At 36.6% G+C, this 144,179-nt stretch overlaps 8 protein-coding genes and 1 pseudogene across 17 annotated transcripts; 4 read left to right on the forward strand and 5 right to left on the reverse strand.

Moving 5' to 3' along the window:
- Window positions 1-13,035: 13,035 nt before the first annotated feature.
- On the forward strand, window positions 13,036-16,549 carry LOC132640608 (thymidylate kinase-like). Of its 2 annotated transcripts, none has more exons than XM_060357272.1 (6): window positions 13,036-13,135; window positions 13,988-14,373; window positions 15,272-15,383; window positions 15,457-15,516; window positions 15,810-15,914; window positions 16,276-16,549. In XM_060357272.1, the coding sequence occupies exons 2-6, from the start codon at window positions 14,120-14,122 to the stop codon at window positions 16,396-16,398; spliced, it is 654 nt and encodes a 217-aa protein (XP_060213255.1). In that variant the 5' UTR covers window positions 13,036-13,135; window positions 13,988-14,119; the 3' UTR covers window positions 16,399-16,549. The 2 variants fall into 2 exon arrangements, with proteins under 2 accessions (XP_060213255.1, XP_060213254.1); XM_060357271.1 differs by lacking the exon at window positions 13,036-13,135 and adding an exon at window positions 13,329-13,744.
- Window positions 16,550-17,472: 923 nt separating this feature from the next.
- On the reverse strand, window positions 17,473-20,705 carry LOC132642346 (BTB/POZ domain-containing protein At5g48130-like). Its single transcript, XM_060359580.1, has 4 exons — window positions 20,071-20,705; window positions 19,928-19,997; window positions 18,678-19,844; window positions 17,473-18,359 (listed from the first exon to the last, which is right to left on the reverse strand). The coding sequence occupies exons 1-4, from the start codon at window positions 20,166-20,168 to the stop codon at window positions 17,637-17,639; spliced, it is 2,058 nt and encodes a 685-aa protein (XP_060215563.1). The 5' UTR covers window positions 20,169-20,705; the 3' UTR covers window positions 17,473-17,636.
- A 5,116-nt stretch (window positions 20,706-25,821) lies between these two features.
- LOC132639263 (probable serine/threonine-protein kinase WNK11) lies at window positions 25,822-29,315 on the reverse strand. Its single transcript, XM_060355724.1, has 2 exons — window positions 28,965-29,315; window positions 25,822-26,298 (listed from the first exon to the last, which is right to left on the reverse strand). The coding sequence occupies exons 1-2, from the start codon at window positions 29,313-29,315 to the stop codon at window positions 25,939-25,941; spliced, it is 711 nt and encodes a 236-aa protein (XP_060211707.1). The 3' UTR covers window positions 25,822-25,938.
- A 14,009-nt stretch (window positions 29,316-43,324) lies between these two features.
- On the forward strand, window positions 43,325-47,901 carry LOC132640609 (L-ascorbate oxidase homolog). The gene is made up of 9 exons (XM_060357273.1): window positions 43,325-43,545; window positions 43,676-43,860; window positions 43,975-44,084; window positions 44,768-45,038; window positions 45,593-45,689; window positions 45,831-46,176; window positions 46,576-46,941; window positions 47,029-47,107; window positions 47,422-47,901. The coding sequence occupies exons 2-9, from the start codon at window positions 43,723-43,725 to the stop codon at window positions 47,623-47,625; spliced, it is 1,611 nt and encodes a 536-aa protein (XP_060213256.1). The 5' UTR covers window positions 43,325-43,545; window positions 43,676-43,722; the 3' UTR covers window positions 47,626-47,901.
- A 2,771-nt stretch (window positions 47,902-50,672) lies between these two features.
- On the forward strand, window positions 50,673-59,709 carry LOC132640612 (SEC12-like protein 2). Of its 3 annotated transcripts, XM_060357277.1 has the most exons (11): window positions 50,677-51,113; window positions 51,204-51,245; window positions 52,133-52,227; window positions 52,621-52,768; window positions 55,645-55,736; window positions 55,831-55,927; window positions 56,277-56,352; window positions 56,454-56,574; window positions 58,681-58,797; window positions 58,884-58,954; window positions 59,411-59,709. In XM_060357277.1, exons 1-11 carry the CDS (start codon window positions 50,901-50,903, stop codon window positions 59,515-59,517), a joined length of 1,179 nt encoding a protein of 392 aa, XP_060213260.1. In that variant the 5' UTR covers window positions 50,677-50,900; the 3' UTR covers window positions 59,518-59,709. The 3 variants fall into 3 exon arrangements, 2 of the variants coding, with proteins under 2 accessions (XP_060213260.1, XP_060213261.1); XR_009582299.1 differs by lacking the exons at window positions 58,884-58,954; window positions 59,411-59,709 and adding an exon at window positions 58,195-58,355 and having other exon boundaries at window positions 50,673-51,113; XM_060357278.1 differs by lacking the exon at window positions 51,204-51,245 and having other exon boundaries at window positions 50,679-51,113.
- Window positions 59,710-60,231: 522 nt separating this feature from the next.
- LOC132640611 (probable WRKY transcription factor 34) lies at window positions 60,232-68,613 on the forward strand. Of its 3 annotated transcripts, none has more exons than XM_060357275.1 (5): window positions 60,232-60,378; window positions 62,783-63,739; window positions 63,822-63,987; window positions 64,077-64,238; window positions 68,044-68,613. In XM_060357275.1, exons 2-5 carry the CDS (start codon window positions 62,908-62,910, stop codon window positions 68,294-68,296), a joined length of 1,413 nt encoding a protein of 470 aa, XP_060213258.1. In that variant the 5' UTR covers window positions 60,232-60,378; window positions 62,783-62,907; the 3' UTR covers window positions 68,297-68,613. The 3 variants fall into 3 exon arrangements, with proteins under 3 accessions (XP_060213258.1, XP_060213259.1, XP_060213257.1); XM_060357276.1 differs by lacking the exon at window positions 60,232-60,378 and adding an exon at window positions 61,230-61,582 and having other exon boundaries at window positions 63,885-63,987; XM_060357274.1 differs by lacking the exon at window positions 60,232-60,378 and adding an exon at window positions 61,237-61,582.
- A 473-nt stretch (window positions 68,614-69,086) lies between these two features.
- On the reverse strand, window positions 69,087-72,512 carry LOC132640610 (scarecrow-like transcription factor PAT1; annotated as a pseudogene).
- Window positions 72,513-92,952: 20,440 nt separating this feature from the next.
- On the reverse strand, window positions 92,953-98,406 carry LOC132642347 (pollen receptor-like kinase 2). Its single transcript, XM_060359581.1, has 3 exons — window positions 97,505-98,406; window positions 94,983-95,618; window positions 92,953-94,229 (listed from the first exon to the last, which is right to left on the reverse strand). Exons 1-3 carry the CDS (start codon window positions 98,307-98,309, stop codon window positions 93,553-93,555), a joined length of 2,118 nt encoding a protein of 705 aa, XP_060215564.1. The 5' UTR covers window positions 98,310-98,406; the 3' UTR covers window positions 92,953-93,552.
- A 28,457-nt stretch (window positions 98,407-126,863) lies between these two features.
- Window positions 126,864-137,042, reverse strand: LOC132640613 (cycloartenol synthase 2-like). Of its 5 annotated transcripts, XM_060357282.1 has the most exons (20): window positions 136,866-137,042; window positions 136,374-136,520; window positions 136,063-136,301; window positions 135,754-135,945; window positions 135,123-135,212; window positions 134,816-135,004; window positions 133,556-133,640; window positions 133,285-133,451; window positions 132,606-132,794; window positions 132,029-132,142; window positions 131,584-131,706; window positions 131,107-131,229; window positions 130,429-130,527; window positions 130,177-130,233; window positions 130,025-130,071; window positions 129,760-129,903; window positions 128,916-129,096; window positions 128,297-128,377; window positions 127,474-127,557; window positions 126,865-127,332 (listed from the first exon to the last, which is right to left on the reverse strand). In XM_060357282.1, exons 3-20 carry the CDS (start codon window positions 136,258-136,260, stop codon window positions 127,204-127,206), a joined length of 2,292 nt encoding a protein of 763 aa, XP_060213265.1. In that variant the 5' UTR covers window positions 136,261-136,301; window positions 136,374-136,520; window positions 136,866-137,042; the 3' UTR covers window positions 126,865-127,203. The 5 variants fall into 5 exon arrangements, with proteins under 5 accessions (XP_060213266.1, XP_060213265.1, XP_060213262.1 ...); XM_060357279.1 differs by having other exon boundaries at window positions 126,866-127,332; window positions 136,063-136,520; XM_060357281.1 differs by having other exon boundaries at window positions 126,866-127,332; window positions 136,063-136,520; window positions 136,757-137,042.
- Window positions 137,043-144,179: the final 7,137 nt, after the last annotated feature.

The raw sequence follows: 144,179 nt of genomic DNA on the forward strand, positions 1-144,179 counted from the left end.
ACATAGTGAACTCGAGTAACAATTCTTGTACTGTAATTATTAGCTAGGAACCAGATTAACAAAGAAAAAAAAAACAGTGGGTACTACTTTATAATTCTGAAGTCCCACTGTAAGTCTTTATATGTAAAGAAACCATTAAAGGCAGAGAAGCAAACAAAAATAAACTTCTCACAGGTTTTTTTTTCTTCAGATTATTGGTTATCCTAGTAGCCACACCACAAAAAAATTGTAACAGATAGTCAATAAAAACTTCCAAGTAAACTTTGTCTAATTGTACAAGTAGAACTCTACTTTCTGATGGAGTATTAGTAGAACCGTTACTAATTAAATTGATGTCATTAACTAATCCCCAATTGCCACTCAGATAAAAAAAACTTTAACATACTTTCAAGTTTACATTACTGTTATCTGATGAATTATCAGAACTCTTTTCTGAATCATTCAAAAAAAAAAAACACGAACAAACACAGAATTAAAAAATTCATACGGCAGTAATTTTTTCAGAAAAAAATAAGATCAGGAAAACGAACAACGCAAGCTCTTATGCCAATGAAGAATAAAATCAAACACACAGTTTGCAGGATCATTGAATTCGTTTCACTAGTCAAATAGTGTAATCACATGTTTATGAAACACGAACTACACCGAAATAGCCACAGTCTATATCGCGTACCTTAGTTACAGAAAATCGTTCCTGACGCTCGTAAAAGATTCTTCAATCAAGAACACTTTGTTGCATGAACTTTTAGAATGAAAGAAGGAGGAGAAGTATTTTCTGTTTTTGGGAGAAGGAAAACTAACGTTAAGGAGTTCTATGGAAGAATCCCTTTTTATTAAACAGAACCGATTCCTAACCGTGGTATCCCTTCACTTTTATTATATTTTAAATAATAAATATATAACAAATATATATTACTTATTTTATTTACATGGATCCGAGTTGGCCCACATGGGTGGCCCGGTCCAATTTCCTTCAAATTTGATTCAAGCATTGTATTTTTTGCACAAAAAAGTTAATATTAACATACAAATACATTGATCAGGTATCCATTTTATGATTAACAATGCAGTACTCTAGATACAAAAATATCTCGAACTAAATTAATTATTTTTGCAACTTTCCTACAATTTTCATGATTTGAGTGTCTTCTCAGTACTTAATACAAATTGAAGAAAATTTGCTTTTAAATTGTAACAACAAACTTTAATTTGCGTATTGCGCGAGATTAAACAACGATTTTAAAGTGGTGAAGTTGAGGCATAAGAAAAAGATGAAGGGAAAAGGAGAGATATTATGAAAAAAGTATGAGTATTTTTCAAATTGAAATTTTGAATTTTTATGCGCTTAAGAGTGGTGAAAAATATCATTTTTTCATGTCAAACTTTTGCATTTAATTTGCACTTATTAAGTGAGGTAACAGTATATAATAGGTATAAATTATTATCAATTTTCGTGTTTAATAGGCACATATCAAGTAAGGTTGAAACATCAAATAGGTGCAAATCTCAGTTTAGGTGGCTAAATGATAATAGTGTCCAACTTTAGAAATTCCGTTGCACATGCCTATTTTCCTTTTAGAAAAAATAATAAAATTCGGCATTGCATGACAACTTAGCATAATAAATGGAATTAAAAACCAACTTGTATCTATTGAAATCTGGTAGCCCACATTCATGTTTTGATTTAATAATTTGGTATATTAAAACTAGGTTATTCGAAAATCTCTCTCTCATTATACTTGTTTGGTACACACTATGTTAGTTTGCATTTTTTTTCTTGGTTTTTCAGAGTTTTAGTTGCTAAGATCATATAACTATCAATTGGGTGACATTGGGTTTTCTTGAAAACACTATGAGGATCGATCTTGAATGCTCCCACCATTTTAAAATAAGTGGTGTTGGGCACGCCTCTTAAGCAAATTACTCATTCTTACAAAAGTAAGATGTATTTTTACTAACTTACCTTTAATAAATACCTTGAAGAAGATGTATCTCTTTAGTAGTTTCTTGGTTACGTAAAACTCTTTATTTAAATAAAGGTAAATTGGAAGAACCCTAGGCTCTCTCCTCTTACATCTCTCCTTTGAGACCATGGGGATTTAGGGCAGCCATGGCTGCCACCGTCTCTCCCCAGCCTTTGGCTGCGGGAGAACCTCCCCAAAACCCTACAAACACCAATACAAACCATACTTATGCCAATAGATTGAATCAAACAAAATCAACCATTAACTTTTCTCAAACTAGTTTGATACCTATTGAATTTGTTCATGGAATTCCTACATTAAAATTTACATTGGATGAAAGACAAGTTTTCGCTAGGAAGGAGGGACTTCATCAAGCCATTTTGGTTAAACTATCCATCAGATCACCGGATTTTCCAACTTTAAGATCAACTTTGCCTAAGTTCCTCGGCATTAAGGGGCATTGTCTCGTCAAGTTGCTTGCTCAAAGACAACTTCTTATTCGTATGGATCAATATGATGATTTTGTGGTTGTATTATCAAGAGGCGTGAATTATTTCAAGCACAATGGCAAAGACCGTTAAATTAGGATTTCCCCATGGATATTGGATTCAACCCTAAGGAGGAGACTTCACGTGCAGCATTATGGATTTCGTTTCCAAACCTATCGACTAATTTGTTTGCTACGAGGTCTTTGCTTTCCATTGCTTCATCAGTCGGGAAACCTAGTACTGTTGATAAGGTCACGCAAGTGAGATCAACACCTAGCACGGCTAGGGTTAGGGTGATCCTCGACTTATTGGACAAACATCCGTATCGTATTCGACTTCAAAGTGTGGACAGAGTTACAGGCAAAATTATTGACAAGTTTCAGGAGGTCGTGTATGATAATTTTCCTCAATATTGCACCTATTGTAATCACCAAGGTCATGATGACAAAAAGTGCCGATTGTTAATTGGAAAAAACGTAGTGGTTCAAAAAGAAAATATTGTGGCAATCGAGATTGAGGGATCTTCGGTTGAGAAATTGCAAGGAGATGCACGTGATTATCTAAAAACTAAGAAGCAACAACAAAAGGAAGCTAACATGGAGATATTCCAGTCGATCGAGCATTGGCTAGGGTGTCCGAAAACCTCACTGAAAGCTCATGGGTTAGAAAGGAAGCTGCTCTAGAATTGCGTCCTAATCCGAAAAGGAATGAGGGTAGTCCATCGTTAAATTAGAGGCAGTCCATTCTCTTAATAGCAATGAAAATCAGGAGGTTTTGGTTCGAAAGGTGCAAGAGGTGGAGCAACCGGCCAAAATCAACGAGTTACCTAGTTTTGGTGACACGGGAATTCAACAGTTTTCGAGTAGGCTATGGATTTGAACAATGCTAGAGATGATGCTGTAAGTGAAGGCTGGATAGTGGTCTCACGCAAACAATCTGTTAGTCCTCAAATTGTCAAAGAACTTAATGTAACAAAAGAACAAGGCATTGCAACAAAGTACATTGTGTGTCCTAACACTTTTGAGGCTCTTCAGGTAGAGAGGAGCACCAATCTATTTCAAGATGTTCTAAACATCATATTGCACATCCGGAATGGGCAAATATACTAATGAAGCAACAAGTTGCAAGTTTGGTTTGTCCCGTCCCCGTCTTGAAGCCATTGATGGTCACATTGAACACTTCGGTGTTTGAGATCCCTAGTCAGTCTATGGAGATATTTGGTGAGCAACATGATAACTCTGGCAGCAAGTAATGCCCGCAGGGAATGACGAAGATATGGATAAGATTGTGGCATCCGCTCCAGAACGTTTAAGCAATAACGTTGAAACGAAGAGTGACCAAAAAGGTGGTACGAGCGTGAAGAGTTGGGCGGACATAGTCGAGGAGGATGGGCAGGTTTCATCCCCTTTAATGTGCAGCAAGTTGAGTCTAGTAGACCCGGCATTTGTGCCAAACCATGCAACGGTTCTTCCATCTTTAGCCACGAGTTAGCTTATGGCTCAAATGAGTGCACCTTTGAATGTACGTGTTCCGAATATTCAATTGACCCCTACTAATGTTCTTCATGCTTTAGTGTCACACGATATGGAAAGTTTGAATGCTATGGATAATCCTATTAAAAGGAAGCCTATTGGAATTGTGCCCAAGAGGTATGAGCCAGGAGCTTTAGTGGAAGATCCTTTGGAAGTTTTTTAAGGTGATTTGGGCTTTGACATATTTGATAAAGAACATGAGAATGAAATATTAGATGAATGTTTTGCTAAGGTGGCTAGGTATGGAGATCTTTCACCTAGGCAACAAAGGAGCAGTTTCAAGACAAAGAAGGCTCATGGAAGAAAACATAGTTGGGATGGTAAAGTGACTGAGAAGGTTGTTCTAAGGCAACTACCAATGAGAGTGGAAAAATAGAAGGAGACAAAGTTAAATTACATCAACAAGGTCTAATAGATCTAAGAAGATTTGATAAAGTATCAAGAGATTTTGAAGCTATTGGAAGAAGAAGACAAGGTGAAGAATCAGATTTTTATCAGGCTACTTCTCCTTGAAGAATTCACAATTCCAAAAAAAACAAGGGTCTGACTCTATATTCTTGCTTATTTTAATATTTCACTATTTAAGTATTATCAGTTGTAATATCGTCATAGAGCGTGTTATAAACTCTGTGATGATCATAGAATATTTAGTGCTTTATTCTTCTTATTTTTTACATGCATGTTAGTTGGTAGAAGTTTTTTATGCCTCAATAGGATTAGTAAGGTAAGGCTTAGCTTCCTTGCTTGTACTTTTCCTTTACGTTTCGCTTTTATTATATAAATAAAAAAACTAGCCCTAGGCACCTCGCCGAGTGGATTTGCTTTAAAAAAAATAAATTGGAAGAACATTGTTAATATCTTCTTGAATATGTAAAACACCACTTATTTTGAAACAAAATGACAAGGTAAAAACACCACTTATTTTAAAAAGGAGGGAGTACCAATTTTGGATGTATTTGAAGATGATTTGAGGCTGATTTGAGATGATCGTTAAATTGTAAACTCAAGGTTGAAGAACACTAAATTTGTGTATCCCCCTGTATATCCATGTATATCACCGTATGTATTAGTTGATATCACCATATGGAGCTTGAATATCAATTTGGAGGTGTTTGGAGATGACTTAAGGAAGATTTTAAATGATTTATAGATTGAAAACTTGAGGTTGAAGAAGACTTTATCTTTGTATCCCCATTGCATAAAACGTATATATCATAAGGTATGTCAGTGTATATCAACGTGATATTTTTGTTATCTCATGCATATCATATATATCTATATTTATCATGAAATCATTTGGTGTGATATACATCAATATACAATATGATATACACATATTGCAATGCTATGGAATCTTCTGAACTTGTGATGTTGAAAATCTTCTAGAATCATTTTGTTCAGTTGCAAGTTTTATGAAATTTTCTGGAGGAAACTTTTATAGTTGTTGATTTCAAAATTTGTAACTTGATACTCGGCATGCACTTTTTTTGTAAGGTCTTCAATGGCTGAATCCAATTCGCCTTCTTTAATTTTTTTTTTTGAAAAAGTGAGCTCTACATTTTTGTATGTATTTGAACAACAAGATAATTACTATTTGGGGGATACATCTTTTTAAGTGAAATAAGGAGGATAATCTTCTTGTCCCATTACTCCCACATCCCAATTTATGTTGATTGCTCTCTTCTCTCTCTTCTCTTCTCTCTCCTCCATCACCAACGGTAACATCTCTCCCCCCACCCCACCTGCCACCACATCCGGCGATCAGACCGCGTCCGGCGACCAGGTAACTCCGGCGATCAGGTAACGCCAGTCACTTTTCCGGCCAGATCTACTTTTTTTCTCTCTTTCCTTTTCTTCTTCTTCTCTTCTTCTTCTTCTTCTTCTTCTTCTTCTTCTTCTTCTTCTTCTTCTTCTTCTTCTTCTTCTTCTCTTCTCCTTTTCCCCTTTTTTATCCGCTCCTGGCGCTGCCAGAAAACAGCTGCGTCATCGCCGGAGACTTTTTCCGGCACCATTTTCCGGCCAGCCCTCTCTTTCTCTCCTTTTTTCTTTTTTCTTTTTCTCTTCTTGTTCCCCCTCTTCTCTGCTCCTGTTTCAGGTCTCTGTGAAAATAATTCCAGCAGTGAACAGTAACTCCGGCAGTGAACAGTGAACAGTACTCGGACGTTGAACAGTGTTTTCCTACGGCGATCAGGTTCATTTCAACTGGAGTTGGTACCTCCGGTTGCCATATTCATTATTTGTCCATACACTTGTAGTTTTATTTTTTGCTAACTTTAGGCTTTTGAATAGTTTATTAGTTCATACTCATTTTCGTGGCTTTGCTTAGTGATGGTAGACTAGGGTCATGTTCTCGTTCAGGGACGGGGGCGAGGGTTAGGAGGGGTAAGTGGGTTAAAGGAGCGTCTAGGTTGAGAGTAGGATCTTGGAACATTGGAACGTTAACGGGGAAGTCCATAGAGCTAGTTAAGATTCTTCAGAAGAGGAAGATTAATATAGCTTGTATCCAAGAGACCAAATGGGTAGGTCCTAAAGCTAAGGAGGTAGACGGGTATAAGCTGTGGTTCTCTGGTAGGTCGAAGTATAGAAATGGGGTGGGCATTTTAGTAGATAGTGAATTAAGGGATCAGGTGGTAGAGGTTAGGAGAGTCACTGATAGGATGATGTCGATTAAGGTGGTCGTTGAAGGACTCACTTTGAACATTATTAGTGTATATGCGCCGCAATCGGGCTTAGGCGACGAGGAGAAGAGGCGCTTTTGGGAGGATTTGGACGAATTAGTGGGAGGCATACCACCTACTGAGAAGCTATTCGTGGGAGGTGATTTCAATGGACACATCGGACCTATTTTGGGAGGTTATGATGATGTGCATGGAGGCTTTGGCTTTGGGGACAGGAATGGAGGAGGAGTCTCATTTTTGGATTTTGCAAGAGCTTTTGGGTTGGTGATAGCCAATTCGAGTTTCCCAAAGAAGGAGGAACACTTGGTAACCTTCCGTAGTTCGGTGGCTAAGACTCAAATAGACTTTTTACTCCTTAGGAGGGATGATAAAGGTCTGTGCAAGGATTGTAAGTTCATTCCGAGCGAATATCTTACAACCCGACATAAGCTTTTGGTGATGGATTTAGCGATCAAGATGACGAAGAAGAAAAGGGTCGTGGAGGACCGACCTAGGATCAGATGGGGGAGTTTGACCACTATTAGTGCCCTGGAGATGGGAGAGAAATTGAAGGATATGGGGGCCTGGGATAGTAGTGGGGATGCGACCAGTATGTGGGATAAGACGGCTAGTTGCATTAGGGTGGTAGCAAGGGAAGTGTTGGGGGTCTCGACAGGTAGTCGTGGTCAGCATCGAGGGGACTGGTGGTGGAATGGGGAAGTTCAAGGGAAGATGGAAGCAAAAAAGGTGGCGTATGCGAAGTTGATAGAAAGCAAGGATGAGGTGGAGAAGTGGACGAATACAGAACTTTATAAGATGGCAAGGAAGGAGGCGAAGTTGGCGGTTTCGACGGCAAAAACGACAGCTTTTGAACACATGTATGCTGAACTAGAAGAGAAAGGAGGGGACCAGAAATTGTTCAGGCTAGCCAAGGCGAGGGAGAGAAAGGCACGTGATGTGGATCAAGTGAAATGCATCAAGGACGAGCATGGCAAAGTATTGCTAGAGGAGACTATCATTAGACGGAGATGGCAGTCATACTTCTCCAAACTCTTGAATGAAGAAGGGGACAGAGACATTGTGTTGGGTGATTTAGAACATACAGGAAGGCGTCGCGACTTTGGCTATTGCAGGAGTATTAAGGTTGACGAGGTTAAGGGTGTTGTTCGTAGGATGCGCAGGGGAATAGCGACCGGACCTGATGAGATTCCGGGGGAATTCTGGAAGAGCGCGGGCCCGGCAGGTTTGGAGTGGCTGACTAGGTTTTTTAATGTCATCTTTAAGACGGCATTGATGCCCGAAGAATGGAGGGCGAGTGTAATGATCCCTCTATACAAGAATAAGGGAGATATCCAGAGTTGCAACAACTATAGAGGTATCAAGCTGCTAAGCCATACTATGAAAGTGTGGGAAAGGGTGGTGGAGATGAGGGTGAGGAGAGGTGTGTCTATTTCAGAAAACCAGTTTGGATTCATGTCGGGACGTTCAACTATAGAAGTCATCCATCTTATGAAAAGGTTGGTGGAGCAGTATAGGGAGAGGAAGAGGGATTTACACATGGTATTCATCGACCTAGAAAAGGCTTATGACAAAGTTCCAAGACAGATCCTATGGAAATGCTTGGAGGCTAAAAGTGTACCTGTGGCGTACATTAGGGTGATCAAGGACATGTATGAGGGAGCCAAAACCAGGGTGAGGACAGTAGGAGGAAACTCAGAGCACTTTTCAGTTGTGATGGGGTTGCATCAAGGATCAGCTCTTAGTCCGTTTTTATTTGCCTTGGTGATGGATGGATTGACACGACAAATTCAAGGTGAGGTGCCATGGTGTATGCTTTTCGCGGACGACATAGTCCTGATTGACGAGACTCGTAGTGGAGTTAACGCTAAGCTGGAGTGTTGGAGACATACTCTGGAGTCTAAAGGGTTTACGCTGAGTAGGACCAAGACAGAGTACTTGGAGTGTAAGTTCAGTGAAGCACCTCAGGAGGCTGACTTGGAAGTAAGGCTTGGTACTCAGGCCATCCAGAAGAAAAGTAGTTTCAAGTACCTTGGGTCTATTGTACAAGGCAGCGGGGAGATTGGCGATGATGTCACACATCGTATTGGGGCAGGGTGGATGAAATGGAGGCTTGCTTCCGGAGTGCTATGTGACAAGAAGGTGCCACCAAATCTTAAGGGCAAGTTCTACAAAGTGGTGGTTAGACCGACTATGCTGTATAGGGCGGAGTGTTGGCCAGTTAAGATCTCTCACGTTCAAAAGATGAAAGTTGCCGAGATGAGAATGTTGAGATGGATGTGTGGCCACACCAGGAGTGACAGGATTAGGAATGAGGATATTCGGGATAAGGTAGGGGTGGCCTCGGTGGAAGACAAGATGCGAGAAGCGAGATTGAGATGGTTTAGGCATGTGAAGAGGAGAGACACAGATGCCCCAGTGCGGAGGTGTGAGAGGTTGGCCATGGATGGTTTCAGACGAGGTAGGGGTAGGCCGAAGAAGTATTGGGGAGAGGTAATTAGACACGACATGGCGCAATTACAGCTTACCGAGGACATGACCTTAGATAGGAGGGTTTGGAGGACCCAAATTAGGGTAGAAGGCTAGTAGATAGTCTCATTATCCGTTCTTATTAGTAGTCGCATTATTGCAATATAATTTCTTGTACTCCGATTTCTGCTATTATCTGTTATTTCCTGTGCTTTGGTTATCCTGTGTCATCTGCTCCGATTTCTGCTATTATCTGTTATTTCCTGTGCTCTGATTATCCTGTGTTATCTGTGTCGCTTGCATTATTTCATTTCCATATCGCTTTAAATCTCTTATCCGAATCTCTTAACCTTATCTGACTTCTTTTTATGCTTTTATTGAGCCGAGTGTCTTTCGGAAACAGCCGTCCTACCTTGGTAGGAGTCAGGTCTGCGTACACTCTACCCTCCCCAGACCCCACGATGTGGGATTTCACTGGGTTGTTGTTGTTGTTGTTGTTGTAATCTTCTTGTCCTAATATCCTGTCTGTTTTGATGAGATTTGGCTATACATCAGTCTTTTAAACCTCAATTGTTAAGCTAAATTTTGACAAAAAATATGTCAATAATTATTGAGTGCTGTGCATAGGTGTGAATATCCCAAAAAAGAATGACATAAGGACTCTGGAAAAGAAAATATGAAGGCCCAACTTTTTCGACTAATTGAATATACCAATAGTAAAGAGGAAGTTACGTAAGTAAGCAATCTTAAAATTGACATTGCTAAGTTTTAGCATAAGATTGATTGTATAAATTATAGCCAAATAATATTTACCATATTAACATAATTCCTATTAAAGACCTAAAAAAAGATCTGCACAATATTGGCATAACCCCTATTAAATGAGAAAAAAAAGGTATCTATCATAAATATATCCCTCTTTTTTCTCAACTAATTCCTAAAAAAATGCTAATAACAGTTGACTAAAAAAAGATTCTTTTTTTTCCTAATCTCTTTCGTTCTTATTTCTTTCTATACTAGCGATTTTTTGTACCTTTCCTTTTTCTAGCGTCTTTATTTCTTTTTTATATACTGGCAATTTCTTAAAATTCGAATTTGAATATATATATATATATATATATATATATATATATCCAAATTTGATTAACATATTACAAATTTGATTAGTATTTTGTAATTTCTATCCCATAGATATATACTATAAACCATATATTAACCGTATATATATATTAAATATGTTGTACATATTTAAATAGTTTGTATATGATTTTGTTTAGTTATAGTTGACATAAATATAATATAAATAGTATATATGATATATTAGTGGAATATTTACATTATATAAACACAATCATTATCTAATATAGCTGATATATATTAATGTATATTTTACATAAAAGCTATTCAACAATAAAATAGAATTTGATGAAAATAATTTATCACAAATTTCCTCGAGCAACCTCATTAAAGAGGGAAGACAAATTTTACTCACGAGAGAGAGAGAGAAATTATGGAAGAGAGAGGAAAGAGGAAATGTAGCAGTAAAAAATACATTGGTGGAGCATGGATGGAAATTGACCCATGATATATGTGAATCACTATTAACAGATTTTTATGTATGTGTTAGAAATGATATAAAATTTGCTATTTATGTTAAGATGCAAAAGTTATGTTATTTATGTTAGCAACTTTTAATTATTGCTCTTAAATGTTATTTCCTCTAGTAAATAGTAGTAATAAAGAAGAAGATGGAAATATTTACATGGTATAACCAATTTAAGGTTATATGTAAAACTTATCCAAATTTATTTTTCTGCAAACGTAGCCAAAATTTATCTTTTGCATTTTGGGTGTGTTCGATACGAAGGAAAATGTTTTCCTGGAAAATGTGTTCTTGAAAAATAAGTGAATTTCTACTTATTTTCTCATGTTCGTTTGGATAGCGGAAAATACGTGAATTTCTTACTTATTTTCTCATGTTCGTTTGGTTGGTAGAAAATATTTTCAGGAAAATACCCACCCAAACCCCACCCCCACCCCCCAATTTTTTTTTTGAAGTATTTTTTTCTGGATTTTCTAAACCACCACATCCTCCCTCCCCCCACCCCGGTGTGGACCCATACCACACCCACCCCCACCCCTTAATTTTTTTTGGAGGGGATGGTGGGGTGTCGGAAAGGGGGGTGGGGGTGGGGCAAAAAACCAAAAAAAATCAATTTTTTTTTAAAAAAACAAAATTAATTTTGGGGTGGGGGTGAGGCAGGGGTGGGTGGGGCAGGGGGTGGGTTGGTGCAAAAACAAAAAACAAATTCAAAACTTTTTTTTTCAAAACAAAATTAATTTTTCTTGGGAGGGGGTGGGGTGGGGATGGGGCAGGGGAGGGGTGGTGCAAAAAACCAAAAAAAAAATATTCAAATATACCGAACACACTCTTTATCTCTTTCTTTTTCAAATATAGCGCTTTTGTAAGAACCTTCACTAACGCTAATTCCAAGCTTATTGCCATTTGAAGGCACCAACAAAGCCACTTTCGAATTCTTTAGGGAATGTTTGGAAAGCCACCCAGGTGATTGAAATTGGGTGTAATTACACAGTTTGGTCTGTTTGTTTGATCATGTAATTATACAATTAGGTGGGAATTGAGTGTAATTGATAGGGTGTAATTACACTCTCCAATTCTCAAGGGAGGGTTGAGAATTGGGTGTAATTACACTCTGTAATTACATTACAGGGTTACTTTTTAGTTTGTTTCTTTTTTTGTTTATTTTATTTTCTTTTTATTTTTTATTTCTATTATTTTAATTTCTTTTTTGATTTTTAATTTATTTTTTATTTCTATTATTTTTATTTCTTTTTTATTTTTACTTTTAAATGATTTTTATTTTTTAAAATTTCTTTTTCTTTTTATATTAATTATTTTTCATTTCCTTTCTTCTCATTCCAACCTTTATTTCTTGTGGTTCCATATAATTGCTCGTATTTTTTTTTATTTGTTCATTTAGCATAACCGTATTATTATTCTAATATTGAAACTACACCTCTTAATATTTGATAGAATGAGTCATTAACAAACTTGACATATAACCAGTGACGTTATTGAAGTAGAATTTCGTTGTGAATGAGGTTATAGACTTATATTTTCCCTTTTTTTTGAATTATTTACTTAAGTTACGTTGGAACTTACTTATGTAATGTTGGAATTTGACATAAGAGTATTATGTTAAACTTTTTCTTTTGGATTTTGAATTTAGGTTATATTTTTAATTTTAAATTATTTGCTTTCACATTGCATGTTGTTTATTTTTCACTTACATTTGATGGATTTTTTGTGTCAAACATTTGAATAATGTTATGGCATTATATTTATAAATATTATTTTTTTGTCAAACATCTAATCCATGACGTTCTCACAAAAAAAGTCTTCTTTTAAGTTTTATAATTAATTAAAATTAAATATTATTAATTTGAAATATATATATCAATTATTTTTTACAATATTAGCTACAAATATATGATTATTAATTAATATATTTTCAAGAAATAATTTGTTATTAAATAAATAATTTAATATCATTTATAATGGAAAATATTTTTTAAATATTAATTTTAAATTTTTTATAATTAAATTATATTTTTAAATTAAACTAACTGTGTAATTATATTTGTGCAACCAAACGGCACACTTGTAATTATACTGTAATTACGTTATGATAAACAAATAGGTCGTGTAATTACTACCCTAATAATTACACCAATTCCAATTACCACGTGGCTTTCCAAACAGGCCCTTACTCAACACATCATCATAAATTGTACTGACTTTTAATTGTGGCTATATCTTAAATAGAAACTTCATTACTGGCTGTTTATGCAAATGACCCCCAAAACCCCAAAACAAAATTGAGACATTTTCAAAATAGGCTCAGAAAACAGGTCCCATTTGTGACACTGGACATTAAATTATTCAGTGATATGACACATTCTAGCAATTTCAGAACATTGTATTTGTAAGTTTCCTTTAACACTTAGCCCCGTTTTGAATACAACTTGAAGTTATATTCCGGAATATCAAAAACTTAAAAAATTTATTTTTCAAAATTTTTATTTTTTTACAATTACATTTCACCAAAAACTACAATTTTAAAAACTATGGTCAAACACAACTCCAACTTCAAAATTCCCAAAAAAGTAAATTTTTTTGGTATCTATGGACAAACGAGCCTTAATCTTTGCTTTACTGAAATTTGTTTTTTGAGTTTGGAGAAATAGTGAATCTCTTTATAAAAAATGAAAATGTTTAATTCCTTTCTCGTCAGCATATAGATATCATCATGAGGATTTCTTTAATAAGTTAATTATCGGATTGTGTCTATCTCAAATCTTTACCAATTACCCCAAGGGTTGTATAGATTGCTTATGCAGTTCTTCTTAGTGGCAAAAGCCAAGAATTATACAAATGTGACTGCGTGTCTAGGTGTACATTCTTTGTATGCCCATATTATATGCTTGATAAAATGCCAATAAGAATATCAGAAGCGGATTCAGGATTTGAGATTTATGGTTCCAACAATAACGTCAAGAATAATAGCTGGTACACAGTTAAATAAATCCACAGAGTAAGTAGTATAACTGTATAACAGCTGCTGGATTCACATGAATCCGTATTAGTGTTTCTAGATCTGCCCCTAATTTAGAGCATAATCCATAGGACGCGAGTCTTTATTGTGTTGTGCATGATATGAGTACAAATTGGAGTTTAGTTTGGTGACACTTAAGCTAAATGATGATTAACTTGCAATGTTTGCGCTATGTGTCACGTATATCTACTTTATTAAAATTTTCCGTGTTAAATTTTGTAGGCGGAGGAAACTTTGTTTTCCAGCAGAAGCTTTGTACCAAAGATAGAAAATTTGGAACTTGGGCAGCTTGGTTTTAGTTGAAGTCTAGCTTGGATTTGAAGTTACCTTTTAAGCCTTTTGGGACTAATTCATATGGAGAACAAAGAGAGCATCAGTTCCAGAGGTGCCTTAATTGTTTTAGAAGGGCTGGACCGCTGTGGGAAGACATTGCAATCAGGCAGACTGTACAAGTATTTGGATGATCAAGGGCATTCAGTTGAGTCATGGAGATTTCCTGACAGAAATACGGGTGTTGGGCAAATGATTTCTTCTTATCTATCTAAAGAATCACAGTTGGACGACCGTGCAATACATCTTCTCTTCAGTGCAAATCGTTGGGAGAAGAGGTTTGTCTATTCTCATAGCCTGACTTGTATTGCTTATGTGTAATGTATAAATTATGATGCTTAATGTGTCTGATACACAAACATAAGCTGTCGTGTCAGAATTCAATATTTGGTCATGTTCCCTGTCAAAAATATGACATTGGTTAGCTTATTAATTAGATCAATCAAATGGCTAGCCAGCAGGCATATATCCTCCAAAATTTATATGCTGGCTAGCGCTGAACTGATTGTTTGAATGCTGGGACTTTTTTATTTTTATTTTTTGACAATTGAGAAATCCCCAAGGGTCAGTAGCGCACCGTTCCAAAAACAGTGGATAATGGGCCTGCCCCTCTACTTTTCTGCACTTAAATACTAGACTTTTGTTTGTGGAAGGGCTCAAACCCATTACATGCGTGCCTAACCCACACATCACACGTTGTGCTTTTTCCACTAAACCAAATCCCTGGAGGCATGCTCAGATCCTGAGACTTCTTTTATGCTACTGGAAGTACATGTGTCACTTAATCTGGTTGTATATTAGTTGGTTTCTTTATCTAAATAACAGAAAGCACGAAAAGCATTTTGTGATCTTCTATTAATAATAGTGTTTTAGGAAATATAAAAAAGAAGAATTAGTTAGGTTGTGGCGTTGTGCAAATATTTGGAGATGTTTTTTTTCCCTCAGTTAATTCAACATTTGTACTTCAGGTAACATGGTTGGAAGTTCTAATCAAAATGGATAAGCAAATGATATATGCCTTCTTTTCTAATCTTCTATTCCCTTTGTAGTTTGTTTGCAAGCAAAGGCGTTTATGAAAATAGACAAGTATATGGCAATATTTGAAACTCGCTTTTGAATCCTTAAATACCATTGTCATTTGACTGAAAATTATTTATTTCTGTCGAGAAACTGCAGATCATTAATGGAGGAAAAGCTGAAGAGTGGAACTACTCTCATTGTTGACCGCTATTCTTATTCTGGGGTGGCATTTTCATCTGCTAAGGGACTTGATATTGGATGGTGTAAGGTAAAATCATGTCTTCATCGATGTTGCAATTTCAAAATCTCTTAGCAAGTTTAACACAGATCTTTTATTGTAGGCTCCAGAAATAGGGTTGTTAGCTCCAGATCTGGTTGTATACCTTGACATATCACCTGAGGTAGTTTTGATTTATTTTATTCTTTTTCACCTGACTAAAGTTAAGAGAGATACCGCCAATGCAATTTTCTCATTTAAAGTTTATCTTTGGGATAGATGTGCATCTCTTGAGCAATCTCTACTCAGTTATTTAGGTTAGCTGTACTATTTCACTTAATCGTTCTATATTTTGCAGGTTTCTTATCGCTTGACATGTTAACTGTTCTTTTCCAGCAATATGTTTGAAATGAAAGATAGGCTCTCCATTGTTGTTAATATGACTGTATATTGATGATTTGATTTTATAATAACTAGAAAGCTGCTGAAAGAGGAGGTTATGGAGATGAAAGATATGAGCAGCTTGAGTTTCAGAAAAAGGTGGCTGGATCTTATTTGGCTCTTCATGATTCCTTGTGGAAGGTGACTTGTTTTCCATTTGTCTACGGAAATAGAAATGGTTGTTTAAGAAAATACAGCAAGTAGTCCGTAACCTAAAAGGTTGTAGAATACCATCATATGGTTTTTGACTTGGCAGTACATTTATGAGTCAGTTTGGATGTTTTCTGATAATCAATATAGCATGTCTATAGTAACTAAGCAGAAACATAATCTGACGATGACTAAACCCACTGATCAGATAAATCAGATTCCGATTTAACCTTCTTTAAACACATGAATTCACTTGTTTTCATGAACCAAATACAACAGTTTGATCAGATTGTGAGCCCAAGCCTTAGTGATAGCTTTGCTCTGTTGATGTAATTTCTCTGATTTATTGCAGGTTATTGATGCAACCCTTTCTATTGAAGATATAGATAAAAAGCTCAGAGAAGTTGTTCTTGACTGTATGATGACATGCCACAAAGGGAAACCATTATCTCAGTTATGGCCATCTTCGGTCTAGTGTGCAGAATATCTGCATGAATGATATCTGTAACATCTTTGTTACTTTGTATTATTGAGTTACATTCTGTTGTATATTTTATCTTCTACAAGAATTCCTTGGAAAGTGCTTCATATTTATTGAAAAAGAAGCTTAATTTTCTTTTCTCTTCCATTTGCTCCATTGCTTTTCCTCAGTTTTCTCTTCTATTTGCTCTGTTGCTTTCCCTCGGTTCTTTCTTCCATTTAGGATGATCTGATATATGAAGCAGATTCTTGGTCATCATCAATTTGAGTGTGTAAGTAATTTCACAGCTGTCTTTTGGTTCAAAGTTTACTTGTATTTTTGCACGGTGTAAGTAGAACGTGGTGATGATCAAGTTAAATGAAGATACAAGATATGCCGTAGATACAGAGGTGATTTTGTTAGAGAGGGGTGTGCTTGGATGGCAAAAAATGGATGATAATGATGAAACACTCCATCTATTTTATGCTCCAGTATGTACATATAGGACGTCGCTTGCGCTTTAGGACTTTTATACCTTCTATGACTTAGCTTATGCTATTTTGAACCAATCAATTAATCAAACAAAAAACATACTCGAGTCTTAAATTTGCTTCACTTTTCTGATTGATATGTAAAATAATAGACTTAAATAATTTTATAGACGCTTTCCTTTTTTAATAAAAGACCTTATTAGGCTCCTCAGAGTATCTAAACGTTTTTTTCTTTTTAAATGAAAAACACTTATTCATAGCAAAAGCCTCACAAAATTTCTGGACTTCCAGTATTATCGACGAGTATTTCTGATGCTTCGCGTTCTTGATCAATGAGGTGATTGAATTGCTGATTCCAATTGGGTTCTGAAGCATTTTGAGGGTCAAGACCATTCTTTTTATTGGTTAGTTGATTTTTTTGCTTGAATGTTATTAAGGCCAAAGTCAGCCACTGGTCCCTGAGATGTGAGTCCAATACAGAATTGAACAAGAGGTTCCTTTTATGAAACAAAATATGCAATGCTGTGGTATATCTAAGCAAATGCAGGGCATTTTGGAAAAACAGTTTGGCTATTGCATAAGTTTAACAAAGGAAACAGCCAATTACAACTGCTTATGATTCATTATAATAATATCAACTCCACAGACATGTTCTTTTTTGATTCCCTTGCTATTTACATGAACTTTAATACATCAAAATTTGGTAAATAATATACTGTCTCATATTTTGCAGTCCATCAATAATGCAATTACATGAGTAGTTTAAAAATTCAATGTCTTTGGCCTGAGACCATTTCCACCTTGCTTTTTTCTTGATTTTCCTCTGCCAAACAAAGTTATCCTCCGAAAGACCTTCAGCAACCTAGTAGCATATCGTCGTTGGGAAGAAAGATTCACAGAACCAATGCAGCTTGTTACTTGTCCAATGGTGTTCCTCTTCTTGCTTGGTGTTCTTCCCTCTAGACCATATGGTTTCAAGCTGTGAAAATTTTCAGAAACTGGTTCAACTTTCTTGGAGATGTTTTCTGTTTTTTTAGAAGTGTGCTGCAGTTGAAGCGATTTTTTCAAGGACATCAATTCTCCTTCAAGGTTTTGGATTCTGAAGCTTGTGGATTCATATTCCTTCCTTGAGAATTCGGACCTTTGCACTGCTGAATCTTTTAACCAGAAGCTTAGCGGTTTGCTGCACCCTTCGCTTCCCTCCATATATGGACTCTCAACCAAATTCTGGCTTTTGGAGTTTGGATATGTTGTACTTGAGAGGCTTCCAGAGTACTCTCCACAATGAGCATACCGGAAGGAGTCTGAACATTCTTTAAAAGCTTGCTGTGTGTTTAGTTGCTGAACAAACAGCGCCTGGACAATAAGTCTCAATGGCATCAATTCATTTTGAACTGCATCAATGCACACTTCTTGCGAAAGTTTCTGACAATTGAGGTATTTGCACAACATTCCTTTCTCTTCTTGTGACATATCTGGATGTGCCTGGATCGATAAAGCAGATTTTTTTCTTTATTTGAGGATAAAAATTCGAACAGTAAATTGACAGCCCTTGGTTTTTCTACCTAGAGGTGTGATTTGAGTTTAAAATTGAAAATTGAACATGACTATCCGGTCAGACAATTAACCTTAGCTAGAGCTGATCTATGGACATGTAATGTAGTAAATTCTAAAAATGCATTTAGCACATACACTAATATATTTGGCAATCTGGTTGGCTTTCATTGAAATATAAAGAAATGCGCCTTTCAATTTAAATTCTGTCGAAGTTCTACTTTAGAGCTAGAGATGTAGAAAACTTACCATGAGAAAAGTGCTTAAAGCTCTATAGAGATGATCGTGAGTTTGCCTACTGGACAATGGAACAGTTTCAATGAGCTCCAGGAATCTTTTAGAACTCCATTGTGGATCAGTAGCTATCTTGGTTAGATAGACATCCCAAAGTTCAGCAACAATGTAATTTCTCGGTGAAGGTGTATGAGTTAACTCCATACTGAAGGATACATATTTTGAAAATATGCTCTTCATTATTGATAGCTCAATACATGAAGAAACAGAGTCGTTGCTGCTTTTCGGGAGGAGAAAATCTTCCACTCGAGCCAAGTATAGTAGGGATGCAATCTGATCTTGCAGCTTTCCCCTACTTTCACTTCTTAAACCAAGTTGAAGTGATCTTGAAAGCAAAGAGAAGTAAAACCCAACTGGGATTACTTTACTAGCTTTCTCTCCCATAGGCAGCAAGTCAAGAATTCCTTGAAGAATCTTGGAAACCTTTTCATTAGTATCATCATCATCACCAACAGCAGCATCAGCATCATTGTCTGCATTCTGCCAATACTGGTGTGTTTTTCTAGAAAGCACCCATTTGTTTGCATAGAAAAGCACTATGGGGCTGACATATTTTTCTTTCATCCCTTGTCTTCTCAGAGAGGATATTATCCTCTTGAAGAACGGAAATGGCAGAGCAATAAGATCTTTAATCCACAAATCTTGGTTGAGAATTTCCTTCACTGTCTCATTGCTCCAAGGCTGACTAGCTAAGGCCTCCAATGTAACAACTGGATGGTCCCTTCGCCTTTCGGGGTCGAGAATTTCCATGCAGGCCATGAAGGCAAGTGACTCGATGCAACGGCTAACAATCAGCAGCTCCTCGGCCAAAGGAAGCAACATTTGGCACTTTTGGAGGACTATCAGAGTATCATCCCAGCTTTGGAGCACTACCTGGTTCAAGTAAATGTCGAAACGCTCACAAAGATTGCCACAGCAGTACTCTTCCGTCATTTCGAGGAACTCTGCTGCACATCTTAGTGCTGCGACATTGAAAGGGTCAACCAACGTGGAGGATCCGTAAATGAAAAGTGCCATCATTTCAAAAGTCTCTGCTCCTCCAGGGAAATTTCCTGGTAATTCAACCTCATTTGATTCATTCAGTTCTCTTCTGAAGTATCCACTCTTCGAGAACAACGGGTGCTACAACATTAAAAAAAAAAAAACAAGAAAGTGAGCTAATTTATATTATCATGTATTGAAAAGTTGTGCTTAGTTGATCTCACCTTATGCAAGTTAAAGGTTCTATCAGCTATCCGAACTCGAACGATGACAGGCAAGCCAGTTTCATGAGTCCTGAAAGAACATTTCTTGATAAGTTAAAACATAATGAAAAAATAGAAAGGGAATGTGGAAACTATTAAGTTACCATGAAATGATCTTGATCTTAAGCAGGGCACCAACATTAGGAGATGAAAGTGGACTAGAAAGAACAGAAAAGTCTTTTGGACTTGAAGAAGTACCCATTCAGTTATGAGCAGCACAGCAGCCGATAATAAGACTTGGGGGTGGAAGTGAGTGAGAGTTTTAATGGCAGATGGATCAGTTAATGCATGATATCTAGTCAAAGAAGAAACATTTGTTTCTGAATAAAAGCATAAATGTTGGAAAATCCAGCTCAAAGATCGAAGAAATAGTACCAGTAGAAGGGTAGAGTGCATCTAAAATCCAGAAATCCTGTGAAGTAAGAAACCAGTATGGAAATACATAAAAAAAAGTCAGCACCCAAGGATGCGGCGTTTTGATCAATGAAGTGGGTAGAGAACCATAAGATCTAAAGTCCAAATCCCAGCCGAGGCAACAAATACCACTCCCTCTATCCCGTTCAAGAGAAAAAGAAAGACTTTTGAAATTTATAGTCTCAAACGAGCTTTAGAAATTTCAGTTGTTATAAATCATTTCATTAAGAGTGAAATGTGAAGTTTAAAATCAAATTGATACAAAATATAGTCATTCTTTTTAAGACTAACTAAAAAGGAAATAGTGTCACATTAATTGGAATCGATGGAGTAGAGCTTCAACCCAAATTTTGGTGGACAAAGTTACTCCGTAGTTATGCTGGTGCGAGATAGCATGTATACAGTGGAATAGTCGAGACGCGCATAAACTGACTCGAACACTATCCTCATTAAAAAAACAAAAAAGGGTACATAAAAAGGTGCATACAAGTTATGGATTGATCACTAATACTTGTGCACAAGTATGATCAGTATAGTAGTTTTTATTTTTAGTCAAAGTCAAAAGTGGGACTCAAGAAACTCCTAATTTTAAGGCTTCAAAGACGTTCGAGGTTGAAGTTTGAATATATGGCCATTTTCTTGGCTTTTGGACTGTATACACACGTGCACTAGAAGACTTCCTCATTGGAAGTATTGAAGGATGCTGCATTCTCCCATACCTGAAAATCGAGTTTGTGAAACATTCAAGAATTTTATACGTAGAAAAATGATACTATATGATAATCAACATTCCCAATGAACTTTCTAAATACTAATATTAGCTTTTGAAACTCAATGCATGTATACGTGCACCTCTCATAGAGGTATTTTTATAGTAGTATTTTGTTTTGTAGGGATATATTGACTTTTGTTTTTCCCGGAATTCACTCATACGGTTATAAACGAGAACTGAATTGTATTTTGAATATCACTATACAATTTTTTCTTGTTGAGCAAAAGTTTATTTCCAACTTTTTTCTTCTAAACATTACTATTACTCCCTCCGTTCACTTTTACTTTTCCACTTTAGCATATCAAAAAAAGACAAAACTTTTTTTTCTTGTTTTACCCTTAACATTAATTACTCATTTTCAAATCATTCTCCAAGTTCAATGAGACTATACACCAATTAATATAGATATTATAGTAAAATACATACTTCATTTATTAATTCTGGGCATGCAAAGTAAACGGCTGGAGTACTAATAAAAAGGTTCAGTAACGCTTCGTACCTGTTTCTGTTGCTATCCGTTCCTATGAAATTATATATTTAAGCAGCTTAAGATGTTAATTTAGAAAGATTGTCAATTGGTTGAGAGTTTTGGTGTTACTATGCATCCGGTCCTAAATATTAGTTGTTTCGACAAATTGATTTTCATTCGAAATAGTCATTTATGAGTACTTATTTTGCATATATCTATTCTCACTGTTTCAGTTAATAAAGTATTAATTATCCATCAGTGGTACTGCAAGTAAAATTCTTTCTCACTCAATATGTACTTTTTTTTAACTTCTTAGCTTGCATATTTTTTTTACTTTTTCGGGAGTCTGGGGCAAATGATACCCTCTGCTTCTTCTTCTAACTAAATGCGAACAACCGGCATGACAAGCAAATGAAAGCCCCTCCACTTGAGTCGGAAAGCATATATTTAAGGTCATTAAGTATCTCGTTAAGTAGTGTGCAAAAAATTAAAAAAGACAAATAATATAGACCGGAAAAATTAGTAATCTTACTACTGCTATCCTAGATATGCACCAATTCCTTTTCAGCAGGGAGCGTTTTTTGTTTTAATAAGCCTTACGCAACGCGAATTCAAATTATAAATCGATATTCCAAAGCAAATAGCAAGCATCGAGTGAGAAGCTTTCAAAAAATCATGCACGAAGAACTCATTGAGGAAATTCGAGTGTATTGGGAAAGACAAAATGTGGAAAATTGAAGCCAAACCACAAATTAAGATAAGCAAACTATGGAAGAAAAGGTAATTAGCTGAAGTAGAGAAGAAGTTTAGAGGGTGCTTTTTGTAACATACGATGAGCCAACAACAACCAAGACGGCACGGTTTGTCAAATATAATAAGTGGAGGGTTGCTTTTGTTTGAAGTATTTGCTTTGCTTACTACCAACACCTCTTAATCCCAATAACAATTTTATCCCTTTTTCTTCTTGTTTCCCTAAAAATCTCTTATAGGGATGTATATGTATATTTATAAATACACAAAGTTTGTCTTGACTTGCAATATTTTTTTCCTTTTATTTTTTCTGATCAGATAGGTCATGACACATCTTCAACTTATTGAGTACATGATCCTAGATAGGATGATTTGGAGGTCAAAAAGTAGGGTAGAAAGATAGTAGGTAGCCGTATATTGTAGTACTTTTATGAGGGAGAGGCAGGAGCTAGTCTCCTCGTCTCCTTATTTAGTAGTCTTACCAAGTATTCACATTGCATCTTATTCTTCAATTCTACTACTACCTGTTACTTCGATTGCTTTGTTTATTTTACTGTTGTCGTTTCCCTTTCTATCCTGCTTTGGTTACACTTCTTTTGAGCAGAGGGTCTATCGAAAACATCCTCTATATCCCACAAAGATAGGACTAAGGTTTGCGTATATTTTATCCTCCCCAAACCACACTTGTGGAATTATACTGATTATATTGTTGTATTTGTCTCGATCAATATATGTTGTTGGTAATAAAACCTCATATATAAGTGTATAACTTACATTATAAACAGGCAAACATAAGATATGGACTTAAGAATTTAATTAATTTAGTGAATATAGATTATCGATCAGCACACTAATTACTTTTATTATACAACAACTCAACAATAAGCATATTCAAATTTTAAACTTACTAGAAAAAAACGGATTGATTTCTCAGATGGTCACTCAACTAACTATACTTTACTATCTCAGAAAGTCTCATTTCTTTTTAATTCCAATTTCTTTCAATAAAGAAAGTGACTTTATGAGATAATGATTAATAATTGAGTGACCATATGAGAAATCACCATCCTTTTCTAGATTAAAATATAGAGTTTTTCTGTTATTTGGTCCATGAGTATTAATCTCAATTTAGTTGTTTAAATATCCCGCACTATGTCTATACTATACCGAGAGTCACGAGCAGGAAAAATTATATAGCTCTATTAGTGGAGTTCAATATTTTTTTTATTTTTTTTATTTTTTAGTGGAGTTCAATATGCATGTGCCTTTTACACCCAGATAATCAATGTGCAACGAATTAATCTGGTTATTATTTAATTATTTATTTAAAAATTCTTGGAGCACTTGTGAGATTTCAGTTAGCATAGACACTTGGATGTTTTATTTAAAAATTATGAATTCCGCGATATTTTTACTTTGTATGTCGCACTTGTAGGATTTCTTCTCCCATAACCAATACAACTGTTATTTTATAAAAAGAGGAAAAACAAAATAACCTTAGAATGAAGCTAGGGAACAAATTGTCATTAACTGCCTAACCTCACACTAAAATATAGCTCAAAGGAAAAATTTGTCACGACCTAACTTCACCCCAAAATGTATCTCAATTTTTTTTGAAGCCGTTCATAATTAAAAACTGAGGATGCTTAGATGGATATTGTTATTTAAACTGTGCTCAAAACAATAAATATCGTTAGTAAAAGAATGTTCAAACAATGACATAATATTTTAATAAAATCGAGAAAAACAAAATGACAAAACAGTATCCGAGACTCAAAGGAGTAGCGGTACCTCAAACGGCTATGACTCCAAGCAAACTCAAAGATGACAACGAATCACACAAGATACTAACTTGGTTTTTATTTTGTAAAAGTATGCAGAATGCAGATGTATGCAAAATATTTTCGATAATTCAGAATGCAGAAAATGAGGCATTGCCTCTGTATTTATAGCCACTGTTTTGAGCGAAATTATGGTGTCTGGGCCTTTTCCAAAAATAGAAATGTCCGTTGGGAATTATTCCACGAATTTTTAAATTAAGTTTAGCACGGAAAAATGTCGGTTTGGTGTCTTCACTGTTTTCATCATAGCTTTTTTACTCTTGTACTCATTATTTTTTTCGGACAGAGGGTCTATCGAAAAGAGACTCTCTATCCCCACAAAGATGAGGGTAAAGTTTGCATACACTTCATCCTCCCAGGCCCCACTTGTGGGACCGTACCGGGTATGTTGTTGATCATAAGTTGCCCGAAACTTCCTATTCCGATCAATGTGGGACTTAGGTGCTACACTTTGACATCAGTCTTGCCACGACACACTTAATTGCTACTTTATCCAGAATCACATTAGTTAGATTCACAATTTCATTAGTAGGGGCATAGGAATATGTACAAGTAAACACAATGCAGCTCACCGAAGTTCTATAGAAGTTGGAGTAAACAAAGTCTATGAGCATAAATTCTCATAAACTCCTATAAATAACTCCATATGCGTGTATCGGCCCATAAAAAAAATGGTTCAAGATAGTGCTTTGGCCCTTTCTGGGAGATTGCATCTCAACTTTTGCTATCAATACTATTGCTTCTAAGCAAAGGCGAATTCAGGACCTAGAATTATTTGAATTCTGAATGCATGTGATCTTATTATATGTATACATTTCAAAGTTTCTTCTTACATGTCCATATCTATTTTGAGCCGAAAGTTTGTTTCCATGTCCTATACAGGAAACAATCACTGGAAACAGTCATGCCTTTATACATATCAAAATTCTGAATCCGGTGACAACCCAAGAAAAGAAATCATTTTAGAAATGCATATAGTGTTACTGAAGAGTGTTATCATTTGCATAATGTCGAAGTCACGATTGTTGATCCTCAACTATATGTCAAAAGTCATTGAAGTTGTTAGTTGCATGCCTGGATCTGTAACATTGGTCCCTGAGTACCCCCAATATAATACAGATACTTTGATGAAAATGAAAGGAAATCATTTTGTTTCCTCTGAAGAAACTTGAATAATTAATCTAAGTGCAGATATAGAATTGGATTTCAATTTAGTGGAAACATGGAACTTATTGTATAGTATATGTTTTCAATATGTAAGGTCTGGATCTCAGATATGAAAACAAAAAATGATACTACTAATTAATAAAATACCAATACTAAGATAAATTTATACTTGAGGTGAGAGGGAGACACCAAGACTGTTTCTTGTACCTGGAGTGATCAAGGTAGAACTGAAAGCGGAATTCAAGAAAGAGTTCAAGTTTTATGCATTGACGATGAAAATATTCACAGAATTAGCTCACTTATAAGACAACTAAAGATAAATCTCCATGATAAATATTAATTAATAACTTGCTAAAAATGGCAGCTAACCCGCTACTATAATATATAGGTTGACTATGCCGACTGTATAAAAACCCCATGCGCTAATAGTGTATATACATTCTAACTTAAATCCTTACAGAAATGATTTTCTGAAGAAGCTTGAGCTAAAAAGAATAATAATCTCAATAACTTGTACGTATTTAAACGAAGGGCATCAACAGTTGAGATCATTCTCATATTAAACATCAGAAAGGAATGGATCCTTGAGCAAGTCAGCTGCAGATGGTCTTGCTCTTGGTTTCCCCATGCGCCTTTCAATGGAGGCCTTCAATTCTAGATCGCTCACTTTCTTGAAAGCTTGAGGCATTATTCCAGATGTCACCTCCCTGTATACCTTCACTACACTGTCACATTCACTATATGGTATTTCTATAGTGGCCATTTCTAGCAAACACATTCCAACTGAGTAAATATCCACCAACTCTGTGTAGTTCTCCTCATATAGCTCTGGTGCCATATACTCTGGTGTCCCTAGCAATGTATGTGCTGCATGAATCTTCCCCACAATTGTAGCCAATCCAAGATCACCGATTTTTACCTATATAAACATTAGAATTATGATATTTAGCGCGCCGTTACGTAACTAGTAGAGGCAAATCCAGAATTTTAAGTTATTAGGTTCGACTTTTAAGATTCTTAGCAGTAAAAATCACTGTATTTTGGAATTTGGGTACAAAACTAAGTAGTTGTTGACATTTTAGTGATTTTTCAGGTGGCCGATTCAAAGGTTGCTGTAACACCCCGTACCTTTAACCTAAGCTTTGACCATGATCCTAGAATTAGAAAACCAGATAAAGAATGTGGGAATTTGAAATTTCCTCTTCAGTTGTAAGATGGTAGTTTACGCCCATGAACAGTGACTGTATTTAAGTATACGGCCCGTATTTCAAGTCGTAAACTGGTACCAAAGATTTCTGAGCATTTTGGAATTTGACACTTAGAGGTTACATCGTTAAATACGGACCGTATTTCAAAATACGGCCTGTATTTCAAAATATGGCCCGTATTTCAAAATGTATTTGGAATTTGGGAAAACTTCCTTGATGAAAGTTGTAGATCTTTGAAATACCTTTCCAACGGTATATTATAGGGGTCAAACAGACATCTGTGTAAAGAGTTATGGCCATTTTACTGAAGAGACGCAGTGCAGTCCATACGGAATACGGACCGTATTTCAAAATACGGCCAGTATTTAACTGAGTGTAAAATTTAATTTTCCAGAACAGTATATATTCGTCCATATCAGTTCAAATCATTATTTTTCATTCCTTCAAGCCCTAGAACGACCTCCTACCCTCCTCCATCATCAAGAACACCAAGTTAAGCCTACTCTAATTATTCCAACTCAATTCTAACATATACTCTAATAATCTAAGCAAGAAATCATTCTTCCTAATCTAGGGTTTTCAAGAAAACCCATCAAGGTTCAAGAATCAAGATTTAGGAAATCTTCTCCAAAATTCAAGTCTTTAATTCAAGTTTTGGAGCAATTAAGGTACGTAGAACTTCCATCCACATGTGGGAATCTCTACGTTCTTCCCCATGCTTCGTTTCTTGATATCCATGAAGTTCAAATCCTAGGGCATTAAACCCAACATATTGGTAGCCCGTATTTATGTATTTATGTACATGAATTTTGTATCTATATTCGTTATTGTATTCCTAATCTTCCATTACGGTTATTAGGAACCCTAGCTTAATCCATGAATCATGAATTCTTCCTCATGTGTTCTCATTATGTTTATATGAAACTTTATGATTTTACCTAGTAAGTTACAAGCATGTTTTCAAGTCAATTATATATATATATATAATTATGAACTATTGTTATTATTCATGAATCAAGAACATATTTGCAAGACTATGACAAGTTATCTTATGAAACCATATTACAAGATATTTCATGAAACCATGTTACAAGTTATTTCGTGAAATCATGATTACAAGTTATTTATAAGTTATTTCACGAAAATCATCGGCTTCTTAGCCAACTATATCATGTTCCTGTTTTTGGGATTTGCTTAGTTAACCGAGAAGGCTCAGATAGCTTGAAACTACGTAGCCACCGTAGGATAAGGGTTCTCAGCAAGGAGGCAACACCTTCATTATGCAGTTTGGATTCTTATATGCTTATTATTACTTAAATCTCATATCCCTGGCAAGGTGTGAGTGTTCTGCTGGTAGGACGCAAGTACCAGATCATGTTGTCGGTTATACTATAGCATTCCCCATGTTACAAGCAGTTTTATATACATGTATTTCCATTGATTTACTGTTTTCAGACTTTACCCACGTTTCATGCTCATGTTTAAGTTACATTCACTTTCAGTTCATATCCTATACCTATGTTGTGTCATGTTCTTCATTTCAACAGGTTTTACATACTAGTACTATTCACCATGTACTAACGTCCCTTTTGCCCGAGGCCTGCACTTCACGGTGCAGATACGGGTTTTCAGGAGCATACACCTGCGCAGTAGGATCACCTCAGTTATCAGCTTATTGGTGAGCTCCACTCCTCTCGGGGTTCAACATGGAGTTTGCATTAGTATTCAGTTATGGTAGTCCAGGGCCATGTCCTGGTAGTTAGTATTCAGACATGTTTTAGAGGTTTATAGACAGATGTTAGTTCACAGAGTCAGTTATGTTTTCATGCTTGTAGACTATTACGTTTTCATGATTTTTCATGCTATGAGATAATTTCAAGACTTTATTCCGCAAATTACATTTTCATGATTCATTTAAATTGCATCATATAGAGTATATTATTTTGATGCCCATGTTGACAAGCAAGCCATGAGGTTCGCTCGGACACATGCAAGCAAGACCCGAGTGCCGTTTTACGCCCAGGCCATGGTTCGGGGCGTGACAGTTGCATCGGCCTATACAGTCACCCACCCAACCGCTTAAACTAAAAATATGTGTATAACAATATATAATCAATGTATAATCTATGTATACCGGCTAGGAAAAGTAAATAGTGAATTCGGCCATCTATTTGTATAATTCAGAGTGGATCCTATATGAGTATATCCTGTTTATTTAATGTATGTTGAAGGTTTCATACAAAGTATTGACAGACACCTATGTTTAAGGATTAGTATCTCTAATTCTCAATAACTTTAGATGACAAATAACAGTAAGCCAAACATTCAACAGATTTCAATTCACATAAACTGAAGATGAATTGAATGAGTTAATTACCTTTCTAACATTCCCATTGATAAAGATGTCGCTGCAACTGAGGTCTCTATGAATGACGCAAGGTTCATGTGTGTGTAGATAATCCAACCCCTCTAGTATTTGCCTAGACCACTTTTTCAACGCCTTGACTGAAACGTGACGATGCTTCTTCCTATAATCCCTCAAATTACCAGAAGCACATTCCTCAGTGATGAAATTGAGGATGTTATGTGTTTTGTCTTTCCAGAAAAGATATAGTACTATGGTGTTGTCATTCTTTAAGTTCTTCAACAAGGCTATCTCCGAATGGATTTTCTTAAAGATGTAAGGCGTGTCGCTAAATTTGCTCAATTTAATCTGATTCCAGGCCATATCTCTGCCTTCTTCTAGGTCACATGCCCTGTAAACTTTCTTCACGGCACCAAAGCAAGGAATCAAAGAAATGAAGAAAAGTTTAAGAAAGTTCTCAACCCAATCTTCGAATATCCAACCCCAAAGTGTGGTGCAAAAACCCTAGCCTCCAAAACTTGTGTTTTCTACCAAGGATGTGTGTTTCAAGTGAGCTTGGTCGAGTTTTGTATGAGTTGGGAACAAAAAACGTGAAATTCCATTTCTACCCAGTTTTGCCAGAAAAGACTCTTCGCGTTCCCGGCTAGACCTTCGCATTCGCGAAGGTTTATTGACTCGTTGACCATCGTGAGCATGGTCAACCTTCGCATTTGCGAAGGGTATTTCTGGCAGAATTTCCTTTTCTTCGTTTTAGCTCTTTTTTTTGGCTCGTTTTCACTTGGTTTGATCCCAATTCTCTTCATGATTCAATGCACCTGAAAATAGCAATACACGCCAAGTATAGCCTCATATTATAGATTAAGAACGCTGTTGACACCCAATTTTGTCCCGCCTCTCCTGCGAAATATCTGTTTACGCTTATCATTATTATTATTATTATTATTATTATTATTATTATTATTATTATTATTATTATTATTATTATCATTACCAGTATTGTTATAATTTGCTTTATAATCATTTCAGCATTTTAGCACCTTATGCACATGCATCGCTGTCACAACCCAACCCCGTGGGCCGCGACTGGTACCCTAACTGGGTACCCGTACATACCTACCTGACCGAATTTCGTATCATACAGATTTTTTTTTTTTTTTAAAAAACAGATGTTACAGACGTAAGCCGATACAGATACGGCACGCGCGCAAACATATATATATATCTGGACATACAGAAACATGCAGATAAGCCGATAAGGCTAACATACAGACGAATCTCGTAACCCACACATCTATCTACAGGCCTCTACAGACATACAGAATCATATGACGGGACAGGGCCCCGCCGTACCCAGAATATCCATACATACAGAGTATACAGAAGACAGAAGATATATATACCAAAAGTATACGCTCCGGATCAAAGGAGCTCTTCAAACAGCAGAATTAGAACCCTACGCTGGCGGCGTATCACCTGGTGCGTCGGTACCTGCGGGCATGTAGCGCAGCCCCCGAAGAACGGGGGTCAGTACGAAAAATGTACCGAGTATGTAAAGCAGAACATAACAGATATAAACATAGTCCGAACCGGAGTCACAGAAATATAACGAACAGAACCATAAGTCAGACTGACGGACAGAGTCATGATCCAGACAGACATACAGAACCGTGTACCATACAAATAAACAGAATTATGGTTCGGACAGACAAACGGAATCATAATACGGACAGACGAGCAGAATCAGAATCCATACGGACATACAAAATCGGAATCCATACGGACATACAGACGTAGTCGTCTTTCAGACGGACAGACAGAAGTATGTCGGACAGAATTATGCATGCAGAGTAGTACAGAGTCATACAGAATCATACAGAGGCATGTGCTTATATAAATATAGACAGCACACGCATACATTCATACAGATCCCGGCCCTCTTAGTACGGGACGCGGTGGACAGACAGAATCAGATCAGATCATATGCCATCCTGGCCGCCATCCCCATACACAGATCATAATATCATACAGACATACAGATCCCGGCCCATACGCCGAGGGACGCGGTGAACAATGCAGAGAAATATGCACGATAACAGAACCTGGCCCGGGACGCAGTGAAGGAATGCATTGAGACAGACACGAACCGATAAGTGAGAAACTACTTACATACAGACTCAACATACAGACTCAATCAAACTGAAGGGTGCCAAACGGCGAGTCAAAATCAGAGTATCTGGATAGTATGCATAGTACGCGCCTATATCCTACTTAGGGAGGCACGACAGATCATTATCAGAATCAGATTCTCAGATGTTCAGAAATCATTTTGTAAGAATTTCATGAAAATAGTTGTATCATAATCAAAATAATAGTTCAGATGGTTTCTGAGAAAATCGGACAAAACGGAAGTATTTAAAGTATTACAGAAGATATCGGGCCTTGCGGGCCCGCCTCGGACCAACTCGAGGCAACATAGGTAAATTATCGCTAATAGACCTTATGAGGTCATCCATAATCGTTTGGAAGTGTTCCGACTCCGTTTAGGGAAGTTTTGTACAAAAACTCACTTTAAAGGCAATTTGTAAGAAAATAGCTTCAATTGAATTGAAGGAATTGGAGCGGTTTTCCGTCTCGAATTCCGGGGAACGGAGTCGTACTTAAGGCTCGCGACCGAGCCTATCACATCCAGAACATGCCTAGGAACAAAGGGAAGTGCTTCACATACCTCGATAGCACCTCACGCTCGCTTGGCGTCGATCCCAAGTTCGTCCAAAATCTAGAAATGGTCAAGTTTACCATTTGTTAGTTTCAACTTTTCCATAGTCCAAACTTAACACATACTTGCCTACCGAAATTTCGGCAGCATTTCCTCTGTATATATGACATCCCCAAAAGTTAAACACAGCCAAACAATCAACACAACCCAACAACAATATTCATAATAACGACAAGTAGCTCAAAATACATAATAAGGCACAATTTGCCAACTTTCCGTCATAACTTAACATTTTCCGTTCCGACCTTACACTTCCAAACCAAACTTATTATTTTGATGTTCATTACCCATAAAATTCATTACAACACGATTTGGAGGCATATCATACCATTCTCACAAGATATACATAAGATATGCAAACTTACAAACTTTCCATTAAGCCACTACTTGTCCAATTTTTCCTAACTTTCAACATACAAGTTAATTATACATTTCCATCTTCCAAATTCATCAACAATAATCATAATTTACCTCTTGATACTTTCATTTCCATTTTTACATAAACCATAACAAAGTTGCATATTTTCCTACAACAACTTAATAACCACTTTTCCATGACAATAAAGATTGTTATCTTTCCATTCACTTCACCATAACACACTTAACACACTAACAAGAGCAAATTCATATTCCACCACCAATACCATACCACACGGCCACATACAATATTCTCCAACTTCCATTAATTCATTCCACTTTCATTTCTAATACAATTTCCACCATACTACAACTAAATTACAACATGAATTCAAATCATCAAAGACATGTAATATAAGCATACTCACGGCCCAAACACAAGCACTTCCAACACACAAAATTTTCATACTTTTCATTCATTTCCACACACCACAACATATATACATATATTTCATGGCATGAAAATGGTAAAATCCTTACCTTTTCTTCAAGTTTTCCACTCGCTACAAAGTTGTCCTCTTGCCAAACTAATTGTACCAAGTTGTAGAGGACTTTGCACTTAGTAATATTCCCACAAGAATTTGATTTTTAAACCAAGGATTAGGCTCCCACAATTTTTCTTTCTTTTCTCTCTTCTTTTCTCCTCAAACCCGAAACCCTCTTATCCATTTTTCTTGCTTGCTCTTTATTTTTTTCTTGAATGTTCCAAAGATGAACATTGGTCCAAGTATATACCCTTCATGTTAATTAGTCATGTGACTAATCACATGACCAATATACATGGTCTTGGGCCAACCATGGCCGGTTGGGCCTCCCAATTGGGCCTTAGTTCTCTTTTTTTTTTTTGAGTCCAAATTGTTGGCTACATATTGTAATTCATGGGGTAAGTTTCCAAAATTCCAATTTTGCCCTTGGCCACCTTTCGTAATCCCACACCATAGTATTCACAACCTACACATTCATACCAAGGAATGTCCAATTGTGGCCTTATTCATCACACGTCAATTTATCTTGAATCTTTCGAATAAACAAAAATGTCGGATGTAACAATCGCATTTGTTTTGCGCAGTTAAATAATAGCATTTATTTACTGATATTATCGCACGACTATCACGACGTCATATAATTTTATCCGAGCACTAATAAATACATACGTTTATATTAAATAATATCTTGGCATACGTTAATATATAATTAATTAAAATAGGTCATTTATTTGAATTTAGAAGCCAATTTATTTCTTTCATTCAGCCCATATTTTAAATTCACCAATCCAAATACGCCCCAATCAATTTATAATCATTTTTGACCAGCCCACATTTTAATCCATCCTACCCGACCCACGTAATTCAGCAGCCCAGTCCATTAAACCTGGCGACCCGAACCGACCCGCTTTGTTTAACAGAAATGAAAACCATTAGGTTTTCATCCTTTTCCCTTAGCGCCCCCCCCCCCCCCCCCCCCCCCGCTCCTCTCTCTCTCTTCCTCTTCAACAAAAAATAACCAAATCTCAATCACCTTTCACCTCCCCAGGCCGTGCATGGCCATATCGGGAAGGGCAATTAATGTTTGTACTCCCCCGTCAGTGTTCGACCAGTTGCAAATCGTCGTCTTCCTTTGTTGACTGTCGTCAATCTGAAACACTTTAATGGGTTTCGTCCCTTTGTGAAAATAAAATCGTTTTATTTATCAGCCTTTTTGATTTCTCGGGTACGAGTTTTAATGGTTTTTGTTCTATTCTCTCCTGGATCTGATCGATGACAGAAAAAGATTCTAACGTTTTGGCATTTGAACGAAGGGTTTGACTTAGAAAAATCCCGCCCAACTTTCATTTTTGAACCCTAGTAAACCCCAATTTTTAACCCTATAAATAATGGTTTTCAGATGTGAAAGAGGGGGTTTTTATTTTGGAGTCGGAAAAATCCCCTAAAAATTAAAAGGTTTCAGCTGCCCAAATCCCCTTTAAAAATATTAGTTCTAGCCGCCTCAATTTCCCCCTAAAATATTAACTCACTGTTTTTGATATCCGAAGCGTCGAATCATTTGTTTTATTCTCACTTTTGCTCCTGTTACTGTTTCGCATCCGAGTCTACGCAAACTCGTAGATTTGAAGTGTTCGAGGGTATATCGAAGGCCCTGCACCCTGTTCGTTGCACCCGAAGAAGGTAAATTTCCTTCTTTTTAGTCATTTTGGGTTTTATTTGTTATTTTCTTACAGTGCTTTAAGTTGGCTGTTTAGCTTAATCACCCGCCATTAGTAATTTTAAGCATGCTTATAGTATACTTGGATGCCATTGTAGTTTTAAGAATGTTATAATAGCCTAATGTAGTTCTGCATGCTTATTTATGTTTTAGTTAAACTCCTGTAGTTATGTAGGATAGGGTAATCGTTGTATGCCTATCTTGATGGTTAGTCCTCTAATTGGTAGTGGTTTGAGCATGATTAATAGCCATTTAGTTTGCTGTTAGCTAGTTCCTTTGTTACTAATAGTCTAAGTATGATTAAGAGGTTATGGTTGTTTTTGGTTAATTAGTTCAGCATGTTAGCTCAACTGCCTTAAAGTGTTCTTTAGGTCAGTATTTATGTTGAATAAGTATTCTATGTTGATTAATCTGGTTGTCATGATAAGGTTGGCCATTCCGTAATGAAAAATAGGTGTTGATTGTTTTCAAACAATGTAGGTAGGACTTGTATTGGTCTGGTAGTATCTTATTGGTAGGTGTAATATTGTAGTTTGGAGCAAATAAGTTAGGTGTGCCAATAAGCTTGTTTCATGCATGATTCCCTGTGACATTAAGGTTGGTCACGCCTTATGTGCTATTATACCTTAAAGCAGTCCTAGACAAGCATGATTTTACCTTTGATTCAACTTGTGCGATCAAGCTTATTCCTTTAAGTCTATGTCATTGCAAAATTTATGTCAAATGTGTGTTGTGGTCATAAATATATGCTTACCCTGTTAAGAGGCAGTTGAGTGTCCATCTTTCAATAACTTCTCGGTGTAGTTTCAAACCTGGCTGCTAAATGAGGGAGTAGTTCAAGTTCTGGTCTTTCATTTGTTTAGTGTATAGTCTTGTTGTCGTTCTTGTTAAACCTGTGTCCATGATATGAGTCTAGGTCGATTGGTTTGGTATTCCAAAGTCGCAGAGTGTGTGTAGAAGGATTGTTAAATGCAACTTGTAGCATCTATGAATCTATCTAGTATTCTGGGAAACTTATGATACATGTTTGAGGTCCTATTTTGGTCAAATTTGATGAATACATGTTGTGTGAACCCCTTTCTAAACCCGTCTACTCCCTTACCTGAAAAGTGTCCTGTGAGTCAATTATTTATGATGTATGTCTGCGTTTGCAATAGCCGTAATATTATCATATATTACTTGTTTCAAAATGACTTTGAGGCCTGTTACTCTACCTGTCTGTGTTATGTCTCTGACTCAGTGTTTTGTTTTCCTATTTATATGTTCATGATAAATGAGAAACTGATTGTATAATGTGAACTGAGAGGCGACGATATTTTGCTATCGCTCTAGTATTGTAAGCCACTGGCAGAGGTGATTTTTGCTATAACTATTGGTGTTTTGCCTTGTTAATATAAAGAATATGAACTGAAATGTGCCTGAATGCCATAAATATCCCTCCTGAATTCAGTAGGTGTTTTGTATATCATGAATCTGTCTTGTTTAGACTTGGTATGTATTATGTGTTGGTAGTAGACTTCCTTTTAAACTATGCACGTGCTACATATGCAAAATGCTTGATTTAAATTCTTCGAATGGTTGAATATTGTGTATATGCTTAGTCTATATCATGTGCAGTTTCGTGTGAGTAAATATATATTAGCAGGTCCCGCACATTAGTTTATTATCAGTTTGGTTTTGTTTAAATTTTGTGCGTTGTTGCAAGCATATTTCAGCTAAAGTATGTATATAAATGTATATTATAAGTATATTGTAGTTAGCACATTGATAGGGAGGTTGGTTGGTCATTACAGATCAAGCTTGAACCCTCCCCGGTGTTAGCCATGCCTGGGATTCATGAAATCCCTTGGAACTTGTGCAACATCGGGAAGACGGGGGCAAAAGTTTTCCGATATTGACCTTCTATACATCTTTATGAGTGTGTATACATGAAGTATACTTAAATATACACAGAATATACACAATCTGCTGATTTGTTTTGAGTTTATATTTCATATGTTTAGCACTATTCATTGATCGTATACTAATCTTTTTCCTTTCATTCTATGCATGACCATGGCATACGAGTCCGAGGGACTCGATCTTCTTCCGCATTCGGTGTTGGGCCAAGGCCCAACGAAACCTTTCCTCCCTTTGTCCAGCCTTGCCCGCAGCAAAACAAAGCAGAAAAAAAAAAAATCTGGGCCCAAGCCCAATAGCGTGAACAGTTCTCAATAGTCTTAGAAATGGGCTGAGCCCATTCCCAACAACAGCACAATCAGCAGTCCTAAAGTGGGCTGAACCCATTTTAATATCATTTGCTCCTTTATTTTATTTTATGCATTTGATTTGTATTTGTGGAACTAACACTTTACTTGTTTGTTTCCTTAGCTAAAATGAACCTTAGCAGATTAGTATGGAACTTAGTTTTAGTGAAAGGGTAGTTAATTTAAGGAAGTCCAATTAATTCCATAAGTTTCATTTTTTTTCTTTTTTATGTCAAAACTATTGATAGCATCTAATATTTATTTTGAATAATTGATTTGCAAATAGCGTAACTATATATTTTGAGTTAAGGGAATCATATTTTATTCTTACTATCTTAAAATTTCAAAACGTCATTAACACGCAAATATAAACTCAAGTATATTTTATAAATAACTCTTCAAATTTGAATCAATCACACATATTTTTAGCTAAGTATGGTTAGTGAGAAATAATGAAAGGATAAAGAAAACTCATTTGCTATTTTTTGTATTTTGTTTATACTCCTAAATCGCAAAATCAATTAATACCTCATCATTTGGTTTGTTTCAAATATTTATTAAAACACTGCAAAAACCCGCATTTTCTTCTACTTATATGCAAATTATCATATTTTGCAAATTTTATTCTTTGAATAGCATTATTATAGTTCCACTTAAGGCATTAGCAACATTTATAAGCTTTATTGTAAAAATAGCATTTTAAAATCTCCTTTATGCCAATTATTAATCTTATTTCAAATAGCATTATTATATTTTCATTTAAAGTCTTAACAGCATTTATAAGTCTTGTTTTAAAAGGCATTTGAAGTTTTCCTTTATGCAAATCACTATATTTTTCTACAAGTTAGTTTAAATAGCATATTTATCCTTTCCTTTAAAACCTCAGCAATATTTATGAGTCATTTTCTTAAAATTTAAGCATTACATTTAACATTAATTAATTAACCTAAGTTTGGCCGGATAACCGTAGTTAACGGATTCTAGAGGATGCCTAACCCCTTCCCTTTAGGATAATTAGAACCCTTACCTAGAATTAAATTTTAAGCAAACCATTAACGGGGTTTAGTTGACTTTATCTTAGTTAATAATTAGGTGCCCTAATTCACCTTAAAATCAATTAGGTGGCGACTCTTTAAAAATAAGCAGTTTAGGAATCTCCAATATGTTGTACCTAATTTAACCCGTTTAAATGAGGTATAACAAATGCAATTTTTTTTTTTGGTCAGATTAAGAACACAAAACCTAAAGCAAAGAGACTAAAATAAGTGGTAAAATCACCACTTATCACTAGCGAAGGGAAAAATTTAAAGACCGTCAATTTAAGGGTCAAAAATTAAAGAGTAGTGCTTTTGAAGGGCAATCCGCACAAAAAAATGGAGAATGCATATCAAACAAATGGGGATCATTAGCACAAATACCCTTCTTTTGGATTGGTCTTTAATTTTTGTCCCTCCTATATTATTGTTTTAGTTTTTACCCTTCAACACTTCAAGTTAATAACAAGTGGACGAAATTACCCCTCCCATCCCACATAGCATAGGTTTCTTCTCCAACTCTTCTTCTTCTCCAACTCCATCCTTCTCTCCTCCTTCATATTTCAAACTCAGGAGCTAAGTGTCAACAATGGTGGATTTCAAAATTTCGCCATCAACTTCTCTGTAATAGTTTGAAGCTTCCATTGGCATTATCCAAAAAAAAAAAAAAAACTTTAGTAACTACCCAACCAATTAGGTAACTTCACTTGCAGATTTGAAAATACAATAAGAAAATGGAGAAAATCGAAAAAATCGAAAAAATGATATCATTAAAGCTATAGAAGTGATAGATCCAATTTGAAAGTCAACCAAGTTGAATGAAATTTGAAGAAATCCCAAAACCCAAAAACAAGCAACAAAGCAAATCCCCAAGAAATTCATACTATAAAGGATAAAAACGCCAAGAGAAGAGATGTAGAAATTATGCCAAAAAAAGACTCTCAGCAAGTGCTCAATCAAAGACACCTAAAAGTAGAGTTGAGAAAGAACAAAAAAAACACTCCCATATTATTATTATTATCTCCCGTCACTAGGCATGAAGGCCTAACTTGATTAATTTTAAAATATAAAGGTTACTTGACTAATTTTGAAATATAAAATTATGCCTTAAGGTCTAATTTGACTAATTTTAAAATCTAAAATTATGTCTTAAGAGCTAACTTGATTAATTTAGAATCTCTTAAGGCCTAACTTTGAAATATATATATATTAAAAGAGAGAAATAAAAGAGGAAGTTTTTGTCTAAATGTTTAAGAGTGAAGCCATCATTTCTTTTACTCCTTACTTAAAAACCAAAATTACAGGTTTCTACAATTATTGCAAGTAAATGACAAAAAAAAAAAAAAAAAAAAAAAGGAAACAGTCACCAAAAGGTTTGATTTTCTAGAGCCTGTTTGGATGGACTTATGCCTATAGGTTGTTTGCAGCTTATAAGCTAAAAAAAATAAGTTGGGGTAGTCTAACTTATTTTTTTTTTACTTATAAGCTGTTTTTAGTTTATAAGCTGCTCTAGATAAGCTAAGTCAAATGAGCCCAATTATTTTTTTGAGTTTATTTTAAGCACAAAATGACTTTAAGCTGGCCAGCCAAACCCTCAAAAAAGCTGAAAACAGCTTATAAGCAACTTATAAACAATAAGCCAATCCAAACGGGCTCCTAGACATCATTGCAAAACTTCGCCTCTTTGAAGTTGCCACTCTCCATAACTTTCCAAAAAGAATTTGTTGGTTTCCTTGTTCTGGACCATCCAAACAACTCAGAGAAGAAAAATTCAGTAGATTCAGTCCAACACTCTTCTGGTATATTTATCAATCTGTAAAGTTATGATTTTTGTGAATATAATTAAGAGCCTGTTTGGATGGGCTTAAAAAATGCAGCTTATAAGCTGGAAACAGCTTATAAGCCAAAAATAATAATTTGGGTAGCCTAACTTATTTTGTTTTGGCTTATAAACTGTTTTCAGCTTATAAGCTGCTTTAGATAAGCTAAGCCAAATGGGTCTAATTAATTTTTTGAGCTTATTTTAAGCACAAAATGACTTTAAGCTAGCCGGACAAATATTCAAAAAAGCTGAAAACAGCTTATAAGCAATTTATAAGCCAATCCAAACGGGCTGTAAATGACGTTGCTTTATATTTGTTTATTTTTTGTGGGGTTTGGTTGTTTAAGACAAACACGGTAGAGTCATTTCATTGTTTTGGAGTTTGTTCTTAGAGGCTATTAAGAGAAGAGGACTCTTCCATCATTGATATACTCTCTCCGTTTCAATTTATGTGAACCCATTTAACTGAGCATGACATTAAGAAATAGTGAAGACTTTTGAAACTTGTGGTTCAAAATAAATCTTAAATATTTGTATGACTGTAAATTATTTCATAAAGTGAATTTATTTCCAAATTAGGAAAGAAATTATTCATTTTGGTACGAACTAAAAAGGAAATAAATTCACATAAATTGAAACATAGAGAGTAATAAAAATGAGGGTGAAGTTGGAAAGCTACGCTATTTGGAATGGAAGGGTATTTGTGTCATAAAAATTTCACTAAATGAAGACAAGAGCGGAAGCTAAATATTTAAATAACGAATGGTTAAAAATCAAAGACCACTCGTTTTGAAGTACACTCGGCGCGAAAACATGAACAAATGGACCGTGAAAGGAGTGGGCTTTTATTTCGAGAAACATACAAAACAACATGGATTATCTCAAAGATTTTCGAGAAAAGACATGTTTTAACCCTTGAATTTGATACGAAAACTCACTTTAGCAACTAAACTTAACTTTTATTTATTTACTCCCCTTAACAACTTACGTTTCAATTATTTTCCACCCTAAAAAAATAATACCACTCTCACAATGGGAGGTGTATTACACTCGCGCCACGTCATTGCCACGTCAATGCCACATCATTGCCACGTCGTTGCCACATCATTGTCATGTCAAAATTACCAACACATCATTTTTTGTTTTTCTTTTATTTTTATTTTCTTTCTCTTTCTTCTTCTTTCTCCTCATCCTCACCCTACTTTTATCAACCACCATGCCGTTGCTACCGCCACCGCCGCTGCCGCCGCAAAAAATTGGACGAACTGCCCTTAAAAAAAAAATCATCACCATCATCTTTAACCCACACCCACCACCATCACCATCATCTCCCCACCAAATTTCATCAAATTCCTTAAAAGAAAAAAAAAATAACACCACCATCTTTAACCCACATCCACAACCACCACCATTTCTAGCAAACCTATTTCTTCCACCACTATTATTAGCAAACCCATTTCTTCCATAACTTTATTTTTAAAAGAAAATCAAAATACCCACATCCACAACCACCACTTCTAGCAAACCCATTTCTTCCATCACCATTATTAGCAAACTCATTTCTTCCATAACTTTATTTTTGAAGAAAATCAAAATCAAAATCAAAATCAAAATCAAGAAATCAAAAAATGGTGAAAATGAAAAGAAGAAGAAGCAGCTGGGGGGGCTGTGGCGGGGGGCGGGGGGGGGCTGTGGAGTGAAGTAAAAGAAGAAGAAGCAGCTGGGGGGGGGGGGGGGCTATTGAGTTCTAATTTTGAACTCCACCATTGATGAAATCTTTGAAGCAAATGAATTTGTTTCACATCTGAAAATGATTAAATCATATTTAGTGAATATTATTAAATCTTGTTAAAATTAGATAACTGATGCTAAATCCAGAGCTTGAAAATGATGGAACAGATTTGGTAAGCTTTGATTAAAGATTTACAGTTGTAAGCAATGACGGGAGGAATTGGGTGTAGCAACATATTTCTTGTGTATATTATGTATTTCCGTTATATATATGTGTATGTATGCCATGCATATATCCTAATACAATTAAAAAATAAAATAATATGAGCGGGTTCACTTTTTTTATTTTTCACTCTCTTAATTTTTTTTTTTTGCCACGTCAGCATTTGGGGTGGAAAATAATTAAAACATAAGTTGTTAAGGGGGGTAAATAAATAGAAGTTAAGTTTGGTTGCTAAAGTGAGTTTTCGTGCCAAGTCCAGGAGTTAAAACATGTCTTTTCTCAAGATTTTTACTGTTTTCTTATAACTCTGCACACATACAAAAAACAAAAAAGCAAAATATTGAGGCAAAATCAGAAAGAAAAAAAAAGGGCAAAATGGAGAGGGTCTTAAAATGATTTCATTTTTGCATGGTTGCTTTTATCTCCAAACTAAGATAAAATGAAATCTTTGGTTTTCTTCTTCCCCCCTTCCTTGGTCCTTCCTCAATTCACTTGTCTATTTTTCAGGTGGCACTTAATAAAGTTTTTGAGGCACCCATTGGACCCCATACTTCCAAAATCAATTATACGCACATGGGTGTCCCTCATAATTTGTTTTATCTTCTTTCTCATCCTCATTAAATTACTTCTCTGTATACTAATAAAAATCTAAATATTTTTTGTTTTTGATCTTTCTTGTTATCTAAGATTTCATGAACTCAATAATTGTTTAAGGCCACTTTGTAACTGCGAAATAATCACAAGCCTGCCCTGCAGTAACGAGATTGTCTAAGAGGGTGTTTGGATTGGTTTATTTTAAATGTTTATTGGCTTTTAAGCACTTTTTTAGTTTTTGTGGTATTTGACAATGATAAAAAGTGCTTAAAAGCACTTACTTTTACTTTTAGGAGGCATGAAAAGTACAAAAATAAGCAAAAAGTTAAAATTTGGGTATTAATAACTTATAGCTTTTAGCTTATAAGCTACTCTCTCCGGATAAAACAAAGAGTCCACTTAGTTTTTTTTTTTTGATAAAAAAAGAGTCCACTTAGCAAATCAAGAAAGAATTAATCTTGTTTTTTCATATTTACCTCTATTAAGTATTATATGATCAAATCTCAATACCTATTTAATTACGAGTAGTTTAGTCAAATTACCTATTTTTATTTAGGAATTAGTATCTTTTCAAGGGATATTCAAATGACTAAGTGAACTCTTTTTTTTATCCGGAGGGAGTACTACTTTTTAAAAGTCAATCCAAACAACCTCTAAATCATTGTTAGAAAAAAATATTGGCTATAATGATATTTGCAGAAAATAACAAAAAAATGGTCCTTTATATTTGAATTAAGTTCAAAGTAATCCCTTAAATATATTCATGGGCTGGGCCTTTACATTCCGATAGGCTCAAGTGCATAATTAATTTTTTTTGGCCGCTTTAATCCTTTAAAGTTGTCAAAAGTGAACTTTTGGTTTTTGTCAAAAGTTCTACAAACTCTACGGTTAGATTTAATAAAATTGTGTAATTTTTTTTTTAACATGAACTCGCATTAGGAAGTATAATTTGTACAATTTTGCTATTTATGATCTATTTCTAGTGTTAAGTACAGTTTTTTGAGATGCAATTTCTGCTCGATTTAGGGCATTTCTAGTATATGGTGCAATTTTTGAGGAACCAAAACTATTCGTAAGTATATTTAAGGTTAAACTTGCCAAAACATAGGGAATCATATTTGTCGTTTTCTCTAATATTTGCTGGCTGCAACTTTAATCCTTATGTACTAGCCAATCATTTCTAAACTTCTATATCCATTCTTCTGTATCCTCTCTCTTTACACCTGGAAAATGAATAGTAGCAAACTATAAGAAATGACAGAGAGAGAGAGAGAGAAGGGAATCAATCTAAATATAGAAAATATGGGTAATGTCCCATAAATATGTGAAAACGCGTGAATGCACCTAATATGAGAGTCGGCATTAAGATAGCTAGGACCCATCCAAATGAACCATGCTTTACCTACCAATTCATTATTTATGTGTTGCTTCATATTCAAACTGCTTCACAACCTCTCAAGAACCAAGAAAAAAAAATAGATTCATATATACATTCTTTAATTCTTTCCATTTTTATAGAAACACTCAGCTAGCTACTTAAAGTACTTGGTATGTTCCTTTCTTGTTCTGTTTAGAGCTGCTACTTTTTTTGTTCTTACATTGAGCATGTTCAAGAGTTGCTTAATGGTGTTTTTTACTTGAAGATCTGTTACATATTATGTGAACTGGGACTTTGCAGGTATATTGTGAAGGGGTTTTGGTGTTTATTCTTTTATCACTGCTCCAATGGGGAAACTAGCTTTGCTTCATCTGCTTTGTGGAATCTTGACTTTTTTGGTTGTGGTAAAAGCAGAGGATGCTTATAGATACTTCACATGGACTGCCACTTATGGAATGGCTTCTCCATTAGGTGCTTCTCAGCAGGTTGGCACTATCTTTGCTTTTAGTTGTCTAGCTGGATGCTGTTTACATTATTCTGTTTGTCTTGATATGAGTTAATCAGGAACTTCTTTTTGTTTCTGATCTTTGAACCTGTAGGTGATACTTATCAATGGTCAATTCCCTGGTCCTAAGCTTGATCTTGTCACTAATGAAAATGTCATCCTCAACTTGATTAATAAGTTGGACGAGCCATTTCTCTTGACATGGTGAGTTTCCTTTCCAATCTACCCATTTTTGTACTCACATTTGCTTGAATATGGCCATAACTTCTTAATACCTAATTAGGGTGTGTTTGGTATGAAGGAAAATGTTTTCTTATAAGAAAATTTCATGGAAAACAAGTCGGTTTCTTACTTATTTCTAGTGTATGAAAAGTAAGCAGAATATTATCCTAAGAGCATTTATATATAATCTAGCAAAACACTATGGGGGTGGGGGTGAGGAGTGGGGGTTCGGGGGTGGCGGGGGGTGGGATGTTCAAGGGGTAGGGGTTCGGGAAGTTGGGTGGGTGGAGAGGGATAATGAACTTGGAATGTCTCTTATGAAACTTGTTGTCCCTACTTCAATTAGGGGACTTTCATTACGAGAGTGCTTTTACTCATTTTTAAGGAACTTATTTTTCTAAAGGAAATGTTTCCCAGAACAATTTGTCCAACTAAACATGCTTGGAAAACATTTCATTAGGAAATGTTTTCCTCCATACCAATCACACCCTTATTGACGGTTAATTTTGTTTAGTACATTTATTTCTTTTAAGATGTATTCGCCTTTTGGATTGTGGCAACTGACTTGGATGCTGCATTCTCTTGATACTTCTGTTGCTTGAGTGTTCATGGATAGAAGAGCTAGAAAGTGTAGAGTTAAATTTAAAATTGCTTGTCATGTTTAGGAACGGAATCAAACAGAGAAAGAACTCTTGGCAAGACGGAGTTTTGGGGACTAATTGTCCTATTCCTCCAAACGCAAATTACACTTACAAGTTCCAAGCTAAAGACCAGATTGGAAGCTATTCATACTTCCCTTCAACCCAACTGCACAGGGCTGCTGGAGGTTTTGGAGTACTTAATGTTTATGCAAGATCTGTAATCCCTGTTCCATATGCAAAACCTGATGGAGATTTCAGTTTACTTATTGGTGATTGGTACAAGACTAGTCATAAGGTGAGTCTACTGCCTATTTCTTGCAGTCTTTTCTATAAATTTAGCTACCATCAGTTACATAGGCGGAGCCAAAAGATTTGAGTTTATGAGTTCTGAATGCTAAAAAGACAGCTTACTTAGTTATGCATAAGTTATACTACATATTAATCGAATTTCTTAACAGCAAATACAGAGTTTTAACCAAAGATACTGGGTTCAGCTGAACCCATAGCTGTCTCTCTAGTTCTGCCTGTGATATATGCTAGGAGTAACTTATTGAGGACCCTAATTCTTGGATCATCTAATGATATATATATATATATATATATATATTAATGTCTTCTTTCTTGATATATTTGAAACATCTAATGAAATGTAATTTTCATTCCTTTCGACTATAATCTAAAGATTTTGATGCATATGTGATGTTATCATTTTTAAGAATTTTGAGAAAATGTCAACCCAATTAACAAAATGCTTGTTGGAATTATTTGAAGTTTTCCATTGCTCTCATGTTGGAAGAATTCTAAATTATGTAAATATTCTCAATTTCTTCATATCCTGGGTACTTGCAGGCATTGCGACAAATTTTGGATTCGGGGAAGTCTCTTCCCTTCCCAGATGGTCTCCTTATAAATGGTCAAAAGCAGTCAACTTTCGCTGGTGATCAAGGTTATTCTCAGCATTTCAAAGCTATCTTCTCTAGTGTCTTTGTTTGTTACTGAAATTTTATTCACCATCAAAATGTACTGCTCTTTTATCCTCTAGAAGTAACAACTCATTAATAACGGTGATCTTGCTGTTGCTCTTCAGGAAAAACATACATGTTCAGGATTTCAAATGTGGGTTTCAAGACTACCATCAATTTCAGAATTCAGGGCCACAAGATGAAGCTGGTCGAGGTTGAAGGATCCCATGTCATTCAAAACTTATACGATTCTTTTGATGTCCATGTTGGTCAATCTTTATCTATCCTTGTCACATTGGATCAATCTCCAAAGGACTACTACATTGTTGCATCTACAAGGTTCACAACGACTGTTCTTACTACCACTTCAGTGCTCCACTACACAAATTCTCAAACACCCGTATCTGGACCTGTGCCAGCTGGTCCAGCTGATCAATTTCAGTGGTCTTTGGTGCAAGCCAGATCAATCAGGTAGACATTATCCAGTGTACACTATTAGACTGCCTCTCACACCAATGCATTACGGCCTCTCAAGGTTTAGAAAAATCCTGATTTCTTTTGTTGCATTTAGTCATGTAACTTTTTCATTTGATTCACCTAGACGTTCATAGATCTCTAGGTGAAGGGCAACCTTGAAAATTTTACCAATAACACTGGTCGCACTAAGAACACTCCAGACAGTAAACTATTTGTTATGCAAGGGAAATGACATAGTCTCCTACTCCAGTGTACTTAATGGGGGTCATTATTATGTTGCACCAGCTTAGCATTATAGAGTCAAGCATATAATTTGGAATGTGGGAAGGAAAAGTTCACTACTATGATGGTTATAACTCTTCAATAACCTAACTAGTTGTTTTCCTTTTGAAGGTGGAATCTGACATCAAATGCAGCTAGACCAAATCCTCAGGGTTCATTCCATTATGGAAAAATTACACCTTCAAGGACAATTTTACTTGCCAACTCTGCACCACTTATCAGAGGGAAGCAGAGATACGCTGTCAATGGCATTTCTTACATCAATCCTGACACCCCTCTGAAGCTTGCTGATCACTTTAATATCCCGGGGGTTTTCACTTTGGATTCCATTCCAACTGCTCCAACAGCGGGTTCTCCAAACCTAGCTACAGCTGTGCTGCCATCTTCTCTCCATGAGTTCCTCGAAATCGTTTTCCAAAACAATGAAGACACAATGCAATCTTGGCATCTTGACGGTTATGATTTCTGGGTCGTAGGGTATGTTGTAACCACTAAAAAGCTTTCATTACACCTAGTGTGAGGTAGTCTTTGTCTTCTAACTCTTCCTACTGTTAATATTTGCAGTTTCGGAGCAGGTACTTGGACACAAGGTAGTAGAAAAGGGTATAATCTTGTTGATACTCTTACTAGACATACTACACAGGTAACTCCAATTTACCCCATGGCAATTCAACTGTTTAAGGACATTAAGTAAACAGTCCAACTAATATACACCAACAGTATAAAAAATGTTACACTATCAGGCTGCTTAAAATTCAACTACAAGTAACTTTTATAGCAAAGTTTGGAATGGTAACCTGCAAAGCATGCTTGTTACAACAAGTAAAGCTGTACTGATATTTTAAAAATCTTTTACATTGTCAGTATATGTAAATTTAAATCGTTTAAGTGAAGTACGATCGGTTCATGAAAAGCTGAATAGCAGTTTTAAGCTTCAACATGAAATGTTTCTTGCAGGTTTATCCTAAATCTTGGACTGCTATATATGTCTCCTTGGACAACCAAGGAATGTGGAATTTAAGGTCTGCAATGTGGGATAGGCAATATCTTGGACAGCAAGTTTACCTCAGAGTCTACAATCCAACAGCCAGTTTAGCTAACGAATATGGCATACCTACCAATGCTCTCCTCTGTGGCAAAGCTGCTGGGCGACATCTTTAATTGGATGAAGATTATTAAGTCAAAATTTTCTTGGTCATAAGAGGTTGGCTACAAGAGATGCGGCAAAGAAACTACTTGCTTCTTATGTTGTACTACATAACAAGCAAATCAAATTAACTTACGAGTATTTTGTGATTGGTGGCCAAGTTTTTGTTGAACTAGTTCTGAGTTCCTGCCAGATAGATTCATCAAAGGCAGCTGGGAGTCGGTTCAATTGAACCTAACATTTTTAAAGTAATATATAAATACTAAGTATCGTGCCATATTCTCAAAGAACGGATCTTAAACCCATTGAGTTTGAATTCTGAATCCAATCTTTATACGATGATCCTGCAATTGCATGAGGCAAATAACCATAATAGAATATAATTAATGAAAGGAAAGAATTTTCAAATTCTAAGAATTACCAAAAGTGATTTGATAACCTCTATTAAAATGAGCATAACAGTTTCTCATAGACTTGTAAAGCCCAATATTTATGAAATCTTGGCTGAACATGCAATTGCTGTATTGAAGGAAGCTAAAAGAGTATAACCTAAATGGACATTCCATGATAAATGATCTCTATGGCATGATATAGAGTAAAAGATGAGTTTTTTCTACGACCAGTGTGTCAGAATCATTCGGTGGTTATCTGAAAGAAAGATTTTGTAGTAACTTAGCATGTCATTCTTTAAGTATATCTGTAATAAAAAAAGTGAAATATGTGTTAATTAGTTCTATCTTTTTTTGGATAAAAATATAAGATGTATTTTTCATCTAAATTTATCATTGTTAAGTTATATGTGTTCATACTTCAATTTTTTGTTTTTAAAGATGCACTATTGGTTGCCGGGTTATTAATTAAACATATGAACACAATTTGATTGCCAGTATCCAGAAAATTTATCCAAGAGTATGGCCTGTTAAAAAAATCAAATCACGACATCTCTTTAATCTATTTTCATTATGGTTATACTTTATTTGTGTTCTTTTGCACAAACAAAAATCTTCTTTCTACATTATATAAAAAAACATTTGTTTATCTATTACAAAAACATAGTTTGCTCGATAAAGCACCATAGAACTGTATGTAGCTCGATACAACTTATGTATATTGTTTTACACAAAATCTTGAAATTGGTCTCTTGCTATTGAATACGAAAGTAATCAATCTCCTCGACAAATAATTATCCTCAATTAATTAACTATCTCTAAAACAAAGAATTAAGTTTGAACATAGTTATACTTAAATGATGTATATAAAGTATATTTTCTTCACAAAATATAGAAATTGGTCTCTTGCTACTGAATAAAAAAGTAATCGATATTTTTGATTATTGATCAACCTTAATTAACTATATCAAGTTATTTTTAAAAAAAAAAGTGTTTGAACATAGTCGTACTTAAAAATTGCGAAATTGGTCAATTATAAAACTCTACTACTACTCTCTCTTGTTCAAAAATAAATGTTCACTTTAACCTTTAGCACACCATTTAAAAAAAAACTAATTTTTAGGAAAAAATAGATATTTTGACTTAACTATCGTTAATTAAAATTTGCATATTAATTTTTTTTTCAGTTTCAAATTTTTTTTGCATATTACTATTCACTCGACACATTGTAATTTAATCACTTAGCACTTAATAAAGGCATATCAGAAAAAATAAAATCAATTCATTCTTAACTACGTAAGTAGGCACTTATTTTGAACAGGAGGGAGTAGTATGTATTCCCGTTTTGCTTAGAAAATGAAAATTATTTCTGACGTCCCGATTACTGGACATTACATACAAATTATTTAATTTTCAGAAATACATTTATCTGCAAAAAAAAATATTTAAAATTGATTTAACTAAATCTAAAAGTAATCCAATATCAAACAGAAATTTACTCAATAATGAAATTCCATTAATTCTCATCAAAGAAAGATATATACACTTCAAAACCCTCAAACCCTTACCCCTTGTTTGGATGGTGGCTTCCCGTGGTTCATTAATGTATGATTTTATATGAAATCACGTTTGTTTTGATTGTTCTTAAAATTATTTGATATGGTGTTGTAAATCCGTGGTTCATTTCATAGTTATATAACCATGAAAAGTCCTAATTTTTATAACCACATATTTGGTGGTTTTTCCGTGGTTACATATTTCATTTCTCCATTATACCCCACCCCAACCCCACCCTACCACTGACCCCTACCCCACTCTCCACCATCCATCCCACCCCACCCATGCCCCACCCTCCACCATCCATCCCACTCACCCCCACCCCACTCCCGCCCTACCACCCACTCCCACTCCCACCCCCAACTACCCCAATCCTCTGCCACCCACCCCAACCACCACCCACTAGCCCTTACTACCGCCCAACCCCAACCCACAACAACTCACCCCCACTACGCCCACCCTTATCATACAACAACCCACCTCACAACCACCCACCCCTCCACCACCCACTACCCCTTACCACCACCCAATCCCACCCCCACCCTCATACCACAACTACCCACCTCACGCCATCCACCCTCCACCACCCCCACCCACTGCCCCTCACCACCACCCAATCCCACCCCCATCCTCATACCACAACCACCCACCTCACGCCATCCACCCCTCCACCACCCCCACCCACTACCTACTTATTTTTTAAAGTTTATATTTTATTCTTTACCTGAGTTTTATTAATATATATAAACTAATTTCTAATTAAGAGTTAAGGATATTTTAGTAAACTTACAAGTTATTATACATTACCATACAGTCAAACCAAACAATACAAATGTTATTAAACCACAACAAACGATACAGTCTATCCAAACATTATATTCATTAATACAGTACAATACAACACCATACTGTACATTAATGAACCACGGGAAACAACCATCCAAACATAGGGTTAAATTCACGCCCCAATTCCTTCAATCCCTCAATGGGTAATTAACCATGCGATCGTTACATATGATTTTTCATGATTACGTAACGATGAAATTAACATACATTAAAGTAACAATCAAAATAAATATTGTATTTAAACTGACAACAAATTACAATAGGTAACAACCATCCAAACAAGCTGTTAAAACTGTGTAGAGAAGTGAAGTTAGGATTACACAATTGTCAAGCGCAAAGAGAATAAGATGAAGATGAAGATCATGTCATCTAATTCCTCGTTTGCTAAATTCATTTGACAAGCCAAACTCAAAACTTTACTCTAGGGCTTATTAATTACTTCCCATCATCTCCTGGATCAATCAATCCCTTTCATCTCAATACTCTTCAACCCAAAAATGACGGATTCACCCAATTCAAAGAACTACGGCGTCCCAATTTACGGTGCTGGTTGGGTCCCCCAAAGCGCCGTCGAACCGCCATCGGAATCGGCACCGCCGGGAAGTTATGTTGTCCTTGCTGGAGGTGGCGGTGAAGGGAATAGCGGTATTCGTAACGCTCTCATTCTTGCCAAATTCCATTTTGACACTAATGTCCTCAGCGATCAACCTGTAAGTCATAAAACTTCTTTCTATTTATAAATCATTAAATTTGTAATAAATATAGTAGATATGAACCATAACTTTACAAATTTGAGCCAGGGTGCGCACCCGAAGGGTGGCGGCTGCGGGTTAGATCTTAAGGTTGAACCCATAGAATTTAAATTCTCGATCTGCCTATGATTACAGTCAACTAATTTCTTGAACTTTTGAACATGCATCATTGTTTGGTTTAGTGATTTATATGAATATTGTTTCCATTTTGTTGTCAATACTATTTCTTCGATATTTTCATCATAGATTTTTACTTCTATGTTTATCCAACTTGTTTTGAAAAATATTTTTCTTGAGCCAAGGATCTATCGGGAACAACCTCTCTATGCCCCACTTGTTGTATCACACGGAGCATGTTGTCTTGTTTCCATTTTGAAACTTTTCGAATATGGTTGACGCTATTCTATTTCAGTCAAGCTTCCACCAGAATCTCAACTTTCGAGAAACCGAATCAATTAAATATTTTGAAATTTATACTTTTGATTTGATGAGTTCTTGATCAATCTAATCTTTCAATCATTAATTTAAATCTCCTTCAACAGCCACTAGTATGTTATGTGAGTCAAAATGAAGATCTTAAACTTTGTGCTGAGTCAAGCACTGCCATTATAAATTGAATTGGAGGAGTACATGATAAAACCACTTTTGGGCATCAAAATATATTTTGTCTTGGGAAATTTTTTGGTGAAGCCTAAATTCTGCTTGCTGAAGGATTAGAGGGCTTGGATGGGTTGACTACTATCTTTTTTATAAGAGCCTTAAATAATTAAGTACGGGAAGCATCAACTTATCAGTGACCTTTTATGATTGGTCAATTAACTTTAATTCCATTGCTGTGTATGCTCTTCACTTCTGTTTTTCTTGAAACATTATAAAAACATGATACAGTTACCTCATTTTTTTATTTTTTTTTTATAAAAACATGATACATTACATCTCCTTGAATCAGCTTGCTAAAAATATGTGCTTTGTTGAAGGTGGCTAGGTTAGGCACTGGTGGTGATCTGCCTTATAGGATGGCAGTACATCCAGGTGGAGCAGGTCTTATATGTTCATTGCCAAAAAGCTGCAGGTAAAGTTTGTGCAATTGGATTTGCTTTCAAGGCTTAGAGTACTGTTCATTTTGAGTATTCTCTTCTTTCTTTTCACTCCTCACTTTGTGACTTGTGAGTGGTGGCATGGGCTGAGGGGAGCGTAGAATCATAAAAGCATACAGTTACCAATAGAACATTTAGTGGCCCATGTAGTTAAGGCTGAAGTGATATCACTTGGCAGTACATCCAGGTCAAACCATCTACAACTTTTTGAAATTGATTAGTTCTATGATTATTCAATCCTCTATCTGGTTAGTTGCTTTAGCGAACTTAGTCCACAGCAGACCGCTTGTAGTGTTTAAGCTTCGAACTCTTGCCTATACTTTAGCGAGTAGCTTGCGTCAGCATCTAACAATGTGCTTCCTGTGTAGATGGTTTGACTGGGATTTTCAGAGAGATGAAAACCGTTCATTGGATCTGATATCATCTGAGAGAGTACTTGAGCCATTGCAAGATGTTGGACAACAATTAGCGTTGACTTTTAACAATGAAGGTTCTTTACTTGCTGTCGGCGGTGAGGTAGATATCTTTCCTTAAACTATTTCAGGCTGAAATGAAAGTATGGTTGTTGGTTTCCATTGAAGGAAAACTGTTCAACAAGAAGGCACTACTGTTTTGTTCATTGTGTATATAATGTTTTAGAAGGCCAGTTTTATAAGATTCCGTTCTTGTATTTTGGTAAAAGATGGACATTTAAAAGCATAACCAGAAAAGTCGGTCTTTGTTTATTTTACCCTCTAAAATATTCTTGTATGCTATGAGTTAGATTGTCTGTAAAGGAAAAGGAGGAGATAATCTGAGTACGAATTATAGCACTACTAGTTTATATCACTAATTACACAAAAGAAACAATGGTGGTACACATGTTCTCCCTGCATTAAACTGTAAAGGTTGCAGATAGTGACCTGATTGAGAAAGGTTGCTGAAAGCGCTCTTTAAAGCGGGTTTGTTTTCCGCTCTGACCTTGTTCTGCCCCCAAGTTATAATTATATGTACAAGAGAAGGGACTAAACTCAGGATTATAGCCCAATTCTTTGGCATCAATCTTTAAGGGATAAAGATTTCTTCGGTCTTAGTAACGAGTATCTAGTGGCAATGTTTTGACTCACATTCTGGATCCCACGTTGGTACCTTACCTTTAGAAGCCATTTAATTCTTTGTTGTAAGAAAGATGTCAGAACAACTTTTAACTCTTTCAGAAATGATGAATTGCTGAAGGTAATTAGTACTCCCTCTGTCCCAATTTATGTAATACTTTTCTCGAGAGTTAATTTGACTAAACTTTGAAGCTAAATTGGATTAGCTTAACTCAATATTTAAGATTAAAATTTATATATTTGAAAGCTACATGAGAAGTACTATAAGTTGCAACCTAAGTTGCTTGAACTCGGGTGTGGGTAATAGACACAGATGCGGATCCAAGGGTCGGATTCGGCAAAATCTACATTTTATAATCCGGGGGTACCGATCTGGGTATGGATACGGGTGCTGGGATTCGGCTAAAAAATTCAAAACTATAAAACTAGAGCTATAAAGATATTCTAAATTTTGAGAAATATTCTGTGGAGAACTTACATGTACGTTATAGAATTCAATTTTCACTCTCCAAGATGGGCGTTAAAAAACATAAATTAATTTTCAAAAAACCACATGCTAATAATTAATTTAGAAATTATCCCTATTTCTATAAGAAAGAAAACACTTATAAATAGCAAATACTGACCAAGAGGAAAAGCTAAAAAGGATTGAAGATATGCCATTTCCCATGTCTTAAATTTGTTTTATCTCAACCCCCTGTCAAAGTATCCAATGCGGATTGACCGAATGCCGCATCCGCACCCGTGTTGTGTCGTCACGGGTGCAGCAACAAAAATGTAGAGTCCGCGCAACTTAGGTTGCAACTTTTGTCATATCAATTTGGTTAAAAATAGTGTTATCAAAAGCGCAAAAAAGCTCTAAGGTCAGCTAGGGCTTTAAGCGCAAAGCGCAATTAAAGCATGGGCTTTAATCAAAAAATATGCAATGGTGCAAAAATATAAATATATATATATATATATATATATATATATATATATATATATATATATATATGTAGATATATGTCAGTCCAAGACTAATGAGAATAAGCATCAATAACAAATATATGGACAAAGAAATTGTATAAAAACACTATGATAAAGTGAAATATCAATTATCTAGTGTCACTTCTTCAAGAGAGGCTCATTGGCAAGGAAAGTATGTCTTAGAGCCTTGATGATGACACTGAAGCGCACATAAAGCGAGGTGAAGCGCTCAACATGTTTTGAGCCTCGCTTTAGGGCTTAAAGTGCGCCTTTGACAACACTGGTTAAAAAGTACATCTTAAAATGTTGGTCATAATTTATGCAGTTTGAATCCTGGTAAGCGAAAAGTATTACATAAAGTGGGACAGAGGGAGTAGCAAAGTAAAAGAAAAATTTTAAACAAGTCTTTTTCCATTTTAAGAATTTTCTTAGTATCTCTTCATAGTGCACAGTTTAAGGAGAAGGCCTTAGATGCTAATAGATAACTAAAGGAGGGAATATATTTTTGTCAGGCAATATGAACTTCCATGCTAGTCTTTTCCGACCACTGTCTCATTCTACGTTTGCTGCTTCTTTTTGACTCTTTGGAGTAAAAAAAAAAAAAAGGCTTTTGGAATTAACAGAAGTTATCAGCCTTTTTGTCAGTGTGACGGAAGTTTATACATCATCCATCCATGACTATCTAACTGCCACTAATGTGTGGATGGACATTTAAGATCAGCTTCTATTTGATGAAGCATTTAAGATCAGTTTCTTCTAGCTGTAATATGAGCCTGCAGAACAATGATGACCATAATACTCAGCGGTTGTGAGCTGTCTATGGTGCCGTACATTAATGGGTAAAGAGTAGGTTAACCAAGAAATGAATCATTCAATCAATCAACTACGCTGTGACATACCAAATAGTTGGGGAGGATAATGAGTAAAAAAATTCAAAAGTATAACTTACAAAGCAAATATAGGATTTGTTCTGTTGCTCTAATAAAGCGAAAAAAAGAAGAAAAATTATTCTAATCCTCTATGCTGAACTTTACAACTTGGCTTTGATGGTGTACTTTTAGGTAAAACAATCATAATGAAAGGCTATCATTCATCATTCCTTATGTTTTGCCAAGTTTGATTTGGAGAGTATTTATTACATCTAGTTTTGGATTGAGGCATGATTGATTTGTTAGATCAAGGAGGCAGCTTCGCTTCTTTCTTGCTGTCCTTGTAGTAAAAAAAAATAATCAAAAAATCAAAAGAAAAAAAGAGTTAAACTTGGAATTACATCACCTTGTTTGTGCAGGTAAATTATAATTATCTTGATTATTGAATTTTGGTGCAGTACAGGATGGCAAGTTGAGGGTTTACAAGTGGCCTAGCATGGAAAATATTCTTGATCAGGATAATGCTCATGCTTCTGTGAAGGATCTAGACTTCAGGTTCATAGTATTGCTTAATTTCAATTTAAGCACTAAAGGCAATGTGTTTATGGTAGAGGGGTTTCGACTCAAATGTTTTCGGTTATATATGCAGCCCAGACGGAAAATTTCTTGCATCTGTTGGAAGTGGCCCTTGCCGAATTTGGGATGTCTCAAAATCAAAATCTGTAGCTTCTTTGATGAAGGATAATGTAAGAATATCTTTGAATGTCTTTTAAATGGTGGAAGATGTTCAGTGTGTTGTGTTCCACTTTTTCCCTACCAAAAGAACAGACCAAAGTGATGTCAAATTCTGATTTCATTGACACTAGACAACCCAAAAAGCGGAGTAGTTTCATTTTTAAACGTTTTGTTTCTCCTGTCAATTGGCTTTGTATAAACTGGTTCTCTTTTATACGTGGATTCTTACTTTTTAATAAGATAAGAATAGTTACATGTGGATTCTTATGTACTCCCAATCTGAGGAAGTTGTGTGGGCATATACCCCAATCTTTCTCTTTGTTGCTTTAGTAATCTGACCTGAAGCGTCTTCTGTACCAGGATGAGATTTTTGGCTCTTGTAGATTCTCACCAATTAACGATGAGAATCAGGTTCTATACATCATCACAATGCGAGGTGGATATGCTATACTGGAAATTTATCTGAATTACCTATTTTTAAATAGTGCTTCACTTGGCATGTATGAAGAATTAACCCTGTATTTTATATTTGCAAAGATCAAGGTGGAAGCATTTCGAAGTGGAGTACTACTACGTGGAAGAGGATAAAATCAAAGCGTGTTGTTCGTGATCCTATTTGTGCCTTCAATGTTTCACCCAACGGAAAGCTTCTGGCAGTGTAAGACTAGTTTTTTGGTTTCTCTTCCACGAATGTCTATAAACACGTATCTCATTGCACCACTGAACTTCCCATATAGCTGAACATTCTTAAAGAAGTCCATTTATACAATTTGCTAAACTTAGTGCTGCCTTTCAAAGAGTTTGAGCATTTGCCTACAAAAACACGTTTTTTTTTTTTTTTTTTTTTTTTTTAAAATTATAATCTAAGAGGAGAAAAGTAGCTAGTTGACTTGTCCCAACTCCCAAAGGGGGTGGTGGAGAGGTTGACGCATAGATATAGCATACCTGGAGATTCCTGATTTGAAGCTAAGCTACAATTAGTAGCTGTAGGACCGTGCTAAAAATTTGTCATATAGTGTATTTTATTATATATAGTTTAATTAGGTGAGTTCACGGTTCGGTGAAAAACAAATCAAACTGATTAATTAAGAAAATCGACACTTTTTTGGTTTAGTTTGGTTTGATTTTAAATTTTAAAAGGTTGGTATATATTAGGATCGATCTTTCTTTTCGTTGTTGAATCTCTCTTTGATTAAACAATATGTGATATTCCGAATCCTTATTGGTAATTTTCGCCATAATAAATCAAATATTGGCTACTCCATTTTTTCTGTTTCTTTTCAAGAAACGTTAATAGTGTTAGATGCTGTATTTATTGTTGTAATATGAAATTAATGAATTTAGTTTGTAAATAAGGTGTTATTTACATTAGAACAAGATTAATAGATTGATAATGCGAGCTAAAATTACAAGAAAGAATAACATTTTTTGGTAAATAATAGATTTTATTATCAAATGGATTTATGTGCAGATCGAAAATGAACAGTTGAGAGTTGAACAAACCACCCATTCACTTTTGCCTAAAACTCCAAGTTATCCACTTCTGCCAAAAACGGAAATCCATGTTTGTAGTCGTATAAACTTTTACCTAAATCTAGTGTCATCCTTATTCGTCGAGCAAATAAAAAATAATAAAGCGACTCGTCTTTATCAGATTACTCATAGAGTTAAAAAAACAATTGATGTTCTTTGGTCTTGTCATCAAAATCAGATTAGAAAAAGTAATCTAGCAAAGTAGGCTTCAACACTGCAGTGTGATTGTATCTTTGAAAAGAGATTCTTATGTAGAGGTGGGAGTTGGAGATTGACTCAAAATTTGAGCATTTGGAAAAAACAGAAAACTTGATTCGATTTATTAAAATGTCTTGAGGTGTGTGTTAAACATGCAGTAAAAGATCGGATCACTGAACAAAAGAAACCTGCAGAAGTTAGCTAACAAAGCCAACCTATAGGGTGAAAGAGAGAAATTACATGGCAGTAAGAAACCCAAGATATTACCACGTGTAAAAGCTGACGCACAACTTAAACATGTCATAATTTTAGCATCACGTGTCCTCCAAGTATTTTGTACTGCATAAGGAAAAAATAGTAAAATACATGTAGAACGTTATAGAGCAGCTAGAGTAACACATGTCTGGCAACCAGTGAGAACCAAAAGTGCAGACTAATTTAACCAAAAGCCCTCCTAAGTAGGACGGGCTCAAGTTCCTCTCTTTCCGGCTTCTATATTAGTAGTAATAATAATTAGTGTGGGTCCACCTGCTAACCTTGCTTGCAGGTTTACTGGACCCCACCTGTGCTTGTGGGTTGTAGGAGACTGCCTGGTGGATTAGTCGACGTGTGCACAAACTAGCCTGGACACCAACATCAGTAAAAAATAAGTGGCTGATTGAGTTTTGATGGAACGTATTATGAAGATGCTTGCTCTTGTATGATTAGGTCTGTATCATTGAAGAAAGCTACCAAATTTCAGAGTAAAATGTCAAATTGTTAGCTTGTTTCTTAAGAGACATCATGAAATTGTTTCCGCGAGACTATGGAATTGATTTCAGGTTCTCCAGCTGATATGTTTAAGAACAACTTACATTTAGGTTGTAAAAATTTCAGTGGATTTTCCACAAGTTCATATCATGCATGATGATCCGCATGAAACTACCATCATCCTGTCGACATCTTATAATACTGAATAGTTGAAGTAATAACGATGTGGCATAGAATATGTTCTTGGTAACTTAAAAGCTGCCTGTTTCACTTTCTTTTGCAGAGGAACAATTGAGGGAGATGTTCTGATAGCGTCTTCCAACAATTTTCAAGTGCAAAATGTGGTAAAGAAGGCTCATCTTGGTCTTGTAACAACATTGAAGTTCTCAGAAGATTCGAGGTCCTAAATGTTTTTCATGCTCCTGTTAGTAACTGTAAAAGCCTGCAGGCAACACAAACAGTTCTAAACTTTTTGCTTTTTTTCAGGGCTTTGCTTTCTGCCTCCATGGATTCAAGAGTGAGAGTGACAATTATAAAGGACGAAGAGAAGAAAAGTGGTGAGTATTTAATTTGCATATCAATATCAGGAACATGGTGATGGAGAGTAGCTAGTTTATGTGGGGTGGTTGCTAGAGGTAGCCAGCCGAGTCCCAAAAGAGAGCCTAACATTTGTAGTTTGTAAGCTTCTATTGTTGATCCTGATTAGTTTAGTTTTAACTCGACCGTCATGTAAGAAAAAAAGTTGATATTGCTGATGACATGAACTAGTAGGAAACAACTGCAAATATATGTGGTAGAAATAGTCTTTGTTAGCATTTCAGTTGATTTAAGTTTGGTCAGGTCATTTGTACCTGCATTAATCTGGATACATTTTGTCCAACTGGTGTGTGTGTGTGTGTGTATATAGCGTTAGATCTCCTTCTAGTCTTGCCATCAAGTGTCATGCTTTGTGCATGCATAATCGACCATTGCTATGGTAATTATGTCATTAAACATATTGTTTACATTTGCAGGTCTGAGCTTGCGGATCATTATACTCGTTCTTTTGATTGCAATTGCTGTATATTACGCAGCAAGCAACGGGATTCTTCCATTGGAGCTAAACTCTCTATTAAAATGATGAGCTTTACCCAAAGTAATGTTATAGGTGAAAATGATATTTGTGACATTTTCTAAGGTTTGTCTCTAGAGCAGTAGGCTTCAAGTTAATAGATCTCTGGTGTTTTTAGTGTGCTTCAAGTGTTAAGACAGTTTAAATACAACTTGTCCTTCATTATATTCTCACTGTATAAAACAAGCTGTTGACTGGGTGTACTCTTCCATCTTGCAATTTTATTTGGCAGATTAATTACTTAAAATTGTAGGTTTTACCTCCAACCCCTCTTTGACCTTCAGATCATATCAGAAGGGCTCACAATCTTTCAAATCGAGAATATTTAGTTTGAAATCAAAAGGAGTATTTGGAGCTGAAATTGTAAAAGAGGTTCAAATTGTGTTTTGGATATATTTTACTTGTAAATTGGAACATCATTGGTTCGCTTGAAATATTTCTCAAACAAATTTTAATTTCAAATAGTTTATTACAAGTTGAAGTTGGAAAAATCCTTCTAATTTGTGAACGAGACGTTGATTTGCAAACGAGAAACATAATTGATTTTCGAAATAAAGAAAACTCTTGTGGTTACTTTAAAATAATTTGCAGAAACAAGTATTTATTGCACACCAATTCAGTTTTTCAACATCATATTCAGAAACAATATTTTCCCCAACATAGATGAAAAAATATAATCACTTTTTTTTTTTGGTTCCCCACCCGGAGATTGATGCCGCATTGGAGTCCAATTTTATCCGAATTCGCGCCGCGTAGGGCTCATTCGAGAGAGGCGCTCTCTATTAAGGATTTTTCCATACCAAGGGATCGAACTCGAGACTTCTGATTAAGGGAGGAGCAACCCCATCCGCTGCACCGCATCCTTTGGCGGTAAGAAATTATCTCCTGAACTTACATGGGTCGAGTATTTTCCTTTCTTGTAAAACACATATAATCGCGTTTTTTCCTCTGTTCATTTTTTTTTATAATTTTTATAGCAAAGCTAAGCCAAACCGTTGATAAAAAAGAAAATAAAGTAAAAGTAAACATAACTTTGTCAGGACATATAAACACTAAAATTTATAAACACATGACATGTTTTTGATACATATACTTTTATTATTTAATCATGATCAATTAATATAAACCTTCACTTACTCTATGATTATTAACTGATATAATTTGATGTAAATATCTGGTGTTAGTGTGAGTAAATTCTTTTTAGGCGTAATATGTAAACAAGCCCTCAAACTTGGCTTTAGATGACAAGGATGCCCTCCAACTTTGGGTGTGTATAAGTAAGCACCTCAACTTGTCTCCATTTTGTCAGTTGAACACTCCAACTTAAAAAATGATCATCTAGACACCACAAAAAATTATTCGTCACGTAAGCATTTATGTTTATGTGTTCAACTTTATACAAGTTGAGGTGTCTACTTGTGCACGCTAGTGCCACATCAACATTTGTGTTCACGTGTTCAACTTTATACTCCAAAATTTATGTGCCACAGTCAGCATTTATATTTACGCGTTTCACTTTATACAATTGAGATGCCAACTTATGCACACTCAAAATTGGAGGGTATACTTAGTAGGTGAAACCAAGTTTGAGTTCTGTTTATATATTATGCTTCTTTTATGCACATTGTAGACAAGAAGAAGTCAACAAATAAATTTTGTGACTGTTGACAAGCACAAATACTATTAGTCCACGTGTCCATTATGTAACAGTACTAAGTCCAACATAGGAATAAGATTCCCCCATCACAAACCACAATCTTTCCCAAATCTAAGGTACTTGGCTTCTGTTTGATGCTCTCACACGTGAACCAAGAAGAAGAAAATGCTGATCATTCTTCTATAAATTTTTGTTAACTAATCCCCCCAAAAGGTTGAACTACTTCTCTTCCAAACACACACACACACACACAGAAACACATAGTGACATAGACATATACATCTTTCTTGGTGAGGAGCTAAGAAAAAAAGTAGTTGGTTTAAGTCAATTCAGCTGAAAACTGGTGAATTCATCATCAGTATCAGTACTTGATTAAGCCTTCAGCTCCTAAAACAGGTTAAAAAATTGTACAACAAGGTCAGAATTCTCTTCTAAATTCATATGGTTTTGTCCTGTTTTGACTTCTTTTTTTTTTTTTGCCTTCCTGTTTTTGGTTAATACTTTTCATTTAATGTTTGAGAAATTTTATGACATTATGATGTTCTATTGTTTCTCTTTTTTTGTTATGTTGTTGTTAATTCATTTTCTTTTAACCACTTTTGGAAGTTTGTGAAAATTAGGTAGGATGGACGGTCTTGAGAATATTGTTCACTTTTTCATTTTTATTTATTTTTTGATTCTGAAACATATGTATTCACTATTCAGCATCTAATTAGGAAAACAAGAATCATAATAAGTAGTAATATCCTCCTACTTTAGATACGTTGATATTCCATCAAGTTAAGTTACTCAACTTATCAACCACGCCTCAATCCCAAACTAGTTCTTGTCGTTCTATCATCGTCGATTTGGTGATTGATGATAATTGCCACCAAATTATACATCCCTTTTGAATTGTAAAGTGTTTTGGTTAGTTTGGAGAATCATAGATATCATCAGTTTGATGCTCTATACATATCTTTTGATTGTTGTTTTGATGGTACTACTAGTATTTTTGATGGGCGTAGAAAGGCAATAATTTACTAAATCGAGTTATTATGCTTTTGTTTCACAATTCAGCAATATTTTAATCTAACCATGGCTTAATTATAAAAGTGTGATTCCAATAACTTTTAATAACCCCTCTGTCCTATGTTGTTTGACCAACTTATTTCTTTAGCCCTTCTGGATAATATGACCTCTCTCCTTAACTGGAAATTTGACCAATTTCATGTATAATGATATCGTCATACATCATTTAATTCAAAGTTGACAGCTTTAAATCACTTTCACATCTTTTAACCGATATCTTATCATGAACTGAAACACTAATGTTAGAAATCTATAATACATAACTATCCCCCCTAAGTTAGAAGTTCCTCAACCTGTGTCACTTAAACTAAGTCCTGGGGGCAGAATAACATATCTGTCTTTGTATGCTATTAGTATCTACATGTCATTGGTTCATCGTGCTTTAAAAAAATTGATGTTTGATATGTACTAAATAGACAGTGGCGAGTCACCTGTGTGCGGTATTATTGGATTAGCGGATGCATATGTTGCATATGCCAATATACTTGTACTTTGTTCCCGTCCTAAATGGCGTACTTTGGTGCTTTTGCTTCAAATACCTTTCAGGTTGAATGGGTATATCTAAGGATGATGTGACAGATGACGTTTCCTCTGAAAAATTACAGCAGAAACAGGACCCTGACACTGTCACCAACAGATCAGAGTAAAAAGAGAAAGTAAGCTGTGAATCAATGTCAGCTGAAATTGTTTCTGATGAACTGCATAAGAGACTGAGCCCTGATGAAAGTGCACATCCTGCGACATGTGAAGGAGTATCAGGTGAACTCCAGCCAAGAGAGAGTGTCAATAAAGGGATTGATGTGTCACAATCCAATCAAGAATATAGTTCCCTTTCTAATGTACCAGAGAAAGATTCAGAAAATGTGCATCAGAAAAAGGGTTCCGAGAGTGAGGGTGGTGCATCAGAATCTGAACCATGCATAAATTCTTGTAAATCAGATTCTCATGTAAAAGAGGAAAACATTTCCCTAGTACCTGGAAAGGCTTCAGATTCTTCACACCAAATACAAAGTCAGAAAATGGAAGAAGTTGTATCTCAACCTCATCAAGAACAAGTAACTTGTTCAACAAGGCGTGAGGAAGCTTTGTCTAAGTTGCAACCAAGGCGGAACACTGATACGAGTGTCCAGGATTTTCCATCTGATCAAGGAGTCACTCCCTCCAGAGAACCTGAAAAACCATCCAAGGATTTTCCATCTGATCGAGGAGTCGCTCCCTTCGGAGAACCGGCAAAACCATCTGAAGATGGATATAACTGGCGAAAATATGGTCAGAAACTTGTTAGAGGAAATGAGTTTACTCGGAGTTATTACAAGTGCACGCACCCTAATTGTCCAGCAAAGAAGCAAGTGGAGAGCTCACATGATGGGCATATTACCAATATTCACTATATCACAAAGCATGAACATCCAAGACCACTCAATAGTCCCCCTATCTCCCCTGAATTTGTAGTGCCTTCACAAATAAAACAACCAGACATGCTAACGGGAAAACCATGTCAAGGTACTCAATATTGGCTGAGTCAATTACTTTATTTGGTCTAAGATAAGTAGGAATTATAAATTTTAATTGGTAACCTAATTAGCTGAAGGTGATAAATCTATTGCGCTTGATCAAACATGTGAATCTGCCGAATCATCGGAGACAGCGGATGTTGTATCAGCTGGTGGTAGTGCACAAGATACAGTTCCGACGCCACTTGAATCAGGAAATGAGGCTGATAATAATGGTGGTCCGGACTCAAAGAGACGGTATGTGACAGTCAAAATCTTACTTTTTTGTGTTCAGTTTTCAAGTCTAGACACTCTCTTAGAGTTGATAGTCAACTGTTTTGCAACAGGAAGAAAGAAGAACCGAGGAGTGATGACATCACTCCACCTATGAATTCTCATAGTGAAACACGCCACATCGTTCAAACTAGGAGTGAAGTGGATATAATCAATGATGGTTATCGATGGCGCAAATACGGGCAAAAATATGTGAAAGAAAATCCAAATCCTAGGTAAATATTTCCTTTTCTTTAAAACATGTTTGTAATTTTTTTCTCATGCAAAATAGCTTTTTCTCCTCACCTCTTAACCTTGAGTTCTTTTATTGTGCTGATTGTTTACAAAGCATTCCTATTCTTCCACTGTGAACTGTGAAAGGAACGAAAGCAATTGAATGTTGCCTATCAGAACAAATGCTGTCTTTGTATCATGCCGAATGTCCACCGTTCCTTTTTAAGTTGTCCCAAAGTAGTCCAGAAATGGAATAACTCTTGCAGGGGTCCCTTTCACTCTTCTAGATCAACTTCTAAATTTACTTTCTTTTTAACTTGTAAAAATACTAAATCCTCAAATATGGTCTTACATGATCCTCCTTTAACTGATTTGGCTTACGATTTCTCCCTATTTACCTTCTCTTACCCTAACTTGTAAGGGCAATATCTTCTATCATTCAGCCCATTAGTAGCCTGCTTGCCTATTTCTTTCATTAGTCTATCAACATGTCCCATTCCCGTCAAAAGTTATGTTTATTTTCTACACGTGAGATTGGAGGATATAGATAGTTACTTCACGATCAATTTTTTTTTTATTTTTAAAAAGAGATAGTTACTTTACGATCATATATTGCGTGGTAATCGATAGAATGAAACATTAGACCTATTTAATAGACTAAGGGCCTGTTTGGAAAGCCACCCAGGTAATTGGAATTGGGTGTAATTACATAATTTGGCCTGTTTGTTTGACCAAATAATTACACAGTTGGATGAGAATTGGGTGTAATTGACAGGGTGTAATTACACTCTCCAATTCTCAAGGGGGGCTGAGAATTGGGTGTAATTACACCCTGTAATTACAGGGTTACTTTTTAGTTTGTTTATTTTTATTTTTAATTTATTTTTTATTTCTATTATTTTAACTTTTTTGATTTTTAATTTATTTTTTTATTTCTATTATTTTAATTTATTTTTTATTTTTATTTTTTAAAATGTATTTTTCTTTTTATATTATTTATTTTTCGTTTTCTTTCTTCTCATTCCCAACCTTTACTTCTTGTGGTTTCATGTAATTGCTCGTATTTTTTTATTCTATTCATTTAGCATAACCGTGTTATTATTCTAATATTTGAAACTACACCTCTTAATATTGGAAAGAATGAGTCATTAACAAACTTGACATATAACGAGTGACGTTATTAAAGTAGAATTTCATTGTGAATGAGGTTATAGACTTATATTTTTCCTTTCTTTTGAATTATTTACTTAAGTTACGTTGGAACTTACTTATGTAATGTTGGAATTTGACATAAGAGTATTATATTGAACTTTTTCTTTTGGATTTTGAATTTAGGTTATATTTCCAATTTTAAGTTATTTGCTTTCACATTGCATGTTGTTTATTTTTCACTTACCTTTGATGGATTTTTTATGTCAAACATTTGAATAATGTTATGGCATTATATTTATTGATATTATTTTTTTGTCAAACATCTAATCCATGACATTCTCACAAAAAAAGTCTTCTTTTAAGTTTTATAATTAATTAAAATTAAATATTAATTTGAAAAATATATATCAATTATTTTTTACAATATTAGTTACAAATATACGATTATTAATTAATATATTTTCAAGAAACAATGTGTTATTAAATAACTAATTTAATATCATTTATAAAGGCAATACAACAACAACAACAACAACCCAGTGAACCATCTCAATCTCGCTTCTCGCATCTTGTCTTCCACCGAGGCCACTCCCACCTTGTCCCGAATATCCTCATTCCTAATCCTGTCACTCCTGGTGTGGCCACACATCCATCTCAACATTCTCATCTCAGCAACTTTCATCTTTTGAACGTGAGAAATCTTAACTGGCCAACACTCCGCCCCATACAACATAGTCGGTCTAACCACCACTTTGTAGAACTTGCCCTTAAGTTGTGGTGGCACCTTCTTGTCACATAACACTCCGGAAGCAAGCCTCCATTTCATCCACCCTACCCCAATACGATGTGTGACATCATCGTCAATCTCCCCGCTGCCTTGCATAATAGACCCAAGATACTTGAAACTACTTTTCTTCTGGATGGCTTGGGTACCAAGCCTCACTTCCAAGCCAGCCTCTTGAGGTGCTTCACTAAACTTACACTCTAAGTACTCTGTCTTGGTCCTACTCAGCTTAAACCCTTTAGACTCCAGAGTTTGTCTCCAATCCTCCAGCTTAGCGTTAACTCCGCTACGAGTCTCGTCGATCAGGACTATGTCATCCGCGAAAAGCATACACCATGGCACCTCACCTTGAATTTTCCGCGTCAATCCATCCATCACCAAGGCAAATAAAAACGGACTAAGAGCTGATCCTTGATGCAACCCCATCACAACTGGAAAGTGCTCTGAGTCTCCTCCTACTGTCCTTACCCTGGTTTTGGCTCCCTCATACATGTCCTTGATCACCCTAATGTATGCCACAGGTACACCTTTAGCCTCCAAGCATCTCCATAAGATCTCTCTTGGAACTTTGTCGTAAGCCTTTTCTAGGTCGATGAATACCATGTGTAAGTCCCTCTTCCTCTCCCTATACAGCTCCACCAGTCTCCTCACAAGATGGATGGCTTCTGTAGTTGAGCGTCCCGGCATGAATCCGAACTGATTCTCTGAAATAGACACGCCTTTCCTCACCCTCATCTCCACCACCCTTTCCCACACTTTCATAGTATGGCTTAGCAGCTTGATACCTCTATAGTTGTTGCAACTCTGGATATCTCCCTTGTTTTTGTATAGAGGGACCATTACACTCGACCTCCATTCTCCAGGCATCATTGCCGTCTTAAAGATGACATTAAACAACCTAGTCAGCCACTCCAAACCTGCCGGGCCCGCACTCTTCCCAAATTTCCCAGGAATCTCGTCAGGTCCGGTCGCTCTTCCCCTGCGCATCCTACGAACAACACCCTTAACCTTCTCAACCTTAATACTCCTGCAATACCCAAAATCGTGACGCCTTCCTGTATGTTCTAAATCTCCCAACACAATGTCTCTGTCCCCTTCTTCATTTAAGAGTTTGGAGAAGTATGACTGCCATCTCCGTCTAATGAGAGTCTCCTCTATCAATACTTTGCCATGCTCGTCCTTGATGCACTTCACTTGAACCACATCACGTGTCTTTCTCTCCCTCGCCTTGGCTAGCCTGAACAATTTCTGATCCCCTCCTTTCTCTTCTAGTTCAGCATAAAGGCGTTCAAAAGCTGTTTTGCCGTCGAATTTTAAATTTTTTATAATTAAATTTTATTTTTAAATTAAACTGACTGTGTAATTACCCTTGTGCAACCAAACAGCACGCTTGTAATTACACTATAATTACATTATGACAAACAAACAGGTCGTTGTAATTATACTACTGTGTAATTACTACCCTAGTAATTACACCAATTCCACTTACCGGGTGGCTTTCCAAACAGGCCCTAAAAGAAAATGAAAATAAAAAAGCATTAGGCCTACTTACTGCAGTATAAGTCTTGTATATAGAAGCTGATATTATCAGTTTCTGTTTCACTTTCCCCCAGATTCTATTTTTCCAATATGCATGTTGTTTTGGATCATACTCTATGTTGCTCGGACTCTTTGAAAAAATTGACGGGTGGGTGTCGAGTCCTCCAAAATTAGTGCATTTTTGGAGGATCCGACACGGGTGCGGCAATATTTTTGGACAGTTCGAGCAACATAGATTATACTTCTTGTCTTTGATAATGTTCAAATTTTTGTATGCTCTTTGCGTCTGTCTCTCTCTTCCTCTGTAAATTTTCAGCTTCTTTTATCTGCAGGAGTTACTACCGATGCTCGAGTGCTGGTTGCCCAGCAAAGAAGCATGTGGAGAGGGCATCACATGATCCAGAGTTAGTGATTACAGCATATGAAGGGCAGCATGACCATGATATCCCACCTTCCAGAACTGTTATGCAAAATTCATCAGGGGCTGATTCTAATACAACCAGAATAAGTGGAGAGTCCACATCTCAATCAGGTGAAAACAACCATGTTGGCCTTGACAGGGTTGTCCATATTAGTACAAATTGAGCATAATGCCAAACAATCAAACTGACCCAGATTTAGATAATCCGACATCATACAAGTCCTCTAATCTTATCTTTTTCTTGCTTATTGTAATTGGTCTATTGCAGGAGAGAAGAAAGGATAAAATAAGTATTAGGAACCACTGATTTAAACATCATAATTGGTGTGAATTTCTAAATTTTACTGTATAAGTTGTGTTGCCAACAAACATAACCGAGTTCAGATTTGATCATATGTATCTAATTTGTTGCCAGTTGATCAGGCTACTTTAGCTCCTTCAACTAGTTTTATACATAAGTAAGATGCTTATAGTTAGTTTCTTCAATTCTTGCAATATCTGGTTGGTTGATACACAGGGAAAAGAACTCTCATTTAAACTAATACTTAACATCAGAATTTACTGGAGTCTCATTGCAATACTTAACAATATATTACTTCAAATATATTGATAATTTCTCAAGTTTGAACGGCAAGGAAAGAAAGAAATTCCACTCCCTTTAAAAAATATAAGAACTCTCTGCTGGAGCAAGATGTTCTGAATATTCAAGAGGTTCATGTTAACTTGTTTGTTTTGTACTTTTTCGATAATGAGCCCACCCTCTATCCTTCTATACTTAAATATTAGGCTTTTGTTTGCGGTAAGGTTCAAACCCATGACGTCCTTAACTCATACATCATATGTTGCACTCTTACCACTAGACTAAGGCCCTTGGGGCAAATAAGTGTAAAGAAAGTTTAACTGGTTTTTATTTATAAATAAATGTCACCTAATGAAAATCTTCCAAGATCAACATTGCATATCAATGGTAATTTGACCAATGGATAAGTGGATTCCAAGAAATAAGCTTCAACTTTGATTGATCAAGTGAATACACTTTATTTGTACATAATTCTACTTGGTAATAAAAGTTTTTTGTTTACCAAAAAAAGTGATACACTTGACAAGAAACCTATTTCTCAAGCACTTAAGCTATTACAGAGAAGAAGAGGAGTGTTAGAGGGGATGGGAGAAAGAAAGGACCAAACAGAACATTCTTGCTTCCAGCTTGTTGAATGACATCCTAAAACAGAACCATTTTTGTTAATTCCAGGCACATGAAGCAACCAAATCTCTGTTCATCCAACCAAGGTAAAGAGCCCCATCTCTTTCTTCAAGCCTATACTTATTAGAATAGCTTTCTAGCAAGGTCTTGATCGTAGCGTTCACCAACGAACTCAGAGGGTACGGGCTAAAACCGGCCATTCTAAACCGCGACTTCCACTTACCAAGAAGTTCATGCCTCTCTACCCTTTCAATTCCCTCACAGGCTATAATGTTAACGACATCCCTTGCTAAACAATGCTGCTCAACATTGATGCGCTCCTTGTGTCCCCTCGGAAGAGTCATATCGATTGATTCGAACATGGCAGTATAATAATCCAAGGTTTCAAGAAACCGAGGAAAGAAAGCAGCAGTATTTATATTAGATTCTTGCTCAACAAGGGTAACCACCTTTGGGTTCAGGTTTTTGACCATCCGTAATAGTCTATCCCAATGATTTTCAGTGTTCACACTTTCATTCGGCATGTGATGTAATGTGAAAGCAAAATTTACAGCCAGTGCTTCACCAGGTTGAATTCCGAGGTTTTCCATCTGAACATCAGAACCAGACATGGCAGCAGCATGAAACTCAAAAGGCACCTTGAAAGTATTAGCGAGTTTAGAAAGCCTTTGCCCCACAATATTAAGCCCTCCTCCAGGAGCATACGCTGATGTGGAATCATCAATGCCTGTTATGCGGATATGTGGGGGTCCACCAGGATGAGCTGCAAAAGCTTGGATCATAGGGACCCACTGACTCCCTTGAGCAATCTGGAAATCAATGATATGAACATCCTTCATTGCTTCTGCAATGGCACCATTAGCTGACCTGTATCCAAATTTGAAGTACGGGCAGATTTCATAAAGAACATGCATATAAGACAACAGCTCAAAACTTGCGGGTTCTTTGCATCCCAAGGATTTACATATTGAACTTCCTGATTTAGCCAACCTTGCAACAAGCCCTTCTACAATATACGCTCCCAGTCTCTTAATTGGTTCGCCTGATACGGACACCATTTGACGCAACTCAGATATCAACAATTGTGCTGTTAGTAATTAATCATCGGAAACTGCTTTTGCGCAAGCGATAAGAACCTGTTTCAGATCCCGTCTAGGAAAGGTCTCCATCATTTGCCACCAGCTGTCAATTTCTTGGGAGGCGATACTGCTTGACAAGGAATTATCGTAACACTCTAGGAAGTCCGAATGAGGTCCCAGCCTTACCGTTTCCAGTTCTTTTAGCTTGTGCATGAAATCATTCACATCATCTGTAATACAAGATCCACTAATGGGGGAGCCATAGTCAGTCTCGGGGGATTGGCGAACATCTGACAGGTACATCTGAGATTCTTGATGGCAAATAGAGCTTCCGTTTGATGAGAAACTAGTAGTTGATGGTGAGTGGTAAATAGAGTGATTACCACTCAAATGGTTGTCTAAAGTTTGAAATTCAGGCAGATAATAGGCCTCTGCCTTCTGCACAGGTTGATAGTAAAGAGTATTAGACATGGCTGGTCTTCTGCGTCGTGATGCTTGCATTGAAAAGATTGTTCCTGCCTCGTCTGTATATGACCAATGCAGTTTGCTGTGCACGTTTATTGGGTGTCAAGGATTATTCATTTGGCAAAGTTTCATGGTGCCGCAGTGAAGTCTTTTTAATCATCACAGTGAGATCAACCTCAGAAGCTGAGCAGCATTCGGAATTTGTAAAGGAAAGGACAATCTCTAGCAGCAAAACATGACAACCTACAAAGTAGATGAACAATATTTATTAAAACTCAAGACTTCAAGAGTAAGAGATTAATAGGCGCATAATAATCAAGGTTTATTAAAGTCAGTTAACGACTGCAACTGTTATGCCAATTGTTCCTGCTATGTAACATTGAGTGAGATTAGTAAATCAGCTAAACAATATGCTATATATATATATATATATATATATATACACGCACACACTTGAAACTAACCTAAAATTTGCTTCCTACTATCTCTGAGCAATCTCTATGAAGTAACAGATCATGCAAAGGAAAAACAAAAAATGATGAACTCTTGCAGGTCAATTACACATCAATTAGAAACCATAGATCTGCATCATCAACTAAGTTGGTCAGTGGTCAAAATATACTAATGAACTCACCTACAACTTCTTTAGATTGTGTTGCTTCATCTAAGCGCTACGGCAGATGATCTGAACTTTATATTCTATTGAAAGTTTTTAATAAACACACATTTAAACTAAAAGGACCAGTGATCAATGTACTCAGTGACATATTCACAGAATTGTCTAATGGTCAATGGTCCTTAAACTTCAAGTTTATCACACTTTGAGAAATTCTTACCTTTGATCTGTTTCCCGTGAAAGCAATAAACTACTTACAACACAAGTCCTTTGCAAAGATCCACTATATTCTCAATTAGCAAAAAGGGTTTTTTTTTTTTTTTTTTTGAAACAGGTAACATAAGCCAATGATCTAAACCAAAACAAAATGAAACTAAACAGAGAACTTTTCTTATTAAATAAGGCATTCTAAGAAAGAACAAATACTATTATAAAGTACACTGAATGCAGCAAGAAAGCTCACAGGTACAGACAATGCAACCAAACAAATAAATTAAATTACACAAAACATATTAATTAAAACTGAGCAGAACATGAACCAGACAAAATGGTCCATGTATCTACACCCTATTTAATTACTTATCTGTTTTGAATTATTCAGAAGTTAAGGAATTTAATCTCTTTCCTTAATCAGTATATATCAGTTACTGAAACTAGCTTCAAATTCAATGCAAACGTTTCCTTAAGCAGTCATAAATTCCAAAACAACAGAATAAACAAACTCTCTGCCATTCTTGATTAAACCCCACTTTAAAACAAAGCTTAATTTTTTCAAGAATCCATAATTATAATTTAAAAAAAGAATAAATTGTAAGTGTAAAAATCTCACCTTTGGCAGATCTATCAACAAAAAGATAGATTTTTTTTCTTGATAATTTCCTTAAATTGAAGCAAGAATCTAAGAAAGATTTCAACTTTATTTAATTGAAGAAAAAAAAACTGAAATGGGATAACAAAACAAAGAAGCTTAGAAGTAACTACAAAGAATATATGAACAAAAATGAAGTTTTCATATATTATGAAATAGTAGTTGGCATACCAACCTTAGACTGAAGAATCCCAAGTTTTGTTTTTTCTAATAATCTTGTTTCTTTATTACTACTCCTGAGAGAAAGGTACATACGCAGATAGAAAGAGGACCCTAGGATGGTAAAATCATGTGAATTAAGGGGCGGTTTGGTTTAAGGTATAAGTTGGGAGCTCAATTGGTATGAGGCGACTCCCTCGGGAGTGTAAATGGGTGTAGCGTCGCGGGTTCGATTCTCATTGCCTGCGCGCGTGAGAGCTGCTGCATGCAGTGGTCAGGGACCGTCGGATTAGATTTGCGCGTACACGTGGACAATTCCTGAGTGAGTCGATCCTCACATAAAAGGCGCCTTTTATGTGAGGGTACTCCCCGCCATAGAAGGTATTGTCCACGTATGCGCGCAAATCTAGCTCAACAAGGGGAACAACTCCCAACATGCATGCAGCATGCCCCCAGGACGCATCCTGCAGGGATCGAACCCGCGACGCCAAACTCGAATTTCTAAAGTTGATTCGTTTCAGAAAATTCAGAAAGGTACTTTTGGCCATTTGTGTTGACTAGGCTCGTTGAAGAGGAGAGAAGGAGGTGTTTGCACGGAAATGGAATAGCAAAGGTCTGCCATGGTGATAAAGATTTGGACCACTCCTTGAAATGGAAGGAGGAAGAAAAAGATGGCAGAGAGGGCAGAGGAGCGTCTGGATAGAGAGAGAGAGAAGGGAAAGGACGAAAATGTTGCACGAAAATAGCATGACAAAACTCTGCCATGGCTGAGCACGGTTTGGATTTTACTTGAAATGGAGGAGAGAGGAAGATGACGAAGAGAATGGGGGGAGAGAGAGCTGCGGCTTTTTAGTTGAAGAAGGGATTAGGTTTAGCTATAAAGGGGCTGAAATGCTTTATTTCGTTTGGGCCGGGTCGGGTAATTGGATAATGGATCGGGCACCGAATTGGTTGTGGTGGGCTGATCGTTTTGGGCCATAATTTGGCTGGTTTAAAAAAGGTTTGTGGGCTTCTGATGAAAGGCTTCATTTGGTCCATGATTTGGGCTCAATTTGACGAATTGGGTTGCAAATCATGGATCTTTTCTTCCTTCATTTTAATTATCCCCAGGCTTCTAATTTAATAACTAGTAACTAGTACAATATATATTATGTGAAGATAAATAGTAATTAATATATAGAAAGTCAAGGATTAAATAAAGTAAAATTAATTTATCGAGCGCAAATCCTAAAATGATGACGAACCATTTAAAATTTGTGATAAAGTAATACTAGCAGTGTTGATAGTAGAATAGCGAAAATGAAAGTAATGATATTAATAATAGTAGCAATAAAAAATAATAGTGAAAATAAAGCGTTTAGCTCGTCAATAAATTTAGAAGCCCAAAGAAGTAAATTGAAATAAAGGAGGGACAAAATTGGATGTCAACAGTAAACACACCTTCGTCGCCGTTACTTATAAGTACTCAGGTATCAGCCTGTTTAGATTCCCACTCATCATTCTTGCATAATAATCTATAGCAAAACTAATTGTTGACTTTCCCTGAATTCCCCAACAGACCTTGCTCCTACTAAACCTCGAATGTTATCCATTTTAATTCTTCGGACTACTAACCGTCTTTCTCGCAATCGTTCTTCATGCCATGCCAAATCCATAACCCTTTTGAAACAATGCACCTCACTTGTTGTCTATTTACAATATTCCTTCTCACGCTTCCTCTTGTTGGGCGTACCTAACTAAATGACCTGATTTTCCTAACTAAATGACCTGATTTTGAAAGATTTCTGGCAGAGTCTTCTTTTACAATTCTTACTATTCGGAATCTGCACGCAGCAAATACCAATAATGCCTCACAGGGCATGTATGTGTATATACGGCATATCCCAGAAACCAAGGGCTCCCAATTTCAGATAAAAGAACAAATATATCAAAACATACCTCTGTGACTTCACATATCATTACTCACTTTCTCCCGTCGATACTATAATTCTGCTAAAATCAAAAGTTAGCATAGGGGATCTCATTTCCTATGACTTGGCTCTATCGCACGATCTAAGACAAAAAGAAGGTCAATGATCCCTAAATGCCCTGTAGCCTCCTGTTTATAAATGTGGCCGGCTTCACACCCATAAACAGGACTCTACTGGACACGACTTTGCAGACAACCCTTAGGACGACCTGCTCTGATACCAATTTTTCACACCCTAATCTTGTTAGGGCATGATGGGCACTCGACCCTTATTTAGGGCCAAGCGAACCCGCTGACTCTTATTCCAAGCATAATCTCTTTGGACTCTTAAATCAAATAAAAATGAAATACATAGTAAAGGCTTTCAGAAACATTCTTTTCGTCGTTCTCAAGTCAAGTAAAATCGGTGATAATATGAAATTTATAACATAAAGCATAATAGTACGTCGGCTTACAGAGCCGCTTACAAGACTGACTTTTTATACCCACGACTCTGTCTGCAAAGTCTCTAGCACCAATCAAGAAAAATCATAACATGTATACTCTAACTCGGCAACACTCCGGAAGAAAGTGGAGCTCGCCAATCCCGCTGGAACGTCTCTAATAATGTCTTCTACTCATCGGTGTGTACCTGCGTGGCATGAAACGCAGCCCCCGAAGGAAAGGGGGTCAGTACGGAATATGTACTGAGTATGTAAGGCATGAAATACAGAAAACAGAACCATAATCGAAACAAGCAGTACAAAAAGTAAGTTCATTGTCCATAATACCAAAATGCTTATTTTCCCAAATACAAATCATGTATACCGATGTCACATGTCAGAAGAAGTGCAGAAAGTAAGTAAATCTTCCAGAATACCAAAATGCTTACTTTTAAAACGCAAATCATGCATGTCATATCCAGCCCATTATGGGACTCGGTGAACAAAACATGGTCGCCACCCCTTCACTGGCGCCATAACACATCATACTTCGGAACACATCATACTCCAGAATGTATATACCACATCATACTCCAGAATGTATATACCACATCATACTCCAGAATGTATATACACATAAAGCATGAAGTACTGGAAACAGAATCATAACCAGAACAAGAAGTACAGAAACTAAGCACGATATGCAGAATATCAATATACTTACTTGAAACATAAATCATGCATGTCAGAAACGGTGTCCGGTCCCTTGCGGAACCCGGGGAACGTGGTCGCCACCCCATCTTTGGCGCCACACACATCATACACCAGAAGATTGCTCCGTAATCTCCGTAACGCATCACAACATCAGAACACACATATATATGGTACCCGGCCCTCTAGCAAGGGGCTCGGTGAACCATGAATACATCATAACACCATAACACATCATAACTCCAGAATATATATGTGGAACCCGACCCTCAAGCAAGGGACTCGGGGAACCATACGCACGATACATACCGGCCCGGGACTCGGCGAAAGATGTAACAGCCATATGCACGAGCAGAGTAGTGAGCAACTAAATCCAATTTAAATCAATTTTTGACACTCGATAGATAAGTACACTAATCGACACTTGAGGATCATAAACACGTTTCAAGTCAATCCGGTTTAGTATGAGAAAGTTATGGACACTTTTACTACAGAACCTCTACGAACGTTTCAAAGCAATCCGAGACTGTATACAAAAGTTAAACACATTAATACTTACAGAACCCTTTTAGGGACACGAACTCTTTATGCTTTGCTCAAGGTGCGATCATACTACGAGTTCAACAATGCTAAGTATACTCATGTCAAGAAGTGAATAAGAATCGTAAACAAGCCCGAAATTACAGAATAAAGTTACCCCAAGGTACATATCGTCTCTTACTTACATCTAGGACATGCCAAAAGAAAGAAAGGGTAAGCCTTACATACCTTGCACGCTCCCTAAGCTAATCCGAACTTAAGTCTTTGGCTTTCGCAAGATCTACAACAATATTAATAGATACCAACATTAGCTATAGATACTTAGAAGTCCAATCCTAAATTAGCACTTCATTTACAGAAATTTCGGCAACATTTCCCCTGTAAATACAACCAACCCCGAGAATCCAACTCGGCCAAATTATCAACAACAATCCGAGAATTCAACTCGGCCAAATTATCAACAACAATACGAACAACCACACTAACAACTTCAACAATTAATTCAAAATGCATTCTAACGTTAGTAACTCCTTTTACATAATCCGACGACATTTCATTTACATTCAATTTAGTCACATACAATCCCAAGTTTCAATTTAAACTCTTTTATATTCTACCGAAAATCGGGCAGCATCTCCCTTGTTTATATGCCTAGCCCAAGATTCCAACTCAACAACCAACAACATCAACAACAATACCGATAATATTAACATCATTTCCAATACCGACGTATGCCATAAAACATGTTGCACACTGTTTTCTAAATTTCTCAACCAACCAAATTTGCGATATAGCTATTTCATAATTTTATTTCCGCAAAGACGTCGAAGTTCATACCAATAACATCAATACTTAGATCCTACAAGATAAATAAATAAATATACATTTTATCCAAAATTCTCCTCACGCCTCAAACCATAATCCAACCACACCGATAAACGAATTTATCACACTATTTTCTCCGTTCTAGTTCGTTAAAACTCTAAATAAACTTGCTAGCAATGAAAAGGAACCTTAATCTTACCTCAAGTGTGCAGCCACCACGTCCATCCTCTTCTTTTTGGTTGATTTTTAGTTCAAATTGAAGACAACGCGACGTACAACACTTTTCTCTTCATGAGCTTCGGGATTCGGGGCTCAGATTTCGATCAAAATTGGTTTTTCTTCTCCAAGACTCTTTTTCTCTCTCTCTCTCTCCAGAATTTTCTGGGTGTTTTGGTCTGAAATATGAGGAGAAAGGGCTGAAATCTCATTTAAATAGGCATGGGTCATGGGTCTAACCCGGTTGGGCTCGGATTGGGCCTAGCCCACTGACCTTTCTGCCTTAAAATGTCCATATCTCCTTATTATGATGTCACCTGTGGACCCACGACCTATGGTTGGAAAGCTCATTCAATTATTTACAACTTCTATTTCTTGGTATTGTTCCAAATTCCAAACTTATAATACTGTTTTTGCCCCTCGAATTCAGATCACCCGAAAACGTTACTTAAAAATATTTGTTTGGAGGGCTTCCACTTTGATTTGGCTCATGGGTTCTTCTTGAGTTGTGTTTAACTTCACATATGTGATTTATATAACTTGTCACGTGTTCCTAAAAAAAATCTAGATGTGTGGGCCCCACCTCCGCTTACGACTAGTCCGACGTGCAAAAATACGAAATATAATACTATCAACGTGAGTTTAAATTATGCAGTAACTACGTGATTGTCAATGTCTGAGGAAGCACGTGTCACGCTCAGGCTCTGAAAATGCGAGGTATAACAGGTATGGGGTAGAGTTAGTATTAGAAAGCAAGGTAAAGGATAAAATAAGATTATTAAATAATAAATAAATAAAAAAAAGAAAAAAAAGCAATGTAACAATGCCATCACACCAAATCGGTCATTACATAAAATGAGATTTTTTGTCGTTACATAATGCTGAATTTAACGATACAACAAAACTTAAGTAATAATCAAAACAATCATAATATTTACACTAGCAACACAATACAATACAGTTGGTAATAACCATCCAAACAAGCTGTAGGGTCTAGACTAGATGAAGAGCTTGGCTTATGGTTAAATGCATATTTTTGAATAAATGTTAGACAAATAGTACCTCATTAACGGTTGACAATTTAGCATGATAATAGTGTTTATTAAATCGATGAAGTTAATAACCTATTCAATAGTAGAAAAGCTTATAAAAAGATTAAGTTAACTATAAACCATAGAATTTAGGAAAAATACAAAAATTGCCACTATGGTTTTGTTATTAATTGATCTAGGGGTCTAAAGTGCTCTTTAATCAACAACTAGTGGCCATGGAGTACAAGGAGGAGTTACTCTTTGATTTATATCTCCCATGGTTTGTGGTGCGATAAACCAGATTTTTTCATCTTTAATTAAAGATCTCGAGTATGAGTATTAAAATGAAATCTTACTTTTTTATTTTAATAAATCTTATGTGATATAAATCTGAATTAATCAGATCAGTAGATTTCAGGTATCAGATGATTTAAAAAATTCATCAATTAGTAATAACATAATTACCCAATGTCTAGACAATATTCTGTATTGTGATTTACAAGTTAGTTGTATTTGTCCACGTGAACATTGGTGTCTAGACTAGATGAAGAGCTTGCCTTATGGTTAATGCTTTTTGTCCCTTGATTTTATATGAATTACATATTTATACAAATAAACATTAGGCAAATACCTCATTAACGGTTGACAATTTAACACTTAGTTGTATTTGTCCACGTGAACATTGGTGTCTAGACTAGATGAAGAGCTTGCCTTATGGTTAATGCTTTTTGTCCCTTGATTTTATATGAATTACATATTTATACAAATAAACATTAGGCAAATACCTCATTAACGGTTGACAGTTTAGCACGATTATAGTGTTTAGTAAATCAATGAAGTTAATAACCTATTCAATAGGAAACTTTAAGTTTTATTTCACGATTTTCAGTCCAAAGTTTATAGGTAATCAGAGACCACTAAAAATTGTTGTGGGATAGATAAGATCAATAACAACAAACAATAACATACTCACTGTGATCTTATAGTGAGGTTTGGAGAGGGCGGAGTATATACAGACCTTATCCATTTATTGAGTGAGGTATAGAAATGGTTTTCAATAGACTCTCAGCTCAAGAAAATTGTTTTAAAAAAAACCGTGGGATAGATAGGACTCTTCATCATCAACTAGAGATTTTGGTTCAAGCGTTGAAATTAAAATAAGTTTTGATAGAAAGAGCTTTCCCTTTGATGAGTCTTAAGCATTATAAATTTAAATAAGTCAAGACATCTAAATGAGTGCCAAGCAGCCGGTGAAAACCAAAAATAAAAAAATAAAAAAATAAAAAATAAAGGTGAACAAAGAGAAAATCTAGCTGTAAACTATGGTCTTCTTTGAATCCATGACAATCATATAGTGAGGTTTTGATCATCGAATTATCTTTGTGAGTATGATTACTCTAGACTTAAATATCAAATTAGTATAATTCAGTATTCAAGTTCAATTACAAAGGAAAAACGAAAGAAAGAAAGAACGAATTTAGAAGAAGAGAAGAAAACATAAGTTGATCTGAAACTGTCATTAAATGGATAGGAATATGATGGTAAATATTTATTTGAATTCGGTGTCTATATCAAATCAGTAAATGTTAAATATGCGTCTTGCATACACAAATTCACAAATTTAATCACTTATTGATTTGATCTAAATATCTACTATGAGTATGTATTTTCTGTATATTCTTTCAGCACCACTGAGCAATCTTCGTCTCGGAATAGCATCCCTAGCCCTTCTTCTATGTCTGCATCATTCGGCATTGGCGTTCTGTTTAGGATCGACTAGTGTAAATTCGGAATAGGCTGGCGGAGCTTTGTAGTGTCTTTTTTCTTTTTAGCGGCCATCGAGATCTCGTCGTCGGTCGGGACATACCCCAATCCGAAGCGAAAATTATCCTAAAGGATGGGAATTGGCTCTGTGATGTAGTGTACAATTCTTCCCAAACCTTTCCCAGGTTCAAAACTATTCTGAAGCATAGCTGATGCAATCATTTTATACACTACGGGTATGGGTGCCTCTGTAGAATCTATCTTGTGAGCGACTCCGACCAGTTCCGTTACATGGAAATCCGTTCCTTTGGACACTGCCTCGATGACAGGCACTGAATTATCTGGGTAGTTGTGGATGCTACCTTCCTCATGGATCACGACCTCGTGACCGTCCCATACAAATTTCAAAGACTGATGGAGTGAGGATGGCATGGCTCAAGCCACGTGGATCTATAGCCTTCCCAGTAACAGGTTGTAAAGGGCGAGTATTACCATGACCTAGAATTCAGTGATGAACTCCGCTGGCTCAATTTGAATGTTGAGGTCAACCTCTCCAATGACGTCACACCTACCTCTGTCGAATGCTCGTATATTGATATGGCTTTAACGCACTTTTTCAAAGTCATAACCTAGCTGAACTTGGTGGATAATGGGCACATGTTAAGCCCAACACCATTGTCGACTAAAACTTGGGTGACTACCTTATTGTACCACATAACGGTAATGTGTAATGCTTTGTTGTGATTCGTGCCCTCTTTAGGTAGCTCTTTCTCAGTGAAGGCAATTTGATGTTATGACATAGGCGACCATTTTCACCAGATTTTCACGGCTTGTCCCAGCAGGGACATGGGCTTCTTCTAACACTTTCATCAAAGCTAAACGGTGTTATGGGGATCTTAATAAGAGCGCCAATACTGATATTCAGGCCGGTGTCTTCTTTAAATGATCCACAATAGAGTATTCTTTCGGCTGCATCCAGCGCCAGAAATCTTTTATCTCTCCCTCAATGATGGTCCTCTTTTGGTTTCCCTTTTTTTATGGTGCCCCTTGGTCCAAATCCTCAGGAGTATAACACCTTCCTGATCCTGTCATCCCATGTGCCGCAACCACTTGTACCACCAAATCTCTTTTGGGCTACGCTTCTGTTATCTGAGAAATGTTCACAGCCACTGGCGCGGGTATTAATACCTTGAACTATGGGCGTTCTGGTATAGTAAGTGATGCTACCGTGCGCTCGAGTGCTTGTACGGAGTCCCGGATTGCAGGCCTTCCTGCAATCCAATGTTCCTCATTTTCAATCATATGAATCACATTATGCCGTGATTGGGCAAAGGATTGGTGTTCACATTGGGCGCAACCGTTTGGAGGATAATTTTTTCCCTGTAAATAAAATTCTGTATTTTGTACTTCGGATTGATGCAATCCTCGGTACTGTGCCCTACTCCATTGGAATGGTAGACACACATCTAGTCTGGCCGATAAAATCAGTTCTTGGGTCGATGACCTTTAAGGGATGTGTTTGTATCATTCCAGCAGTGCTCAAACTATTGAACAATTCAGTTCGAGTTTCCATTAATGGTGTAAACGTACGGGCATGCCTTTATTGAAAATTCTGACACGGCGCGTTGTAGGTATGTGTTGGTGATTTTTTGCTAATTTGTTTGAGATTTGTTTTGTTAGGGTCTAAAGGAAGGCATGGGCGATTGATAGTTTGGTGGTGCTTGGTAAGTAGGTGGTGGTGTTTGAAAGGTATTTGGTGGAGCTTGATAAGTGGGCCGTGGTGTTTGAAAAGTGGGTTGTGTGTAGTAAATAGGCACTGGGTTGTACGGAGTGGTTATGTAGGCATTTAGAGGTCATGAAGAATATACATCTATTGGAGACTGAAAATCCTCTTTCCTCTTGAGTCTGGGGCTGGGGGTATCAGAAATGTTCGCCACGTCTTCTTTCTTCTTTCGAATGAACCTTGTCGAACTTGTTCCAGTAGCCCTTCTGGTTACACTTACAATTTGCCCTGATTTAATGCCATCCTCTATGGCTTCTCCTATTTTAATGAGTTTGAAAAATGGCCTTGCCGCCATTGAAAGCTTCCGATTCCTGGGAACGGATAAAGACAGAAACCAATTCTTCCTCCCTATGGGTGGTTGCATTCGAGCAGCCTCGGTCCTCCACCTACTCGCATACTCGCGATAGTTCTCGATGGATTTTTGCTTTATTTTCTTTAGGTAGTACCTGTCTAGCACTGTTTCTATGTTAAAGTGGAACCTTCCCATAAAAGGTCCAGCCATGTCTTCCCATGTGGTCCATCGGCATATGTCTTGTGCCGTGAACCATTTAGAAGCTTCCCCAGTCAAACTTCGACTGAACGACCTCATGATGAGGCTTAGTTGTTTTGTACACCCACCAGCTGGTCACAACAAATTCAGAGATGGGCTTTAGGATTGCCCGTTCCATTGAATATCTCAAATTTTGGCACCTTGAAACCTTTGGGCAGATCCATATTCGAATGCATGCATAGGTCATCATAGCTCCCCGTAGCTTTTCGGGTGGATCTCGTGGATCGTTCCAACATCTCAGCCATTTTGCGCTCTATTTCCTTATCGCGCTTGTCCTATTCGACCCTTCATGCCTTCTCTATCTCTTCGTAGTGGTCAATTTATTAGTGGTCGGGTGAGAAGTTATTTGTGGTGATAGGTGTTCGGAAAGCGACAGTTGGGTGTGCAAGGTGATTTCTGGGTACATAGGTGGCTTTTGTGGTTGCTGATTGAGCAGTGTTTGTTTGTGTGTAGTAGAGCTATAATGGGTGTTCTGTGGCATTTGGTAAGAAGAAACGAAATCTATAGTTCCAGAGGGATTCGGGCAGCGCTGGTTGGTGGTGGAGTTTGGTACGAGGTACCAATGTGTTCAGTGAATGGCTTGGGGGCCTTAGCGAGATAAGTGGTGAAGTGGTCGGGTAATGGAGAGCTTAGAGATGGAAAAAGCGGAGTCGCCTTCTCGTTTCAGTAGCTGCTTCTCGGGAAAAATTAGTCGTTTTAGTCCTTGCCACTTTCTCTTGGAGATCAGCGACTTTTTCAACAATATTTTGATTATATCCTCAGAAGGCGAGGTTTGTTGTGGTTCAGCTACAGGCGACTCTCTAAGAGCGAGGTCGGTTTGGGTTTGCTCATTCTCTTATATACCAGTCATTTTTCCCTTGCCTTGGTCTTATTGGGATAGGGATGCTATCGTAGCTTTGGACCTTGTGAAGTATGCCAGTATGAGCTCGGATCAAATTTTGTCTTCTATAAGAAAGAATTTAGTAGTTAGACCATAATAACATAAAGAAAATATCGCATGGAATTAACACGTAGCACACAAATAATCATACATTTGATTCTAATGCTTGATTAATCACTTGTATCAGATTTTTTTTGGGTATTTGGCTTTTTGTTAAGTAGGGGGAAATATATATTTATAAAATATAGGGATCGAGTCTTACATAGACTGCCTACGTATCCCTCTGCGGAAAATTAGGCCTTTTCGTAGTTCGCTTTACAAAATAAAGACTCTCCTACTTAACCTACCCAGACCAGGCCCTACAGGATCTTCCTGCGTATCCCTCCGTGGGACATCAGGTCGGACGTAGTTTCTTTCAGATAAAATATAGGAGGGGGACAAATCTGTGTAAAATTACAAAAGGGGGTCCTCCCAAAATATCTACCTAAAAGATGACCTATTCTTGAGATCAAAACTAGTTATTGGTCCTTTCAACCATATTTCCCGGCTAAGAGGCCCTTCCTTTTAATATTGAGGCGGGAGTACTACCCAAATTCCTACTGTATGGACCAAATGCTCCAGGTCAAATTGGAATGATCCGCATTCTTTAATGTCATGCCCTGAAGCTCCGAAGTGGAACAGAAAAATCTTTCTTTGACTCAACCTTACTGACCAGTCCCTCCAGGCAGCTCTAATCGGCTAGATTTTCCCTGTGCTGGTCAGTTTCTGGAAGATGCTGCTATATGAATCCTTGAAGATAATGACGTCATAACGCCAAATATGAGTGTTCAGCGTGATTCCCTCTTTTGGAGAGACAGTGTCATGAACCAAAAGTGAATAGAGCCCCCAAAGTTTAGTAATGGTCTTGTCATCAATTAGCGTTATGACTCTTTTCCTGAGGGCCAAACATTCATTGGTAGTATGACATAACTGCTTTCGATGGAATGGGCACCTTTTATGTGCGAAAACTGGCATACATGGTGGCAGATTCTCGTGGCTAATGCAAATGGCACCCATGCTCTTGAACTCTTCAAAAATTTCCTCGCATGTTACATGCCTTGGTGAGACACAATAAGGACAGGCGACAGCCTTAAGTGAAATTGCCCACCAAGTTAGAGACGCTGGGCGGATGAACTCTATTTGTGTTTCTAGCTCTTTTTCTCGATTTGCGGAGGCGACAGAAGCGACCTCCCTTGACCGCCAAGTCAGCTCTTGTGGAGTAGAATCTGCTTCACGCCCCTCACTTTCTTGTTTTTTGAATAGAGGTATGTATCCCAGGGATATCTCTTTACCTTTGCTTGGTAAGTTTTCTTGGTGGCACCTTATCTAGGTGGGTTCCTTGGACGAGCTTTCTGTCGAGCCCATCAACTTGTTGGCCTCTTTGATCTTGGCCCTAACCGCACGAATTTTCCTTTCCCACCCTTAGTTCTTCCTTTTGATGGTGGTATGCTCTTGGGTGTTTACGACATCCATTTCGACCTTAGGGTTAGTATGGATTGTAACCATTTTAGTGTTTTCCCTTTGTTTTTCTTTGGATAGTAGTCAATACCTGAGATTAATCAAGCTTTAAATGAAACGTATGAAACAAACAAGGCACATAACAATATTAACACATATTACTTGGGTTTCTCAAGCTCCTAGTTGTATTGAGATATGAATGTGCCAATTATGCCAAACCATTTCCCCAAAATCAAAATAAACTTTCATTAATAATATTCTTCCCCGTGGGCATACAAAAGATAGATAAAGTCAGAAAAATAGAAATGTCCTCCAATAGCTGATGATGAAGCTGTATCTATCCTTACCTTCTTAGCCTTTTAGAGGGCGGTCTGGATGTGGAGATGAGTTGACGTCAACATGGCATCCATTAGAAACCCTTTTTATGTGAAACTCATAGGAGCAACGTTGTCCAAAGTCTTCTTCATTTGGACATCGAGCTCTACTAAATAGTCATGAGTGAACTCCAACTTGTAATTCAGGTTTTCTATGGTAGCTCGGTCATATTCCATTTTCTCCAAATACTTAGCATCTTGATCACTGGCCCTTCTTTGAATCAAACAGGCTCTAATCTCAGCTTTGGAGGCCTTATCTTGCACACAATTATAGAGGATAGGCTTAGGGGAAACGGTGTCTTGTAAGTCGGCCCTTAGTCAATCCCTATACTCTTCTTCACACCTCGGATAAAGCCTATCAGGAATTAACTTGTCTAGGCCCAATATTGTGCAACCATTCCATTCACGAACACAATCCCCGACCCTCGAAATCCTATCCCCGTCATAACCAATGATGAAATCCCCCATGTTCGTGACTTGGGGTATGGTCTGAGTCCTCCTGAACTATCTCAAAACTCTAGAAGGCGCATACAGATGAATCCCTCGAACTCCCATAAGTGCCAAAAACGAGCATGTTCTTCCTTTGACCATAACGGTGTCCATTACAAAGTTATCAAACATCTATTGTACATTATACTCCCGAAGTCTAGAGAATGTAAACGCCAAACTTCGTTTGGTCTGATCCCCAAAATTAGGGCAAAACTTGAACATCCATCTTTCTCTGCTGGCCTACGTAGGCATTTTGAACCCTTGACTCTAGTCATGTGCTTGAGTATCCACCATTATAGGAGCAGGTTGCATCCTTGAAAATATTTATAGTGGTTTCGACAAAGGCTTAAGGTTCAGTATATGTCAGCTAGGATTGTGGGGGTTAGGTCGAAGTATTTGGTGTCTTCTTGGCATGTTATGTCATAAAAGATGGCATGGGTGATTAAAATAATTTGGTGTCTATGGCTAGGGTAGCGTCTTTGGGAAAGACCATGAGTCCCAAAAAGCATATAGCAAATGCTAAGGGTCGGGTAGCGTCCCATTTGGCATAGGTTTCGAATTTGGCTGGGTGTTTCACAAATCCCTTTGGGTTACCGAATCATTTGTATAATTCTCTAAAAGGTATATTTGGTGATAGGTAGGTTTTTCTGGGATTAGGACATGGTTATCGAGTTTATTTGGTGATAGGTAGGTTTTTTGTGCAACAAATTCGGTGTATCGATGACTATGTCAAACTGTAAATCTATCGACATCTACAAAAATAGAAACAAGTTTAATGTGCTCCCCCCCCCCAACAAAATATGAAATGGTTCGGCACATATGCATATTACTTGTTTACATTTAGCACATAAATGAGATGCAGTATTTTTTGGGTCGTAGACCGTACTTGACACCGGGTAGTCTCCTTATCGGGTTTATATATGTCTCAAATATTCAAACACTTCTAGTTCTCCTTTGGATTTATTTAGCTCTAACCTAGGCATATGCAAGAGTAGCATTTTCGAAGTGACCTTAGACCTGATTAGACTACTCGGGGCGAACCTTTGTCGGCTATTGGGTGACCAAACATCAACTCTGCGTTCAACGTGCTCTAAATAAAGGTGTTTCGGGTTTTTTAGTGAAGGCTCGACCGCGAGCCTGTGTGTCCCCTTTGAAACCATATTTTTGCCAGGAATGGCAAAATTTATGATATGAACATGATAGTTTATATTTTGCAGGAAAGTAAAAAAATAAGCAAATATTCACAATTAATATCACATTATATTGAAACCCTTATGGTTAAAACCTAGAAAAATCCTCGGTGGAGTCGCCATATGTTACAGTTCACTTTTATGCGGGTGCATAAAAGCCTATTACGAGATTGTTGGCGCTCTAAATGGATTTTAGTATTTTTAGAGTCGGCACCTAATTTATTAAGAAAAATTAAGAAAATCAGGTAAAAGGGTTTATTCAACAAGAGAAAAATCTTTTTTTTTTGGACCAAAGTTTGAGGTAAGTGTTCTGGTAATCCCCTAGGAAAGGTTTTAAGCATCCTAGTATTAAGGATCCGTAGAATACAGTTCACGTACAAGCTTCAATGTGTGATTTATTGTGATTATTTGCTAAGAGTGTTTACTTTATTTCTAAACGGACATGCTAGTCACAAATTCAAAATTTCGGCAAAAAGTCGCCTTAGAAAAAGGGGTTTTGGTTTCAAAAATTCATATAAGTGTTCAACTCACTTTATTACCGGACCAAGAACCACATAGAATTTCTCCCAAGTAGACTCACTACTATTTGGTCCTAATAATATGAGTTTAGCACTTATGCCATTTTCAAGCGATGACGAAAAAAGAAAAGTGGTTGGGGGGGGGGGGGGGGGGGGGGAAGAGGAGAGCTTTGGCGGCGCTAGGGTTTCACAAACCCTGAGAGAAAAGAGAGAAAGAGGTCATTTGGTTGAAGTGTAAATGAAAAGGGGATAGGTGTGTTACTCCTTTTAGAGTTAGGCTTGGGCAGGGTCAGATCTTTATTGGACCGGTCCCGACTAATTTCAAGGAAGAAAAAAAGGTGAGGGTCCAATGTATACATATATACATGAAATATACACGTGTATACGTGTATTGTAGCGACCTGTTTGGTTGTTATAGTCTTTTCGGCATTTTCGCCCATTCTCGAGCATTGATTAGCTCATTTTTTACCTGAGGGGACCATTGGCACGCTTGCCGAGGTGTCTAGACCGGATTCGGGTAACTTTTGTGAAATATAGTCTTAAAGTGAAATATGGTTGACCCAAAATTGACTTTTGGGTAAACGAACTTTTTTTAAAATTTCAACGATTTAAGAGATCCGGATGATCATTTAGAACTTGTGTGTGTATTTGGTTCGGTTCCCAATGCACTCGGATGCATTTCAAAACTTGGGTTGAGAAATTGGATTAAGGCATTGGGACTTGACTTAGTCAATGAGACCTCCATTGGGAATTCGAGGCCACGGGCGCGTTCGTAGCGTGTTTTTACGTGTGTCTATTTTTTATGGTATGTGAGCAGATGGCCTCGGGAATTAGTCAGAAAATCGGATCAAATTTTGATGCTTGGGAGAGTTTCTGTGTCTGGTGCCCGCTTTGGCGTCACCAGCATCGCGGCAGCGGCACCGCTGGAGCGGTAGCCCTACCGCTGGAGTTGTCCAAGGACTTTTGCCTTGACCGCTGAAGCGACGCCATTGGGCGCGGTCTAAGTGCAGCTAAAGCGGGTGACGAGCAGTTTGTAAAATTAATGAAGTGTTAAAAGCTTTTAGACCATCATTATTTTCCATTTCAAAATTTGAGCTTTGGGGAACAGTTCTTGGAGATATTCTTGTAGGTAAATCTTGCTTTTTCTTTAATCATAATCATCCTAGATTCCCCCCTTCCCTTTAATAAGCCCTTAGTAATGGAAGTCGGAAGAGGGTTTTGATAAACATTGTCCCTAGGCTTATTAATGATAAATTGATGGCGTTTATGATAGAGTTTGATGAATCTAAGCTTGTTAATCACATATCTTCTCTTTATAGTGTTGAATTTCGGAATCTAAGAATTGTAGTTTATACCCAGTTTGGGGGGTTTTGCTTGAAATAATAAATTAGGCTAATCCTTGAGCTAAATCAGCAATTAGTGGTTGGGTTATGATCACCTACAATTTAATTTGGCATTTTGCTTCCGAATTTCCCGTTTGCCCTTGTGGGCCCGTTTTCCCAATTTCTAGGTTTAAACTTGCCCTAAATGGAATAGTAGCAATATTAGTATCATTTTTCATGATTTCTAATCTAGAATTCGATTATGGTTAGACTACTTTGATTTTGAGGTTCAGCTGAAAGGCAAGGCAAATGAGTGAGTTATTGGTGTTGCGATTCGGCCATCCAGGTAGGTTATGACATACCCTTGGTAGAAAACCCCGTGGGCAAAGATCCGGGGTCCTGTCTGTCTGTTGGGAAAAGATTCGGGACGGGTGGAACTTAGACTTCGCGAGTCACACTGGGTTGTGCTTACGAGACGTCGATATTTCCGTCTGGAGTATATCTGTACACAACATTTGCATGGCATTGCATTGCATTCATACACTATTGCATTGCATTACATTATGGCTTGATTTTGAGATGTTTGGTGATGTACATGTGATGTTGGATTTGGACTTGATATATTCAGACTTGGAACATTTGGGATTAGATGCTTACTTAGGCAATGACGTGGCTTAGATTGATTACGTTTGGCTTACACTTGTTGGTTTCTCTGCTTATTTGCTTTATTATCTGGATTGTGTTAGCTATGCTTAGTCAGTCGATGATGCCTACCAATATTGTTGCTTTGTACTAACCTGCACTTGCTGCATTCCATTATGAATGTAGAGTATCAAGTCGGATCCACTTCCGTGACGTGTGGTTGATAGTCGCTTCAGCTCTATTCTCGAGATTATAGGCTGAGCATGACCGTCCACTGCCTTGAAGACTTTTCTATCTTTATGTGCTATTCTATTCAGAGACATAGACACTTATATATTATGATTCCAGACTTGTATTATTTCCCTTTAGATGCTCTTGTATTATCCAGACTAGACCCTGGGGGTGTTACTATCATTACGCACTATTATACCACTTATTATCCAGACTTGTATATATATATATATATATATATATATATTCTATTTCGTTGCTTAATTTCATTCTTTTATGCATTTATTCATTGTTGGGTTGAGGGTTTGCTTACCGATGCGAGAAAGTAAGTGCCCGCACGGCTTAAGTAAAATAGGTTGTGACAAGTATCTTGTGTATATCCATGTATATATGTAGACTGGCCAACACACTATTTAGTCAAATGGCCCAAAATTAAGGTACCTATTAACTAAACATTCTAATTATGGCCATTTTACAAAGACGAAGGCTAATTAGGTAAAAGAACCCAAGGTTGTGTCCCCGTTAGATAGAGTGTATGATCATGGATATTGATCTTGATATATTTCTAATGGATCATTATATGAATGCACTTAACCTCTATATCAATCTCTACTGTTTCCCAATAAATAAAGATTATCTCTTTCTATGATTTTCCCAAATACAAGAAAGTAACTACGAAGAAAGATTAATTATGTCAAGTAAATTCTTCTTATTCCTAAGTGAATTTATTAAACAAAGTTTAAAGCTTTGAGTCCTTGTTATTTATTCTTACCAACCCTAATTATTTTCCCAAATAAATCAAGGTTTGTGGCTTTAATCAATGTTTGCAACCATTAATTATGAATGAAGAATGAAAAATAAATAAACCCTAATAATTCATTATGTGTATATTAATAACAAATCCAATGACAAAACACCCATCATTGGGTTCACAACCCTAGTAAGGGAATTTAGCTACTCATGACAAAGAACAAATAATAAGAAATTGAAGAATTCATAATTGCTTATTTGAAAGAAAAGAGGAATTGATAATACTTGAATTGATGTTTGAATCTTCAAAAACTAGAGAGTATTTGATATTTTAAGTCAAGAGACAAACATCTAATAACTGATAACAATTAAAACCCTACAATGAACTATTTATAGGTTTCAAAACGTAAAAGTCCCAGGCGGTACTTATACGGTCCGTATAACTTTTCACAGACCATATAAGACTTATACGGCCTTCATCCTTGTGTCTGCAGAGAAAACACGAACTGGCATTACACGGTTCGTATAATTTTATATGGCTCGTACAACTTGATCGTGAAACTTCTTCCAACCTTCATCACATCCACTTATACGGCCCGTATAATATTATACGGTCCGCATAAGTGTTCGTGTTTCAGCATCTCTCTACTGCGACATTCTGTTGCTTTGCTTAATTTTATACGACCATAGATACGGTCCATATAATATTATACAGACCGTGAAAATCAATTCTCAATACAAAATTTCTGTAACTTCCAATTCTTGAACCCGAACTTTCCGATTTACCTAAAACATGACAAAAACACATAAAACAACACGTACTTGCCTAAAAACAGGTAAAACTTCTTGTAAGAGAGTATCAATTGTGCCACAATTTCCCGTCACATCAGCGATCCTTATCCTATGCTGGCATACATAGTTTCAGACTATCTGAGCCTTCTCCGTAATCTGTGTAACTCCTAAAACATAAACATGAATATAATTGACTTAGTAGCCCATTAATTGTATAAACATGATTTTAAACATGATTTTGTGAGTGTATTATAACATGAAGATAGATATATAGTAAAACTTGTATGAAAACATGGAAGCTTGTAGAATTTCATTAAATAAACATAAAAGTTCATATCTTGCATTTAAGAACTCATGGAATGCAAAGTATGAGTTTTCATGGATTACAGACAGATTCTCAATAACCAAAAATGGAATATTAAGAACACAATAACGAATTATTAATACAAGAATGTTACATCATGAACATGTACATAGGTTTATCAAGAACATGACTGGAAACCCTAGTGGTAAAATTTCGTATAATCATGGAAGAACGTGGCGTGGGGAAGAGCAATAATGTTTCCACACGTAGATAGAAACCCTGCATAACTGTAACGCTCCAAAACTTGTATAAAAGTCTGAACTTTAAGTAAAAGTCCAAAAGCCTTAGTCTTGAATCCTTGTGATGGGTTTTCAAGAAAACCGTAGGTTAGGAATAATGATTTTATATTTAGAAATCATGGATACATGTTAGAATTCACTTGAAAGGTTTGGACTAGGCTTACCTTATTGTATTGGATTGGTGGGAGAATAAAACCTTCATGTTAGGCTTGAGAATATGAAAAATAGAATAAAAGGCTGAAGTTCCATATTTATACTTTTACTGCATCGAAAAAATATACGGTCAATTTATATGACCCGTATTTTGATATACAGTCCATATAAATTGATCGTAATTCCATTGGTCGAATTTCTAGAAACTATGATTTTTTCCACGAGATTTACAGACCGGAAATACGGTCTGCATTTCTTTATACGGCCATAAGTACGGTCCGTATTTAGTGACCGTATTCCTACTGTCAATTTCCAGAACCCAAGTTTATTTTCCCATGCATTGACATGGACCAAAGTACCGTCCGTATTTATTTATACTGTCTGTATAGCTTGGCGTAAAGCTAGTACTTTACTGAAGTCAAATGAATTTAATTCTAACACTCCCCATCTGGTTTTCTACGTCCTGAATCATGAACATAGCTTAGTTAGGAGGTATGAGGTGTTACAACACCTGCGCGTCATTCTCCTTCTTGTATCTCAAATCTAAGTATATTTAAGTGTATTTCATGGCTTCTTCTCCTTCTTGTATCTCAGATCTGAGTGTATTTAAAATTTTGTATCTGAAATTTTGTTGAAATACAGTCAAATACATTCGTTGGTTGATTGTATTTTGGAGGGCGAACTAGATGTATTTGAATATATGTGTTGGTTGAATGATCTATGTACAAATGTTTGTATACATTTTTTCGAGTACATACAGTGTATTTAAAATTTTGCGAAATACATTCAAATACAGTTGTTGGTTGATCATATTTTTGGACACAAACTCGATTTATTTGACTGTATGTGTTGTTTGAATAATCTATATATATATATATATATATATATATATATATATATATATATATATATATATATATATATATATATATATATATATATATATATATATATATATATAGATATTTGCATACAATTTTTCGAGTAAATACAATGTATTTAAAATTTTGCATCTGAAATTTTGTTGAAATACATTCAAATACAGTCGAATACATTCAACTACACCCAAAACAAAAGGATACATTAATATATAAACACACTAAAATACACAACCCCAATCGTGTATTTAAATGCACTTAAATACATCATTTTGAATACACATGTATTCAAAGAAACTAAGGTTGCATGTATTCAAATACAGTCAAATACACGTGACATCAGATAAGATTGGATATAACTGAACAGTATATTCAAATATATTGAAATACAATAAATACAGAGAAAATGCCTAAATATAGCTACAAATTGTAAATAACGAAAAGATAGCTACAGATTGAAAGCAAGCATTAAAAGTTAGTTATTTACGTAAGTTGCCGAATAATAATTGAAGCATTACGAAGCAAACAAACTGCCAATACAAAGAGAAATCCTCCCCAATTTTTTCTTGCGAGTACAATCTTCTTTTCTTTTTAAGATAGCTGTGCAAATTAAAGCAACTCCAAATATAATAAGCCAAATGAAGTTTCCCAAAAAGAAAAGGCAAGGCAACTAGCTAAACTAGATTTAGCAAGGACAAATTTACATGTTCGCTTGCTTCAATTGAATCACAAAAAAATTAAAGCAGTTGCTTCATTTTCTATCTCTTCTTTTTCATATAGTTATTTATTTTGTGGTTTCATATACCCCCCAACCATGCATCAAACAAAATAGAAGTCCCATCCCATTTACCATGATGAGTTTGAACAAATTAAAAAGCCTTACACGTGAGTAGTACTCTTCAAATGTTCATAGAAAGTTGAGAAAAATCATCAGATAATCCTCTTGAAGATCTTGCATCAGCTTCACTTGCATAAGAAGAATAAAAATCATCATCCCCATCTCTCTCTTTTACTTCATCAATTTTCTCCATTGCTTCTTTCATATCAAACCTCTTCTCCATATCAAGATCACAACAACCCAATGCTATCTTCAATAGCCTCATCATTTCCCCTTCTGCATTCTTCGTCCCCCTCATGTCCTTCTCGAATACCTCTACGTCCGATGAGTCTTCGTTGACTACGGACCGTACCCATGTTGCCAAATCCGTGTCACTTCCCTTTCCTTGTTGCAAGAAATTGGACGGGAATTTGCCCGTTATGATCTCGAGTATTAATATTCCGAGTGTCCATACATCGTTTTTTCGTGTGATTCGCCCACTATGCTTGAATTCAGGAGATTTGTAAGCGATCATATGTTCTTGAGCATGCTCTAGGTTTACTACGGGTAGTAAGGCATAGTCCGTGAGAAGTGGCTCGTAGGATTCGTTTAGAAGAACGTTGGAGGATTTGAGGTGACCATGGGGTGCTGTCAAGCTTGGTAGCTCGTTGTAGAGGTATAATAGTCCTTTGGCTACTCCCTTTACAATTTTTAACCGGGTTGGCCAATCCAAGCTCGGTTGCCCGCGGGATTTATTGCCTGAAAAAGATTCATTAACCGTCAACAATCACATACATTGAAGACATAATTAAATAAATAAAAGTATACCATGTCTAAAAATGTAATTTTTTAGATAAAATAGTCAAACGATGCAATATAATATCATAGCAGAAGGTTATGGATTCAAATCTCAAACCACCCATTATCAACAACAAAAAAAAAAAAAAAAAAAAAAACAAAACAAAACAAAACAAAAAATTTACGTGATTAATCAATGAAATGAGGTTCGCAGACAAGTGAGGGATGACTCAGTGGTTAAGCACCTCCACCCACGACCGGTAGGTCCTGGGTTCAAGTCACACTGGAGGGGAAGTGTGGAAACACTATAAATCCCCTCCTAAATGGGGTGGGAAAAAAAAAAAAAATGAGGTTCGCATGTGAGGCGTGTGTTAAAACTATGATTAAATAACTAAATAAAAGTTTATTCTCTAGAAAGACTTATGCTTCTTAGATGATATCATCAAAATTCAACGAGGGGCAATTCATATCAATTCAATTGCCAAACAATGATGAGAATAGTAAAGAAGATAGTGTACTACATAAATTAGTGACTTCTGATACTACATAAATTAGTGACTTCTGAAGTTTATCGAGACCAACTAACTAATCAAGGCTAAAAACTATCGATGCTCCAGGGTTCAGGAAGAGAAATTCTTAACCATTTGTCATATCGTAATCGTAACATTGAATTTTGAAAAGTGCCAGAATAATAAATAAGCATAAAGTACGTACCATGAAGATGAACTGCAAGGCTGACGTTGTTGACATACTCGGAGACCAAAAGTTTTTCCTCCTTCCTATAATAGAAAGCGACAACAGGAAGCAAGTTCTTATGATTCAACCTGCCTAGCCTTCTCATATGCTCATGAAAATCTTCCTTGCCTACATTATTCATTTGCCTAAACCTTTTGACAACCATAACAGGTCCAGTGCTAAGTGCAGCTTTATAAGTTGATCCAAATACCCCACTACCCAATATTTCAGCTGAAGCCTTTAATAAATCTGGCAAGTCAAACTTTTCTATGTCATCTTTCAAGAATAGAAGTTTCTGCTGAGGTTGTTCAGGCCTTTTTGGGCCCGGTCCCTCCGGAGAACGGTCAGGTGGAGCCACTACTTGCCCCTGTTCCATCTTGTCTAGGTCTGCTGAGGGCGCCTTCTGGTGAGTGGCGCCCCCGGCAGTACCAGATGAAGAAGCAATTGCTCTTGCTTCCGTTTCAGGCATCTGCTTGCGCTGACGAAGAATGATGATAACAACGACAATTGCTGCTACTGCTGCTGCCACTGTGATAACCACCAATATAATTGTCCAAAGAGCTATTTTTGGTTCACTCGTGCATTTCGATAACGGACCGTCACAAAGATCATTACCTGTATTATTAAGAAATGAATAAAATGAGAAGATGTTTACTAAGATCATGAGATATAAAACGTGCATTAGTTTTGTTTAGTATAGGGGCAAAACAAAATGAATAATTACCTTATTATAATGTCAAGAATAATGCAAAGTTGTTAACAATTTTTTCAAAACAGTTTATACTAAAAATATTTCAACTAACAATATAGCTAATCCATCATGTGACTAAACAACCACTTCTCTTTTTAAAAAAATAAAATAAAAATTGTGTGCTTCGTTTGTCTCAATTTATGTACACAATTTAGATTTCGAGAGTCAAACTTCTTTATTTTATTGTAAATTCAAACATACAATTTTAATTTTTTTGAAAAAATAATTTACATATTTAGACATAAAAATACCACTAATCACAAAAAATTTAACACAAATTAGTCATAAACTTATTAAAAATGGGGCCCCGAAAATTTGATGGCCCAAGGCCATTGCCTTAGTGGCTTGGGCCTTGAACGGGCCCTGTCCTCTGTCTCAATTATGACCCTGTTTGGATGGGCTTATGCATATAAGCTGCAAACAGCTTATTAACTAAAAAAAATTAAGTTGAGATAGTCTAACTTATTTTTTTTTTGGCTTATAAGCTGTTTTCAGCTTATAAGCTGCTTTAGATAAGCTAAGTCAACTGGGCCCAATTATTTTTTTGAGCTTATTTTAAGCACAAAATGACTTTAAGCTGGCCAGCCAAACACTCAAAAAAGCTGAAAACAGCTTATAAGCAACTTATAAGCCAATCCAAACGGGCTCTATGTAATATAGTTTGACTAGACAAATAGTTTACGAAAAAAAATGAAAGACAATTAAAACTTATAGTCTAGTGTGATTGTAATCATTTCATTAAAGATAAAAAGGGAAGTTTTAACTAAAATTATTTTAAATATCAAAATGCATCATTTTTTTAACAGACTAAAAAGAAAGTATATCACATAAATTGGTGCACAGGAAGTAATATTTTAGGAGTGGTGAAGGAAAGAACTATGCCAAACATAACATAATTCCACAATTTAAATAGTAAGCATTTACTTCTTACTGTCGCGATGGAATTATGGCAGTTTAATTTAAGAAAACGGAGGAAGGAACAAGATATTAATACAGTGGAAGGAACGACATAATAACCATGCTAGGACTGAGGAAAAAAAACATGTTGAGATATGATGTAATGTGGGAGTATATCAAGTATATCGTATTGTATATCAGTGTATACAGGCAGAGCTATCTAAGTAAGTTCTTAGGTTGATCATTAGTTTGTGATTAGTTTTAATGATTAGGTGACAGCTGTAATTAGCTGTAACTGAATTCAATTACATATGCATACTATATAAGTGCATATGTGCAATGCAATTAGGGCTTGATCTATCAATAGAAATATCTTCTTCTTCCATCCTTCTCTCGGTTACACTAAAACTGCCATGGCAGCGTTAAGCTTCAGCTCAAGCTGTTGAGCTCATAATTTCGTGTAACACCTTGTGTTACATTAGACGAAATAATTTATGCTAAAGATTCATTTAAAGTAAGAAAACATGTTAAATGAACACTAGAGATAAGTTATTCAAAGGACACATTTCGCACATTTTGTTAGCTTGTTTAAAATTTGACGACCTATCACATGCATATGGTCCAAATATTCCTCGTTTCTTCATTTCATGAATTTTTTTAGGAGATATTGGTGTTTGATACCTCTCTTATATTCTTAGAGCCCATGTATTGTCTACAATTCAGCCATTTCATTAGTGAAATTGCGAGAAATATGTGTACTTTGGAGCTAGCATCATTTACGTATGTTAACATGGTTAACAAAAAAAAATATCCTACGCAAGAAAGAGCTATGTACAGACACAAATAAAATTACCTTCAAATGACGAAGCTTTAAGACTAGAAAGGCCACGAGGAATTGGACCCTCAAGAGAGTTGTTAGCAAAATTCATATCCTTAATTCTTTCTTGATTAAAATCAGGTATTTGACCTTCAAATTTGTTGTTTTCAAGCCTCAATTCTGTAAGCTTAGGCAATTGACCCAAAACAGATGGGATTTTACCAGTTAATTGATTGTTAGCAATATGAATTTTTTTTAACCAATGCATCCCTTCAAAAACAGTGTTATCAATTTGGCCAGAGAACTTGTTGTTGTCGAAATAAGCCGTTTTCAACCCCGCAATTTTACTCAAAGTTGGTATAGGCCCTTCGAAATTATTGTTCTCGACACTTATGGTCCTGAAATTAGGCAACTCTTTAAGAGCGTCCACATCAATTGTCCCGCTTAAGCCTTTATTCTCCAATTGCAACCCAAAAACGAATCCGTTTTCACAAATAACGGTATCCCAATTGGACTTATCGTTATTTTTGTCGCAAGGGGGTACATTAAGATTCCAATTAGAAAACGTGCCATTTTTATTCAAGGACTTGATGAACCTGAATAAAATCTCCGCCTCAGAGTTCTCTGACGAGGTGGGGGCCACCGCAAATGCGACAAATAACACGACGAGGAAGAGGTGGTGGTGGTGGTGCTGATGATGGCGATTGTGGTTGCTATAACGGTATTGAGGCCCCGACATTGCATAGACTAGTGGTGGGGGTGCGCGCACTTGCGGGTGCGCGCCCTTACAAAGGGCAGCTACAAATGAGAAATAATATGGCTTATGGTGTGAGCTGGGCATGCAAAGAAAGTTTCAACATATCTCTAAGGGAATGGGATGATTGTGTGGGCATGCATGGGAAGAGAGAGAGAGATGGGAAGCTGAGAGTTTGAGAGGTGCTAAGAGTGTGCTTGGAGAAATGGACAAATGGGAAGTAGGGAGTTCAAAGTTGACAATGTTCTCTATGGTCGTCTTGGTCTTGCTTGAGAAAACTACGCTTTGCCTTTGAATTCAATTATAATTCAAACAGTACTCATCTTCACCAAAATTCTACCTACAGATCAAGGACAAATCAGGTAATTTCAACAAATCTCTATCATAGCTTGAATTAATATTCGTCGTTTCATTTTATGTGCCTTAATTTGACACGGCGCAGAATTTATGAAAGTAAGAACGATTTTTAATCTTAAATAAAGATGTGTGTAATGCACCGTACCAAAATCTCGCATCTCGTGGGTTTAAATACACTTAATGTGTTGGAATTAAAGAATTATTATAGAAAGTATCATCCTTTTTTAAACATACGAAATTAAAAAGGAAAGTAAGACATAAATTGAAATAGAGAGAAGAGGGAGTAGTAAAGAAGTACAAGACTAAAGTTCATTTCTTTTCTTACTATATATAAATCTTCTTGAGTTTTGTGCCTTGAAAAGATAGAATCGAATCATGATATTTTCCCATCCCGATTTATGTTAACGGGTTTCGAGTATGAGAGTTAATATTTAAATTTCGATGTGAATTCGAGCATATAAATTCTTCAAATTTCAAAATTAAATTTATACCTGAAAACTGCACGAAAGTACTACTCCTTCTCCATTGCAGATTATGTGGCAATATTTCTTTTTAGTCAATTCTAAGAAGAATGATATATATCTTAACTTCTTGGGAACAATTCAACTCAAACTTCTCATTTTACCCTTAATGACAAGTTTTTAAAGCCACACAGTATTACAATATGTTTAAGATTACTAGTTCCAAAAGTCTTATAACCACTGACATGTTATAACATGTTAAAAATCATAAATTTTTAAAGTCTTTCTATCACACCCCGATCCTGGGCCTGGACATAACACGGCTGTCACGACCTAACCCCGTAGGCCGTGACTGGCGCCCTAGTTGGGCACCCTGACATACTTATTCAATCGAATCATACACAAATAGCATATACGGCCATAAATACTATATGCCGTCTCAAACCATATCAAACTGTTCAAATACATCTCAACGCAACCGTATGCGGATATATATATATATATATATATATATATATGTGTGTGTGTGTGTGTGTGTCAAAAAGCCGGCAAGGCTATCAAATGTATCAAAAGCCGACAAGGCTATCAAATGGCACAACGGCCCAAAACATATACAGAATGCACGCCGACAAGGCTGCCATAACCATATAGGATCATACAATCGCATCTGAACAGAAGTAGGCACACACACCCACAAATACGTCTACAAACCTCTAAACAGACCAACAGAAACATATGGCGGGACAGGGCCCCGCCGTACCCCTGATCGAATATATATACCAAAATGTAGGCTCTGGAATGAGAAGAGCACTCCAAATAGCAGAAGAGCGTGTCCTAGACTGGTGGATCACCAAACAGTGCGTCTGTACCTGCGGGCATGAAACGCAGCCCCCGAAGAGAGGGGGTCAGTACGAAATATGTACTGAGTATGCAAAGCAGAAGATACAGAAAACAATTCTGAGACAGAACGAAATAGAAGTACAAATCCAATCATATCAAAATGTGTAGTTTCAAAATATGTAAGTCATGCATAGGGCACAGAAGAATATGGTCGCCCGCCTGTCGATGGCGCCATAACACAGCATAACACCAGAAAGGTTTCAAATCTCCGAATCCCCGTCGCATATCATAACACAGCATAACGCCGTACACACCACAACACCATACACGGCATAGCACCAAATATAAGTGGAACCCGACCCTCCTTGGCGAGTAGCTCGGTGAACCATAAACACAGCATAACTCCGGAGTATATCAAAGTGCGCACGACAACAGAACCGGCCCGGGACTCGGCGAAAGGAATAACAGAATGCACGAGTAGAGTCGTGAGTAGTCATATGCATAACATCATTATCATAACCTCAAAAATAAGTAAAATGATCATACTTGCAAATTGAAGTAATAGTCATATCAAATTCTTTCAAAAGTTCTCCGAATTACATAAAAGAAAGTCGCGGGACCCACGGACGGGTATTTATCCGAGTCAGGCCCGCCTATGGAAATCATACTCATCATTGGCCATGCAAACTCATACGAAAATATCAAAACAATCCGAGCCTTTATGCGAAAGATATGGCATTCAAAAATTACGAAATTCTTTAAAGTGAAACGTTTTTATACAAAGTTCGGAAGGCGATTATTTCAAAGACGTAATGGTTCATACTTTTATCAAATCATACATAAGAGTGCCAAGGAATATATATATATATATAGATCATATCGTGCTCGGATTTCGAATCATAGGATTTTCCTAAAGGTTCGTAATCTAGCCTATCCAACTAAGGCATGCCAAAAGAAGGAAGGTTGGAGCTTTACATACCTCGAACGCACTCCAAGATAGCCAACCTAAAGTTAATCCCAATCTACGGCTCGGGCTCCCCAAGGTCTACAAATATGCCAACGAATATCCAATATTAACCATAGGCACTTAAGCAATTATTTATTCCAAATTAACTCTAAATTCTACAGAAAATTCGACAGCATTTCCCCTGTAAATAGGCCAACCCGAGAATTTAACTCGCTCAAAATCAACAACAACAACCACAATAACCAACCTAGCAACATCGATAATCAATTCGAAAGACAAAATAACAATAGTAACTTTCTTTTACATCATTCAACAACTTTCCAAATATTCAATTCAACGGCTTACATTCAAGCCACAATATCGCTCACACATTCGATTATCAACCCGAATCCTTACCAACAATATTCAAGGGCATTCTAAACAATTCACATAATATTTCCAACAATCCAACAATTTGCTCCAAAGGTGGCCGAAAACAGTCCCCTAGTCGAGAGCAGCCCCTTTTTTCACATTCCTCATTTTCAAGTCATGTTTTGTATCACAATCCACAATATAACGATATCATTCTCATAAATATACAAATTACGTCAAACGCACAACAAGCATCAAATCAGCCCACACAATCTCAACATCAATCTTGAGTCATTAAAATGCTCATTTCCGACTAGAATTCATAACGACGACAACTAAAACGCTAAGCGATATTAATGCGGTCTTCGGCATATTATATGACCCACATTCGTCCACACTACACATATACATATGTTGATGGTCCTCATGAATAAAGATTACATTAAGTGCATCAAATTCTCCAAATCAGTCCGCACATTTACCATATCAATTTTGGGACATTAAACTCTCATTTCCAACATAAAAGTCATCACAACAACCGTTTCGACGCTAAGCGATATTAATTCATTCTTTGCTACAAATTGGAGGCTATATACACGGCTACATACCCACCTATATACATACATCAATAGTTCTCATTCATTTCTTCACCCTACAGTGATCAACATACTAAATAGAGTTAATTCATCACTTAGTCACAACACCCATTTACACAACTTCACACACCATACACGACCCAACTTCCAACATACTACATTTCATGATTTTTCATCCATATTGACATACTATAATATGCATACAACATTTATAACACATAGACAAGATTAGAACTCACCTTTCTTCTTCAATCCACAAGAAGGCTAGGGTTTACGATTCACAAAACGGATGACCCAATCGCTCCAACGACACTTTCACGCTACTTAGGGACCTCAATATAGTGGGTTTGTACCAAAGAATAAATTTTTGGAAGGCTTGAAATGATCTTGGTTTTCTCCCCTTCTTGGCCGTGAGGAGTGGAAGAATGGAGCTCCCCAATTTTCTTGGTTATTTTTCTAAGTGTTGAAGTGGGAAATGAGGAAAGATGAATACATGGTCATCTATTAAGTCCCACAAATATCTATATTCTCTTTGGTCCACACAATGTGTTGGACCAATTGAAATTGTCCACACAATGTGTGGGACCACTCTTATTTACACGGCCAAGGGCCCTTTCTCTTTGCAAGATTTTAACTTCCACTTATATGAATTTTGGTCTCAATTTTTCCTAAGTGTTCAATACCAACAATTTCATGTACAACTTATGTCTCAAAATAAAATCGATTGGTCAAAAGTCCCGACTTCAAATCCCGGAATAGTCTTGGCCCTAACTTATCATAGTTAATCCGGGTTGTCCCAATGTATAAAAATACGGGACGTAACAACGACACCCAGTGCCTGACTACATGTGACCGAGCGAACCAACTTGTTGGCTGAATCAACATGTGATATCATAACATGCTGAATGCGGAAAATAAACTAACACATGATGATATAATGAAAGTCTGAATGATATAAATCGAATTGCGGAAACGTTAATATAAGTCTGAAGCATAACTGTAGCCGACATGGCTTAACATGAAAAGCCTGTGACTCTGTCCAACTGTTACTCGACTATGAAGCCTCTAATGAAGTACTGAAAACATTGACTGTTGTCGGGCCAAGACCACCGACATAACTGACTGTTTGAAAAATACCGAAAGACTATAAAATAATGATAATGCCCCGAAAGACTGGGGCTCACCAATCAACTAATACTAGAAATCCTAGAGCGCAGATCCATTATCCTGTAAATCGTTACCTGCATCGCGAGATGCAGACCCCGAGCAAAAAGGGACGTTAGTACATTTGAATTGCATTGGTATGTAAAGCAGCTGAAAGAAAGAACTATAAGCACTGAAACTGAAGTTGAACTGATAACTGACACCTGAAGTGAACAAAGAGGTAAAGATATGAATATTTCCTGTATTGAATAGAGAATCACCTGTTTAACTGAACTAATAATATGCGGGGCATCAGCCCAATATATAAATGCACAAATCACTGTCCTTGGTCAAGCAAGTGCGTCAGTCAATGATCTCAGCCAAGTATACGTATACATAAGACTGTGCCCTCGGAAAATCACATATGTTCAAAATTCATTTATTATTATTAAGGAACTGAGATCATTAGAATAATGAACATTGCTAAACTAAGACATGTATTCAAGGAATGATTATGAGAACTGAAGCTTTAACTAGTTTTAAACATGCTGAGTATTCTAGACTGAGACTCATGGGTATCAAACACAAATCTAAATTGATTACGTATTGAGCTCGCAACATTCGGAATGAAAGACATGAACGAATTACGAAACTAGATAATAGAAGTTTTGTAACTATTCAAGGAACTAAGCTTAACTATATTTCTGAGGCAATTCGTAATGTTGTAAATGAATATTGCATAGGGAGAGTCATTAACATTTCTAAACATTGAAAGTTAGCCTCACATCCCTTAACTTTGAGCGTAATACAATGTTCGTCGCCTTTCTCAACGGTAATCTATATCAATATGTCAATGTAATCAACATTAGCAACAATACTCAAGTTTTGGCCATCTAGGCATTCCATCAGACACTTAGTCGGCATAAAGCTCCACGGCCTCCATTAATGGTGATTTCCTCACCCATTTTTTCATTCTATTACTTCTAGGTGATTCTACAATTCCAATTAGATAGAATTAATACCATTCTTCTCACCCATATGATTATAACAATCCTAAGTCACAATCCCAAAACCCTACCATAGTTCATATGATTCTCTTTATCGAACTATTAACTTGTCTCTAAAAAATTCATAAATTCACAACTACAAATGATTAAAAGAGGAAAAAGATTACCTTTTTGATGTTCGATTTCCTTAAATTCGAATGATAGGGTTTCCATGTCCAATGATAACGTCTCAAGCAAGGTTCTATGAATTAGAAGGGTTTAATCACGTTAGAAGAGTATTAGAGAATTGAATTCAACCTAGAATCATCATAGAACTTACCTTAGAGGGCTCTTGAGGCTTGGGACTAGCTCTCTCTAGCCTTAGGATGATTTTTCGTGATTAGGGATGTTAGGGAAATAACCTCAGGCTTAAATAGAAGTTAAAACACGAAAATCCAACTTTTGACTCGAAAATCCGACCAATGCATGATGGGCCCGCAATGCAAGGGCAACGCGGTACCCCCCCCCCCCTGCAGTTCAAGACTTCAGAGAGCATGATTTTTCACTTGGGCCCGCGACGTGGCCCGTGTTGGCTTTTGCACAATGTTTTTGTAACACGCATAACTTCTTGTATAGAGCTCTGTTCGCCTCCACCATATATCGTGGGAAAGGTATTTCAAAGATCTTTAACTTTGATTCTTCAGGTTCTCTCAAATTCCTGACAGATTTTCACGAGATCAGGCTGGAAGATAGACCTATCGAAAACTTAGTCGATTCTATCAAATCTTATGCATCTCACTATCCATCTTGATTCCAAAAAACTTATTTTCGCCCATACTCATCCCGATTGGACTTCACATGTCTAAATGTCTCCTTAATACTCATTTAACAAATCCACACCTAATTCGAATTTATAGAGTGTTACACTTTCTTTCCTTATTGGCATACAACAAAACATATTTAGCGGCAATATTTTTTCTTACTAAAGCAGCAATTAAGAATTTACAAAAAAACCTTTACCAACAATATAATCGCTTGTTTGTCGGCTTGTCCAGCTAGGCTAAAGGCTTTAGCGGCAATTCTACTAGTAGCGATAAAGACCCCAATTATTACCTTAAAAATCATTACTTTAAATGACATTTGTTTACCAACGATTATAATGGCTACTAAAACCCCCAAGAAATGTCTTAGTTCATATAAACCCCACTTAATTGTTTGTAATAATAATGACTCCCTTTATGTCATGCCCCAAAAAGGGAAGCATGATTGGAACCCAATATTGGCAATGTATACCGAGGGAACCATGACATCTCTACCCGTCGCATAGACATACACCTAATATGAGTCATTTGGAAACTTTAACTTCACAATAACTTTGGCATAAAAGTGTCACACCTCAAATTCAGTACACTAGCACTCGGTGCTCTACCTGATTTGAGCGAAACAATTCATATAAGAAAATCTATCTATTTCCTTAAAGGACATGCAGAAGTCTTTTCAAAATGGATTAAGTCATCTGGCGCTATCTAAACTTGTCCTTAGATTTCACTTAGACAGCTCAACTTAGTCCTGTACCAATTGAATACCTATACTACTCAGAATTAGTACCTATTAAGAACCTCGCGCAGACGTGGCACAGCAAGTGCAATTCACTTGTTGCTAAGCGAGTGAAATAAGTATTGTAACACTTTTTTCATTAAAAAAAATAATAATCACCTGGCTTACCAACCCAGCCGTCCTTGCCACCACTCCACCACCACAAATCCACCATTCTTGTCCACCTTAACCTCCACATACCCCGAAAAAAAAAAACACCCTTAGTAAAATTTCTTTTTCTTCTCCACATGAGTATCCATTTTTATTTTTATTTTGCCTACTTTTAATTTATTTTCATTTTTTTGCATAGAAGAAAGATATACATGAAAATCTGGTCACATCACACCGGCGGCGACCTCGAACAACGCCTACTGGATCGGAAACTGCACATGGATAGGATTGGGGGCTCTAACTGGATTAAAAACCACACCAGCGACCTCGAATTGGAACTTCGCCTGAAAGCTGGCTGGAGCCACCCACCTATTTCGAGCCATCCACCATCTCCAATGACCTGCCAGAAAACACCAATTCCCATTACTATTGATCTTACTACCTATAGGATTCAACATAACAGCAACAAAAATAATAATTAAAAAAAAAACAAAGAGAAAAAGTTTGTTGGGGATGGCTGACCACTCATCTACGAGAAAGAAGAAGAAAGGGGACGGGTTGGGTGGGTGTGGGGTAGAAATTAGTAATAACTATTTTAAGTTCAAATGCAACATTCCTGATTTAATTTGTCATTTTTCCACATCAACACTGGTGTATCGCAGACATTCCATATTTTTTATGACTAAGTGAAAAGCGTGGTTTCAAAATAAAATACCATATGAACTATCTAGAACCAAAACATGAATACAATCTTTAAACAAACCACTTTTCATGTAAAGAAAAGGCAAATAACATATCTTTTTAAGAAATATTTCTCTGCCTTCTCTCTAAACTAATTTACCCTTCCACTCCACCAGGAAAAATGATCAGATTAACTCAGATCCAAATTGCCAAACAATTCCCCCAAAACCATTTGATATTCAGCAGTCACCGATGACACATCTTCTGAGAACAGTTTTAAACTCAAACTTCTTTCTTATGAACCAATAATTGATCTAGATATGAACATTTATGAGGAACCACAACCACATTTAAACTCCAACTGGCACCCAAGAACATGGGATGGACAGCCTTATTAATGGCATTAAAACCATTCATTGATCTGGGTTTTGACTACTTTATAGTGAAATTTTACAAAGAGAAAAACATGACCCGTGTACTAAAAACGGTCATTGGTTTGTCAATGATCATTATCTCTCGATCAAACGATGGGAACCTAATTTTGTTTCAAGTGAGGCCAAACAAACACACTCTGCCGTTTGGGTTTGATTACCTCAGTTGCCTACTGAGTTCTATGATGGCATGTTACTACAACAGATTGGGAATGTACCAGTTTACACTACGTGGAAGGTACGCACGCCTATGTGTCCACATACCATTAGAAGAGCCAATGGTTACTTGTATTCAAATTGGCTCCCACATTCAAACTATCGTCTATGAAAGTGAGTGATTTCTTTACAAAAATTGTGGTCGTCTAGGTCACACCCAAGGAACATGTTCCCATTTCTCTTCGACTACAAGGAGTAACATAGAGCACTAAACTTGATCTTCAGAGTTGTCGGAAAGTATTTCAGCCAACACTCCTACTATAAGTGATTGGCAGACGATGTCCTTTGCAAATAAGAGGAAGGAATCTCCCAAAAGTCGTGAGCAAGGAACATTTATTCACCAAGAATAGGGTAAATCTTCTGCTCAGAAGCACAACACAACGAATTCAGGCACAAATGTCAAAATATTCTCGACGGACTCCGGTAAGTTTTTATCTACTCAAAAATTGTCTTTTAAACCTATTAACTCTTCTACTACTCCTAACTATGTTCAGGGTACTAAAGAAAAAAATAAAGATAAAGGAAGCACCAATTCTTCTTTAAAGCGTTTTTCTCAGGTCAAAGGATCCACATTCAACTCTCCAATATCACCAAGCCCCTAAACCACTATTATTAATCTTAAAAATCTGCAAAATATTAATTATAGTTATAAAAAAAGTGAGGGTGGGGGAGGGGGGTGGAAGATAATTACATTCATTATAATAAATTTTCTATTCTTCCTAATTTAGAAGAACATGCTTTGGTATTGTCTTGTAGCACTGTTAACACTCAAACGAGTACAAAGATCAAGAAATCTTTTCCCATTCCTGATTCCACTTCGATACAACATAGAGGTTCTACCACTAATATCATGCTGCGTGTCCTAGACGTGTCCCACTCTAACTTACAAATCAGCTTAACCTATACCACTCCTAGCAATGTATATCACACCAGGCCAAATGTGGAAAAAACGCCAAACTTGCTCCCCAATCAATTACAGTAGAACATGGTGAGACCAATTCATTCACTTGATCGGAGAAACCCTCCTCTAATCCTTACTTAAAATTCCGATCATCCCCAATAACCATGAACAATCTTCGGCCTCTTCCACCACTGGTGGCACATCACCCATTAATCTTTGCGACCCAACCAGTACACCTCCTTCATCAACCCCAATTCTGGATCGAACAAGCACTGCAAAGACATGTGTTTTTCTTTATGATGAATATCAACAGGGTAAACCCGAAGATCATCATTCAAAATCCTAATTTCCTAGCACAATTGATAATAAAGGGGATGCATCTAGCGATCGAGAACTATATGAATCATCAATGGTTAGCCAATATTGTCGATCCATTAGCCCCAGCCATCGCCCCAGATCTCTATCAAAATATGCACAACCATTGGAACCTTCCCCCATATTTCAACCCTCTAGTAAATCCTAATCCAATCCGCCAACTACCAATCTACACACCACAGAACTTATCAATGTGAATCCTCTATTTTTCCGATGGCAACCCATCCCAAAACCACCTCATGCACCACCGATTCAGCTACACATACCACCACCACTAGCAGCTGTTCAAATACCCCTACCACCAATTCCTAATCAGGTGCAGGAAGATAATCATCCCCCTCCACCACTAGATCTAGTGGAGAATGTCAAAGAAATAAAGGAGTTACCGAGGAGATCCTTCACGGAGATATCAACTGATAAAATATACGAGTCCACCAAATAGTGTAGAGAACCAGGTTCTCTATCTATTCCCTTAAGTAAAGACAGAAGGTAAATAACACAAGATATTTACGTGGAAAACTCATTGCTCAAGGGATTAAAAATCACGACCTATACCAGTAGGATCTCCAACCTCGCTAAACTGAGCAACTTCAGATTACAACCTATTGCAACCTAGGAATTAAACTTTTAATCCCTCACCACTTAAAACAACGCTATTGTAAGACCTTTACAATAACTTTATTGTAAAGAGCAAAACTCGACTAACTCTAGCCAAGTACACAAACTCTAATTGGTTGTAAATCTGTCCTACTATTACACTTTTTGAAAGTCGTGTCGGAATACAAGTTAAGAACAAAAAACAAAGACCCAACAAACCTAAGAACTCAAAATATATTTAGTGGTAACGAATAGGTCCTTCAATTTGTTGGAGCTTTGTTCTTGAGAACACCAAGAGGCAGCTGCTTGCATTTTGAGAAATATGAAATTTTCTAATTTGCAAAGTGTTAGGGTTTCTCTTGCATCATGTTGTTTATATATGAGAGTTAAGTGTTGAGATGAAAAAGACATTTCATTGTTATCTAGCATGCTACAGATATGCTGCTGCACTGTCCAGTAGGTACAGTGTCAGCAACTTTTTACAGCTGTAGAGTTGACCGAGCAACGACTAGGGGACCTGATCCCATCTAGTCCCTCTGAAAGCGTATCTGGTCCTTATTCAGCTCCTCATCAAGTCCCTGCATTCTTATATTCTGCAACTTGTGTGGTGTGGATGATTGTACCTAGTTCTTCAGAAGAGTGTGTCATCCTATCAATAAGTGATGTATTGTAAGATTAACCAAGACATCAGGTGAACCTTATCGCATCAGGTTCCTTGAATGAGATACGTTATATCATCAAAACACCAGGTATTATATATCTTCATTCTCCCTATCTGGTGAACCTGAAAGCATTTGGTTCCTTAAATAAGATTAACCACACCGCAGAGTGTCATGAGTGAGAGCACATGAGCCCATCTGGTCCCTCTAATACAACAACAACAACAACAACAACAACATACCCAGTTGAATCCCACAGTGTGGGGTCTGGGGAGGGTTAAATGTACGCAGACCTTACCCCCACCATGGTAAGGAGGCTGTTTCCTGGTCCCTCTAATGAGACTTTTTATTTTCACGCATTATAACACATTGTACATCTCAAATTAGGTTTGTCAAATCATCAAAACATAACTTATCACAACTCATCATCAACATTATGGCATGCAACATTAACGATATTTTCGGAACAGGAGGAAAAAAATACATAAATATATGTCCAGTGGCACTAATGAAATGTTCATTCGATCTGCGACCAGCAGCAAAACAATGTTATAGCCAAGTATGCAGTGGTCTTAACTCCAACACTGAGGCCCAGTCCATTTGCTTTGAAGGACAGTCCAGCGACAACAAACCCCCAATTCCACTACACCCCAACAACCAATCCCATTATTTGGAATATCATGAGGGTAACAATCTTGCCTTTAAAAGAAATCTTAGGGAGCTTATTAATCATCATAGGACTTGCATGTTAACTCTTTTGGAAAATAGGATGATAAGCCATGTAAGGTTTAAGAATGAATTTGATTTTGATGATCTGTTGGAGGTGCCGGCTCAAGGACAATCGGGGCATAGTTTTGCTTTGGAATACCAATATGGTGACAGTAACACAACTTAGGTAGTTCAACCAGGAAATACATGATATGATACAGGTATATCCAAACCATAAACCTTGGTGTTTTAGTCTCATTTATGCAAGCACAAAAAGTATTAAAAGAAACCTACTTTGGAGTAGTCTTGAATCTATGTCGAACAATTTTAATGACTTGTGGTTTGTGGCAGGTGATTTTAACGAAGTCCTCTCACAGCATGATGGGTGGGGAGGGGGGGGGGGGGTAGAAACATAAATAGAACCAGAACTTCTCGATTTTGGTCATATGGTAATCCTTGTAAATATGTTAACTCTTTTGGAAAATAGGATGATAAGCCATGTAAGGTTTAAGAATGAATTTGATTTTGATGATCTGTTGGAGGTGCCGGCTCAAGGACAATCGGGGCATAGTTTTGCTTTGGAATACCAATATGGTGACAGTAACACAACTTAGGTAGTTCAACCAGGAAATACATGATATGATACAGGTATATCCAAACCATAAACCTTGGTGTTTTAGTCTCATTTATGCAAGCACAAAAAGTATTAAAAGAAACCTACTTTGGAGTAGTCTTGAATCTATGTCGAACAATTTTAATGACTTGTGGTTTGTGGCAGGTGATTTTAACGAAGTCCTCTCACAGCATGATGGGTGGGGAGGGGGGGGTAGAAACATAAATAGAACTAGAACTTCTCGATTTTGGTCATATGGTAATCCTTGTAAATTATTGATTCAGGATTTAAGAGTAATAGGTTCACTTGGTCAAATCATAGGAAAAAACATAGAGGATTGATTTTGGAAAGATTGGATCGATGTTTCGCTAATGACAAATGGGTCAAGGCTTATCCAGATGCTTCTATCAGTCATCTGCCTAAAATCACCAACCTTTCACTGTAAATCACAAACCCTTTAGGGTAGAAAGCTTTTGGTTTGAGTATCCCGATTTCAAAAAGATTGTCTCTGATAGTCGGTCCAATAGGGACCTTACTGATGCCACTAATCACTTCACGCACCAAGCTACTGAATGGAGTAGCAGACCCTTTGGTAATATCTAACCTCATCTGGTAGACAGAATATGCGGTATATAACACGCTTCAGTCTATCCTTATAGTAATTTCTTACAGAATTTAGAAAAAGAACTTGTTTCTAAATACAATGACATTCTTAGAATTGAAGAGGACTTCTGAAAAATTCAATCTCGTATAAATAGGTTGAATGATGGAGACACTAATTCTAAGTTCTACCTCATATCTGTTATTAATAGGAGGAGGAAGAATAAGATATGCTATTTTAAGGATGACCAAGACAATTGGATAACCGATCCAGATAAAATTAAAGATCATACCTCTCTTGGGATGTGTATAGAAAATGATCTTAATGATATCTTACAAATGAACCATAAGCTACCTATTTATAGGAATGAATTTCCTATGATGAGGTAAGCGCTTACATCACGACTATTATGAGGTAAGCGCTTACATCACGACTATGTGAACAAAAGAATTGACTTGTTTGGCCAATTCCACACCTAACAAATCTCCCACTTGAAGACTAATTTTAATTTGTCTTCACACTTTGATCGATGCAGCAGCTCTTTCCTACTTTCATACTTCGTGCAGGCCAACTGAAGTTGAGCATAGCTTCAGTTTGTCTATCGTCACTGCCTTTGTCAGCATGTCTGCTGGATTCTGACTCCCTGCGATCTTCTCAAGCACCAGCGCTCCATCTTCCAAAGCTGATCTAATGAAATGGTACCTGAGTTGTATGTGCTTCGTTCGAGCATGGTAAACCGGGTTCTTTGCCAAATGAATGGCGCTTTGGCTATCACAATATAGCACACTTCCCTCGTGGTCCTGATCCAATTCCCGCAGAAAAGATTGTAGCCACATCATTTCCTTTGTGGCCTCCGTCACAGCAACGTACTCAGCCTCACAACTAGAGAGAGCTACTATCTTTTGCAACTTGGAAACCCAAGAGATTGCAGTACCTCCGAAGGTGTAAACATACCCGGATGTGCTCTTTCTGCTATCAATATCACCACCGTTGTCAGCATCAACATACCCTTGCAATCCTGTTTTTGATTTTCGGAAATACAGAGCTGAACTCGAGCTGCCTTTCAGATATCTGAATATCCACTTCACAGCCTCCCAGTGTTGCTTTCCCGGATTGCTCATAAATCGGCTGACAACTCCCACTGCATGTGCAATGTCTGGCCTTGTACATATCATTGCATACATAAGACTACCGATTGCAGATGCATAAGGTATCTTGTCTATCTGCTTCTTCTCATCCTCGGTTGTCGGCGACTGATCCTTTGACAACCGAAAGTGTCCAGCCAAGGGAGTGCTGACTGGCTTGGCATCATGCATGTTAAACCTTTTGATAACTTTCCTCACATATTCTTCTTGTGAGAGTTTGATGCCCTCCTTGCTTCGGTCGATTCTCATCCCAAGGATTTGCTTTGCAGCTCCAAAATCCTTCATTGCAAACTCTTCCGATAACCCTTTTTTTAACCGATCAATCTCCTGTAGGTTTGCTCCTACGATTAGCATGTCGTCGACATAGAGTAGCAGTATCATGTACGAGTCTTCAAATTTTTTGAAGTAACAGCAGTGATCTGCCTCACACCTTGAAAAATCAGCTTTCTTCATAAAGCTGTCAAACTTTAAATACCACTGTCTTGGAGCCTGTTTTAGTCCGTACAGACTCTTTTGAAGTTTGCACACCAGATTCTCCTTTCCTTTGATTTTAAATCCCTCCGGCTGTCGCATGTAGATTTCCTCATCTAGATCACCGTGAAGAAATGCAGTTTTCACGTCCATCTGTTGCAGATGTAGATTTTCCTTTGCTACCAGCCCAAGAACAGTTCTGATAGTCACCATCTTGACTACGGGAGAGAAGATCTCCGTATAGTCAATGCCTTCTTTCTGTTGAAATCCCTTTGCAACCAGCCTTGCTTTATAACACTTGCTTACATTGGGTTCTTCCTTTATCCGATAAACCCATTTGTTTTGCAATGCCTTTTTATCCTTTGGCAACTCGGATAATTCCCATGTATGATTTGCCGATAGTGAATCCATTTCATCCTTCATTACCAGCTCCCACTTAGTCGATTCATCGACTTGCATTGCTTCTTCATAACATTCCGGCTCCCCTCTATCAGTGAGTAGAATGTAGTTGAGGGATGGAGAGTACCTGTGAAGCGGCTTCCTGATCCTGGATGATCTACGCAGCTCTGTGATTGGCGTCTGTTCATTTGTTTCAAAATCAACACTTTCATCAGCACCTTCTCGGATTGTTTGTTCCTCTGCCTCGGTTGTACCTGGCTGCGGCTCAGGTGCCGGAAAGTCCCTCAAATCGACTATTTCCGATTCCTTATCCTGACATTCTGAATTCTTTTGCAGCTTGTCTTTGTACAGTACCTCTTCGTTAAAGACAACATTCCTGCTTCGGATGATCTTCCGATTTTGTTCATCCCAAAATCGGTACCCAAGCTCGGTGTCACCATAGCTAATAAAGTAACACTTCTTTGATTTTGGATCAAGCTTGCTTCTAGCCGTATCATCATTATGAACATATGATAAGCAACCGAACACTTTCAGAAATGAAAGATTTACCTTCTTGCCACTCCAGACTTCTTCTGGAATTCTGAAATCCAAGGGAACTGACGGTCCTCGGTTAATTAAGAAGGCCGCGGTATTGACTGCATCTGCCCAGAATGTCTTGGGTAGTCCAGAGTGTATTCTCATACTCCGAGCACGCTTGTTCAACGTTCGGTTCATTCTTTCGGCTACTCCATTCTGTTGCGGCGTTTCAGGAATAGTCTTCATCATCTTGATCCCATTATCGGCACAGTACCGTTTGAAATCACCATCAGTGTATTCTCCGCCGTTGTCGGACCTCAAACACTTCAACTTGAGGTTTGTTTCATTCTCGACCATGGCTTTCCATCTTTTGAATACACTAAACACATCGGATTTATTTTTCATAAAATAAACCCATACCTTCCTGGTTGAATCATCAATGAAGGTCACGTAGTAGTGTGATCCTCCAAGAGAGGGGACAGTGGTAGATCCCCACACGTCTGTGTGCACCAATTCCAGCTTTTCGACCTTCAACTCTCTGTCTGCACTTGAGAAGCTTACTCGCTTTTATTTTCCGAGAATGCAGCTCTCACACGTATGAAGGTCCACCGTCTTCAGCTCCGGAATTAAGCCATTTGTCACCAACAGCTTCATCCCCTTCTGGCTGATATGCCCAAGCCGACAATGCCACAAATCTGTCTTCTTTGTGTTGTCAACCACAGCAACAGTATCACGACAGCTAGTCGTCATGTAGAGAGTGCCAATCTTCTTTCCTCGGCCAACTACCATAGCACCTTTCGCCACCTTCCAAGACCCATTACCAAAATTGAGATCATATCCCTCATCATCAAGCTGACCTACTGAGATCAGGTTTCGCATCAGCTTTGGAACATGTCTAACTTTTGTAATCTTCCACGAGGATCCATTTGACATCTTCAAATTAATGTCTCCCGTGCCAACAACATCTAGCGGCTCTCCATCGGCTAAATAAACTTTGCCGAGATTCCCAGCCACGTAGTTTGTCATTATATCATGATGTGGGGTGGTATGAAAGGACGCTCCTGAGTCAAGCACCCAAGAGTCTATCGGGCTGTCAACCGATAGCAACAACGCATCGCCAATGTCTTCCGTAGCAGCATTGATTCCAGCCCCCTTGTTGTCCTCCTTCTTTGGCGCCCTGCAGTTCTTCTTGAAGTGACCTGGTTTTCCACAGTTCCAACACTCAAATGTTCGTCCTGGTCTGGATTGACCCCTGCCATTCCTTGACTTCGATTTGCCCCTATTTCGGTTGTAGTTTCTGTCATAATTTCTGCTTCTGTTTTCAACATTAAAAGCAGAACTCGTCGATGCCTCTCCAGAATCTGTCCTGCGCACTTCCTCAGCAAGGATACGATCCCTAACATCGTTGAACTTTAGTTTTTCACTACCGACAGAATTACTAACCGCTGCTCTCATTGGCTCCCAGCTATTTGGTAGGGATGCCAACAAAATTAGAGCTTGCACTTCATCATCGAAGTCAATTTTTACCGATGACAATTGATTTACAATGGTATTGAATTCATTTACGTGTGCAGCAACATGAGCATTTTCCATCATCTTTAGATGAAATAGTTTCTTCATGAGAAATACCTTATTATTTGCTGAAGGTTTCTCATACATGTCAGACAATACCTTCATCATATCAGCGGTGGTCTTCTCCTTTGCCACGTTGTGAGCAACGTTCTTCGACAGCGTCAGCCGAATGACTCCCAGAACTTGTCTATCGAGGAGATTCCAATCTGCTTGCTTCATCTCCTCTGGTTTCGGACTCAGAGGTTCATGAAGCTTTCTGCCATATAAATAATCTTCAATTTGCATTCTCCAGAACGCAAAATCTGTACCATCGAATTTACCGATGCCGTGCGTCGTACCATCTTCGCCTCCCATCGTTTCTAAATCACAACACAACCTGTTGCTCTGATACCAGTTGTTAGGATTTAAATCCCAAATCCGACCTTTGTAAGCAGGTTTCCAGGAAAGATTGGAGGGTCACAGCTGGACCACTTAAATACCAACCTCCTTAGACAGAACCTACTTACGCCGTGATGTAAGCGAAGAATAAATAGCACACACAGATTTATAGTGGTTCACCCTCAATGTGAGAGCTACGTCCACGTTGCTGCTGCAGATCTTATTAAAGAAGAAATATTACAAGTGTTTACAACACTCAACGTCACAACCCCAATCCCAATTACACTCAAGAATTTTACCACAGAAAATTCTCCCAAAGACCTTCTCTTACTTAGGCCTTTCACTAAGAGTATTTCTCTTAGATTTTTTCTCTCTTGGGATGTGTATAGCAAATGATCTTAATGATATCTTACAAATGAACCATAAGCTACCTATTTATAGGAATGAATTTCCTATGATGAGGTAAGCGCTTACATCACGACTATTATGAGGTAAACGCTTACATCACGACTATGTGAACAAAAGAATTGACTTGTTTGGCCAATTCCACACCTAACAAAGAAGTCACACAAGCTATATTTTCTTTCCAGCCCTTTAATGCTCCAGGCCCGGATGGTATTCACCCCTATTTTTGATCAAAAGCATTGGGATATCGTAGGTAATTCTTTGCTAAAATTATGTCATAATTTTTCTGCGACTCAACATATCCCCACACCCCTTAATAACACTCTTCTCTGTTTAATTCCTAAGTTTAAAAATGCTAATCATCTTAAAAACTTCAGGCCCATAGGCTTTTGTAATACTATTTACAAAGTTATCACAACAATCATTGCTAACCACATAAAACCCTTTCAAGATAACCTAATCGGTCCCCATCAAACCGTCTTTTTAAAAGGTCATTGCGTTAGTGATAATGCTACACTGGTGCAAGAACTTTTAAACCACACTAATAAGACCAAGAGTAGTTGCGGCAATTTAATCTTAAAAATAGACCTCGAAAAAGCGTTTGATCGCCTTGAATGGTCATTTGTTTACTGCATACTGCTTTATTTTAAATTTCCTCCAAAGCTCACTCGACTTATCATGAATTGTATTAGCTCTAGTAATATTGCAATTCTTGTCAATGGCTCTAGAACAAATTATTTCTCTCCCTCTAGAGGAATTCACCAAGGGGACCCAATGTCACCTTATATATTTATTCTTTATATGGAACTTCTAGCTACATATATCTCTTATCAAGTTGATATTCTTACTTGGAACCCTATTTCCCTCAGCAGAAATGGACTTTGCTTTTCACATCTCTTCTTCGCTGACGATTTAACCTTAGTAGCAAAAGCAAACTCCAAATTCATTAACACTATTCATTTTGTTCAACAACATTTTTGTAAACTCTCAGGGCAAAAAATAAACCTCATTAAATCCAAGGCATTTTTCTCTAAACCTTGTAGTGCACTGTTCGCAACCTAGTCCACAACTTGCTCAATATTAAGGGATCGGATAGTTTCAATAAATAACTAGGATTTCCAATACTTCAAAATAAACCTAAACCCTCCGAATTTCAATACATTCTGGATAATATGAGACTTCGCCTTTCAAATTGGAAAATTAATTTTTTAACCCCTGCTGGTCGACTTACTCTCATAAAGTCTACCCTAAATGTTATCCCGGCCTATTCTATGCAATACTTCCTCCTCCCCAAAAGCGTTTGCAATAGCATTGATAAAATCCAATGAAATTTTCTCTGGGGAACGACTTGTCAAAAGAGGAAACTCCATTATGTTAAATGGGATATTGTTACCCTCCCCAAAACAAAAAGAGGTCTTAATCTTTGTAAAGCTTATAATAAAAATCTCTATCCCCTAGCTAGCTTAGCCTGGAGACTTTACACTAACAAAAACTCCTTGTGGGCTCGTACACTCATCAATAAGTATGTCATGAGAACTCGAAATCCCTCCACTTCCTTTATTTGGCATAATATTCTCAAGGGAAGTAAAGTATGTTCTTAAGCAGTAGCTTGGTGCTTGGGGAATGGCACTACTATCAACTTATAGGACCATAGCTGGATTCCAACGTTACCTCCGCTAAGAAACATTATTCATGGTCCCCTTCGTCTTTATGAGAACAACCTCTCTCTTGCTACTTTTTGGAATGGTAATTCTTGGAACTGGCGCTAGCACTACAAAAAAATGTGGTTATTGCGATGGTTATTTTTATGTATTGTGGCGGTTTCGAACCGCCACAAAGAGCATAAACGGCAGTTTAAGAAAACGTCGTTATTTCGTCTGCCACAACTGTATTACGGCAGTTTTTTTGAAACCGCCGTAATATACATAGGTTAATTGCGGCATTTTTTATGTTGTGAAGTGGCGGTTTAAAACCGCCGTAATACAAAAAAAATAAAGTTTACTTTCATATTACGACGGTTATAGCCGTCGTAATTCTCTAATTCCATGATTTCAGATTTTTATTGTTATAATTAAATACGCTAATTTTGTCATTCCACCTTTACATCCTATTTTGCACCCTATATATTTAAATAAAACTTCTATAACACTTCATAATAATTTTAACACAATATAAAAGAGCAAATAAGCAAAATATTGAACATATTCATCAAAGTTTCAAAGTGTTATTCAACACTCCAAAATTACATCATCAAAATACTTTAGTTTCAACGTATTAGCCAACAAGAATATCCAAAAATATCAACGTTCATCCTAAAAATTAGCCAACCAGAATATCCAAAAATATCAACGTTCATCCTAAAAATGATTTCAAATCGGCACTTGAACCATCATACTTGTTGCTTCCATCTGTAGATCTTCTTGCTCAAATTGGTGACAGAGCATCACCCCCTAAATCTGATGCCTGAACAAGGGAAAAATTAATTAGCTATCAGCAGCAACAGAAACAAAACAGCACGCCAGAAACAAAAAGAAGTGGGGAAGGCAGCAAAAAAACAGCATGCCAAAAATACTCTTGCACGCCGAAAATACTCTCCTAGTCAATAATGGACACATAAACTGAAAGCAAGGTCATATTTCATCCATCTATTTATAAATGAAAAACAAAGTTGCATATGGGTAAAGAAAGTGAAAGTTTTACTGAATGCACTTCTATGATTAACACATACACGAAATAACAACTAAGAAGCTGAGTATCTAGATTCCAGACAGAGAAAAGGATTTGTTAATGCTGTCAAGAGAACCTGCTGAGTATACTGATAAATTTCTTTATTTAAGATGTGTACCCCAATATCACAACTCAATATTCAACCAAAACAGTGCACTAGTCCCTACATAGTAAAAACCAACAGAGAAGTGAATATAAAGGCCAGTTCTTTTTTTAAGATATCACTTACACGCCACCAAGTGAAAGAAACTTGTAACATAACATAAACTTAAGCCTAATACTATATGTTTCTTATTGTATGGAATGTAGAAACATAACTTGTCTATGACAGTGTTAAAAAATGAGAGCCTTGGAAGCTTTTTCCAAATGTTTTGTGTTGACATGAGAACTTCTTTAGTCACTATAATGTTGCCAATGTTATATGATATCTGGAAAATTGGTGAACATCTGTTCTACTTTTTGTTGTTTCTAGATACTATTGAAAAGTAAAATAACATAGAATTCTTTGAATTGCTTTGAGCAAAAATTCTATAGAGCTTTAAAATGCTCTTTTCTAAACGGTGGTATTAAATTCTTGTTTCTTGGAATTGCTTTAGAAATTGGAAATTGTGTTCGGTCACCTTCAGTTGCCAGTTGCATTTTTCAGGCAAAACTACTCCTGAACTCCCAATACAACTCCATTAAAGCAACAATCTGCAGCAAACTTATGGAAGACAGCCTAGACTAGAGGATATCGAATCTTGGAACAAATTAAGTTCAAGTCCATTTTGGACCCTATCAAGCCTGACAAATCCCAACGGACCAACTAAAATAACAACAACAACAACAACAACAATAACAACATACCCAGTGTCTATGAGCCAGAATTTTAACCATTCAAAGCTCTATCTCCAAACTCCAGAAGAGGAACGATGCACACAATGTCAAACACCGAACAAATAATGGAGAAACCAGAAAGATGGATGATCATTTGTACTTTAAAGACCATATTCTCATGACAAATTCATCATAGATTTTTCAACGACTAAAGCAAAGAAATGATTCCAAATCAGATGGTTTTTTACTAGTATTTCAATGCTACAAATTTTAATACAAATTTAGCTCAATACCAAATATTATCAACTCCAAACTGTCTTATTCAGCAGAAAAGCAAACAAGAAAAAACAGTCTCTATAATGGTCATACCTGTGGAGGAGGAGGAAATAAGTGAGCAAGCTCTTCAGGGATATTCCCTACGTTCCTTTGATATAAGCTGAGTAGCGCATTTAATTGTAATTTCATACTCGTCATCTCTTGCTGCCACTCTGGAGGGGGAGCGCTAGTGCTAGATGAAACTATATTAACACGACCAACTCTCCTAGATGTCTGTTTGAATGCCACAGTTGGAACTACACCCAAGCCTAACCCTCGAACACGGCCGGAGTGTTCGAGACCAAGTACTAGACTAAGTGCATCATTTTGTGAAACTTCAGCAAGACATTCTGGTCTTGCACTTCGAATTTCTTCAATTTTCTCATACAAAAGAAAAACAGGTATGAACGACATATTAAGTTATCCTACACGTAAGACAAAAATTAACTCGTATCACAGAGCAAATAAAAATCATTTGCTAGTCATGTGAAGTCATGCAGATATGATAAAACCAACTTGTAGTTCAATAGGCCTAAATGTGAAGTTGCAGACATGGAAATTTTCATACAAGTAGGCCTAAATGTGGAACAGAAGCAGTGTCCTGCGAACTCCAGTAAGATAATTGATAGTATATCCTCCTATGAATCAAATAGAAGATAATAGAATTACCCCAATCACCCTAGCCTCATCAGTTACATAACTCCCATCTTTCCTCTTATGAGTCTCCATCTACATTTGGCCTCAATCAACAGCTTTTCCCTTTGCCTTCTAAAATTTTCAAATTGTAAAATATTAGTAATTAATTAAGAACGTACTTATATAAGAACATCATATTACACTACTATTTTGGCCCTTCTTCTATCCAAACTCTTAGCGCCACCGGTATGAGGAATTTGGTTTTGTCGACTCTCTTGATTCTTTCTACAAAGCTCCTACAAGTTAAAATAGATTAATTTCTATTGCATAAGAGCAAAAGAGGGAAATTTCCTGATGGTATCTTCTTTACTCAGCAGCGAAAAATGACTTCTTTACTTAGCCGTGGAGGAGAAAAGGACTTCTTTACGAGAAAAAAAGCCACAATGACAAGAAGCAGTACCTGTGTATTCAGGTTCCTGCGATAATTAACAAACAGTGCCCACTGGTCCATGGGTATGTCTTCTGGACATTTCCTAATGATTTCTTCTTTATTCAACAATGGATCTTCAGCATGACGAAATAGTTTCAAGTTTTCTGACCCTAATAATGTGATCGGTGGCTCCCGTTGATCGATTTTCCCATTAAAACGAAAACGTTGCAATCTAAACCAATGGCCACTTTCAAGAAAACGACGATGACCCATGAAACACCACTTTCTACTATGCTTCAACCTGTAAGAGTCTATAGCAAAGTTACATGTAGGGCAAGCAAACTGAGTGTGTGTGTTCTATCCAGATAAGTTACCAAGCCTAGGAAAATCGCTAATTGTCCACATTAAAGCTGCTCGCATTTTAAATATTTCATTCTTTGAAGAATCGATTGTTTGCACTCCATCATACCACAATTCCCTCAACTCTTGGATAAGAGGTTATAAGTACACATCTATGTCATTGCCTGGCATTTGTTTTCCTAGAATGATCATTGAGAGAATGAAAGAAGTTTTTTTTATGCACTCCCAAGGAGGACAGTTGTATGGAATAAGAATCACCGGCCAAATACTATAATTTGTTGACATTTCTCCAAAAGGATTAAAACCGTCACTAGCTAGGCCTAGTCGTACATTCCGATGATCTATTGCAAATTCAGGATGAAGTAAGTCAAATGTTTTCTAAGCCTGATAATCCCTGGTGTTAGGATTTTGAATCCCAAATCCGACCTTTGTAAGCAGGTTTCCAGGAATGATTGGAGGGTCACAGCTGGACCTCTTAAATACCAACCTCCTTAGACAGAACCTACTTACGTCGTGATGTAAGCGAATAATAAATAGCACACACAGATTTATAGTGGTTCACCCTCAATGTGAGAGCTACGCCCATGTTGCTGCTGCAGATCTTATTAAAGAAGAAATATTACAAGTGTTTATAACACTCAACCTCACAACCCCAATCCCAATTACACTCAAGAATTTTTACTAAAAATTCTCTCAAAGACTTCTCTTACTTAAGTCTTTCACTAAGAGTATTTCTCTTAGATTTTTCTCTCTATGGGATGTGTTGTCTTCTTCAATTTTTGGTGTGTCTAGCAAATGAGAAAGCTTCCCTATTTATAGGTATGAGATGAACCTATTGATGTCATTAGTGACTCAAGCAAGCACTTGACAATTTGCCAAAGACAAGGAAGATGTTTTCTTCCTCAAAACAAGGGAAGTGTTTTCTTCCTCAAAACAAGGGAAGTGTTTTCTTCCCTAAAATAAGGGGATGGACCCAACACCTGGGATGCCTCATCAATCCATCTTGGTTACCCTCTAAAGAATGCCATATCATGGACTCGACAGTTTTAGAGCACATGAACAGTCTTTGCAGCCTCGGCTTTAGTGGGAAGTAGCAAAATATTTGCGGGCTATTTCTTTTTATTATCCTTCCACCTAGATGTCTTGCATTTTTTGCATTCTTGCCAGCCTTCATTGTCTTCCCCAAAATATAACATACAATCATTTGGGCAAGCATGGATCTTGGTATAATTAAGACCAAGTTTGTTGATGGTTTTCTTGGCCTCATAAAAGGAAACTGGAATCTTGGCATCTTTTAACAAATCTAATATCATACTCATCGCTTTATTAGTCATTTGACACAGACACTTTATGTGATACAATTTGATTAGAAAGGACAATTTGGAATACTTCATACACCCTTCGTATAATGGTTGCTTGCCATCTTCGATCATCTCATAGAACTTTACATAATCTTCATTATGCCCTTCAATATGCCCTTCATTCAAAATTTCGTCTCTATTTATAGGCTCACTAGACATATCGGTATCATTGACATTGTTCCCAGTGAACCCAAATGCATCATTAATCATGGTTTCCATCAGATTCTGGGGCTGCAAAGTATCTTTCATTACACGTGTGTTCTGAGATGTTTCTGGCATAGTCGCATTTGAATATTCACCATTTATATACCAGAATCTATAATTTTTTGGAAAAGGGTTAAAAGTCAAGTGCTTTTCAACTACACCTCTTATTTGCCACTTGTTAAAACCACATCTCGAACACGGGCATTTAATTACACGTCCATCAATAGACCCATGCTCAAAAGCAAAATCCAAACTTTTTTAGCCCATCTTCATATTCAGAAGTGTTTTGTGGTTTGCTAATCCAAGATTTATCGATTGGCATGACTAGAAAGGAAGACATAGTATTCAACTTGAAGTTAAAGTAACGTCAGAATATCTAAATGAAAAATAAGACTGGCAAGCATCTTTATGATAGTAATTATTTACCTATACACAATATCACAATATCACAATATCACGTGTTAGCAATATGTACAATGAAGGTATTTACCAACTTGACCTCTGAACAGATCAACATATACAACTTGACCTCTGAACAGAAAGTATTTACCAACTTTAAGGCATTGGCATTTCAAATCATACTTAAATTTTTTAGAAGAAAGCAATTATTCTAACACTTGAACCAAAACCTTTCTAGCGCATGTAGTGTTCCACAACCCATTCCTACAACACATTAAGCAATTTTTCAAGCACTTCCTTATGAACAAAATGTTCAGTGTTTACATCATATCCTATTGCATCCAATAAAGCATCATAAACATATACATTATGCACATAGCCAATTTGTATACCAGCCCACTTGAAAAACTTGAAAAATTCAACTAAAAATATAACAGCGGAGCAATAGATATATACCTTGATTAAGTTTATCACTTCAATATGATCCCAATAGCTTCACCAGCAGCTTTTGATCCCTATCAAACCATTTAATGCCAAAGTAGGTTAATATTAGCATGAACAACAACTAAAAATGTCAAAATTAGGTTAATATTAGCATGAACAACAACTAAACATGTCCAAATAAGGTTAATATGATATTTAAGTTAATATTAGCAAGAACAACAACTAAAAATGTCAAAATTAGGTTAATATTAGCATGAACGACAACTAAAAATGTAAATATTAGAATGAACAACTAAAATTAATTGCATGCAATCCAAATACCAACCAAAGCAGCGAAAATTTAGGAAAATTGGGGGGAAACCGCGATTGAGAGTGATGATTGGAGTTTATGGTTTAGCTTGGTAGAAAAAGAGAGATTGATTACTAACAAACTAAACTGAAAACTAACAAAAATGGCGATATAGAGAAAAATTGGGGGGGAAATCGCGATTGAGAAGAACAAATTAAGAAAAATTGATTTACCTTAAAATATATCAATTTCCCCACTCTTTCAGCTAATTGATTGATTTACCATAAAATAGAGCTTGATTACCAACTTCATCTCTAAAATATACAGCTTATGTTTAGCTTGCAAGTAGAAATCGTATGGGAAATTGCTATTATTTGGGGAAAGAGACATGTTGTGGGATTTGGGGAAAGAGAAAATATGAATATGTTGCGAAGCTTCTAAATAAGCCGTGCGGCGGTTCAAACCGCCGTAATCATGTTAAAATCACCGCAAATAAAATATTTAATACGGCATTTGAAAAACCGCGGTATTATGTTTCGTATTGTGACGGTTCTATAAACCGCCGTAACTACACCGCTGTAATTAAGCCTTTTTTTGTAGTGTGGGATACACTCTCCTTTGAAATCCCTAGTCATGTCAAAGCCATCGCGAATACAATTACTCTCCACATGGGGAACACTGATATTCCATACTGTTCTTGTGAAACTAACGGTATGTTCTCCACAAAATCAGCTCTTCAACTAATCACCTCAAATACTTCTCCAGCTTACCCCTTTAACTGGTTATGGTCGCTCCCTACTTCGCCAAAAATCAAGTTTTTCCTTTGGCTAGTATCCCATAATCGACTCCCCACCAAATCCTACCTACATCATATTGGATTGACCCCTGATGCTACAGGCCCTTTATGTCCTTCGATTGAAGAAAGCATCACCCATACACTACTAGACTGCAGGGTTGCCAGGAAACTTTGGTTAGATCTTGGCCTAAACATGAGTAACATTCTTAACACAGCAACCCATTGGTTGCAAAACCTCCATGATCTCAACATGCCTTCCCTATACAATCACCTACTTGGCCTGAATTATATCCCTTTGTCCTATGGCACATCTGGTTAAATTGCAATCACAATGCCTTCACTAATGATTCTGCTAACGTAAACATTCAGCAAGTTATTATGTGTGCTTCTGAATACAAGTACTCTACCTGTACCGACCCTTCTCACACTGATAAAGAGATAAATATAAGATGGCATCCACCTAGCACTGGCTACACTAAGCTTAATTTTGACGGCACCTGTCTCCCCTAAAACTAAGAAAGGTGGCATTGGTGGAGCCTTTCGTGATAACGCTGGGAATTGGGTGCTAGGTTATTATCAGGCTATCCATAGTTTAAATCATATAATGGTTGAATTGCAAACACTTTTACAGGGACTAAAATTAGCTCTGCAGAGGAACACTCCACTTGAATTGGAAACCGATTAGGTTGAGGTACTCCATCTTTTAGAAAAACCACAACCGATTTATAATAGTATTTTGATGGAATGCAGGTTGCTTTTGAGGAGATTGGTGATTCAAGTGCTATGGCATAATTTTCGGTAAGGAAACAAATTATGCTTTGTCCAGGCAGGGTTCGAAGCTTGACTCCCACCATCCAGTATCCATTTTGTCAGTACCTCCCCCAAGCATTACCAACATTTTGGAAGCGGATAAAGATGAAGTGACGTCTACTAAATTAGTATCTATAGCTATATATGTGTAATAATCTAGCTAATCTAGGGAATCGCAGTGTTCTAGCTATCCATGATAGCAATTATGTATCCAATACGTTGCATATAGCAGTTTAGTGTTTAATAAATTGTCCGTTTAACCAAAAAAAAAAAAAATGGTAAAGAGTTTCATTCATGCATGCCATATGAGTAACCATGCATAGAAATACAATCCCCAAAAAATAACTACTCTGTCTTGTGATATCTATGACACAAAATGAAATAGTTGACCAAGACAAGCCCCGGTGACTCAAAGAAATGATATAGTTCTCCACGAGTACAAATACGAAGCTTCACCTAAAGTATCAAAAGAGGGTGGAGTTTTCCTATCCATGGGCTCGGGCTGCACAAGTCCTCTCGGCCTGTGGATGGAATGCAGTGCTCAAGTTGACACGAGTTCCCAGAACCTCTTAAAAGAATTGTCAAAGGTGAGCAGCAAATTAAACTAGGGCCCTCTATCAAATATGATGGATGTCATAATAACGTGAAGCCAGGAAATCTCTGTCAAGTACAGCTTGGCATGCATACTGCAACACCGTGCCAATCGTCTTTATCAGTAAGAAATGTGCCGACTTGGTTGTCCTCAACGCGGTCATCATGGACCGAGCCCATTCATTATAATTCCTTAATTTCCTTCAATTGTATCTGTGTTACCAGGATCCCAAGGTTATCATTCGATGTTATATTATATGGAGAAATCGTCTTGCTTTGGTTAATTTGTTGATCAACAGTGCTGCTTCATTAGCAATGCTGCCGCTAGATTCCTCGTCATCCATAAAGTGAATATCGAAGGTAATTTAGCATTACCTCCGATACCATGACAGATAAAGAGACGCGGCCAGTGGGCAAGAAAACAACTCACCTTTTTCATTGATATCATATACACAGAAGAACAAGCAATCCCAAGTACCCCAAAACACTGTCTAACTAATTACAAGACATTCTAGAATATTACAAATACAATCATATAACATATGTTTTCATATATACACACGCCTAAATAGGCACTAATAATCATTATTCGGTTACACGTGGCAATCAGGAAAGGGATGATATACAAGCCTTAAATTGTTTGACATAAAGCTAAAGGAAGTGTGCATTACATCTGTACAATACTGTGGAAATTCTTGGTTTGAGGGGTAATTTCAAGTGTAACAGGCTATTCATGATGCTCTTTTGAAGGTAATAATACTTGATTGAGATAAGCTCCAAGTGCCCATATGGGGAAAATGTTTCTGTAGGCTGAGTAGCTTATCATACAGTTCCTGTTGAATACTCCTATTATTTCCTGCCAAAAGTTTTAAAATAATACATTGTTGAATAATATACTAATTGTGTGTGTCACTCTAAGGTTAATAAAGAGAAGGAAAAGAAAAAAAAAAAAAAAACTGCTAAAATTGTGCAAGTAAAAGTCAAATGCAGAAAATACCTGTTGTGGAAAATCTCCATTTTCCATTTGAGAATTTATGAGCACTTTAGCAGCTCGTTTGAGTGGAGTAGGATCTCTTTTGCCCTAATAAATGTTCATTTGTCAATAATTTCACATTAAGTCAAATACAATTTCGTTTTTCAAACATTTCAGGCACTTCAAAAAATTTCAAAAGATCATGTATTGCCCGTACTTCTTCAAAATCATAAGTATCACTAAAAGAAATTATCCAAATTTATACAAGGCATAATACATAAACATGCTCTCAAACTTAACCTCAGCTAACAAGTATGCCCTCCAACTCTGGGTGTGCACAAGTAGGCACCTCAACTCAGTGGCGGAGCCAGGAATGTAGCGAAGGGTGTGCAAATTTTCTTCTCACTTGTGTCAAGAGTGTGCAAAATTAAATATATACTCATAATAGCTAATATATAACCTATGTACACCACGTAATTTTTCGGCGAAGGGTGTGCACCTGACCACCCTTCGCCTAAGGTGGCTCCGCCCATGCCTCAACTAGTCTCTACTTTGTCAGTTGAACACTCCAACTTACAAAATGATCATCTAGACACCTTCAAAATTTATGTGTTACGTCAGCACTTGTGTTTACGTGTTCAACTTTATACAAGTTGATGTGTCTACTTATGCACACCCAAAGTTAAAGGGCATACTTGTCAGCTGAGGTCAAGTTTAAGGGTCTGTTTATGTATTATGTCTTTATACAATTGTATGACATTTTTTCTAAATTAACTTTGTATTTATTCTCACGTATAATTATTTAATATCCTAGTTTATAATAATTAGTGCTGTTTGAATTAAGTACCTGGCCAGCTTCAATAAGAGCCAACATGGCCCATGCGGTGTTGACATTGTGCGGTTTATTCCCTTCAATGTTCGTATAAACCTGTCGTTCCATAAAAGTAAAGATTTAAACATATTTTAGTAAAGAAAAGCGTCTGAAACATTGAATTAATATTATCGAGGGTCTAATTTGAAATTAGAATATAATATCATAAACAAATCCTTTTTAATGACGTCAATGCCATTTTAGGCTTTTGATATGGTATGTCTTTTTTTATTTGTTGAGATTTTTATACTATGCAATACTCAAACAAATCCCACAACAAAAAACAATTCTAACCCTTATTTTTTAATAAATTTGACCTAATATATTCACCGTATAATTTGTGTATAATTAATATATAATATTTTGCACTCAACTTATATATATACTTGTTATATATTGAGTATATATTGTTGAAGACTACAAATAGTTACAGCTAGACGAATAAAGATATTCCATAAAACCTTAAAGAAAACAGATGTCACAACATTATTTACGATCCAGTTTGAAAAAAAATATTCTCCCAATATATACTTGTGTGAGTCTCTCTGAGGCTATAATTAAAGAAAAATATTTCAAGACATAATCAATATTTCACCTTGTGTTGAGATGATAGATAGCTTTCTCCCCAACCACCAGAAGGTTGAAGTTGTTTGGATAATAGGAAATGACAAGCTTTTCTGATGCTTTTGCAGTTTTTATGAGTCTTGCCACCAGCAACCAGCCCACTTATTCCAAACCATGTTCCATAGGTATAGCAAACTCCCCACGAGCCATACCTTTGTAGACAAATATTTATGTCACGAATTTAAGTTATATACATTGATGACGAATAAAATAGTTATATAATTAGATCACTTCTAAACTAATTATAAATAAATCTTTATGATAAATAATTAAAAATTTGATAACAATGGTTACTAACTTGCATTAATAGGTTACATTATGTTCTAACAGATAAAAAATTATAAGGAAACATACTTATGGGTGTGAACTAGTGGTCAATGAAGTGAGTGGAGAATTATGAGGTCTCAAGTTCCAATTCCAGTGAAGGCAAATATATAGGTGATTTCTTCTCTTTTGTCCAAGCCTTAGTGGATAGAGTTATATGTTACATGTACTGATCGGAGGTAGCTGATACCCCATAAAATTAATCAAAATGCACCAGCTGGCCGGACACCATAGTTATCAAAGTTATATACATATATTATTTATGTTAGGGGTATTTATAGACATTCCTAAGAGAAAATATATTTTATTGGAAAATAAAATAAACGCTAAATAGTTATCATAAGTCACCAGGAAGTTTAGAAGGCACCCGTGGAATTAGTTAGGGTACGCAAACTGGCACCAGATAATACTTATCAAAAATATATATATTAATGTTGGGGTATCTGTAGATATTCCTAAGAAAAATTTCTCTTCTGAAAAAAAATGGTTACCATGAACCATCAGGAAGTTGAATACTTTGAATGAAACAGAGAGCTTTGCTAATACATGCTCCTATTTCTTTCTCTCGATATTTGGGGTAATGTTTCTTGAAGGATTGAAGAGCTTGAATTACTGCCGAAGTACATTCTACATACCTGCAAGAATTTCAAAAAAAAAAAAAAAAAAAATCTTTAATGAGGGCAAACCGTAGGGATATGATTTGATAAATTAACACATAATATGTAACATAAATATGTGGAAACTAGAAAGTCTTACTGGTAATCAATAGTGATATCCCCAAATGTTTCCGATGGATTAATCATCTGTCAATTCGCCATAAAAAGGAAATAGAGATGACCAAAACTAATATCATTTGATAAATAAAAGAAATTTTATGTGCACGATTTAATCGTTAAGTAAAATGTTACCTCAAGCCATGCATAAGATCTTGTTAGCTCATACGAAGCAAATCCACCATTGCTATTCTGAAATGTATATATAAAAAATGGACAAAATACATTTTACTAAACCCTTTATTAGCTATAATAGAAAAGAAGATATAGGAAGAGGAAACTAATTAAAATGTGTCTAGACCCTTAATTTTATATGCTATAGTAGAAAAGAAAGATGGCATAGTGTAGAAAAATTGATTACTACTATAATTTATAATGAAACTAAACCTGAAGAGAGAGTAGCAAATCAACGGCATCACATAGCTTATGAGGTGCTATTGCTTCTCCAACAACGTCTATTGGCATCTGAGATAGGATGAGTGCTGCCTGTAGTTAAGCCAAATAAATAAATAAGTGAATAAATATAGCAAATTCTGGACAGGTTGAGTCATGTTATGTATTAGCCCCAGTCCAATATGAATATGGATGTCATATGATTAGTTATTGGACCACGAACTAGTAATCGAGCCAAAAAGCCTTCACAAAGATTGATTTGGGATTCAGGCCTAATTAAAAACTAGTTAAAATAGGGAACTAAAGTTTAGAAAGATGGACTATGCGTATTGTGTATATGCTTAGGCAAAATCTGTATCTCTCATTCCCTTTCTCTGAGTCTATGTTTCTCGTGCCCTTTTGATTATCCTTTTCAATTGTTCCCTTCGTTTTACTAATTGATATTCTGCAATTTTCTTGTTCGTTTCATTTTTTCTACTGTGATTTTGGGTTAAGTGATTATAATATATTAATTTCTCTATCATAAATTTGATGTTGTTATATGTCATGACTTGTTTGTTGATTTAATTCATTTTAAATCATTCAAGTTTGACTCAATCCGTCCCTTTGCTATGCCTAATTAAAATCATGAACATCTTTTCTATTTAAAGATGGAAATTAAGAATAATTGACCTTTAAGGCTTCTGCAGTGCAATCTGATACAATCCAACCATTGTCTACAGTGGAGAATGGCCATCCACCTCTAGAACGCTGCCGATACCACTTCTTGGGATCTCCACTACTACCTTCTCTGACCTTAAAATTAAATGCAGGATTATATGCAAAACAATTTAAAAAAAAAATTAATGATAAAAGACACATTGATTTATCACTTTTCCGAGAGTTTCACACCCCAACTATCAACTGTTTACTTTTCTTCCCTAAACTATCACCATCTATGTACTAAAACAACCTCAAAAACGGATTAGGCCAACTATCAGATGTTCCCTTTTTCTACCTAAATTATCAACTAGATGTATTTTAATACATAGATAGTGATAGTTCAGGTAGAAAAAGGGAACAACTATTAGATGGAGCGTAAAACTCGTGAAAAAGTAATTATCTATCTCTTCAAATATATTTGAAGAAAAAAGAAAGATAAGTGTGAACCTGTGAGGCTTTAATGAAGTGGTATGCATTTTTAAGCATCACACCATATTCTTCAGGAAGGTTTGTAGCTAGGATCGCTTGTACACCAAAACTAACATCCCACAATTGGCTTCCATTGTATCCCTATAGTATAATTGTGTATCAACTTTCAATAGTGGAAAAATAGTACTCTGTTTTATTTCACGTGGCATTATATTTTCAAGGTACTTGTCAACTAAAAATTGATATAAGAAGAGATGACTCCATATATATGATGTTAAACTATGGGCTTTTACATATTTTTCCCTCGACCGAAATTAAATATGAGCACTAGCCAAAATATACAAAACATATCCACTAATTATGTATATCAAATATATCATATGTATATATTTTGTATTTCAACATTTTTTTAGCGGCCAACGAATAGTAAAAGGAATCAAATTTAAGAATGAAGTTATTAGACCTTCATCTTCATGCCATCTTCAGCGAGCCATAGATAGTCTTTGATTCTGGAAAAATGAAGTTTGATTGCCTCGGAATATGGAGCCTCTACCCAACAACACAGCATGTTCAATACCTGTATTTATTTATTAGTTAGTTATTTATTTGGGTGTCCAGCAGATTAAAATTACAGTTGCTAATGTTGTATAATGTTTATTTTTGAGACAACGGTCAAAAACACACTTGAACTATAAATTTTGCACTTCATAACCCAACTATCAGTTGTTCTCTTCTCCTACTTGAGCTGTCGTAATTTATGTATTAAAATACGCTTCGAAGTTGACTAGGCTAACTATTAATTGTTCCTTTTTCCTACTTGTACTATCACCATCTACTGAACTATGTGTGTTTTTAATACATATATGGTGATAGTTCAGGTAGAAAAAAGGAAACAGTTAATAGTTGGGTGTTAAACTCGCGATAAATTTATAACTCAAGTGTGTTTTTGACTATTAAATCTTATTTTTCATTTTTAGTATGGATCCATGTAAAGTTGGAAACCCTAATATTTACACTCAAGATAAAAAAAATTACAATACCTTATTGACAGGTCCAATACAAATATAGTTGGTACTTTCATCCTCATAATGAATATGTTTCATCACAGTATCGAGTGCCTTTTTTCTTAACTTAGAGAGTGGGCATTGCATGAGAAGAGGTTCTGCAATTTTGTGAAGACCTTCCCATAGAATGTCTTGAAATAAAGGATGAGGGTAGTACAAATCTTCCTGAAATTAAACACCACATCACTTTATTAGTTTACCCATTTTCATAAAAATACTAGGTAATTTCTTCCTATCTATCTAACAATTGACGGATATATTTAATCGGTACTTGTGTTGTTGGGAGGTAGAAGGTAAACATAGAATTAATTGAAGTGCGTTCAAGTTGGCCCCACCACATTTAAGCAAAAGAATTGCCAATTTTGATGGTAACTTAATTTTCAAGTTTCACCATGTAATCTCCCCTTTGAGATAGAAAAAAGTTAATTAAAACGGAAGAAATTTTTGGCATGTCAGCCGAATTCAATTACGATCACTAGCCAAAATATACACTAATTATGTATATGATATGTATATTTATGTATACAATATGTGTATATATATATGTATACTTGATATACAAAAGATATACATTTGCCGGCTATTATGTTTTTGGGCCTCACCAAAAGGTAATTATCCCATTAGAAAATATGACAGGAAATTGACAGAAACACACCTTAGCGCATTGGTTTCTGGCCAAGTCCCAATCAATGTCGAGGTAGGGAATTGAATAGAGCTCCTTTCTAAGTGATAATATGATGGAACTAACAGGACCTACATATCTCATCCCATACAAGTAAGACATTGCTAAATACACCATTCGACAATGACACCACATTCGACCTAGCATAATCAAATGGTTCATAAAAAATGATTAGAGAAGGAAAATCATGTATGAAACATAAATTATGTTGAATTAGAAGCAAAACAAATTAGGATTAAGGAACCTGGGTGTATAGGAACAAAGTAGGGGAGAAGCCATAATTCTGGCGGTAGTGGATTATTGCCACTCCATTCGTATACGCCTAGTACCTAACACAAATAGTCCAAAAATAAAAATGCTACTCTATTAAATTTACATGAACTCTTATGTTTTTTCCCCTAATGTTTAAAGGAAACGTATCAATATGTACAGTTCGCCCAAACTTATTTATTAATATGGCTGAAATATACAAATTCTATACACTGATTTTGTATATTAGGTATGTATTTATATATAAACCATATGTATATTATACGTATAAATATACAAAATCTATACATTTGATCATATTTTGCAAACTAGATTACACAAAGACAGATAGAGGTTCTCAAGAGCGGATCTTCAAGAGCAAAGACCGGAGAACAGTAAGAGCTTGTTTGTCTCAATTAGGCTTTTGACGGCGCGGAGAAAGATATTATTTGAATTTAGGGGATTCCTCTATAAAGAATAAGGGAAAAGATCTACAACCTAGCAAACTAGCCTCCTTCATACTAGCATTTTTCCAGGCCCTCTCGAACCAACATCTTCCAACCTGGTGCTCCCAATGTTTAATAGGAATTAGAATAGAATCTGAAATCTAATTCTCAACTTTTTTTTTTTTACTTTACATGTGATATATGATGTCCATTGACCTGACTAATCAAGACTTGCATTATGTACGATCCATTAAAAGAAGGGAGCTGCCTATAACGGGATTCTCCATTCCTAAGATTCGAGCCAAAATTCTCTGACTAAGGATGATGAGATCCCATCCCTTGATGATTAATCCTAAAACAAAATATTGCATAAATTTAGGGTGCATTTGGTATGGAGGCAAATGTTTTTCAACATTCTCATATTGAGTTAGTTAAACTTATGTAAAACATTTTCTTTACCAAAACAATTTCCATGAAAATAAGGAAAATGACTTCCCTTGTGTCACTAGGGAAAACAAGTTCTAACGTGGCATTTCATATTAATTGTCTTCTCCTCACCTTCCAACATGCCCTATCCCCACCCCCATAGTCCCCATCCCAACCACTCCCAAACCTTACCCTTACGCCTCACCCCATTGTGTTTGATTAGATTATATACAAATGCTTTTGGGACACTATTTCTGCGTACATACGTAACACAAGAAAATCAGTTATATCCCAAGAAAATATTTACCAAGAAAAAAAAAAATTCGTGAAAACACTTTCCTTCATACCAAACACACCCTTAATAAAAGCAGCCCCGTACTTACAGAGAGCCAGAACTTTCCCCAGGAAGGAATATAAGTGACACCACCGTGCTCAATAATCCATTTTCTAGCTTTCTCCATGCCTTCATTATTTACGTCTTCTCCAAGTAGTCTTAATGTCACGTAGTTGAGAGCAGTGCAAAACATGGTGCTATGTCCTTCTATATGCAACCCCCACCCTCCATCTCTATTCTGCATTTGTTAATATCTAATTAAAAACTTCAATTCACATCATTAGAAAAATTACAAATACTTTATTTTGTTAACTATTTGGTTGGAAGACAAAAAGTTATCTAACGTTGTTAGGCACCTGATGATTATATAAATAACGAAGTATTTCCTTTTGATGCGCTTCTGATAACACTGCATTCACCACTCCCATTATGAATAAACTTATAACCTGCAAAAATTTGGAATTAACACTTGACTTGTTACACAAATCCTATTGGTAATTAACAAAAGTTTATTCTTATGAATTTAACATGAGCACTCTCAAGGACGTGCAGTTTATAACAAGACTCGACCCTTATAACTGTGTCTGAAGGGTAGATAAGTATAACATTTATCTTCAAAACTCCTCAAGTCTTAAATAATTATTAGGGAAATTTGTGCTTTTGGTACCACAAATATCAACAAATCTTGACTCTGCACGTTGTAAATTTGTAATATCTGGTTAAACATATTTAATTGTCAATTGATTAAAATGTGCACTTTTGATCCTTCTACTTGTAAATTATCTTAAAAAAATTAACGAATTATTAATTGTTTAACCATAACCATAGCCATCGCCCTTTGTGCCTAATCAAACACAATCACATAAATTGGGGCGGCGGAAATTTATATATTGAAGGTCAGCTTAGTCATATTACAATCAACTATTTAAGTTTTCTCCTTGTTTTGGGATACATCAAAAGATAAAAAGGAAAAAAACAGGGTCATACCAAGCCAGGCAAAAGAAACAATGGACCACCATAATCAGCAGGCCAATGCCCATCCTCAGCCTGAATAGTTGAGTAGAATCTTAAAGCCTTTCTCAATGTTGTCATCACTTTTGCCTCTTCACTTATTTCTTCTTCACCGTCTATTTTCACTAAATTTGCCAACTTCATATCAATACTCTTCTCCTTTGCAAACTAATTATTCGTAAATGAAAAAGAAAAAAGAAAAAACATACAAGATTCTCATAAAAATGCAAGGACTAATTAATTTAGAGGTTATTTAAATAAATTGTTGATCAATTAATTAATTACCTGAAGTCTCAATATGAGATCAGAACTGTGTTTAACATGAAACCGATTCTTATGAAAATGTTGACGAATATTTTCAACCTGAGATCGCTCTTCAAGTGTTCCACCGTTCTGATCGAATTCCCAATATTGTCTACCAACGTGATTGTTCAAACTTCTAACACATGGATCGTCTCCTTCTGACAATTTAAGCTTCCACATCTTTTTTTCCCCTTATATATTGCTTTTTGACAAACTTATTTCTGCACTTGTCAAAATCACAAGAATATTTTGTTTTTCAGTTAAGTATTTATACTAGTCATATAGAGACATACATTTCAGAATTCGATCTCTCTCTTCCGTTGTTTGTTAGATAACCTCTGAAGAATATCAAGGTAGGTTCAGTTGTCCTGTTAATTCAATACTGCTTGAGTAGCATATAGGAAGGCCTAGTAAAAGTTGTTCAAAGTTTAGTCTACTTCCTGCAAAATCAAGCAAAGGAATTAACTACATTAGAATTAAGAGAAATAAATATTGTTTTCTCTCTCTTTTTGTATGATCACAAGATTTTAAAATAAAAATTAGCCACTTGAAGTTTTCAGACATTAACAATAAATTAAAATATACGATATGTTGACATATTTTAAGTAGGACAAAATCTTATCTATTTAAAAATATACTATATGTTGACATATTGAATAGTTTTATGACTACAGACCTTTGTTTTTCATTTTTTATGAAGTAACAGGCAATCTTCAAAATTTTCGATCAAATTGAACGATGAATGATTAGGGGAGAAAAAAAAAACATGACTAGGTTATGCTTACAAGTTTGTCGATTATATGTTTGATAACTAAACAAAAATCAAATTACACAACCGTTAAATATTTAGACCAAAAAGTGAAAGCCCAAAACAAATACTCTCCCCATTTCATTTTATGTGAATGCATTTGAGAAATGAAGAAAATAATGAGAGAGAGAGAGAGACTACATAAGAAGTGAAGAGCTAGTTTGAAGAAAGGGGGTGATCTCCCCAATTTATACACATGATATTCAATTTTTAATTAATAAAAAAATTTAAAATAGCACCAAAAGCGAGAGATATATCTAAATTTAAAATGATCACTGTCGTTTCGCGTCCATTTCAATATGTGAAGGACAAAATATATATTAGACGTCCATATCAAATAGTACAAGTATATATTATTGCAAATTCAAGATTCATTTCACATGACCCTGTTAATAAAACGAAAAAAGAAACCATTAGGTACAGAATTCCTGTCGCTATCCCTATATAAAACTTAAAATATTCTTAGGATTTCTCTCTTAGGGTGTGGTTGGTATGATGAAAAATATTTTCCTAGAAAATGATTTCTTAGAAAACAAGTGATATTCCTACTTATTTCTTGTTTTTTGGTTGGATGTGAAAAATATTTTCTAGTGTTTGGTTTAACGGAAATACCAATCCAATCCCCTAACCACACGCACCTCCAACCCCCCAACTCACTACCTCTCACCTCCTACTCCCCACCCCCACCCCCCAAATCCCGTCCCGCATTTTGAAAAAGATGCTACTTTCACAAAGTGGCTATTTTTATAAGATAACCAAATATGTGCACCTTTTTCCAAGACAACCAAAAAAGTGACCATGTTTGTAAGGTAGTCATTTTTCAAAAGTGACACAAAAAATGGTTATTTTTGTAAATTGACCATTTTTGAAAAGTGACATAAAAATTGTTAATTTTGCAAAAATATTTACTTTGCCCTTTGAAGACAACCCAAAAAAACAACTATTTTGTAAACTAGCCATTTTTTAAAAGTGACACAAAAATAGCTATTTTTGTAAATTTGCCATTTTTGAAAAGTGACGTAGAAATGGTTATTTTTGCAAAAATATTTATTTCTTGCAAAATGACAAAAAAAGGAAATTTGCAAAAATATCAACATTTTTTGTCATTTTTCAAAAAAAAGGCTACTTTACAAAGTAGCCATTTTGTGTCACTTTAAAAAAAAATGGCTACTTTACAGAAGTGGTCACTATCTTAGAAAGAGCACATTGTAAAAATGGTTATAGAGGCTATTTTAAAAAATGGCTACTTTGCAAAGTAAGTTTTTAAAAGTAACTAATTTCACAAAATGACTATTTATGATAATTGGCTACTTTCATAAAGAGACTATTTTCAAAAAGTAAGTACTTTCACAAAGTGGCTAGTTTCTAAAAGTGACTACTTTAACAAAGTGACTATTTTCTTAGTGTAACAACCCGTCCGGTCGTTATTAGACTCCCTGCAGCACGTATATAAAAACCAAGTTGATTTGTTATATGATAGGTCCACGGGGAATTATTACGTGTAACTTAGATTATAGACGAATCGCTAAGGATTAAAAACTGTTGGGTCGGATATGTCCTCTTCGCCGCAGTGGTCGAAGAACCGCTGCAGCGAGACCACCCCATCGGACGAGCAAATCGTTGCAACGGTCGACGCAAACCAAACCCCGTTTAAAAACCTTATTTTAGGATTTGATCCCACTTTTCCACCAAACCTTATTCTAGGCCATCACCTGGGAGGATTTTTGAACAGAACGCTTAGAGCTTGAGAAAGGTAAACCTTCAAACGCTCTTCATGCTATCTTCTTCAAAGAAAAATTCTTCTTTTGCTAAGCTTTATTAAAAATTCTTCTTTTGCTAAGTTTTATCTCATGAGATTAATAAAGATGGGGTCCTTATCATTGTTCCACCCAAAAAAAGTGTAACGGGTAATCTTGATCAGAAAATCTTACACTTCGAAAACTCCTCACAGATTCTTGTTTTAGGATGATAAACTAAGCATAAATAATGATTCTTCCAAAACTCTAGAGAATGGGTTAAAACTTAACTTCTTGAATTAAGAACGTGAAGGAAGGGTATATTATATGACTTGTAAAGAATTTTTAATGATGGAATCTAGACCATTACGTATGCTTGATTTAACTCTTATTCTCGAAATTGCGATATTATTAGACTTCTCTGTCCTGGCTTTCAGTACGAGAAACAGGAAGGTGAAGGTTTCATGGATGTTCGTGATAGCTGCTGAGCATCGAGGTGGGTTATGGTTTACTTAAGTTAGACTTTGATTAGTGAGTCATATATATGTATAGAATTGAAGGGAGAAAGCATGATTAGATCTTCGGACACGGTGTGCGGTTGAATACTAGTTAGGTTGGTACTAATTGTGGAATTATGTGGGCTAGTCGCCATTAAATGAGAAGTAGAACCCAAACATGTTATAGCTATGGTTGAGGGGAAGGAGGTGTTAAGTATATATTCTTGGTACGGATTAGTTAGTCTGGGGTAGTCGTCTATTACTAAACTGGCCACAATAGGGTCTTGTTATCCCATATGCTGGTGTGACTCGTACTTTGAATGTAATTGACTTCGTTGTGTATCCATGTTGTTGTTGAGTTGATTTTATGAGTTTATCATGAATCTGTGAAATTGGGGTCCTGCATTCAATGGCACTGGTACTCTTCTTGTTGACTGAGATAGGCCCATATTCTTGTTGTTGTGGTTGAATCGTTTTCATTAAACCTTGTTATGATTTATGTCATGGTGCGTTGTAATCCTTGACATTGATTTTAATAGTTGATAGTATTCCATATTGCCTGTTTAATTGGAAATACGTGAGATTCATATTCTAATAAGATATAAAGACACACACACACACACACACACACATATATATATAGACACACACACACACACACAAAGGCACATTTGATAGGGGGTGAGGATATGACCTAGTTACAGGCTCGTGATCCGAGGTCAGTTTCAGAGCGAATGGTACATAGACATCATGGGTCCCCTGTAGGTCATGGCTAATTAGGTAAACATTACCAGTTAGAATGTGTGTACACGGATGTGATACGATTATTATTGTGTTGCATTGCATTGGTCTCATATTATTACTGTATTTGGTTGATAACTGGACTTATCGTATCCCTCTGATTGCGTGATGGCTGATCCGGTTGATGGTGTTATTTCGGTTATGGGCGTTGTGTTTACATATATGTGCATGACTCCGTTGACCAATGCGGGAAGGTGGTGTCGAAGTGATTCCATTTAGCATGACTAAGGTTTGGAAGTACAGTTGAGATACTGTGGCTGGTTGTATTGTGTTTGCTTAGTTTTAATTGTATTTGATAAGTGAATAATGACTAATGTCTGATGTGTGCGGTCGTGTTGTTGTGTCTATTTGTCAACTTACCAGTCTGTTAAATTATAGAGGAAAAAGGGTAAGGATTATGGGTCCCACTTAGTAGTGGTTGGTATGGAGGCTTGATGTCTGCTCTTTATTAATTGTTGTGGGTTAGCTGGTCTAGGAGTCTGTTTTGAATATAATTGTGTGTTATCTGTTGGTCTTTACTTCTTGTTGTTGCGTTGACATGGTAAAGGGATTTGAGCATGTTTGTGTAGGAATTGTTAAATTATGGGTAGGATTTAATAAGGTGGTAGAATTGTACGTAACTGTTCATTCTGTTTGATTCTATATCGCATTGCGTGAACTAATCTTAGTCCGCCTATAATGCTTACCAGTACGTGTGGTGTGCTGATGATACTCTTGCTACATCCTTTTCCGGGTGTAGATGTGTTTCAGGTTATGGCTTGACGGTTTCAATAGCGAAAGTGGCATATATATCCCTACAGCTTCTGTGCATCTTATTCCAAGGCAGAAGTTGTGTCATTTTATTTTGAGTTATTCCTCTATATTGTACAAGCTCTGGTACATGTCTAGACTAGGTTCCGGAAAGTTGTAATATTTTTTTTAATTTATAAAGAGTGTCGTTATGTTTTCTTACTTAATGTTCTTTCCTACCAGTTGTTGAATTGAAAACGTGTTTTAATAACGGGTTGGTTGGTAAGGGTTCGTCTACTAGGTGAGAATAAGGTAGGTGTCCGCACGAGCCGTAAATTGGGTCGTGACAGTTGGTATCAGAGCTTAGGTTATCGATCTTACAAGTACAAAAGCAATGTCTAGTAGAGTCTCGTGGAATATTACGTTGGCATCCGTACCAATCCGTGAGAGGCTTTGGGGCATCTACGAAATCTTCCCTTCTTTTTTCCCTATGGTGCTATCTCAGTCATTTTGTCTCCTAGTTGAGACCATTTGGTATCTTGACGAGTCCAATTGGTATCTGGGCTATTCCAATTGGTATCTAGCAGTAACGTCCGGTTTATGATATGTGATTTGTGTGTGTGTGTGATGAGTAACTAATAAGTCCTTGTGTTGTGCAATTCTGGTGGGCATCAGAAAACGTCCACTAGTATAGTCATTCCGCTGCAGTGATGCACCATTAGTCATAGCAGAAACCCGTCTGCTACAGCGGACCCATGATGTATTTTTACCTGCCGTCGCGGAGCCCTTCTTCGCCATAGCGCTTTCGCTACAACAAGAAAACCACGGCTGCGACGAATTGCCATTTTCTAGCAACCAAAATTCCCTGCTAAGATTTTTCTCAACCTGTGCAATTCAGCAAAACACAAAGAAATCAGCAATTCCAAAACAACATTTCCATAAAACGTCCAGCCCGACATGGGCAAAAGTCATTCAAAGTATCAGCAAAACATCCAACCCAAAATACGGAAATCAACAAAAAGTAAAATTGTTCTAAATATGCAACCAAATAAACCAAAGGAAATAAAAACCACTATCTGAAATGAAAGTCGTACAAGGGCAAGGAAAACCAAGCTGTAAAAAAAAGGAGGAGGAACCACTATGGCACTGCCCTGTTGGTCGCCTCATCACCTCCGTCACCCGAACTGCTGGAGGCATCACTGTCAAGCCCGGACCCGCTCAAGAAGAAGAACTGTTGGGCGTTGCCCTTTGTCACCTTTGGAAGCTTCGCCTTAGGGTTCATAGTCCTTTTAAGGCTTTTGATGCCTTTCCACATCCTGGCGAACAGCTTGTCCCTAGACCGACCCTTTTTCTTCTCCTTATCAAAGTACTTCCGGAGCTCCCCATGGGCCTCAGCCATAGAAATGTAGAAGCCCTGCAATGTGTCCACTGATTCCTGCATCCTCGTTTGAGCCTCCATGTACTTCTTCACCTCGTCTCGGGTGCAACCACCTGTACCAGCAACAACACTAGATGAACCGTCCTCCATGGAAGGACGGGATAAGTTCAGCATCGAGCTCTTTATTGACTCCATCTCGGTCTCTATCCGCTCAAAAAGGCCTGAGACTGTGAAGTGCCAGCCCCATCCCCTCCCTCCTCCCGACCATAACTACTCTTATCATTGGAGTCAACCTTCCTGTTCTTTCCCCGACTGTTTTAACCCTTCACCCTCAACGGGTCAAAGTCAACGACAAAGTTGACCATAGTATCAGTGGGTTCCCTAGACACCCCGACTTGCGTGCACAATGAGGTAATAAAAGAGGGAAACATCAAACCCGAACCACTTCTGGCCACGAAACTCCTCCACTCCGGGATCATTTGCCTACCTACATTGACCGGCACACCTTCCAACACACAGGCCACCACGAATTCCCCAGGGTAGGTAACGTCAGTGACGTTACTCGAGGGACGAATTCTACGGGACACAAGGTTCAACCACCTTCTGGAGTCGGCGAAGAAGTAACGGCTCTTAATCCCGATCCTTGTGGACCTAATAAATCTTACTCATCTTTCTCTCCGGGACTAGCATAGACACCAACCAAGGGCTATTACCGTCGCAATCCTTGGCGTTCATTTCATCATCCGGGTGGTTGTCCAGTTCATAGATCTCATTTATCACCTCCGCCCCAATCTTCACCTTGACACCCCGAATCTGAATCTACGGGTCCACAGAGGAAAGTCCACAGTGGGGAGCATAGCATAAAACTCTCTAACCCAATTCGCATTGCATTAATCGGGATCCTCGACCAATTTGTGACACATAATAGCTTATAGGCGGTTGTAAAATTCTGGGGCAAGTTCATCCACCCGATCCATAATGAAGTTTCTCTCACACAGCAACACCTTGCTTTTCTGCTCTAAGAAGCGTCTTTTGTATTGTGGGGTGACGAATCTTTCGTAACTATGAGCTTCTTGATTCTGGGCCATGTTGTAGCGAAAATGTGTGCCTATGGAAAGAAACAGTGTTAGTTAAAGGTTACACCAAGTTCAGTCGGCTATAAGACATTTAAAGGCCAAGAAAAACCAACGAAAACCACGTAGGTGTGAAGTTATTAAGTATTCTGAATCTGCCTCTGTGCAACATCCACTGTAGCGATTGGGTGACCGTTGTAGCGAGGTCGCTACAGCGATCCCTAGACCGCTACAGCGAAGTTCCCTGACTCCTGAGTTTCTACGCCGGCGCTCAAGCGAGCGTTATGGCGGGTCCACGCCAGGGATAAAAATTCCGTTGCACCGAATCGGTCTTCCCCAGCGAGAAAACCCTTGTTTCCCAAAAATGGTGACTCAAAATTTTGGCCAATTTTCTACATATTTCAACATAGATCGAGTAATATGTTAGCATGCATGTCATTTACATCTTGTTAGGACATCATCATAACAACGAATAGGCCTCTGATTTCGAGCAAATATCAAAACCCTTCTGCCAAATGTACCCACCACCTCAATAAGTTTTTACCCCCATTTTCAAGAAGATCTTAGGTAATAAACGATGCTAAGACTTTGTGTACGTCGAAATGACATGCTATAAATCAAAATCTCCCTCCCCCAAGTAGTCAAAACCTTGTTCTTGCAAAATCAAAAGTTCTTGCAATACCCAACATTCTAGACATATAAAATTCAAAATAAGGCTTCTAACAACTTCATAGAATGATAGACGTAATACATACCTTGAATGAACCAAGAATTGATGAAGATTGCCAAGAAAATGGCCCTTGCTTTTGCACTAAAATTTCTGCCTTCCTTGTGATTTTTTAAGTAGGAGTGGTAAATGAGGAGTGTAGGGTGTTTAAATGGGATAAAGAGGGAAGGGTAGGAGACTAGGAAGTTGAATGAAGGGAGAAAACAGTGGGGAGTGGGGAAGGGAAAACGGCTAAAAGAGGGAAGTTAAAAAAGGAGGTGAAATGAATCACATTCCCTATTTTTATTTTTGCCTAGGTAGTTCCGTTGCAGCGGTCCTCAAACGACCGCAGCAAGTTTGCTATAGCGGGG

The sequence above is a fragment of the Lycium barbarum genome, chromosome 5, assembly GCF_019175385.1.
Source record: "Lycium barbarum isolate Lr01 chromosome 5, ASM1917538v2, whole genome shotgun sequence".
Classification (NCBI taxonomy): domain Eukaryota; kingdom Viridiplantae; phylum Streptophyta; class Magnoliopsida; order Solanales; family Solanaceae; genus Lycium; species Lycium barbarum.

Excerpts from the sequence above, each read along its gene's own strand:
- LOC132640608 (XM_060357272.1), top strand. The coding sequence starts at position 14,120 with ATGGAGAACAAAGAGAGCATCAGTTCCAGAGGTGCCTTAATTGTTTTA. Across the intron at positions 14,374-15,271 it reads GCAAATCGTTGGGAGAAGAG|ATCATTAATGGAGGAAAAGC; the intron begins GTTTGTCTATTC and ends GAGAAACTGCAG. Across the intron at positions 15,384-15,456 it reads TTGATATTGGATGGTGTAAG|GCTCCAGAAATAGGGTTGTT; the intron begins GTAAAATCATGT and ends CTTTTATTGTAG.
- LOC132639263 (XM_060355724.1), bottom strand. The coding sequence starts at position 29,315 with ATGGCCTGGAATCAGATTAAATTGAGCAAATTTAGCGACACGCCTTAC. Across the intron at positions 26,299-28,964 it reads TCAATGGGAATGTTAGAAAG|GTAAAAATCGGTGATCTTGG; the intron begins GTAATTAACTCA and ends ATGTTTATATAG.
- LOC132642347 (XM_060359581.1), bottom strand. The coding sequence starts at position 98,309 with ATGCCCAGCTCACACCATAAGCCATATTATTTCTCATTTGTAGCTGCC. Across the intron at positions 95,619-97,504 it reads TAAAGCTTCGTCATTTGAAG|GTAATGATCTTTGTGACGGT; the intron begins GTAATTTTATTT and ends TTAATAATACAG. Across the intron at positions 94,230-94,982 it reads CCTTGCAGTTCATCTTCATG|GCAATAAATCCCGCGGGCAA; the intron begins GTACGTACTTTA and ends AATCTTTTTCAG.
- LOC132640613 (XM_060357282.1), bottom strand. The coding sequence starts at position 136,260 with ATGTGGAAGCTTAAATTGTCAGAAGGAGACGATCCATGTGTTAGAAGT. Across the intron at positions 130,528-131,106 it reads GCACTGCAGAAGCCTTAAAG|GCAGCACTCATCCTATCTCA; the intron begins GTCAATTATTCT and ends GCTTAACTACAG. Across the intron at positions 130,234-130,428 it reads ATTTGCTACTCTCTCTTCAG|AATAGCAATGGTGGATTTGC; the intron begins GTTTAGTTTCAT and ends TATACATTTCAG.
- LOC132640612 (XM_060357277.1), top strand. The coding sequence starts at position 50,901 with ATGACGGATTCACCCAATTCAAAGAACTACGGCGTCCCAATTTACGGT. Across the intron at positions 58,798-58,883 it reads AAGTTCTCAGAAGATTCGAG|GGCTTTGCTTTCTGCCTCCA; the intron begins GTCCTAAATGTT and ends GCTTTTTTTCAG. Across the intron at positions 58,955-59,410 it reads GGACGAAGAGAAGAAAAGTG|GTCTGAGCTTGCGGATCATT; the intron begins GTGAGTATTTAA and ends TTACATTTGCAG.
- LOC132642346 (XM_060359580.1), bottom strand. The coding sequence starts at position 20,168 with ATGGGTACTTCTTCAAGTCCAAAAGACTTTTCTGTTCTTTCTAGTCCA. Across the intron at positions 19,998-20,070 it reads AAGATCAAGATCATTTCATG|GACTCATGAAACTGGCTTGC; the intron begins GTAACTTAATAG and ends ATGTTCTTTCAG. Across the intron at positions 19,845-19,927 it reads GAACCTTTAACTTGCATAAG|CACCCGTTGTTCTCGAAGAG; the intron begins GTGAGATCAACT and ends TTAATGTTGTAG.
- LOC132640609 (XM_060357273.1), top strand. The coding sequence starts at position 43,723 with ATGGGGAAACTAGCTTTGCTTCATCTGCTTTGTGGAATCTTGACTTTT. Across the intron at positions 45,039-45,592 it reads GGTACAAGACTAGTCATAAG|GCATTGCGACAAATTTTGGA; the intron begins GTGAGTCTACTG and ends GGGTACTTGCAG. Across the intron at positions 45,690-45,830 it reads AACTTTCGCTGGTGATCAAG|GAAAAACATACATGTTCAGG; the intron begins GTTATTCTCAGC and ends GTTGCTCTTCAG.
- LOC132640611 (XM_060357275.1), top strand. The coding sequence starts at position 62,908 with ATGTCAGCTGAAATTGTTTCTGATGAACTGCATAAGAGACTGAGCCCT. Across the intron at positions 63,740-63,821 it reads AACGGGAAAACCATGTCAAG|CTGAAGGTGATAAATCTATT; the intron begins GTACTCAATATT and ends TAACCTAATTAG. Across the intron at positions 64,239-68,043 it reads AAAGAAAATCCAAATCCTAG|GAGTTACTACCGATGCTCGA; the intron begins GTAAATATTTCC and ends TTTTATCTGCAG.